Below are 144,179 nucleotides of genomic sequence, written 5' to 3' on the forward strand. Positions count from 1 at the left end.
CTCAAATTGTCAGACAACAAATGTGTTCCGTCAGATTATCCGATTGTGTCAATCAGACTAAAATCCAAAGAACAAACATGCTCAGAACCAATGCTAACCACCAGACATCATTAGCAGAAGTTGCCCAAAGGAGCTGAAAAACATAGTTCTGCCGTCTGTATGCAGAACAAGTTCACGACCAACACCCTTTGGACAAAAATCTACGGATTTGTCCGATGGAAGTCTGATCGTGTGTATGAGGCTTTATAGATAACTACAATCTCTGTGCAATAATAATTAAATTGGCAACTCACTAAAGCCTCATACACACGATTGGACTTCCATCGGACAAATCCATGGATTTTTGTCCAAAGGGCGTTGGCCGTGAACTTGTTCTGCATACAGACAGCAGAACTTTTTCAGCCAGCATTCATGAAACCACGTGTTTGTTCTGCTCTTTAGCACCACCCTTTGGGCAACTTCTTCTAATCTTATGGTTAGCATTGGTTCTGAGCATGCGTGCCTGTACATTTGTACATTGGATTTTAGTCGGACTGACTTGTGTATACATGATTGAATAATCCGACGGAACATATTTGGTGTCGGACAATTTGAGAGCATGACCATACAACATTTGTTTTCGGAAATTCCGACAACAATTGTCCGATGGAGCATACAGATGGTCGGATTATCCGACAAAACACGTCCATCGGATAATTGTTGTTGGAATATCCGATCGTGTGTAAGGGCCTTTAGGGTGGCTGTACACGAACCCATAAAACCAAGCACCACATTTAGCCTGTGCACACGTAAGCTGAAGATCATTTCTGGCCTTCAGAAGTTCAGAAACTATTGTTATCAAACAAAAAGTTTACCAACATGTTCATTGATAGCCAAACATTCTCTTATCATTGGAGAAAATGAAATATGCCTTTACCATGGCTGTAAGAGTCAAACACATCAGAGGCACAGAGCATGGACAGGTTCTTTTCTGGCCAGGTACTCTTCAGAAAGACGGAGTGAGTTAATGGAGTTGGGAACAGTGAAATGTTTCTCGTGTCTTCATTCATGACTTTAGTTACCACAAGCTGATTTTCTTGTTGTGAACTTACTGACCATGTTTACTGCCCACCCAATGTCCGTTAGAATTGTTAGTGATTTTATTTCCTTGTGTCCTTAGCTGGTTGAAATAATAGTAAAAAAGCTTTTATTTTGAATCTTTTTGGATCTATAATGCCTTTGATTGCATGATAGTACCATATAACCCTTACATCAACCAAATAAGAAGCACACTATAAGCTGCTTAAGAATACAAATTATTTAATATTCAGCTTTATTCCTGTGACATTTGTGTTAATCATTTCTGTATAATATATCTACCTGCGTTTTGTTAAAGGAAACCCAGCTTATCCTCCAGCTCAGTGTCCACCCCCACCATGCGTACCTCCACCATGCCCACCAGGTTACCCACAAGGCTATTTTGGTCCACCCCATGGACATCATGGACATCCTGGCCACCATGGCCCCCACATTCATCTTGGACACCTCGGTCACCACGGGCACCATGGACACCATGGGCATCACGGACACCATGGGCATCATGGACACCATGGACATCACCCTTGCTAAGCTAAAAAGGTGAGTTCACAAAAATAAACATATTGTAAAATATAATATAGTTGAATGGTTAAACTTTTTGAAAAAATAAATAAAAAATAGAACATTGTAAGTAGACAAAGTCAAGTACAAAAATAGAACTGTCAGCATAGGTGTACAGACAGTGACAATCCTAACATAGAGAAAGAATGAAGAGGTCCAAACATGGACCCATAAAAAGTCCATAGGCAGGTATGAGAAACAACATCAATGTGAGTATCCGTGAAGAGTCCCATATAGTAGAACATATGCAGCTATATTTCTAGAAAATGCTTGACCAAAAAATGGGCCTTATTTCAAGACAACATTGTGAGCCCAACAGAAGGGTCAAGCAGGACTCCACCTACCCAACACTTCTGTTACTTTTAATTAGGGTTGTCCCGATACTACTTTTTTGAGACCAAGTACCGATACTTTTTTTCAAGTACTCGCCGATACCGATTTTTTTTTTTATGTCTTGTGACAGTGGCAGTTTTTTTTTTTTTTCAATTTTTTTTTTTACATTTTTTTTTACAGTGATTTTTTTTTTTTAAGGGGGAGGGGGGGTGTATTGTCAGTGTGTTTTTTTTTATTTACATTTTTAGTATTTAAAAAAACGAAAAAATTATTTATTGCAATTTTTTTTCTTTTTTTAATCAGCCCTGTTAGGGGTCTTTGGTGAGATATCCGGGGTCTTAACAGATCACTGACTGTTCATTCGGAAAAGGTAGGAGCCGGGTTTAGCGGCTCCTACCTCCGCTCTCCATCCTGACAAATTGAGGGGGGAGAGCAGCACGGAGGGGGGAGAGCAGCACGGATGGGGGGAAGACAGCACGGATGGGGGGAAGACAGCACGGATGGGGGGGAAGACAGCACAGAGGGGGGAAGAAAGCATGGAGGGGGGAAGACAGCTAGGAGGGGGGAAGACAGCACGGAGCACGGAGGGGGGAAGACAGCATGGAGGGGGCCAGACAGCACGGAGCACCTGGGGGGAAGACAGCACGGAGGGTGGAAGACAGCACAGAGCAAGGAGGGGGGGGAGACAGCACGGAGCATGGAGGGGGGAAGACAGCACGGCGCAAGGAGGGGGGGGGAGACAGCACGGAGCATGGAGGGGGAAGACAGCACGGAGCATGGAGGGGGAAGACAGCACGGAGCATGGAGGGGGGAAGACAGCACGGAGCATGGAGGGGGGAGGACAGCACGGAGCATGGTGGGGGGAAGACAGCACGGAGGGGGACAGCATGGAGGGGGACAGTCAGTGGTAATCGGTGTGGCTTTGGGGGGAGTTACAAGCTACAATCACCAATGTATAACTTTAACCAAAACAGCTAAAAAGGGGGCAGATCAGTGCTTGCAACTCCCCTGCCGCACTGATCACCCTGACTGCCCAGGTATCGGGTGAAGCATCGGAGCATTTCCCGAGTACAAGTACTCGGGGAAATGCTCGGTATCGGTACAGATACCGATACTAGTATCGGTATCGGGACATCCCTACTTTTAATCTATACAACAGTGTCAATATCCAGATAATCATTAACGACTATCGTTTGGAATGAAATTTAATGTTACATTTTAATGTTGTTTGTGATAACATACCGGTACATAAATCTTTATTATTCTAATTGCAGCACTGCCATGGAGATAAATGGGATAACGAATATTGTTGAAATGTCATGAATGGACTCCCTCTGTAGCTTAGAAGATTTTTATTGTTTTGGAGCTCTTTGTTCATCTACTTAAACATGTATACTAAACATAAATTCATATTTTATTATGAATAAATGAATATGAAGCTACATATTAATAAAAAATTATTTGAAAAACTCATGTGTGCCACTTTAAATATACAAAGTATAATCATGTATACATCATACTTTCCTCTCGGGGATCTGTGAGAACCGAGCCATCTCCGGTGTTCGGTGGCTCGGTTCTCAGTGCATAAAAACTGAAGTAAAATTTTGTCCGATGAACGATCTGCTGATTTTCTGATCTTTAGTATGCTGCTTTTGACAGCTGATTACAAATTTTTGTCAGACAAAAGCTGGATGTGCAGGCTCCAAAATTTTTATCTGATGTGACCTCAGCGTACGATTTTTCTTTTCATCAGTACGGTTTTCTGCCAAAAAGAAATCTGAAGAGCAAGACTACGCATGCTCAGAAATGAAAGAATACATACAAAACATTTCAACACATTACATCAGGGGTCATCAACCTCCGGGCCACGGACCAGTACCGGTCCGTGGCCTGTTGTCGAGTGGGCCGCCATCGGAGCAGGAGGTGAGCCCTGTCACGGACCGCAGTATAGTTAGCAGCCTGTAGGTATTCTGCCATTTCTCCCGAGCGGCCGACAATGTCAGCCTATTAGCAAGGCAGGGGGCGGGACAGCTACAGATCGTGACAGAGAGCAAGAGCTGCCAAACTTATATTAACAAGCGGGCGATTGCCCACTTGTTATTATGAAGAGTCTCTCTCTCTCTGTCACGATCTGCAGCTGTCCCGCCCCCTGACTTGCTTATAGGCTGACATTGTCGGCCGCTCGGGAGAAACGGCAGAATACATACAGGCTGCTAACTATACTGCAGTCCGTGACAGGGCTCACCTCTTGCTGAAGCATGGGGAAATATACATAGGCTGCAGGGAAGGCAGCGATTAAAATTGGCACTATGCAGGGAGTACTGTGATTGGAGGGGGGGGTGCATAACTGCAGGGAGGACTGTGATTGGAGGGGGAAAGGGGGTGCATGACTACAGGGAGGACTATGATTGGGCAGGGGGGTGCATTAATGCAGGGCGGACTGTGATGGGGGTCATAACCGCAGGGAGGACTGTGATGGGGGGCCATGACTGAAGGGAGGACTGTGATGGGGGGCCATGACTGCAAAAGGGCACTGTGATATAAAGGGGAGCGTAATCCTTACAGTGCAGGCCCCTTTATATTACAGTTCTCCTTTACAGTGCAGGGTGGGTTGTAATACTCCGCAAACCACCCGCCTTCCTTATATGACATCTGTGTACAAGGCTTTAGGCAGAGTTATAACCCCTGACAGATTTTTTTTCTCCATCTGTGTCCCATTGTGGAGATTTCCCTTCACTTCCTATACCATAGCCAAACATAAAGTGAGAGGAAATCCCTACCAATTAAGGGAATTCCTTGGGAACCCCCAGGTCACCATGACTAGTGTCTCCATTGGAAGGTTTTCCCACTATTACTTTTCTGGGTACAACCCAAAATTTGTGATTTTCTTTTAATTTTACTTTCAATGATAAAAGGAAACAGGACAACTAGAGAGAGTGAATCTCCTTAATAGGGACACAGACAGCAATACAAACTGACAGGTGTTCTAATCCCTCTCCACTCCATCCAAATCTAGAAAAAAATTGGCCTTTAGTTATATTTTAGTTGTTCGACTTTTGTATAAAACAGATTTTAGCTGCAAGTAAGTTCACTGTCCGGGTAACAGGACAGGTGTGAAACATTATGAAACATTTAATAGAAGAACACTGAGTGGGTGTATAGGCAGTTGTCACACTTAGTGTTTATTTCTGGAGGATGTTTCCAGACATTTGCAACTTCCTTCTATTCAAGTTTCTATGTCCCTTCCGAAACATAACTCTTCACTTCTTGTGACTTAGTTATCCGAATGCATGGAGTGATGTCATTCTTGGTCACAAGTATAATAATGTTATGTATAGGCGTGCTCACAGGGTGTGCCAAATGTGCCCAGGCACACCCTAATTACTCCTTGCAGTGCAGATTCCCCCTGCTGCTGTTGTCCCCTCCTACGGCATGGCTGGCTTCCCTCCTCTCCCATTGGCTACTGCAGTGGGCACACATAGATGATATCTCAGGATGAGTGGGGGAAGGGGCAATGTCATTCACCAGCCCCTTCCCTTTCTGAATGAACACAGTGAGAGATTCTACCGTGTTATTGAGCTTTCAGGTACATACCCTAATGCAACAGGCTGCGTACACCTAATCACCTATGACAGTGATGGCGAACGCGTGGCACGCGTGCCGCTCCCGGCACGGCAAGCTGTTTCGGTGGGCACGCCACACGCCATGAAAAATTAAAAAGCGAGCACTAAAATCCGTTCGTCCCCACCGCAAACTACAACTCCCACAGTTCTCTAGGGCTATTGATGACGTGCCCGAGTGGAAGTGACAAAGAAGAAGCTCCCGGGGGTGACGTCGGGGCGTGCGTGCGCATGCTGATCCAATCAAAGAAGCTGTCTCATCCACACCGCATTCAACATTAAACAAATCAGCGGTGACGTGACTGGGAGCACACGTTGGAATCAGAGGAGCCTTTCGGCGGGAATGAGCTGCTGGAGCAAGGTCAGACACTGGGAGACAGGTGTTAATGTGGAGTGTACAGTACAGTTATCTTGTTAGACCTAAGCCTGCCCCACTCTCGGATATCAGGTGCTAGCTCTGCAAACAATCAATTGTGAAAAAAGAACAGCCTCATTAGTGTCATTGGGAAACATTGTGCCTCATCATTGGTGTTATTCAGCCTCATTATTGGTGTCATTGGGAAACATTGTGTGTCATCATTGGTGTCATTGTGCCTCCATATTGGTTTCATTAGGAAACATTGTGCCCCACCATTGTTGTCATCATTGGTGTCATTGTGCCTCATTATTGGTGTCCTTAGGGAACATTGTGCCTCATTATTGGTATCATTGGAAAACATTGTGCCTCATTATTGGTGTCATTGCATGTTTCAGGTAGGTGAGTGCAATGGTCAGGTAGGTGAATGCAATGGTCAGGTAGGTGAATGCAATGGTCAGGTAGGTGAATGCAATGGTCAGGTAGGTGAATGCAATGGTCAGGTAGGTGAGTGTAATGGTCAGGTAGGTGAGTGTAATGGTCAGTGTATGTTGCACAATGCATTCCTGATCCCTACAGTCTGAGCGAATCTGGCAGAATCGTACATTTCTAGTCCCTTAGGGCTCATTTAGAGAGGGATGATCAGTCCCATCCGCTGTACAGAGCTGCTGGTAGGTTTAATTCTGTGTTGGTACTTTGCAAGAAATAAATTGCTCTTGTGTCGCGGTTTGGGCACTCGGGCTCAAAAAGGTTCGCCATCACTGACCTATGATGTTATGTGACATCATTTTTAAAGTATATATATATATATATATATATATATATATATATATATATATATACTGTACATATGGGAATTTCCACAAATACAGAGGTTCCTCCCTTGTCCATCTCTATTTATTTTGATGTGCAAAGGATTCCTGCACTAAAACTGCATTGTCAAGGTTCCATTTGTTGGTATCACATCTACTGTAGAACTTGCTTATGATATTCTATGTTATACAGTAAGACCTTGGTTTGAGAGTAACTTGGTTTACAAGAGTTTTGCAAGAACAGCAACATTTTTGACTTGATATACAGGCGATGTCTTGATATAAGAGTAATGTCATGTCGTAACTGAGTATAACAGAGAAGAGAGGCACCTCTAAGTGTAGCAATATGGTTACATTTAATGAAGGTACAACATTTAGCAACATATTGCTACACTTAGAGGCGCCTCTCTTCTTTTTATACTACAGAGTAGTATAGCTGGATTTTGCTTTTAATTCCCTTGTAGAGGCGTCCATTTGTGGATGGACATTTTATGGTTACACAACCTGTCACATTACTATAAACTTTTTATAGGGACTAGAAACTGAAGGACCTATGAATAAATGGCTGTGGAACAAATCATTTGAGTTTCCATTAGAGGAGATGAATGGAGGACACAGCTCGCCACCGGCACCCGCTGCCCCACCGATATAGGGTAACTGCCGGGCAGACGGCGAGCGGACGGGGGGTCACAGTGTTAATTTGATGGGCATGGTGCCTGCGTTTAAAGGGCATAGTGGCTGCCATTGATGGGCACAGTGGCGGCATTTGATGGCACGACGGTTGCATTTGATAGGCACAGTGGCTGCAATTGATGGGCACAGAGGCGGCATTTGATGGGAACAGTGGCAGCATTTGATGGGGCACAGTGGCAGTATTTGATGGGCACAGTGGCAGCATATGATGGGCACAGTGGCAGCATTTGATGGCACAGTGGAAGCATTTGATGGTCACAGTGGCAGCATTAGATGGGCACAATGGCTGCAATTGATGGGCACAGTGGTGACATTTGATGGCACAATGGCTGCATTTGATGGGCACAGTGGCTACAATTGATGGGCACAGTGGCTGCAATTGATGGGCACAGTAGCTGCAATTAATGGGCACAGTGGCTGCAATTGATGGGCTCAGTGGCTGCAATTGATAGGCTCAGTGGCTGCAATTGCTGGGCACAGTAAGGCTGCAATTTATGGTTTTAATTCAGAATTGTTTTAGTCCATTTGGGGCCCCCCAAAAATTTGGAGCACCAGCTGCCACTGTACACTGTGTGTGTGTGTGTATATATATATATATATATATATATATATATATATATATATATATATGTGTGTGTGTGTTTTTATATATATATATATATATATATATATATATATATATATATATATATATATATATATATATATATATACAGAATGTTAAATTTTTTTTGGTGGCGATCAAATATTTTTAATGAGGGACAAGTGAGGGACAAGTGTGCTCCAATTCAGGGACAGTCCCTCGAAATCAGCGACAGTTTGGAGCTGTGGCTACAGAAGTCAGTGAGGACTTATTATAAGGTATTTTTGCTGCATATTAGAAATATGTAAATACTTAAAAGAGAAGTATAGCATTTTTTTTTTATTTAATCACACTTATCCAGGTGGATGCAGCATCTGTTCGATGTTGCATCTGTCCCCCGCCGACTCTAATGCCTAGTACACACGTTTTTTCTGTCGGATAATAATCCAATGGTTTTCCTGACAGAATTTCTCTCAGCCTGCCTTGCATACACCTGCTCAGACAAAAGTCTGCCCATCCAAAGTGCGGTGCCGTACAACCCGTACGATGGCACTATAAAGAGGAAGTCCCATTCCAACGGTGCCACCCTTTGGGCTGCTTTTGCTGATCCTCGTGTTAGTAAAAGTTTGGTGAGAGATGATTCGTGCTTTTCAGTCTTCATGCCTTTCAGTCCGTTACAGCATGATGAATGTGTTATCTCCATTACGAACGCTAGTTTTACCAGAACGAGCACTCCCGTCTCATACCGTTTTTTTTGCCAGTCGGAAAACTATGTCCTGTTAGAAAAACTGCAATTGAGCATACACACGGCCGGGATTCCCGATGAAAAGCTCTCATAGCAGTTTTCCAGTCGGAAAAAATGGTCGTGTGTATGGGGCATAAGACTGAGAACCGAGCGGTTAAACACCTCCGATCAGTCGGTTGTCAGAGCTCCCTGAGCAGAGATAACTGTCTCCCCCCCCCCATCCCTCTGTGCTCAATGGAGTCCTGGGCTGTGGAGGGGGCTGGAGCGGCCAGCTCAGGCTCTCAGCGGCTCACTGGACTGGCTCTGTGATGTCAGCAGACAGCGTACTTCAGCCTGCTGTCTGCTGAAGATAGGTCACAGTAGTGCAGATCCATAGGAGAAGTACAGCCAAACAAGCTTTGGCTGTACTTCTTCTTTAAAGGTTCAACTTTTAAGGCAGAATTTCCCTTTTCATAATAAATAGAAACCTTTTCTAATCTCCTTTCAGCCCAGGTTGAAACCAGCGGCCGTGGCTGCACCCTAGGCGGCTGCCTAGTTTGCCTAGCGGTAGCGCCGGCCCTGGTCTAATGTGACAAGCTAGAGCTGTACTCAAGTATTGATCTCTGTTGGATGAAGTTGAAGTGAGCCCCAAAAGTGCTTGGGAGAAAGATTATGGCACGATGTGAGAATTTTGAGGTGTACAGTCTTCCTTGAAATCTTAGCCCATTATAGTGATGTGCCAATAGAATTTCTAATGTGGAGCAGCACACCTTCACATTGCCAAAAAGTGTCAGAGCTTTACTTATCAGAGGGCAAGTTGTCAATTTGGCTTAGAAAACATATCTCTTTACTTAAGGTGTGTTTCTTACAAGAAGCGGAGATCCAGTAATCTATTACTGAATCAATTACTGAATTCATTTTCTGAGTTCTTCCAAACCCTGTTTTTTTAAATTTTTATTATTAATATTATTATGTATTTCATTTAAAATCATTGACAATAGACTGATCTTAGGCTGTCTATATCAACTAGTCAAATCTGAGCATATTTGACTGCTTTAGCAAGTCTTACATTTTTCTTCCTTTGATAAATACCTGATAGTTTGTATTGCATCTAGAAGCCAATAAGCTTCCACCTTTTGATCTAAAGAAGCTAATTGGTTGTTAGTGACATGGTTGCTAATTTGACCTCTAATCATAAGGTTGAATAGGTGCAGTGGAAAGTTTTTGCCTTGATAATTTCCTGGTGTAAACAGCATGAGTCATAACCTCACCCTTCAAGAGACAGCAAATACACATTAGAAGCAAACATTGTAAAATGTTCATAACTGAAAAAAAAAACTGTTAAAAGACTAAAGTCACATAAAGGTACAGTACTGTAAAACAATAAAGGCAAAAAAAAAAAAAAAAAAGGAAAATCTGACTTATACTTGCCCTATTATATGTGAATCAGTGTGTTCCCAGCTGGTTTACATTCACTGCTTTACTCAGGCAATGTCTTGAAGAGATACTGTCACCTTACCTATGCAGGGCAAGGATGACAGCACGTCTCTGCAAAAGACCAACAAGATAGAATAATTGTTCAGGAGTCTTTGAAGACCCTACTGTTCAGTACTTTTGGGGCCCAAACCCAGAATTGGAGTGCTCAGAACCTGGGTGTAGGCAACTACACAGTGTCCCAAGCAAACATTACTGTTCCTCTTTAATGGGGTACAGTAGGGTTTGCCAGTGGCCTCTCACCAACTCCTGGGGTGACAAATGCTCTCCTTCAGCTCTCTAGTGGTGGTTCAGTGAAGTCAGTGGTAGTGGCATTCTCCAAAACGATCAGGCGGCAGCACCAGTCAGAAACAGTGACATTCTCAAGTACCAGAAGATGGCTACTACTCTATCATGCAGTTGCAGATGTTTCCGGCAATGTCCTCCCCATATCTGCCTGGAACCCAGGAACAGACCTCCCTTTTCCTCTCCACAGAGCCCTAGTTATGCTGGGATACGTTGTTCCATTGCCAATCTGATACACAGGCGACTGCACTTCTAAGTGCACTTTCAGTGCAATTTCAAGTGTACTTTGCACTTGTAGGGCCAGATTCACGTACTTGCGCTGCGGCGTAACGTATGTTATTTACGTTACACCTCCGCAAGTTTTAAGCATAAGTGCTTGATTCACAAAGCACTTGCCTGTAAACTTGCGGCGGCGTAACGTAAATCCGTCCAGCGCAAGCCCGCCTAATTCAAATGGGGCGTGTACCATTTAAATTAGGCGCGTTCCCGCGCCGAACGTTCTGCGCATGCTTCGTTACGAAATTTCCCGCCGTGCTTTGTGCGAAATTACCGCGCCCCGACGTGTTTTTTGAACGGCGACGTGCGTTACATCCTTTCGTATTCCCGGACATCTTACGCAAAAAAAAAAATTAAATTCAACGCGGGAACGACGGCCATACTTTAACATGGGCTGTCTAATATTACACCACCTAAATAGCAAGTGCAACTTTACGTCGGGAAAAACCGACTAGCGACGACGTAAGAGAATGCGACGAACGCGCGTACCTTCGTGGATCGCCGTAAACAGCTAATTTGCATACCCGACGCGGAAAACTACGCAAACTCCACCCAGCGGTCGCCGAAGTATTGCATCCTAAGATCCGAAGGCGTACGAAGCCGTACGCCTGTCGGATCTTAGCCAAATGCCGTCGTATCTTTGTTTGTGAATTACAAATAAAGATACGACGCGGCAAATTTGAAAGTACGCCGGAGTATCAGCAGATACTCCGGCGTACTTTTTCTGTGAATCTGGCCCGTAGTTTGCACTTGTAGTGCAAAGTGGATTTGCCTTTCGTAAATAACCCCTGTGATACATTTGCCTATATGTCTCAGTTTACTGCTCCCTGCTAGCCAGGTTATTGATGTGCTAATGTCCCCTCACTATTTCTAAAGGTTAATTGATCTATTGTGTTGTGTGAAGGAGAGCTGGGTTTAAGTGGCTTGGGTTAATTATTCTAATTGCTTCATTGTGGTAATTATCTCTCTATATGCGGGGTCGAGCGGTCTGGTTGATGTATTCAGTACAGCTAGTGCTCAGCGTCATTGATGTCATTGTCTAAAGAAAATGTGTTTCAGCATCAGCCCCGTCGTGTCTACCTATAATCTGTATGGAAGCCCCAGTGTGAGGGGGGCGGAGATTTGTCATTGTAACAGTTTTGGAAATGACATATAAGCTGTGTGTGTTATAACATTAAAGTCTGTGTTGTTCAAGCAGTAAGCTGGTCTCATGTGTGGCTTTCTGGGCGATTCCAGGGATATCCCTCCTCGTGGAATATTGGGGTGATTTTCGTTATGGGAAGAAGGGAACGTTGACGGGGATATCATACCGATACCGTCACAATTGGTTGGTAGCAGTGGGATTTTTCCCTTCTATTCCCCTTCACACCCGGATTCCAAGCAGACACTGGAAGAACTACTGGAAGTTAGTGGAAGGATTGCTAGCAACAAAACCAAGCGGGTCATCATAGCAGAATCAATGGAGCTAGACCAGGAGGACGGGATTGCAGCAACGCCAGCAGTACAAGAGATGGAGACACCAGTGATTCAGGAGGAGGAATCGCCAGCCAACAAGCTAATGAGAGAGAAGCTAGCGTGGTTCGGCCCGAACCCAACGCCAGATGTGGTACTGAAAGTGATGGACATGTTAGTAAACGCAGAGCTACAGTTAAAACTGGCAGCAGTCCAACAAGCAGCCGCACCTTCTACGAACAGTGAGTACAGCACAGCAGACGCAAGGAAGATTCCGTTTAGCGCTTTTAAAGCTTTTGATGAAAAGGACTGTGAGATTGATAACTTCCTGGCGGATTTTGAGCGACAATGTAACCTGCACCGAATAGCTAGAGGAGACTGGGTTGCAATATTGTCAGGCAAACTGTCAGGCAAAGCTTCTGATGCTTTCCGGACCGTGCCAGATCAGGATATTCATAGCTACGCCCGGGTTAAAGAAGTGCTCCTGGCTCGTTATGCAGTAACCCCAGAGTCCCACCGACAGAAGTTCAGGGACTCACGCAAAACCACGAAAGACTCTTATGCGGAATGGGCATGCCAATTGTCCCGGTCGGCCTCTAACTGGGCTAACAGCAGCCAGGCCACCACCGCAGAGGACATTTTGCAACTAATGCTCCTGGAGCAATTTTACAATCACATCCAGACGGACGTCAAGGATTGGGTGAGAGATCGCAGGCCCATGACTCTACCAGAGGCCGCGAAGTTGGCGGATGAATATGCAGATACTCGCAAGACGAACCAGGTCACACCACAGGAACAACCTCCACCACAAACGGTGCCCTCACACCCACCAACCGCTAGATACCAACCTCCTAACAGACCGGTGACATCTAGCCCTCGCTATCATCACCAGGAGGGCAACGAACAACGCTGCTTCCGGTGCAAACAGCTGGGTCACTTCAAGCAGAATTGCCCCATTAATGACAACACCAGGTCAAATTGGTCTCAACCTGGGTACCGCCCACCAGCAGCAGCCCATTGTGTAGACTCGGCTTGGGATCCAAAGGAGCTGGGTCAGGAAGAACCATTGGGCACCCCTTACGAAGCCCTCATGGTACAATCTGTTATTACGGACAACAGGGAACACCATTGTCAGCTGGTCATGGGCGACAGCCCTGAGCCGGAGGGGCCCTGGAGGGAGCTGGGCAGAAAGAGGCACCGCCGGCCACCCTTCAAGAAGAAGAGGTCCTGGAAGCCGTATAATAAGCTGACCTGGGAGGAGAAGAAGCGACTGGAGGAGAGGGAGTCGCAGCGGGCGTCCCAGCTGCGTGCCGAGATGTTCGCCAAGGGCCCACCGGTGGCCCCTTACACCACCACCCAGTTCCTGATGATGAACGACCACGTGGAGAGCCTGCAGGACATGAGCAAGCAGGATCTGATCCGTGAGTACATAGAGCTGGAGGAGTGCATAAGCCGCATGGAGGAGGAGAACAACCACCTGAGGTCACAGCAGCATGAACTGGAGATGGAGCTGGAGAAGCTCCAAGAGGAGAACCGGCGGCTGCGGAGGGAGCAGGGGGTGGCTGACCTTATGGGGCTCTGATTCCCCTCCCCCCCCCCCCCCGGACTCTGAGCACCAGTGCTACAGCATTTCAACAAATATAACTTTTTCTTTTTATGAATCTCCTGGGATTGTCACTTCAGAGCCATAACCTGCCCCCTCCCATAGCGGGACACCTAGACGGCGGCGCACAGACCCATTCGCTGTCTTCACACTGACTTCTGGTGACTTTGCAGATCGCACAAAGACTTGGGGACTGACCGGCGTGTGATCTGACGACCCGGTGACATACCTGAGTCTGAAGCAGTTGCCAAGGGAGGTCAGTCATGCCAAACGGAGTTAACCTCTGACTAATAGCTCTGAACCCGTCAACCCTACTGGACCAGGGAAGGTCCAACCGGGTTTGCCGGAGCAGGGAGCAAAAGGGGGGCCATTGTGATACATTTGCCTATATGTCTCAGTTTACTGCTCCCTGCTAGCCAGGTTATTGATGTGCTAATGTCCCCTCACTATTTCTAAAGGTTAATTGATCTATTGTGTTGTGTGAAGGAGAGCTGGGTTTAAGTGGCTTGGGTTAATTATTCTAATTGCTTCATTGTGGTAATTATCTCTCTATATGCGGGGTCGAGCGGTCTGGTTGATGTATTCAGTACAGCTAGTGCTCAGCGTCATTGATGTCATTGTCTAAAGAAAATGTGTTTCAGCATCGGCCCCGTCGTGTCTACCTATAATCTGTATGGAAGCCCCAGTGTGAGGGGGGCGGAGATTTGTCATTGTAACAGTTTTGGAAATGACATATAAGCTGTGTGTGTTATAACATTAAAGTCTGTGTTGTTCAAGCAGTAAGCTGGTCTCATGTGTGGCTTTCTGGGCGATTCCAGGGATATCCCTCCTCGTGGAATATTGGGGTGATTTTCGTTATGGGAAGAAGGGAACGTTGACGGGGATATCATACCGATACCGTCACAACCCCCATTGCATTTTTTTTTCAAAATTGTCGCTCTTCTTTTATTTATAGCGCAAAAAAAATAATATGCAGAGGTGGATTTGCCTTTCGTAAATAACTCCTATATCTTTTTGTTATAATAAATGTCCCAATATTTAAAAAAATAATATATATTTTTTTCCTCAGTTTAGGCCAATATGTATTCTTCTACATATTTTTGGTAAATAAAATCGCACAAAGCATATATTGATTGGTTTGCGCAAAAGTTTTAAAGCTACAAAATAGGAGAAAGATTTATGACATTTTTATTATTATTATTTTTTTACTAGTAATGGCGGCGATCAGTGATTTTGATCAAGGGAAGGTCTGGACAGCCGCACTCCAATAAAAACACCTTTATTGTGCAAAATAACAAAAGTACAAACCACAGCAGGGTACAGGATAAAAAGCTGACGCGTTTCACACTCTCAATAGTGCTTAGTCATAAGCTATGCTTAGCCTGCACCTGCTGCTTCCACCTTGAGGAGAGTGCCATTTCCACATCCACCTGGAGAGAGTTGATCCCTTCCGATCAGTGATTTTTATTGGGACTGCGATATTGCGGCGGACAAATTGGACCATTGTCATTTATACAGCGATTACTGTATAAATGACACTTGTAGGGAAGGGGTTAACACTAGGGGTAATCAAGGGATTAACTGTGTTCCCTATTGTGTGTTCTAATTGTAGTGGGGATAGGACTGATTAGGGGAAGTATGAGCATACGATCAGTCTCCTCGCCCCTGGGAGAAATGGGATTTGTGTGTTTACACACACACACATCCCCGTTCTCGCTCTGTAACAAGCAATCGCGGTTGCCCGGTGGTTATCGCAACCGCTGGGCGCTCGCATCGGCTCCGGGGAACACGCTTCGGGCACGACGTACAGCTACGACGGCTCGCGCAGGGAAGCCAGCCTGCTGCAGTGTAACTGCGGCGGCTGGTCCAGAAGCAGTTAACCACTTGAGACCGGGAGAACGTCCTGGGACGTCCTCGGCTTTGTGCGGTGATATCTGAATGATGCCTGCAGCTGCAGGCATCATTCAGATATTGCCGTCTTCAGCCGGCGATTCTGTGCACCAGAAGAATGATCAAAGCGGTGGCTCCGCCGCTCGATCGTTCTTCTAGGCAGCGGGAGGGGAGAGCGAATCGGCCGGCGCTCATTGGTGAACCATAGAGATGACTGGTGACCAGACGGTCACAGTCATCTCTATGACCGTCGGAGGACCGGGCGCGACGTTATGACGTCACGCCCGGTACCCGAAAGTAAACAAAGCCGCTATCGCGGCTGTCGGCATGTAATCGGTGATTTTTTTTTCCACCGATTTCATGCTTGTAAGCCTGTAGGAGAGATGTGGGGTCTTATTGACTCCACATCTCTCCATAAAGATGACCTGTCACAGTGATTCTTATTACAAGGGATGTTTACATTCCTTGTAATAGGAATAAAAGTGATAAAAAAAAAAAATGTAAAAAAAAGTGTAAAAAAAAAAAAAATTAAGTAAACAAAAAAAAATAATAATAAAAAAAAAAATGTAAAACTCCCCTGTCCTGGTCGCTCGCGTGCAGAAGCGAACACGCATGCAAGTCCCGCCCACATATGTAAACACTGTTCAAATCCCACATGTGAGGTATCATCGCGTGCGTTAGAGCGTGTGCAACAATTCTAGCACTAGACCTCCTCTGTAACTCAAAAATAGTAACCTGTAAAAAAATTAAAGCGTCGCCTATGGAGATTTTTAAGTACCGAAGTTTGGCGCCATTCCATGAGTGTGTGCAATTTTAAAGCGTGACATGTTAGGTATCTATTTACTCGGCGTAACATAATCTTTCAAATTATATAAAAAAATTGGGCTAACTTTACTGGTTTGTTATTTTTTAACTCATGAAACTGTTTTTTTCCCTTAAAAAAGGCGTTTGAAAAATTATAGCGCAAATACCGTGCGAGAAAAAAAGTTGCAATGACTGCCATTTTATTCCCTAGGGTGTCTGCTAAAAAAAATATATATAATGTTTGGGGGTTCTGATTAATTTTCTAGCAAAAAAATTGTGATTTTGACATAAAGGAGAGAAGTGCCAAAATAGGCCTGGTAACGAAGTGGTTTGGAGGAGATGTGCTTTTGTGCTTTACCAAGACAAGCTTTAAGTAATGCATTATATTAATGTGTATTCGTGATTTTGACGTGTTCTGTAAATGAATGTGAATTTTTACTTCAATTCATTATTTCTCTTTCAGCTACGGTTGATAGACCTGTAAACAATATACCAATGTCTTGGTGACATCTAGTGGTAAAATAGTAAACTGTTAATGAACATTAGAATCTAACTCAGACAATTCTATTTTTCTTCAGGTCTGTATAGTGTGGGATTTACATTGCTTTCAGGTATTTATTTCTGCACTCGGTTTTCCTTTATTTCTTGTTCCTGTGACACCAGTACAAAAACGGTGTTGTGGTGATGCTCAGCCACTGGGACAGTAAGGACAGCAATAAAATCATTATCAGAAACTCTAAGCTCTCACCTGTATGTCTGTTGGACAAAGATTCTATTGTTTCTTGTGGTGACAAAAAGTTCTGCACTATAGCACAGTTTTTTTTTATGACAGCCCATACATAGTAAATAAGATATGATGTACATAAATATAAAATTTAACTACAGTGTTCCTACATAAAACTCTTCTGGAATATACAGCCTTTGTGTTGGAGACAGCTATAACAAATCAATATATAATGTTAAAGGCATGCACACACTGGTTGAATAATTATATTGTAGTTTTACACATGCAAGTCTGTTTTGAATGATTATATGATTGTGTAAACAGATGCAAATACATATCAGATCAAAATTGGATACCCTAGTGAACTGCTGATATGACTTGCTGCAAGTTTAATTTGCACATTGTCAGATTAGTAAAGTCAGTTTTGCAACTTTTCATTTGTGAAAATTAGATTGTACTAGGATATTATGCAAAGAAATCAAAAGATAATGTTGATTTCCATGCCATACTCTCCAGTGAGTACATATTATCAGGGCCGTCTTAATAGCATCATGGGCCCCTGGGCAAAGTAATGCTCTGGGGCCCCTACAATGGAGCTTCCCCTTTTGAGTGAAGCTCCGCATTAAAGTGGTTGTAAACCCTTACAGACCACTTTATTTGCATACTCTACGCCAAACTCAACGGAAGCGCCACCTAGCGGCCAGCGTAAATATGCACCCTAAGATACGACGGCTTAGGAGACTTACGCCACTTGTATCTTAGCCTAATTTAAGCGTATCTGGTTTCCAGAATACGCTTACATTTACGACGGCGTAGATTCAGAGTTACAACGGCGTATCTACTGATACGCCGGCGTAACTGTATCTGAATCTAGCCCATAGTGTTTTGCTTTTAGGCCAAAAAGTTCAAATTTGGTCTCATCTGACCAGAACACCTTCTTCCAACTTTGCTGTGCCCTCCACATGGCTTATCGCAAACGGGATGTCTTAGAATCCATGTGCGTGACGCAGCAAACATGTGGAAGAAGGTGCTATGGTCAGATGAGATCAAAATTTTACTTTTAGACCCTAAAAGCAAAACGCTACGTGAGGTGAAAAACGAACAGTGCACTTCACCCTGAACACACCATCCTGGTTAGGGTAGCTGGTCAGAGTTGATGGGAGGATGTATGGAGCCAAATACAGGGCAATCTTAGAAGAAAACCTGTCAGGCCCCATACACACGTCCGAGAAACTCGACGGGCAAAACACATCGTTTTGCTCGTCGAGTTCCTTGTGAAGCCGCTTTGTTTCCCCATTGACTAACGAGGAAATAGAGAACATGTTCTCTATTTGGCTCGACGAGTTCCTCGTCGGTTTCCTCTGCCAAAAGTGTACACACGACCGGGTTTCTCGGCAGAATACGGCTCTGATCGAGTTTCTGGCTGAATTCTGCCGAGAAACTCGGTCGTGTGTACGGGGCCTAAATTGCTGTTCACAGATGCTCTCCATACAATCTGACAGAGCTTGAGCTATTTTGCAGAGGAAAGATCAAAAATGTCACTCTCTAGAGATGCAAAGCTGGTAGAGACATACCCAAAAAGACTTGCAGCTGTAATTGCAGCGAAAGGTGGTTCTACAAAGTATTGACTCAGGGGGGCTGAATACAAATGCTCGCCACACTTTTTCCATATTTATTTGTAAGTGATTTTGAAAATCATTCATAATTTTTATTCCACTTCACAATTATGTGACGCTTTGTGTTGGTCTATCACATAAAATCCCAATAAAAAACATTTACATTTTTGGTTGTAACATGACAAAATTTTTACTAATTAGGTTATATCTGAAGGCAATTGGTTTAACTAGTATTGACTTAAGGGGGCTGAATACAAATGCACACCGCAGTTTTCAGATATTTATTTGTAAAAAAATGTGAAAAACATTTATCATTTTCATCCCACTTCACAATAATGGGCCACTGTGTTGGTCTGTCACATAAAATCCCAATAAAATACATTACAATACATACGGTTTTGATTGTAATATGAATAATTTTAAGGGGTATGAATACTTTTTTCCAGGCACTGTATAAAAAACACACATACGGGGGGCGTGATCTAGACATGGCCGAGTGAAGAAGCTTGTCCTCTGAGCTCCCGGCCCCAGACCCCTATTTCTGGCAGAAAAACGACCTAAAACAGGCATGAACTCGACCAAAAAGTACAAGACAAGAGCAGCTACCAGAGGGACACCCGTTTTCCAGGGGAACTCACCTGGATCGATAGCCGCTGCTCCACGAGGCCCTCCACGTGGCACACCGCGAGGGACACAGCACTCAGGCATCGAATCCCCGGCGCATCATTCCTCGGCTCTCCCTGAGCGTCCCACACCATTGACACCAGAAGAGATGTCTCTCCAGCTGCCGCGGGACGATGACCCTCCAGAACGGGACATTAAGGAGCTTCTGCAGGCCCTCCCCACGCGCTCAGACATCGCGGCTCTCCCTACCTGGACGGACATTGAGTCACTCATTCTCCGGCTGGAGGAGACTCACAGAAGGGATATCCAGGAGGTACGGGGAGAGATTGCATCCATAGCAGAGCGGGTGACGACGGGTGAAGTATCGGTGGCATCGCTGGAGGGCCGAGTGCAGGCCCTGGAGCAATCCCGCGACCAACACCGGGAAACGGCAGTGGCGCTCCAGCTCCACCTGGAGGACATTGAGGACCGGAGCCGCCGCAACAACCTGCGGCTCCGGGGTATACCAGAGGATGTTGGCGTGGAGGATCTGGGAGGAGTGGTGGAGGACATCTTCCGAACAGTCCTGGAGGAGCCGAAGGCGGTTGTCTTGCTAGACAGAGCGCACAGAGCCCTGGGCCCCAGATCTGACGACCCGACCAGGCCGCGGGACGTAGTGTGCCGGCTTCACCGGTACACGCAGAAGGAGAACATCCTGCGCCGCGCCTGGGATCGGGGCGCGGTGGAAGTGGAGGGAGCCAAAGTTAAAATCCTCCCGGACCTGTCCAGAGCGACGTTGAGGCGCAGGGCCTTCCTGCGCCCCCTCCTGGACCTGGCCCGCCAAAAGGACTTCACATACCGCTGGGGATATCCCTTTGCGGTGACATTCCGCAAGGAGACGAGAGCCTTCACCCTGCTGACCCCCGCAGACCTGCCAGCGCTGTACCGTTTTCTGGAGACGAACCCAATTCCACTCCCCGATTGGCTGCAGTTGCTTCCGAGGATGACGGGCAGATCGGGAGTTTCCAACTTCCGCGGACCGATGGGACCCCGCCAGCGGAGAGGCGGACGACGGCAGAGAGCGGCCTCTGGGGACGTGCGTGAGTAGGCCCTGGGCCACATATCCACCCACCCAAGCACCCTACCCCCGTCCCCCACCGCCCTGACCACTTAAACCGCCCGCGGATCTCTACCCTACCACATGCACCCTTGTCATGGCTGACCGACCGCTGCTCTCCCCTTCATCCCCACCCGCCCCTCCCAGCTGCGGAGTAGGAGCCATGGGAGACAGACCCACGGAACATGGAGGACACTCGACACAAGGTACGCTCCGAGAAGGGGCTTTGCTCTCTGTTTGCTGGTCCGCCCTGAGACCTGCGGGAGCCAGCTCAGACGATTACCCAGTCCATGTACTGCACACCCCAACCAACTGGCTTCCGCACCACCTCCCTTCCCTTTTACCCTCAGCGGGACAACTTCTCTACACCTGACACTGCATGGGAACAGAGCACCCCCCCCTTAGGTTGCTTCTTAGTCCGTGACTGAGAGACTCTGATCCAACAGCCCTGGGGACTCTGGAGACTGTGAACTGAAGCCCCTTGCCCTTCATTCCTGTGTTAGGATTGTTGTCGGGAGGGTCAAGGGACCCGGACCTCCGGGGAGAGGGGAGTCGTGTTTTGGAGCGGGCCGGAGCCTGGCCCCCGCTGCGGGTGGAGGGAATCTCCCGTAGACGGCCATGCCCGGTGGGTGGAGGGGAGGTGATCCCATTAACTAGGGGCCAGGGTGCATTGATACAGCGGAGATCCTTCTGGACTGTGACCATGATGGTGGGGAAGGTGGCCGTTTAGGGGTAGCCTGTCCCACCACCTGGAGTAGTTGTAGCTCCGGTGGAGGGGTTTGCATTGTTTGCACATTTTGTTGTTGCTCTTGTTATTTTATTTTATTTCATGTTACTTTTCCTTATACTTCAATTAATACTTTGTCTGTTTTCGTATCTGGTGAATGTACTTAACAGAATGACATGTCATGTTGATCTTGAAACTGTTATGCCTTTGTAAGACTGACTATTGTTTCTGCTGGGGGTGGGGCAAAGGGGCGGGGAGCTCGTTTGTTGGCTCTGTCTACCCACCACCCCCACTTAGGACTGCGCTCGGTACCCAGGTATACCCTGGAGAGCGTTCTAGCCGGATAGGCTTTCTTAGTGACCCTTATAGCTGCCCACTCTAGGGACAGCTCTCTAGTTTCCTACCTAAACCTCAGGTGAGTCCTTCCGGACCCCACCTACTGCTTATACCTGTTTCCCTCCTTCTTCTCCCACCACACCTTTCCTTCTTGATCTTCACTCTTCACCCCCCCCCCCCCCCCACCCACAGACATGGACACACTGCATGTGGTATCCTTGAATGCCAAGGGCCTAAACATACCGGAAAAACGCAGAATGCTCCTCCATGACATGCGCCGCATGAAGGCGGACATAGTCCTACTGCAAGAGACCCACTTTAGAGATGGTTCCCTACCGGTACTTAAAAAACGGTTTTACCCCCATGTTTACCACTCGGCGTATGCGGAGGCTAAGTCTAGGGGCGTGTCGATACTCGTATCCGCAAGGGTGCCCTGGACGTGCAGAGACACCAAAACAGACTCACAGGGAAGTTTTTTGTTCTTGAAGGGTGAGATCGGAGAGACACGGGTGACCTTAGCGAACCTCTACGCTCCGAATGACCATCAAGACGCTTTTGTGAAACGTCACATAGAACGTCTTACAAAATATAGGGAGGGACAGCTGATCGTTGGAGGCGACCTTAATGTCCCATTGACGCCAACGGAGGACACATCTTCCGGTGTCTCCTCCACGTCACGGGAGACACGTAGACGCATTTGCACGGCCTTACACTCTGCCCAATTGGTCGATGCCTGTTACACCCGGGGGAAAGAGATTACACGTTCCACTCCCGTCCGCATCAGACATACTCCCGCCTTGATTACTTCCTGATCCCACACGAACACCTACATGCGGTAAGAGAATCTACCATTGGGTCAATAACATGGTCGGACCATGCCCCGATCACCCTCAGGTATGCCATCACTGATATCCACAAGACACAAAAGCCCCCATGGAGACTGAACGAAGGACTTCTTAACGACACTGAAGTTTTAACGGAGGTAGTTAGAGAGATCGGACATTATTTTGAGACCAACAATACACCAGACAGCGACGGAGGGGTAGTTTGGGAGGCACACAAGGCGGAAATAGAGGGGTTCTCATAAAGCATGGCGCCCGCCTAAAGCGCCAACGGACGGCCCAGTTGAACCAACTGCTGCTTAAGTTACAAAACCTGGAAACAAGCCACAAATTGACACCTACCAGACAACTGGGAGTTGAATTGGACTCGGTACGGACGCAGATTACTGACTTGCTGACCTTTAAGGCCAAAGCGGCGCTGCAAATTTGTAAAAAAACTGTTTACGAATCGGGAGATAAATGTGGCAGACTTCTGGCCCAAACATTGCGGACACAGAGGCAGGCAGCATATATCCCATTTATTACACCCGCCACTGGCCAGAAGGCCTCCCTACCCCAGCAGATCACGGAAGAGTTTAGAAAGTACTACAACTCCTTGTATAATCTGGCCACGATGCCGCTCACATCAGAAGCGATGAAGACATACATTGCAGATTCCCACATGCCCTCTCTGGCGGCCGACGCCAGAGAACTGTTAGAAGACCCCATTACACTACCGGAGCTACAGCTGGCACTTAAAACCACCAAATCGGGCAAGGCCCCAGGCCCAGATGGCCTCACCACCCCATATTACAAAACACTCCTCCCACACCTAGGGCCGCACATGGTAAAGTTGTTTAATGATCTCGCCACGGGGAAAATGCTACACAGATCCACACTACAAGCACAGATCTCTGTGATCCCTAAAGAGGGCAAGGACCCGGCACAGTGCGGTAGTTACCGCCCAATCTCCCTTCTAAATACAGACCTCAAGCTCCTCACTAAGATTATTGCCACTAGACTACAACAGCACTTACCACACCTGATACACCTGGACCAAGTGGGCTTTGTCCCGGGCAGGGAGGCTAGGGACAATACTATTAAAGTCCTAAACCTCATACACCTAGCAAACACCAACAAACTACCGTGTATTTTCCTGGGGACTGACGTCAAAAAGGCGTTTGATAGAGTGAGATGGGAATTTATGTTTGCCACCCTGAACCATGTGGGGCTGGGGACTAAGATGGTAAATTGGATAACGGCAGCGTATTCGGAGCCGACGGCCAGGGTTAGGGCGAACGGTGTCCTCTCGGACGCCTTTCAGATAACCAACGGTACAAGGCAGGGCTGCCCACTCTCGCCCCTCCTGTTCGCGCTGTCCCTGGAGCCATTCCTTTGCCATGTTAGATTACATCCGGACATATCGGGCATTAAGGTCGGCGGGAGACAATACAAAATCTCAGCCTATGCGGATGACCTGATGTTCTCGCTAGCGAACCCAGCGGTTTCCCTCCCTGCCTTAATGCGGGAATTTGAATTATACGGCCAGGTGTCAAACTTGAAAATTAATTTTAACAAATCAGAGGCGATGGGCATAGGGATTACCCAACCTTTACTTGGAAATCTGCGAGCTCGCTTTCGTCTGAAATGGTCAGACTCATCCCTGAAATACCTGGGCACACACATCCCTGCGAACATCACGGGCCTCTTTAAGCTTAACTTCCCGCCTCTCCTTAGAACGGTCCAGGGGCTGCTGGAGCAGTGGAGCAGCGGACTCCACTCCTGGTTTGGACGCTGTAGCATCCTCAAAATGTCGATTCTGCCCAAGTTCCTCTACCTCCTACAGGCTCTCCCGATTCAAATACCAGCAAGCTATTTTAAGCAAATACAAGCCGCCTTCATTAAATTTCTGTGGGCAGGGAAAAGACCTCGAATACGCAAACAGATACTGACGATGCCAAAACAAAATGGGGCACTAGCTATGCCCGAAATCCGAACCTACTACCACGCAGTACATCTGACCAGACTACTAGATTGGTGCCGACATAGGGAAACCAAGCTGTGGTCACAGCTAGAACAGGCACAAAGTGTGGTCCCGCTTCAGAGGGCCCCATGGTGCCTGTCGGCACTGCCATCCGCCCTCACGAGACACCCACTAATAGGCAGCACAATTAAAACGTGTGCACGCCTACTGACACTCCCCTCGCTCTCGTCCCAGGATTCAGCGTTGAGGCCCATATTGGGTGACCCTCGATTTGCGCCGGGCATGGGGGATAAACCCTTCCAGACTCTAAGGGAAGCGGGCATGTATCAAGCATCCCACTTCAGCACACAGGGACGGTGGAGGACGGTGGCGAAGCTCTCGGATCTGGGAGGAAGGTACCGCCTGGACTTTTTGAGAGCGCTGCAGCTCCATCATTTCCTTGCCGGCCTGCCCCCTCCCGCTGACACGAATCAGCTCCCTACGGAGTTTGAGGAGCTTTGTTCAGGGACGGGAGCGCTTTCACATACGCTCTCCCTGACCTATGGGATACTCATCATGCCACCAGAGAACTACCAACCTCCATGCTTCCTTAAATGGGAACAGGAACTAGGCTGCCACTTTACCACTGCCCAGAAACAGAACATATTAAGATTCACACATAAATCCTCCCTATGCACCAGGGCCCAGGAATTGAACTACAAGCTTCTTACACGCTGGTACAAGACACCGGCCTGGCTTCATAAGTTTTTCCCTACAACACCAGATACATGCTGGCGATGCCAGGAAGAGAGTGGCACTCTCCTACATATCTTTTGGTCCTGCCCCAGGCTCCAGGGCTTCTGGGGCGAGGTCCGAAGAATAACCCAACAATTCTCGGACCGTGAGGTTCCGAGAGATCCAGCCTACTTCCTTTTACACGCTAACAACTCACCTGCACGAGTGTACAAAAACTCAGTCATACGTCACCTGCTGGATGCAGCAAAATCCTGCATCCCTATTCTGTGGAAATCTCCTCACCTGCCGACTGTAGCCATGTGGCTGCAGAGGGTGGACGAAATAGGTAGATTGGAAGACCTGATCTTGACCAACCAAAATAGGCAAGAAAGGTATACTAATACAGGTACTTGGCAACATTGGAACTTCTGGAAATACTCCAATGAAGGACAGCTTCTGAGGGGAGTGAACCCGACGCCTTGAGCGCCGGAAGAGTTTTGCTCCCGAGGCAAATTGACTGGAGGGGCCAATATCGGAGCCTGGTAGGCTCCGTGCGGTTCCTACATGAGGCAACCCATATGCAAGGAGTGGCGAACGTGCCAGGTAAAGATGGGAAGGTGCTCATGTCTGTGGGCCCTGCCAACACCCCCCCCCCCTCTACCCCCCGACGCTCTTCCCTACCCTCCTCTCTCTTTTCTCTCTCTTTCCTCCTCTCCCTATTTTCTCTAGCCTAGATTCTCTTAAAAAAAAAAAAACCCACGGGGACTGGTCTGGGCGGCCCGCGATACCACAGATGGTACTGTCCATCCACACAGGGTGTCCATGTTGAGGGACACCTGTGTTAAACCCAGTGGGGGATACCCCCCGATGTGAAGCCCTCATCAGGGAAAGCGTGGTCGGTCGACCTTGGTGGAGTACCCTTTAAAGGGATGACGAAACGCTGTGGATTTCGAGACGCACATGTTATATCTCTGTCTGTTAATGTTCCCTTGCAATATGATTGTTATGGTTTATCGGACTGTTCCGATCTGATGATGTTGTTGCTGCGGCCCGTGCGTGGGCCAGTTTCCCTGACATAAATAAAAAAAAAAAAAAACACACATACACTAGTATATCACTACAGTGCCATCTATAGTTTGGAGTGCATAGTACATGCTGTTGCACATCCAACAGTCAAGTCACAGGCTGTCTGGGCTCAGAGGAAAAGGGTTGAGTGATGCTGGACATCAGTCTGGGGGACTTTTTTCATGGAAAAGCAGAGCAAAAGAGACCATTGGAATAAAAATGAAAATTGTAACAAAAGCTTTTTTTAATTTTATCTTTTTATGAACTGTTTACTGTATCTTTTTTTATTTTTGGCTGTAGTTCTGCTTTAAATGAACACACATTTGAACACACAGTGAAGTGAACAGCCTCAGATGATACACAGAAATGAACCAAATCTCCCTACATAGGTTTTACATTTATATCTGCTGTGTTCATATTTATATACTGTTTAGAAAGTTGAGATTGTGTAAGGAGATTTTCTCTTTCTGGTTAACAAAGAGTGTGATGTCTGGGCATACATCCAAGATAGCTTATATTGCTGATTGGAGAAAAGGCACACTACCCCTCTCATCATAGGTCGAGACTCTCAGAGGTGTTTTGTAATAGGACCTGCTCTCTGCTAATTTATTTTAGCAACCTCCCCAGACAGAAGGTTCACGCTGCTTTTATCTAAAAAGTCAGAGAATTTGTCAGGAGTTATCAGGCTGATAACAGAGGAACAGTTCAGGAGAAAGCTACAGGGCTTAGCTCTTTAAAGAGAGATAACAAAACACTGCAGATATATGTGCCCAGCTCAAATTTCATGAATCGGGTTTACATCCACTTTAACCACTTGCTGACCGGGTCATAGCCAAATGACAGCTACAGCACGGTCGGCTAGTTCTGGGAGGGTGTACTATGATGTTCTCCCGAACTTTCACTTCACACGCCCCCTGGGACTTTCACCCGGAAATGTCCGTGATCACAGATCAGGGTATAGGGCCAATGACAGTGGCCCTTTACCTTGTGATCGCTTCGTCCAATGACTGAGCGATCACATGTCAACAAACCGGTGCATGTCCGGTACAGCTCTCTCCTCTCCTCACACTGATAGGTACAGCGTGTGAGGAGAAGAGGGAGCCAGTGCAGCCGCACGAGTAGGCTGGATCACAGAGGCCCTGCATGATGTGTGCAGAGGCCCTGTGTGTGGCCAGGCTGTAAACAAATCTCACACATGTGGTATTGCCATACTGGGGGGGGGTTTCTTTGGTTCCCTCCTGGAGAACTGATGGCATTGTTTGGGTCCTGGGTGGATGATGGTAACTCCAGTTGTGGTAAACTTAGGAGGAATGGTAAACTGTTGCCCTTTGAGACCTTGAAAGCCCGACATGGAGGTTATCAAATTAATTTCTGGAGGTACTGACAATTACACCACTTTTTGAAAGTACATGGCAGTTCTATAAGAGATATTACTTCTTTTACTTTTTGAAGGCCTTTTTATAGCTGATGAGCCTATACCGCATATGTTAACTGATCTTTGCCAACTACTGGGGTCTGCCGCCTCTGCTGCCAAGCCCACATATTTTCAGGCTTGGGAAAAGGACCTTGGGTATGAGCTTATTGCTGCTCAGCTGACCCACCTGTACCAGCTAACACACTCAAGCTCCATTGACTCCAAAATGCAGGAGACAAATGATAAAATCCTGTCATGCTGGTGCTGGGTGCCCACTGACTTGGCACGGATTTACCCTTCTACCTCTGAGCTTTGTTGGTGAGGCTGCGGAGGCTGTGGTACACTTTTGCATTTATTGTGCGACTTCCCTGTGATAGTACCCTTTTGAAAGTACATTAGAGCTCAGATTAAAGAAATTCTGGGCCTTGAAATCCCCTTCTCCCCGATTCATTTTCTCCTGCATATTTCTCCCATGCCAATTAGTCTGTATAAAAAGGAGCATGTTGCCCCACTTGTTGAACGCAGCCAAGCAGTTGCTCCTAATCTATTGGAAGTGAGCACAAATTCCTGGTAGGGAGGAATGGGTACATAAGGTAAATGAGATCAGGGAGGCTGAGGATTGGATTGTGACTTGTACAGGTACCTGGGAATCGTTCTGCCAGCACTTGGTCATTAAGGTTGGACCACATTCGTGATTCAGACCACGTATCCTCCCGTTTAGACTTGGCACTGCTGGAACTAGCAAAACCATCTCTTAGACAGCTTATTCAACCCTAGCTGTAGTAGGACTAGATTTACTTTCAGTAAAGGCTGTGATATTGATTATCTACTCCCCTTGCTACAAAGGACATCTTTTATACTGGTGACGGACTTGGCATGGACGGTGACAGCTTTCGTGAGAATTCAGGTGTGATAATGATTCTTTCTTTTCTCCCCCTTCTTGCTAATCCTTTTCTCTCTTTGAATTTTTTTTATTATTTTGAAAGTTGGTTTATAGGTTTTCTTGTGTATGTATTAACCCAACAAGAGATACCAATGTCCTGCCACTATAGGGGAACCCATATGCCTTTTATATGGTATGGTTTTTCTTCCCCTTGGTGTTCCAAGAGTGCTTGGATATGGTACCTACCTGGGTGTTGTGTTGGAGGAGGCCAGCTGGAGACGACTGTTGCCCCCCTCCACTGATGTATGGCCCAAGGGAAACCATCTTGAAGTCAAGCTAGACCTTTTGCTGACCTGGGCTAGTCTTGGACTGGTGAAGGGTTTCGTTGCTGAGAAGTTTATACATACCAGTCGGTGATAACATAGCAGTAGTCACCCCGAGTCTTTAAAGGGGTGAACACCCGAGCTATATATGATGTATAACTGATACATTTTCTGTATTCCCTTTGTGTTATGTCTCTTTTTGCTAAGTATATAAAATGTGCATGTCAACTACATGCTGATATATTAGCTATTCAGAAAATGTTTGTTATGACATGTGTTTCTGCTCTAAATAAAATTATATATATAAAAAAAGAGCTAGCTGAAGACTTAAAACCCTTGAGTTTCCTCTTCAAATGACTACAGTGTACCCCCCCCCTCCCCCTCACAAGAAGCAAGGACATTTTCAGGTCCATTCAGTAACCAAGGACTCTATTTGTTAGAGCATAGGGATAAGAACTGTATAGTGTCTGCTAGTGTGACTTTAGAGTTTGCACAATTCTGGGGCTGTAATGTCAGGGAATTAAAGGGAGAGGCTTGACGGAAGCCTGGTCACTCCTCTACCCCTTTCTTTGCCTGTAGCTATAGACTTCATTCAGGGCTAAACCTTTTGGTTTGCCACCAGTTTATTAACTGTGCCTTACCTATTGTATGATGCAAACTCTTGTTGCTGAATACATTGCCATTAATCTTCCAGTAAACAAATCTAACTAGTTTACATTACATGTGTGTGTGTGTGTGTCTTTGAATGTTTTTGCTTATAGCAGAAATGTCGGAACCCAGATTGTTAGGGGTATTGGAGGACTTGCAGGGTCAAGGCAACCGGTGGGGTAGAGAATCTTTGAGCAGCCCTCCCGCTGCACATTTGTCATCTATGACAGACACAGCTATGACCTAAGTTAAAAGTTTAAAATAATATGTTTATATAAGGAACGGGGTCACATACACAGCAATCATGTGAAGAATGCTCAAAATATTCTGTGACCTTTATCCACGCATTGTTCATGTACAGTTTTGTAGAGCGTTTCTGTGTTTGTCTGTACACTATATAGATGACAGTGATGATTTCCACTGAGTTAGGGAGTGTCTAGGAGTGCACTGTTGCCAAAACAGCTACAGTTCAATAGGTTCAAATAGGTTTTTCTAAGCTGTATTATTTCACTTATCTCCACCTTGGGATCACTTGTAGATCTGACTTCCAGCTAAAAGGTCAGCTGATTTTATTCTGTATTGATAACTGACTCCTGGACCTGCTGGAGGTATGTATAGAACATTGCAATTTTTATAGGTTAATTTTATCAGTCTATCTAATTTATCCATCTATCTGTTCATATCATATGTGGTTATTATATATCCAGGATACTGTTGCCTTATCAGTTAATGCAAAATCTCCATTAATAGCTGTAAAATATTGTAATTATGACTTCTGGTCAAAAGAACTCTAATTTAACCCACATCATATCTTTGAGATATTAAATCCTAAATATTATAAACAGTTAACAATACATAGTAATATATACAAGGGCATATTATAACTAAGGGCTCATGCACACAGCCGCAAGGGTACACACACAAGGACACATGCCCAAATGCCGTCTACGTTCGTGCAATATGTCCATGCTAATGCTTTACACAAGGACCGGCACATACCCACATACAGCTGCATCTTGTAATTGCTGTCTATGAGCAGCAGTGGGTCCTGGGGATGTTTTTACGGAGGTTCAAGATGCTCATATACGCTGTATGGTCTCCTTGAAGCAGTGTGCATGAACCCTAAAAGAATGCATAAAATATAATAAAAATATTTATTTGTAGGAAGTAAATTATTAGAGGTCCACTTTATTTAGACTTATATGAAATACTTGAATTGTTAAGTAGTTCTAACAATTCTAACTGCAACCTTGTCTGGACAACTTGATCTGTTTAATTAAGTTGAAAAATAACAGAATTACTGGCTTGATCGTCAAGTGAAAATAAAGGAAAAAAGCCTTAAAAAATGTAATGAATGCAGTCACCACATCTAAAAACTGGTAAACTGAAATATATAAAATTTATGTTTTTGACTCATAAAATATCAGGTGTGCTATGATTGCTATGACCTAGTATTTGTGAAAGATAACCTGTGCTCAACGTTCCAGAAGCATACTTTCACATCCAGGATACCTGATAAGCCATTGCTCACGTTACTGCTCCATGATAACTGCTCTTAGTTAAATATAAAAACTACCGGTAATACCCAGTAATCCATTTTTTATTTGTATTGAAGCATAATGTATATCTGCTATGTGCTGTGCAAATATATATATATTACAACATATATATTCATTTAATTCAGTGTATAGTATTACATCCTTTTACTTTACATTTTGCAACTTTAAATCTCGAAATCCAGTTTATATATAGTTAAGAAAACAGGCCAATACTTAATAAAATTATTGTTTTTTTAATGTTTTCTTAATATAGTAACTGATGGTTTATGATTCAAAAGCATGAATTTGGGCTGTCTCTGTGGCAGGTCACATGACCTCAGCCAAAGGAACAGGAATAATTCTGTATAATCCATTTTAAAATGGAGAACATATTTAAATAAAGCAGGGGTTCTCCCTAAAAAAAATATTTTTTCTAGCATGCCATTCAGCATACTAGCGCGAGCTACAGTATGCCTTTATATATTTTTTTTGGCGCCGTACTCACAGTTTAATCGCGTAGTAAAGTTTCAGACTCCCCGCGGGGAATGGGCGTTCCTATGCAGAGGGAACGTGATTGACGGCCGGCTATGGTGCGTCACGCTTCACGAAAATAGCCGAAATAGGAGTTTGCTCTTCACGGCGCCTGCGTAGTCAGCTCTGATGTCTGTGGGCAGGCGCCGTATAGCGCCGTGAAGAGCCGAGACCTACTCCGGCTCTTTTCGGGAAGCGTGACGCGCCATAGTCGGCCGTCAATCACCTTCTCTCTGCATTCGAACACCCATTCCCTGCGGGGAGTCTGAAACTTTACTACGCGATTAAACAGTGAGTACGGCGCCAAAAAAATATATAAAGGCATACTGTAGCTCGCGCTAGTATGCTGAATGGCATGCTAGAAACTTGTTTTTTAGGGTGAAACACCGCTTTAAGTTTGAAACAAAAGCTTTTGTCACTAATCTACTATAACATTTTAGTTGTCTGTGTGTATAGGGTTGTGTATATGGGATGTTGTATGATTTTTTTTACCCCTTTTTTTGGTTAAACTTTTGTCAACCTGACTAACTATATAGTCTAGTCATGCTCAGAATTAATTTTATCTAAAGTAGAATTTTAGGCTAAAGCTATCTAGTCATACAAATGCTCCCTCCCCCTCCTAACAACTTTACTAACTAACCTGTGTAAGAAAGATGTATATACTTGCCTATCTTCAGCCCACTCTGGTCCAGTCACATGATCCGGCTCCCCTGTGTCAGCCAGCGGTGGCTGCAAGGAAGAGGAGGGAGCTCCAACAACGCATGGGCCATAGGAGCCTATGGGTGACATCACCTCTCTCCTCTCCCATGCAGCTGCCGCCGGCTGACACAAGATCACATGACCAGACCAGAGAGGGCTGAAAATAGAAAAGTATATACATCTTTCTTACACAGGTTAGTCAGCATAGGTAGTCGGAGGAGGAGGAGCATTATTAATAGATGATAGCTTTAGCTTTGAATTCTACTTTAATAATTATATAAAGCTTTAGTTGGAGTTTAGTTTTTTCAGCACGGTTATATTTAACACTGGGGATAATGTCTAAGTCACAGTTTTGTTTCAACACCGGGGATTCTACCTCCAATAGTGAGTCCTTCTCCTTGTTCTTTCACTCTCTACCTCCTTTGGTCTATTGGCCAATTCGATTGTAAGAAAATTCCTCTGCAGCACCCTGTGCCTGCCTTTATGCATCCCCAACTCCATGCAGCCCCCCCCATGAATCCTCACTCTGCTCCTGACAGTCTCCATGGGTCCCGCACTTCCTCTGGCCACTTGCTTGAAGGAGGAGAAGCTGTAGGAGGCTGAGACCATGGAGGCTGGTTGGAATGCTTCCATACACAGATCTTACCCCTTTACCTGATCACACTAATGTTAATAGAGAGAATGACAAACTTCCTAAAGGCTTCTGTTGTCAGGGCTAAGAAAGCAGGTTGAGGAAATGGCTGCGGTAGTAGCTTTTAGGCAGTATGTCCTCTATTCTATCAGCATCTTCGGCAATGTTAGAAGGAAGAGGGTCTGTGTGAAGTCGGAGCCCTCCTATCAGCACCCATCTCTGTAGCTGCTGTTTAGTTTACTCTACCCCCCCCTACACTGTCACCCAATCCCTCTCCCTACAATGTCAGCTAGCACCCACTATCACCCAGCTTCCCTCCTACAATGTCAGCCAGCCCTCCAGTGGTGACCCACTGGAGGGCTGGCCTTTGTCAGCCTTTATCGCCCACTAGTGGTGACCCAATATAATCCAACCCTCATTCCTGCAATGTCAACCAGCCTTCCACACTATTGCACTGCCCATCACCTAGTCCCTGAGTTTTTGCCAATGCATCTGCACAACCACACCCTCAAAATCTCGTCCTAGTGCCTGCACCCCTCCACTCCCACAAACATATCTACAGGCTGCCCCCCTTATCTGCCCACTACACCACCAACCCCACCACCACCCCGCTCACAACACCATCTGATTCACCCCACCCCTCCATTCTCAACAACACATACACTTACATGCCACCCATTTTACGCCCATGTCTGCGCCTCCCTGCTCTCACCAGTATGCATTATCCCCTTGACAGCTGTACCCATACAGCATTTTCACTGCCCTCACTCTAGAATTACACTGAGGCCTTTACCCCTTCTCTCACCAATACTTTCTCACACTATCACTTCATGCCCCTCGCTACTTTCAACCTTTGCCTGTTGGAAGAAGTACACCCTTCTTAACACCCAATGCCCTTGCATGTAGCTAAACCTATCCACCCCCACCCTCCCCAGATGATCCCCCCTTTCCCAATTGCCTGCAACCCTACTACTCATGCTCAAACCGCCCTCACCTAATTCATTCTATAATGGACACACTTTTACTTGCTAGTATCTACATAACATACAAAGACTCTTTATCCACTTGGATTTGTATATATTTTCTCTCTTATTAATGATAAAGGTAAAAAAATAAAAAATGAATAAACTTTGTCATATAAATTTAAATGATTGCATGTTATATTATACATTCTCCTTTTAGCCAACAGTTGGAGCTTTATTCAACATTTCACGTTTTCCAGTTTCCCTTTTTACAACACGACCTGTTGCATACACACCATCAGTTAAAAAACCGATCGTGTCAGAACGCGGTGACGTAAAACACAGCGACGTGCTGAAAAAAACGAAGTTCAATGCTTCCAAGCATGCGTTGACTTGATTCTGAGCATGTGCGGGTTTTTAACCGATGCTTTTGCATACTAACGATCGTTTACCAATCCATAGGTTTAATTTTAAAGCAAGTTCTCATTTTTTTAACCTAAGGTTAAACAACCTATGGGGCCTACACACGATCGGTTTGGACTGATGAAAACGGTCCTTCAGACCGCTGTCCTCTGGTTAACCTATCGTGTGTACGAGGCCTAAAGGTAGGCAGTTTTCTGCTGCTCTTTCTCTTAAATAACCTACAGTAGTACCCTGGGTGGGTTGGTGGTCAATCTGTGTTTCTTTACTAGTGTAGAGCAACTTAGGTCACCAACCTGGCTGTGCTGTTCACAAATTAGCATAGGAATGATAGTCATATCATTATTTTCATTTATATATCTGCTTTCAATATTTTTGGCACACAACTCTTTCTTATACTAATCTGAGTCCCACTGTGCCAATATCTCACAGTTGAGTTGTTTCTCTTCATTACGCCAAGGACATTATTTGAGTTAATTTTTCTTTTTTTTTATAATTTTAAATGTGTTGTTCACAAGACTGACTAGATCACACGAATGGCTGTACACAATTAAAAATATCTTATTAGGTAAAAAAATATGTACTGTACCTAAAATGTGTATTTAGCTGTTGTCCTGTACTTCCAGCTTTAAAACAGTATCAGCAATTTAGTTATAAAAAAATATTACTTGAACTACCCAAATGTAACAATGAAAACATTTGAGCAACTTTCAGCTGAAAAATAATAGTCTTTAGAGCTATCTTTTTGTAAATGTAAATATAATAATATATCTATACATTTTTTTTTTACTTGACAAATGTATGTTTTTGAATTATGTTCATAGCTGATTATTTTTTTATTTCTTTTCAGACACATTGAAATGGGAAATACAAACCGAGGTTAATTTTTTTTATTATTATTATTTTACCTCTTATTACACCATCTTTCTTTCAGTCTTGGACTCTGCATCACCAACTTTATCGCTTAGCCCTGGTTCACACTAGTGCAGCTTTGAAATTGCGCTACTTCAGCACGATTTCAGAGCCGCACATCAGTGCGATTTGCACTGTCGATTTCATTACTGCTTGCAATTTCATTTAACAGAAGTCTATTCTAGTCGCAATGAAATTGGTAAAAAGTAGCGCAGGAACCTTTTTTATAATCGCGTGAAATTGCGGTGATATGAACTGTTCCATTGCCGGTGATGGGGTGTGACTTGTAATGCGATTTGGAACTGTAAAAATCGCACCGGTTTGAACGGGGAAGGGGGGGGGTTAATATTGTAATCTACCACAAACTAGATCAGTGGGGAGATGACCAGAGGAAACAGATTGGGACTTGTAACATTTGATCCCCTAAATTACCATTTCGGCACCTTTTGGTGCCACTTGGCCAGTCTGTCTCCATCAGGAGACTCACTGCCACTAACAGTGTACTTTAGCTATAAACACAGCTGTCTGATTTATTTTTTTCTTATATTGAACCAATTACTAACCCAATCATTAAAGTGTTACTAAACCCAGGACCCTGCATTCACTATATCTGGTCTCCCACGGTACACAGAACATGGAAATGCAATTATTTTAGCAAATATAACCTGCTAAATACCTTTTCTCATCAGCAGTATATAGCAGTCTTGTGACTTCTATCAGTGTCTGGTTAAAGCTTGTGGGAGGAGACTTACAGCAAAACTGAATCATTCTATTGTTTTCAGCCAAGGAAGCTGCCATCTTAATAGGTGTTTTCGGTTGGGAAAATGTCTCCTCTTTTCCTTTTCTGACAGGAAAATGACTGGTTTTAAAGACTCAAGGATTTTTACCTTTATGCATTCTATGCATGAAGGTAAAAAAAACTTCTGTGAGCCCCCTAATACTCACTTGAGCTCCTTCTCGATCCACTGATGCATGAGTGAGTGAGTGAATAACTTGTATAGTCCTACAAATGCAAACTGAATCGCCTCAAGGCGCTTTGCATCCAGTGATGTCCTAATCCTTCAAAAGAGGTGGGTCCTAAGTTTTTTTCTGAAGGCCCGATAGTTTTCTTCCATGCGGATGTCCGTGGGTAGAGCGTTCCTTAGACGTTATTCTTGGACTGCATGAGAGCTGAGCTTCTGTCTGGTCTCTCATTCCTCATTGGCTGATGCTACTGTCAATCACAGTCAGTGAGCAAATAAGGAGAGAGTGGGGGGTGAGGCTGAGCCACGGCTCTGTGTGTCTTATGGGTGCATAGAGCAGTACTTGCTGTTGGGGGTACATGTCTTAAGAGGAGCCAGGAGCACTGACAGGAGACCTGCAAAGAGGAAAGTTAGGGCTGCTTTGTGCAAAACCCCTACACAGAGCAGGTAACATATAGTATAACAAGCTTAAAAAGGATAACATGCTTGTTTTTTAAATGAACCTTCAATGTCACTTTTGGATAAATGTCCCCGATGGGGTCATAGGCAGCAATAAAACATGAAAGAGGTTCTTACTCTTCCTCACACTAAAGTGTTTGGCTTTAAGTTTAGAAGAAAATTACTGCCCTTACCTGGTCCCATGTGATGCCATATGCTTAAAGGGGTTGCAAAGGAATTTTTTCCCCCCCTAAATAGCTTCCTGTCTTTATTTCTTCTGAGAAATGCTCACTTCCTGTTCTTCTGTCTGTAACTCCACACCGTAATGCGAGGCTTTCTCCCTGGTGTGGAGAAAGCCTCTTGAGGGGGGAGGGGGCGAGCAGGCAAGTCAGGACACTCTCTACTTTGCAGATAGAGAAAGGAGCTGTGTGTTAGTGGGTGTCCTGACACTCCTGTTCGCCCCCTCCCCCCTCAAGAGGCTTTCTCCACACCAGGGAGAAAGCCTCACATTACGGTGTGTAGTTACAGATCGAAGAACAGGAAGTGAGCATTTCTCAGAAGAAATAAGGACATTTAAAAGCAAAATAGAAGGATGAGGTAAGTGAAGAAGGACTGCACTACGGTAAAGGAAGCAATTTAGGGAAAAAAAATTCCTTTACAACCCCTAACTTGCATTACCATAGCTATGGCCCTGGTTGCTGGTAGCATAGTGAGTCTTTACTCACACCACACAAAAATGAAGCCCAAAAGTTAGCCTACTGATCTGTTCATATATGCATTATTCTGACTTATTTGTCTGAGATTACAATTAACTACAAATAGTAATGTTTTATTCAGGACCCCATCACCCTCACGACCACCACCACCACCCTCCCCATCATCATCACCCCCATCTTCATGTAGGCCATCCTCCACACCATCAGATGGGTCCACATATACACGCTGGACATCATGTGCACCATGGACCACAAGGCCATCATGGAATTCATGGGCATCACGGGCATCATGGGCACCATGGACATCATGGAAAACACTAACTGTAGAATGGTGAGACAGTAGTTATTCTGCTAAAAAAGTAACTTTGTGTAAGCAGGTAAATAGCTATAATTCATATATGTCTACTGTTTTACATGCCAAAGGATTTGTAATTCTGGCAAGATAATCTTGTGATTTACAGAGCTGTTGCATGTTACACAGCCAAATAGATTATACTTAATTCCTCTTTAATCAATTCATCTTCCTGGTTCCCTGGCCTCCTATAGTTACATAGTAGGTGAGGTTGAAAAAAGACACAAGTCTGTCAAGTTCAATCTATGTGTGTGATTATATGTCAGTATTACCTTGTATATCCCTGTATGTTGTGGCCGTTCAGGTGCTTATCTAATAGTTGAAACCATCGATGCCCCTAGCTGAGACCACCGCCTGTGGAAGGGAAATCCACATCCTAGCTGCTCTCACAGTAAAGAATCCTCTACGTAGTTTAAGATTAAACCTCATTTCTTCTCATTTTAATGAGTGGCCACGTGTCTTGTTAAACTCCCTTCCACGAAAAAGTTTTATCCCTATTGTGGGGTCGCCAGTATAGTATTTGCTAATTTAAATCATATCCCCTCTCAAGCGTCTCTTCCCCAGAGAGAATAAGTTGTGATCGCAACCTTTCCTCATAATATCCTCCAGACCCTTTATTAGCTTTGCTGCCCTTCTTTGTACTTTCTCCATTTACAGTACATCATTCCTGAGGACTGGTGCCCAGAACTGGACAGCATACTCCAGGTGCAGCCGGACCAGAGTCTTGTAGAGCAGAAGAATTATCATTTTATCTCTGGAGTTAATCCCCTTTTTAATGCATGCCAATATACTGTTTGCTTTGTTAGTAGCAGCTTGAAATTGCATGCTATTGCTGAGCCTATCATCTACTAGGACCCCTAGGTCCTTTTCCATCCTAGATTTCACCAGAGGTTCCCCCCCCCCCCCCCCAGTGTATAGATTGCATTCATATTTTTGCCAACCAAATGCATTATTTTCCTACATTGAACCTCATTTGCCATGTAGTTGCCCACCCCATTAATTTGTTCAGATCTTTTTGCAAGGTTTCCACATCCTGCAGAGAAATGATTGCCCTGCTTAGCTTAGTATCGTCCGCAAATACAGAGATTGCACTGTTCACCCCATCCTCCAGGTCGTTTATGAACAAATTAAATAGGATTGGTCCCAGCACAGAACCCTGGGGGACCCCACTACCGACCCCTGACCATTCCGAGTACTGCCCATTTATCACCACCCTCTGAACTCGCCCTTGTAGCCAGTTTTCAATCCATGTACTCACCATGTACTCACCCTATGGTCCATGGCAACGGACCTTATTTTGTACAGTAAACGTTTATGGGGAACTGTGTCAAATTCTTTTGCAAAATCCAGATACACCACGTCTAGGGGCTTTCCTTTATCTAGATGGCAACTCACCTCCTCATAAAAGGTTAATAGATTGGTTTGACAAGAATAATTCTTCATGAAGCCATGCTGATTACTGCTAATACTGCTCTCATTACTAAAATCTTGTATATAGTCCCTTATCATCCCCTTCAAGAGCTTACATACTATTGATGTTAGGCTAACTGGTCTGTAATTCCGGGATGTATTTTGGTCCCTTTTTAAATATTGGTGCTACATTGGCTTTTCTCCAATCAGCTGATACTATTCCAGCCAGTATACTTTCAGTAAAAATTAGGAACAATGGTCTGGCAATTACTGGACTGAGTGCCCTAAGTACCCTTGGGTGAAAGCCATCTGGTCCCGGTGGGTTATTTATGTTAAGTTTCCCAAGTCTAATTTTAATTATGTCCTCTGTTAACCATGGAGGTGCTTTCTGTGATGTGTCATGAGGATAGACACTGCCAGGGGCGGACTGACCATTGAGTCACTCGGGCACTGCCCGAGGGCCCCATGCCACTAGCGGGCCCCATCAGGGTTGCCAGGCTCAGTAAAACCAGGGACAGTATGTAAAAATCTGTGTTTTTTTTAGATCTGTCCCTGATATGTCCGAAACCGACATGCTTTTGATGTGAAAATCCCGATATTTTAGCTGCCCCGCCTCTGCACTTCCTCCTGACGTGGTGGCCATCTGTAAGCCCAAGGGCCCCATAATCTTCTATTGCCCGGGGGCCCCATGAGTTGTCAGTCCGCCCCTGGACACTGCAGTTTTGGTTACTGAAGCCCCCCGATTCCCTTGTGAAGACTGAGGAGAAGAATAAATTAAATACCTTTGCCATCTCCCCATCCTTTGTAACCAGATGTCCTTCCTCATTCTTTTTGGGACCAATATGGTCTGTCCTACCTCTTTTACTATTTATATACTTAAAGAATTTCTTGGGATTTTTTTTTGCTCTCCTCTGCTACAGTATGTGTCTTTCGTGTTCTATCTTAGCCACCCTAATTGCACCCTTACATTTCTTGTTGCATTCTTTATAAAGTCTGAATGCTGATGATGATCCCTCAACCTTGTATTTTTTGAAGGCCTTCTGCTTTTATATGTATATGTTGACATTGGAGTTAAGCCATCCAGGACTTTTGCTCGCTCTTTTAAATTTATTACCCAATGGGATGCATTGGCTAATGCCCTTTAATATGCTCTAAAAGCAAACCCATCTCTCCTCTGTGTTCTTTGTTTCTTAAGATTTTATCACAATTTATGCCTTCTAGAAACGTTTGTAGTTTAGGGAAGCTGGCTCCTGTTGTTCTACCACCTCCAATCTGATCAGCGGACAATAAGTACATTTCTTCAGTCCAGTGAGCAGGAAGCTGAGACAGGATGCAGTTAATCCTGAAAGTAGCAGAGTGATCAGCAGAAGTGTGTGTGTATCACAAGAAATTTATGTTTGCTATATCACATCCTTTCTCAAATTGGCTTCTAAAACTGGCTACAAACTATACAACTTTTATACAATTTTCTTGTACAACTATCCTTTAGATTTACCAAAACCATATACCGTATTTATCGGCGTATACCGCGCACCTTTTTCCCCCGAAAATAGGGGGGAAATCCCGGGTGCGCGCTATACGCCGATAGCATACCTCGGAGGAGAAGGAGGGGGACGAGCGCCCGCGGGAAATCACCAAACTGTCATCTCTTCTCGGCTCTCGCGTCTCACACGCACAGTCCCGCCTCCGCCACCAGCATTGGACCAGTGTTCTGTCTGTCACTGAAGATGGTCCAATGCCGATGGCGGAGGCGGGACTGTGCGTGTGTGACGTAGAGCCGAGTGGAGATGACGGCTCTGTGATTTCCCGCGGTGATTTCCGGCGGGCGCTCGTCCTCCTCCTTCGCCTCCGAGGTACTGTATGCTGCATAGTTTTAAATAGCATAGATTTAAATAGGAGGGAGACCGCACACGCACAGGTGCACTGAAGCATTGAGCTAGCAGAGTGGATTTAAGTAACAGCCTGATGCACAAATTCAGTCAGACCCAGCTGGAAGTGGTGAACTGTGGGAGACATCTCACTTGGTGTTAGTGGTTTTTGCCTCTTTCATTTTCATTTTGTAAGTGTGGTTTTAACATTTAATAAAGGGATTATTCCTTTTTATAAGGAGAGCACTATCTTTTGTTCTTTGTATCCTTTTATATGGCTGGATATATCATTTTGGAACTGACCAGTTGAGAGGCAAGAGCCTGTAATCTGCTTTGTAGCTGATCCCAAAAGGTTCACAAAAAATTAGTTTTTCCTGAAAATTCCCTCTTAAAATTGGGGTGCGCGTTATACGCCGGTGCGCGTTATACGCGAATAAATAAGGTAATATGAGGTCAAACCTAAACACTTTCAAATTGCATTCCATCAAGCAGGTCCTTTCACTACAACGTTGAAAGTAAATCTAAAGGAAATTAAATAACAAAAATTGTATACTGTGTATCCAGCTTAAATTTGATAGTTTGCTGTTGTTATCGCTGACTGAGCACTTTCGTTGTTATAAGAAAACGAGAATCCTCTACATTCTTTTAGCATGAGAGAATTGAGAGTATTCATATTTTTTTCAGCAAAAATATAACTATTGTTGCCTGGAATAATTGTTATTTGATTTCCAGCTCTATTGTGTACATAGATGGTGTACAGAATACTTACAGTTTTCTATATTACAGGGAGTACACATGTGTATTGTTTAAACAAACATAGTTTTACACAGACTGAAAATTATTATTATAATAATTATTAATTACATAATTGCCTGTGTAGCAATTACATATTGTTAACCTTTAAAATAAAGTGGTGTTCTGCTCTGGAAAATTGTCAAATTGTCAATATATAGTGACTCGAATTTCAGACATGAAACAATGCCTGTAGTATAGGCACGAGCCATTAAATAGACACAAAACACCTTTTAGATTACCATACCTTTTTATCTACCAACCATAAGAAATTTGTTTATTCACAAATTGATATTTATGGTTTTGGAAATCATTCCTTTCCACATACCGGTAGTGACTGGTAGTAGATAATGTCTAAACAGCCCAAATCTGCCACTGTGATGACTACTGTATTTATCTGCCTATAGCGCGCACTGGCGTATAGCGCGCACCCCTAATGTAGAAGGGGAATTCCTGGGAAAAAAAATGAATTACTTACAGTTTTGGTGTCTTGCCCGGCGTCCATCGGCGGCCTTGTCCGGTCCGGCGTCCATCTGCGGCCCTGGTGGTGTCCTTCCCGCTTCTCCCTCGCTGTTTCTGAGTCGATCCCCGCGCTGTGTTTGAACGTCGCCACCGACATATACCGAGCGCAGTACACTCGGGCACGCTGGGCCACACTCGGCTCCTCTCGCATAAAGGCTAGGAGGCGGCACAGGGCGTGACCGCGAGTGGAGCCCAGCCTGGCCGAATGTACCCGAGTGTACTGCGCTCAGTATGTCGGCGGCAAGGTTCAAACACAGTGCGGGAAGCGGGTATCGGCGTATATCACGCACCCACGATTTTCCCCTTATTTTAAGGGGAAAAAAGTGCGCGGTATACGCCGATAAATACGGTACTTGCATTGGGTCCTTTAGGCCTGGTTCACACATGTGCATTGTTTAGTGCGTTTTCAGTTTTGCAGAAACACACTACAGTCCATATAACATGGTTTCCTATGCATTTAGTTCACATCTATGCATTTTATGGAAAGGGACATTTTTTTTTCTGGTTTTTGGTTCCATCGACTTCAATGGATCAAAAATGTGTATTGAAAAATGCAAAATGCACCTGGAAAATGCAAACTGCAACCTGCATAGGTGTGAATCAGGCCTCACCGTGATAATGTGCGTGTCACGCTCTGTTTGTCTTTGTACCCACATAACCAGGATGGTACTGGACTGGAATTACAAGCATGTGCAAACACCAGAATATAATGATGTGGTCTCTGTTAAGCAAAACATTAGTCCTCCCACACTCCTCCTCAGCAACAATAAACCACTACAATACACTTAGAAAACAGGTTTGTTCTGTTTCGACATCATAGTCTTAGTACTTCTACAGTCAAACTTAAAGCAGAACTTAAAGCATACATTTTTTCTTAAGTCTGCTGTGCAAAAAGTTTACTCACGTCAGGTGTACGCTACTTTTAGGATCCCCACCCTTCCTTTAATATTTACAGATTTATTTATGCTGCAGATTTCACTATACTTCTGATGCTGTGACTATGAGAGCCATAGGAGGAGATTTGCTTAAAAAGATGCATACAGAATCTGGTGCAACTGTGCATAGTAACCAATCAGCTTCTGACTTCAGCCTGTTCAATTAAAGGGCTCTTTCACACGTCCGCTCAGTTTTTTAGAACATTTTTTTTTTCATCAGTTGATCCGTTTTTTCATCCGTTTTTCGTCCGTTTTCCGTCCGTTTACATCCGTTTCCGATCCGTTTTTCGTCCGTTAACGTCCGTTTTTCCATCCGTTTTTTCATCCGTTTTTTTTTATTATTTTTTTTTTTCAGGCTTTTTACATATTTTGATGAAAAACGGATGTTAGCGGATCGGATGGTAAACGGATCGTCCGCTAACGTCCGTTTTTCCATCCGTTTTTTCATCCGTTTTTTTTTATTATTTTTTTTTTTCAGGCTTTTTACATATTTTGATGAAAAACGGATGTTAGCGGATCGGATGGTAAACGGATCGTCCGCTAACGTCCGTTTTTCGTCCGTTCCGTTTTTTTGACGGAAGAAAAATAGGGTTTTCTTCCGTTCAAAAAAACGGAGCTTAACGGAGACAGATGTTAACGGACGTTAGCGGATGCTCATCCGCTAACGGACGCTAACCCATAGGAAAGCATTGCAGTCCGTTAACGGACGTCCAAAAAACGGACGAACGGAACGGATGTGTGAAAGAGCCCTAAGAGTTGACATTACAACCTAGAAGCTGATTGGTTACTATGCACAGATGCACCAGATTGTGAGTGCACCTGTTTTAGTAAATCTCCTCCATGCTGTCATTTATCTGCTACAAGTTGTTTTTTGAATGGATACAGGTAGAGGATAAAAGACAGCAAGAATTCTGTGTAGTGAACCTATAGCTCTCATAGTTTCATCAGAAGAAGAATAGTGGGGGAGCTGCGGTGGCTCGACGCGATTGGCACTGCGCTGACAAGCCATTCACCTCTGCAGCTAGAGGTTCGGATCCCGTGCTCAGCTACATGTGAATTGAGTTTGGTGGTCTCAGCCCGGCTCCCGGTGGGTGTGCTATGCGAGGTAAGCTTGCGTGTAAGTGTGGTGGTTTTTGTGGGAGGGGGGTGGACATACTGCCCACCCCCCTCCCACAAAAACCACCACACTTACACGCATTCGAAATTGGGTTAACATGCACGCACTTTGACCACGCGGTCTCTAAAAAGAGAGGCGAAGGACTAACGGGGCTGGTTGAGCGGGCTAGATCCTCTCACTCCCTTATAGGGAGTCCCTCTGTCCCGTTGGGCTTCAAAGCGGAGCAGGTAGGACGGGCTGTGTGGGAGGACCCCCTCACACACCCACCATTGCCTTCCGGGGCATGGAGAAAGGTGGCAGATTGCCTCTGGGGGAGGCCTGCCTACTCCCAACTCCTGCAGTCCGGCTCCTCTCTCGAGTACACGCAAAAAATACACTTTAAAAAAAAAATAAATGATATTAAAAAAAAAAAAAGAAGAAGAAGAATAGTGAAACCTAAGCTATCTGTCAAGATTTCAATTGTAGGGTAGCAAAACGAATGAAAGAAAGGGCAGCAATCTTAAAAGCAGACAAAAAGGGGAGAACTGCCGCTCCAGGTGAGTGTACTAAGCAATCAGTGTCCTCTCAGAACCAGATGGGTGCCGGCAATGCACGAAGCAAAAACTTTGAAAAGAAGATATGGACAGCCACACACCAAAAAACCTTAAAAAGGTAGCCTTTTAATGGTAAAGGAAAGAAGGCACTACAAAAAACAGCAAGCAGTGGGGTATATAGCTGACGCGTTTCGCACTGGAGTTCAGTGCTTAGTCATAATCTTAAAAGCAGCATACACCAAATGAGTAAACTTGGAGTTCTGCTTTAAAATAACTGTAATACCGCGTACACACGATCGAACATTCCCACAACAAAACGGTGGATTTTTTTCCGACGGAATGTTGGTTCAAACTTGTGTTGCATACACACGGTCACACAAATGTTGTCGGAAATTCCGAACGTCAAGAACGCGTTGACGTACAACACTTAGACGAGCCAAGAAAAATGAAGTTTAATGATTCCGAGCATGCGTAGGATTTTTATGCGTCTGATTTGGCTACAGACGATCGGAATTTCCAACAAGAACTTTTGTTGTCAAGAAAATTGAGAACCGTCTCTCAAACATTTGTTGTCGGAAATTCCAACAGCAAATGTCTGATAGAGCCTACTACACGGTCGGAATATCCAACCAAAACTCACATTGAACATTTGTTGTCGGAAATTACCGACCGTGTATACGCAGCATAAGGGTCATAAGGTTAAAAACTATTATTTTACAATGCCTCTGATACTCAACTTATACTCTTCATACTATTTGTTAATGTAAAAAAAAAATCTTTAAACATCATATTTGAAAACAAATAAATATATAAATATATATATATAATTTAAAAAAAAATGTCATGCTGGAATATTTGTTCTGACAATATTACAATATTGTAGGTTATATATAGGTTAATTATATTAAAGGAGTTCTCTGACCTAAAACTTTTAACCCCCGCTGTGCCCGGGCTGTAAAAATATACAAAATAAACTGTCACTTACCTGCCTACGATCCCCCGTTGTTCCGCTATCGCCGTCCCGTTCTCCGGTCCCGGGCCCCTTCCGCTTCCTGTGTGTCGGTGACTCATAGTGCGCTCAGCCTATCAGCGGCCGCAGCAATGTCCCGTTGCGGCCGCTGATAGGCTGAGCGCACTATGAGTCACCGACACACAGGAAGCGGAAGAGACCGGGACCGGAGAACGGGACGGCGATATCGGAACAACGGGGGATCGTAGGCAGGTAAGTGACAGTTTATTTTGTATATTTTTACAGCCCGGGCACAGCGGGGGTTAAAAGTTTTAGGTCAGAGAACTCCTTTAAAGAGTGTTTTCAGTCAACGTTCTGTTTAGAAGCCTAATTGTTATCTTGTGACAATGGGGTTGATTTACTAAACCTGGAGAAATCAAAATCTGGTGCAGCTCTGCATGATGGCCAATCATCTTCTAACTTCAGTTGTGTTCAATTAAAGCGGGATTCCAATATGAAAATGATTGGGATAGTGGCGCTGCAAATTGGGTCACCCTTGGATGTTCACTAATCCTGTATGTGCACAGGTGTTGGGTAATCTGTTAGCAGGAAAAAATCCAATTCAGTGGATTTTCCTGTAGGAGACACAGTCCGTCAGATACCCTGTTTAATGGTGCCAATGATGTAGCTGGCTCAGAGAGGGTTAATGTGGGAGTGTCCTTACAGGATCTGATAGTCTGTTGCCTGTAGCTATAAAGTGTCAGGTGAAGACCTGATTGATAAGTGTTGCCAGTAAATGCAATGTGTCTCTGATTACTCAAAAAACAAAATGTAAAGGAGCGGATGGTTAGGTGATCATCAGCCGGTGTGAAACAATGATATCTGTAGGCAATATAAATGCAATGTGTTTCTGGTTCCTCAAAAAACTAATGCAAACGAACAGATGATTAGGTGATCATCAACCGGTGTAAAACAGTGATATCTATAGGCAGTGGATATCTCAAGTGATAGCAAGAGTGCTTTAGACAAAAATTAAAAAATAGCATTAATTAGTAGCCCCTGTGTAGTGTCAGGGTGTCTATGGGGCACTGTGACAACCTGATTAATGCGTAAAAAGATGTGAAGTTGTGGTTTAAGTGTCTGGTAATATTATAAATAGAAAGCAACTAAAAAAAGAAAGATGTTGATAAATACTTCTATGGCAGTGACAATGTGTGGTGAATGGTAACAATAGTGCAACAATGTTGCAATGTGTTTGGGGTTAATAGGAACCCTCCCAAATCATCACAGTGAAAATAGTAGATGTTTAAAAATAACTACAATGAAGATCAAACTAATAAAAAAGTTCATATATCCACACGCCTTTGAGAACGTCACATGACGAAACGCGTCAGGTGACCTATACAGACGCTCATACGCTTGTTCACACGCTACCAGCCAGCACACCATCTGTCTTAGCTGAGCACTGCGCTAATACACACGGACGCCAAGGGAGGATTTCATATTGGCTATCCGAGCAGTGCAGCAACAACTAGCAGCAACAGACAGTGGGCTAGTGCAGCTTGGTGCTTTTTTCTTTTTATTGGTTTGTTTTTAATTTTGCACTGGTTTTAAATATATTGAATATTGGAAATCCCTCTGAGGAACCAGAAACACATTGCATTTATATTGCCTACAGATATCATTGTTTCACACCGGCTGATGATCACCTAACCATCCGCTCCTTTACATTTTGTTTTTTGAGTAATCAGAGACACATTGCATTTACTGGCAACACTTATCAATCAGGTCTTCACCTGACACTTTATAGCTACAGGCAACAGACTATCAGATCCTGTAAGGACACTCCCACATTAACCCTCTCTGAGCCAGCTACATCATTGGCACCATTAAACAGGGTATCTGACGGACTGTGTCTCCTACAGGAAAATCCACTGAATTGGATTTTTTCCTGCTAACAGATTACCCAACACCTGTGCACATACAGGATTAGTGAACATCCAAGGGTGACCCAATTTGCAGCGCCACTATCCCAATCATTTTCATATTGCAATTGACCTCAGTACTGAGGTTCCCTAGGGAGGCAGCAGCATCAATTTACATCCTAAGCGCGGATTCCTCTTTTTCTTTAAAGCGGGATTCCACCCGCAATTTTTTTTTTTTTAAAGTCAGCAGCTAATAACAGTGTAGCTGCTGACTTTTATAGGTAGATTCAGGTAGGGGCGCGCAAATCTAAGGCGGCGTAGCCTAGCGTGTTTACACTACGCCGCCTTAAGTTAGAGAGGCAAGTACTGTATTCTCAAAGTACTTGCCTCCTTACTTAGGGCGGCGTAGCGTAAATGCGGCGGGCGTAAGGGCGCCTAATTCAAATGTGTTGGAGGGGGGGCGTGTTTGATGGTAATGAGGCTTGACCTCACGGTTTGTACGTTTTTTTCTTAACTGCGCATGCGCCGGGCGCCTACATTCCCCAGTGTGCATTGTGGCTACGTACGCCGCACGGGCCTATTGATTTCGACGTGGACGTAAACGAGGTAAATCCCGATTCGCGGACGACTTACACAAACAACGTAAAAAATTCGAATCTCGCGGCGGGAACGGCGGCCATACTTTAACATTGTTATTCCACCTAATAGGTGGAATAACTTTAGGCCTGCTAATGCCTTACGGAAATGGCGTAAATCGACTGCGGCGGCCGGGCGTACGTTCGTGAATCGGCGTATCCCCTCATTTACATATTCTACGCCGACCGCAATGGAAGCGCCACCTAGCGGCCATCCAAAATATTGCAATCTTAGATATGTTTAAGCGTATCTCTGTTTGAGCATACGCTTAAACATAGGTCGGTGTAGATTCTGAGTTAGGTCGGCTTATCTACTGATAAGCCGGCCTAACTCTACCTGAATCTACCTATTAGTAAGGACACTTACCTGTCCTAGTCGTCCGCGATGTTGGTCCCCCGACGGCGATCGCTCGGTCCTGGCACCTATATCCTTAATAAGGGAAACAGGTAGTGAAGCCTTACGGCTTCACTGTCCGTTTCCTACTGCGCATGCGCGACTCGCACAGTACTTTGTGAATGGGAGGCTGCCTCCTGGGATACACACAGTTCCCAGAAGGCAGCGCGGCTCATTCATCAGAAGACACGGCGACGTAGGACGAGCCAGAAGATCCACCGTGGTGGAAGAAGAGGTAGAAGAGCTACTTCCGCATAGCAACCGCCCTTTTAGGTGAGTATACATTTTTTTTTTCTTTTTTTTTAAGAGTTTTATTAGGGATAAAAAAAAAACGGGTGGAACTCCACTTTAAGCTTTGATGAAATAAAAACTGGAAGCTGGTTGGTTTCTATGCAGAGCTGCAGCAGATTTTGCACTCTCCAGTTTTAGTAAATAAACCCAATCACCTAGTTAAAAAAAACAGCTTTTGACAATGTTTTCACATTTTTTTTGCCATATTTGACTAGGGTGAAATTTAATACAAATGATGATTTGTACTATAAAACCACAGCTTTGCTCAACTATGCTCCCTAGTTGAAATTTTGACAGGATGTATACCATATATGAGCTCAAGGCAAAGGCAAACTTTCATGATGCAAACTACTTGACTAGCAGAAGGAGAAGCCTGAGATCGGGAACCTACTGTTCTCACATCCTGGGCTGCATGACAGTTTATGAGATAAATAAGCTGATACTATTTAGCTTCATTACTGGTCACATAACTAGCCCTAAGATGAGAGAACAGCAGCTTCCATGTAATGTTTCTTGCTTGATATTTTGTGATATGACACACATGCCCAGTAATTGTAGAAACCAATGCAAATAAAACAAGTACTCAGGGCTTTTTTCAGGGGGAACTTGGAGGAACTCAGTTCCACCACCTCTGGCTCAGACCCTTTGGTGCCTGCTCACCACAATCACTTGTAAACACAGAAGTCTGGTTTCTGTGTTTACAAGTGACAGCTCTGCACTCTGTGTGTAACCCCCCTGAACTCTGTACTCTGTATGTAATGCAATCGTGGTATTTAATGCCCCTTTAAGACCCTTCTACTGTTTGTGAAATCTGAACGGGTCATGGTTGAGTTCCTGCACCTATTTTCTGAGAAAAAATGTACTTATTTGTAGCATTTCCATTGGCCTGTGAAATTCAACAGTTTTCTTTTAAATGTTGACAATGAAGCTCATTAGTTTTGTTCTGAGATCACTAACTAATATATTCTTTTTGTAGATGTGGAGTGAAAACCCAGGGAAAGGCACAGCACCACAATGGCAATCTACTATGACCATTATCTGATCTGAATCAACAAAAATATAAAAATCTTATATAACTCTTCTTATATTTGATTATGTAACTTTCAATAAGATAAATACCTTAGCAAACAGTAATCTCCATAAATGACTCAATGTGCAAATAAAATGTTTTAACATGTCTTAAGATATTATGCCAAATTGATTCTTGATAGACTTTACTGTGTTTAAATTATGTGTAAATACAAAGAGACCTTCATGCTATGTACTTTGCCATGGTATTGATTTCATATGTTGTTTAGAAGAGTACGCCACACAACTATACAATTGGTCAACTGCATGACAATGACTGAAGGAGAATATGTCTCCCGAACTCTACATGTTATGTTTCTAAAAGGTGATTGGCCTGACACAGGCTTACAATGAAAAAACTATTAGGATCAGATAATATTTAACAATATGTAAATATAACAATTTAATTGAATAAAAAAGGAGTAAAAATTGTAGCTACTAGCGATCAGTCTGTTCCTCCAGGCAGTCCCATGCCCCCACAGTTAGAACACACATGAGGAAACACATTTAACCCCTTGATCGCCCCCTAGTGTTAACCCCTTCCTTGCCAGTGACATTCATACAGTAAACTACTTTTAGCTCTGATCGCTCTATAAATGCCAATGGTCCTAAAAAAGTGTCAAAAGTGTCTGATCTGTCCACTGCAAAGTCGCATTCCCACTAAAACTCGTAGATCACCGCCATTATTGGTAAAAAAATAAAAAATATTATAATATAAATGCCATAAATCTATCCCCTACCTATCTTGTAGATGCTATAACTTTTGTGCAAACCAATCAATATACCCTTTTTGTGATTTTTTTTTAACAAAAATATGTAAAAGTATATATATCTTCCTAAACTGATGAAGAAATTTTTTTGGAGGGATATTTATTATAGCAAAAAAATACAGTTTTTCTTTTTTACAAACTTGTCGCTCATTTGTTTGTTTATAGCGCAAAAAAAAAGTAAAAAACACAGGTGATCAAATACCACTAAAATAAAGCTCTATTTGTGGGTAAAAAAGAATGTCAATTTTGTTTGGGTACAGCGTTGCACGACCGGGCAATTGTCAGTTAAAGCGACGCAGTGCCGTACCACAAAAAATGGTCTGGTTATTAAGGGGGCAAATCCTTCCGGTCCTTAAGTGATTAACATTAACATTGAATGTGGCTAACTACTATTGGCTATACCATGATCTAAACCTTTACAGACATAGTGATGCAGTGGCTGCAATATTTTGTTCAGGCTACGTGCATTTTCTGTAAGTACAGAAAACACCTGTTACAGCTGGCGGGGGAAAGCTGCAGCATCACACTGATGCTGCAGCATGAAAGCGATCTGAGGAAGGAGGCCACACCTTCCGAAACATGTTATCCTGTGTCTGTGGAGCCAGCCCATCCAGCGGTCTTCTCATTCACTCTGAAGCACGAATATGTCCCTCGCTAAGGCTCTCTATTGGAGGAACTGTTTGACACTGTTTATTCACCTTCACTTGTGAGTGTATTGATTTTATTCTTTTATATCCAATAAAATACGTTATCGCACCATGAGCCTGTGCACTCGTATTCCCTTTTGTTTTCACAGCTATCAATTTCCCATTGATCACTGAGCTGCAAGGAGTATGGTGCTGGCCAGATTGTTTCAATATTAGGCATTCTCATTAAGGGATTCCTTGGTCAGTGTGTTATCACGTTGGATTGGACATTTCTAGCGCAAAGACTATTTTTGTTGTATTTTTAGCATGAACGTTGAGTATGTATGTTTACTTTTTTATCTACCCCAAACTTCTTCTTGAATTTTTAATTGCAGTCTTTGGCCCTGCGGGGAAGATTCACCCTCTATTGATCCTGGTGACTATGGTTTCCGGGACATAAAGTTGCGACACCAGTTGTGTGACAACTCTCTAAGATGGGAATTTCAGTAAACTCTAGAGAGAAATCTCCATAGCAGGATGAAAAAATATGTTTTTTAAACCTTCCCTACTCTAACTCTAACAAAAAAAAAAAAAGTTTTGGGATGACATACACTTGAGGAACAGGACCACCCCCTGCCACCTCCAACACTCAACTGGTAAGAACACATGTCATAGAGGTGGACCAATAGTAAGGCACAAGAGGGATAATGTGATGTGTCTGAGCTGTGGACTGGCAATTTCTTGTCATTTTAATCTTTTTTTTTAATATATTGTTTTTCATTCTGCAGTCCAAACATAATCTCATAACACTATGCTCATTCTGTTGTTCATACTGGCCTATTGGACAAGGTCCATCCACACCTTTTATAAAACCTTGGCTATTACACTATTTGGATTGTGGGTACAAGTAAATAGAAAAGCTACTAAAAGTGATTGTAAAGTCAGAAGTTTTTTTTTTTATCTTAATGCATTCTTTGCATTAAGATAAAAATCCTTCTTTGTGCAGCAGCCCCCCTAATACTTACCTGAGCCCCATCTCTGTCCAGCGATATGCAGAAGTGTCTTGGCCATCCGTCTCTCTCCCTCCTGCATTGGCTGAGACACAGCAGGGGCGACCTTGGCTCTCGCTGTTGTCAAAGTCAGTTAGCCAACCAGGAGAGAGAGGGGGCAGGGCCCTGTGTCTAAATGGACACAGGGAACTGTGACTCGACTCGGGTGCCCCCATAGCAAGCTGCTTGCTGTGGGGGCACTCAACAGGAGGGAGGGGCCAGGAGCACAGAAGAGGGACCCGAGAAGAGGAGGATCCGGGCTGCTCTGTACACATCCAGTACACAGGGCTGGTAAGTATAACAAGTTTGTTATTTTTATAGAAAAAAATATGAGACTTCACAATCACTTTACAAGTACAGGTGAATTTTTCAACTGAAATAGAACATACTGGTTATAAAATTTTCAGAGAACAGACTAGCCACCTTTTTTTTGCATTTCATCAAACTCTGCAGGCAGTTAAAGACAAAGTGAATTTTTATTATTTTCTATAGAAAGCATGCTTTTATTGGAGGTAAAGGAAAAAAGAAAAAAGACACAGTATGACAGGAGAACATTTTATTGTCAATACAGTTCCAGTAAAAAAATTGAATAGTTCATGAATTCCTGGGTTTCTGCATCATGTGACAACAAACTGTTGTGTGGGCCTAATCTTCTCTTGCCAGTGTACAAAAATACCCTCTTGTGTACCCCCCTTCCCACCCCTGCCACAGGTTTAAATTCAGGTCACCATGTCATGTGACCTGCAGTTAGCACCACATGTGTGAGACAAGCAATAGTGACACTGACATGTCAGAATGTGACACTATGAGCTGCATTGATGTTCAGTAACTAATCCAAGTCACACATAAAAAAAAAAAAAGTACAATATTAACAAAACAAATTCCAATTTTAGAAACACAAGATACACTCATTACCTATAGGTAAGTGCAGATCTGAATGTGCTTCCTGACTTACATGTTATGTTTCTTTGTGTTTCGAAAGTTGTTTGCCAAATTATAACATTTCAAAAAAAGACAGTTGTCTTAGAAGTATTTGTCCAAATTTACAAGTATCTGCATGTCTGTCTCTAATTTGGGATTCATTTAAAAACATGGCACAAAAAGCAAAGGCGTGCAATTGCAGATAACAACCAACTGAACGTGTATTCACCACAGTGAAGTATACCTCCCAATATGTTCACATGCAGAATTGTGACTGTTAAGCTCTCTTGATGATCTGCTCATACTCCCTACAATATATCAACCCCCCCAACAATCCAATCAAACTGCACCCCTTCCCCATGCCCCTCTCCTACACGCTACCAATAGAACAACCATCCATGAAATTCTTTGAGGTATACTAAACTGCTAAAATCAGTAGGTACAATATTACTATAAGTAATGTCAAATCTTCTTATCATTTGAACCATGTTTTTAAATAGGCCTCTAGATTGATAATGATTTTTCTAATTTTTCTGATTTATTACACCATTAGAAAATGCTCTCTTAATTACATTATACGACTTGCGGTCAATCCAAGGAGTAACACAGTAATTAAAGCGGAGGTTCACCCTAAAAAACATCTATGTACCATCCCATCCAGCATACTTGCGTCAGCTACAGTATGCTTTTTTTTGTTGCGCTGTATTTACCGTTTAATCGTTCAGTTTCCTTTCAGACTCCCGCAGGGAATAGGCGTTCCTATGAAGAGGGGAACATGATTGACGTCCGGCTATGGCGCGTCACTCGTTCCGAAAATAGGCGGACTAGGTCTCGGCTCTTCACGGCGCTATACGGCGCCTGCGCACGGACTAGGAGCTGACTGCGCAGGCGCCGTATACAGCTGAGTCCTATTTCAGCTATTTTCGGAACGCGTGACGTGCCTTAGCCGGACGTCAATCATGTTCCCCTCTTCATAGGAACGCCTATTTCCCGTGGGAGTCTGAAAAGAAACTGAACGATTAAATGGTAAAAACAGCGCAAAAAAAAAAAAAAAGCATACTGTAGCTGACGCAAGTATGCTGGATGGGATGGTATATAATTCTTTTAGGGTGAACCTCCGCTTTAAACAGATTTATTTAAACATCTTCCAGCAAGACCACATTTTGCACATTACCCAATGCTCTGCACATAAATCTCCCACTTCTTTCTAAACTGCAGTAACCTAAGTGGAATCCTATGTATGATGTTCAGCTCAAACATTTAAAAGGATTCAACCTAGATCAATTAAGAAAAATTTAAATAATTGTAGAGCATTTAGTAATAGGAATACCCTATGTGTTTTCTCAATTAGCACACCCAACGCACAAATCTGTCCAAGAAGGCATTTTCAGTCAGCCTGGCATATTCCTTCTCTTTAAAGATGGCTGCACTCTCACCTAAACTAAGCTGCTTTAGAACCGGTATGTCAAGGTCTGTTCCCACAGAGACCAGAGTAGAGACCACATTGTTCTTCTTCATTGCTGTGACAGCTTCTTTCAGGTCTTCATCAGCAGTAACACCATCAGTGATCAAGACAAAAGAGGTCTCTGCAAACCGTCGTGCTCCTCTGGTTTTATCTTGAAGGATGTTGTTGATGGCATAAATTATGGCATCTCCAATGTTTGAGGATGAGTCAAAGTAGGTGAGACGTGAAAGACCTTGGGAAATCTCAGTAAGGTTGTAGGTAAGAGAGAATGCCACAGCCTGCTCTTTTTTTCCACCATACTGAACAAGGGCCACACGGGCATTAGCTGTGTCATCGTCCTTCTTTGACAGTGACAGCTGTCTTGAGACCTCCTCCACAAAGGATGCTGCTTGTTTGAAGTTTTGTGCTCCAATCCTCTCAGAGCTATCCAGAAGGAAGACGAGATCCACTGGGCGCTGTGTGCACTGAGCAACGGCAAGCTCTGTGAAAGAAAGGTGTATATATACTATGTATACAGGTCATATACACACTATATATACTACATAGCTCTACATCCTAAGGTATCTGCAGATAATTATTTAAAACATTTTTTTCTTCCTTCTCTCATCTCTCTGGATCTTGTTTATAATCAGAAGGATGACAAAGAGATAATTGACCTTTATATAGTAACATAAATATGTCATTACTTGTAGTGAAACATGGATGATGCGTAAAGCGTTTGTTACCCCAACACTTCATATTCCTGATATGTGAATGATGTACCATGTACTTGTATGAAAAAGTATCATGTTCTCTTTGTATTGCTTCCTTTGTGTGAAATCCCTGGTGTTCCTGCCAGTCCCCTTGCTTTCCTTAAACCACTTGCCGACTGCCTAACATAGATATACGTCGGCAGAATGGCACGGGCAGGCAAAACAACGTAAAGTCGCGTTGCTTTGAATCTGTCGCCTAGCGATTGTGTGTGCCCGCCACGAGCTCCGTGACTGTGCCCGCGAGATCCACGGACTTGATGTCCGCCGGTGTCACGTGATCATGTCAAGGAGCAGAAGAGCGGGGGGATGCCATTGTAAACAAGGCATCTTCCTGTTCTGCCTCGTGACAGGACACTAATCATCTGCTCCCTGTCATCGGAAGCAGTGATTAGTGTCGTGTCACAGGTAGCCCAGCCCCCACACAGTTAGAATCACTTTCTAGGACACACCTAACCCCTTCATCGCCCCCTAATGGTTAACCCCTTCCCTGCCAGTGTCATTTACACAGTAATCAGTGGATTTTTATAGCACTGGTCGCTGTATAAATGACAATGGTCGCAAAATAGCGTAAAAATTCATTAAAAAATGTCATAAAACCATCCCCTTTTTTGTAGATGCTATAACTTTTGCGTAAACCAATCAATATACGCTTATTGCAACTTTTTTACCAAAAATATGTAGAAGACTACATATCGGCCTAAAGTGAGGAAAAAGTTATTTTTTTTAATATGTTTATGGGGATATTTATTATAGCAAAAAATATTGTTTTTTTTTCAAAATTGGCGCAATTTTTTTGTTTATAGTGAAAAAAATAAAAACCGCAGAGGTGATCAAATACCACCAAAAGAAAACTCTATTTGTGGGAAAAAAAGGACGTCAATTTTGTTTGGGAGCCATGTCGCATGACCGCGCAATTGTCAGTTAAAACGACCCAGTGCCCGTTTGCAAAAAGTGGCCCGGTCATTTGGCAGCCAAATTCTCCAGGGCTGAAGTGGTTAAAATAATGACCAAACATTAAGCAGAAGAGCACCCCATGGTCAGTTTTCGAGCTATGTTGGGAACTCAGTGTACTCTCCTCCATTGATCAGACTTGTGCTGCACAGCCATTCGCTGGGAAGCTCAGTGTACTGCTGCTTCTCTTCCTCCTAGCTCTTATGCAGCTGAGAACAGAGGGAATGTGATCACTTATAAAAAAGGGAAAAAAGGTATGTATAATGTTTTTTTTTTAATATATATATATATATATATATATATATATATATATATATATATATATATATATATATATATATATATATATGTATAAAAAAATATCAGAAGGTATCCAAAGGATAAAAACTGATCCTAGCGCTCTATGGACGTGGTGGAATATGTGTAATAATCAATAGTTTTGCAGACAAGCAGCTGTTATAATAGGGTAAGAAATGAAAAGCAATGTGTCTCTGAATAGAAGCACTAACAGCGCTAAGGTGACTAATTAAACCTGTAATTAACCTTCTGCTAAATTAGTCTCACTGAGTGAGGATGAATGCAATGTGTATGACCACAAAATGAAATAGGTTTAAAATATAAAATCATGTGAACCAAAAGGAATAAAAATGCATAAAGTCCATTCACAGAAAAAACTGTATAAAGTCTCTTAAACCGATGTATTTCATAAAATCCTTAAAACTTCCAATTGTAAAATAATCTTCATACCGGGTCTCCCTTAGGAGTTCTACTCACCAGATGCCTATGGTGTGTTCAGCATTAAGAACTCCTTGCTCATACTGGGATTCCTTTCAATGGATTGCCTTAAAAGTCTCCTCAATCTTCCAAAAATATCTCCTTCCTCCTGTTGTCACCGTATCTCAGTAGGTTTGGTATAGGTCATAAATGAGGGAGTGTTTCATGTAAGGCAAGTGAAAAGACATATAGTGTAATACTGTTTTTTATTGAGAACCATGCCCCATAAAAATATATATATGCTTACAAATGTTGAAGATAAAATACAGCACATCAAACGTAGTGAACTGCAGCTCTCGTCCGCTCTAGGTGCACAGTCAGCTCAGCTCCAGCTGACAGGCTCCCAGTTCAGTGTGAACGCTGTGTGTAGTGGAAGAAGCACGTCATGTAGCCACGCCCTGACGCGTTTCGTGATTGGCTCTCGTCTTCAGAGAGCCAATCACGAGAGCCAATCACGAAACGCGTCAGGGCGTGGCTACACGACGTGCTTCTTCCACTACACACAGCGTTCACACTGAACTGGGAGCCTGTCAGCTGGAGCTGAGCTGACTGTGCACCTAGAGCGGACGAGAGCTGCAGTTCACTACGTTTGATGTGCTGTATTTTATCTTCAACATTTGTAAGCATATATATATTTTTATGGGGCATGGTTCTCAATAAAAAACAGTATTACACTATATGTCTTTTCACTTGCCTTACATGAAACACTCCCTCATTTATGACCTATACCAAACCTACTGAGATACGGTGACAACAGGAGGAAGGAGATATTTTTGGAAGATTGAGGAGACTTTTAAGGCAATCCATTGAAAGGAATCCCAGTATGAGCAAGGAGTTCTTAATGCTGAACACACCATAGGCATCTGGTGAGTAGAACTCCTAAGGGAGACCCGGTATGAAGATTATTTTACAATTGGAAGTTTCAAGGATTTTATGAAATACATCGGTTTAAGAGACTTTATACAGTTTTTTCTGTGAATGGACTTTATGCATTTTTATTCCTTTTGGTTCACATGATTTTATATTTTAAACCTATTTCATTTTGTGGTCAAACACATTGCATTCATCCTCACTCAGTGAGACTAATTTAGCAGAAGGTTAATTACAGGTTTAATTAGTCACCTTAGCGCTGTTAGTGCTTCTATTCAGAGACACATTGCTTTTCATATATATATATATATATATATATATATATATATATATATATATATATATATATATATATATATATATACTGTATATATATATACAAAAATGTTTTGCCTTTCTATTTTAAACAGGATGGGTTGTTTTATAAGGTGATGTGATCATTTACAATCACTTTAATGTATGCTAACAGTTTTTCTACCGTTTTAAGGCATTTTTAACTTGTGGTCAAGTTCGCATATTGATGTTATTATATACAGATCAATGATCATTATGCAAAATGTATATTTACCTTTGATCATAAACAACATTTAGAACAGAGGAGAGACGAAACGATGGTATCCACCCACACATATGCTCATCTAAACTTGGACTAAAATTATCTACGTTAAAGTAGCATCTCCTTCAACACTTTAACAAGTTCAGGATTACCCTGCCACATTCAAAGCAACAGAAATAGCACCGTTTTACATACTTCCAATATAAAGGAAAGCCATTGTAAGTATGTCCATGCATATATATATATATATATATATATATATATATATATATATATATATATATATAAATACTCATGTACACAATGCAGTATACAGTAGATCACAATGCATTGGTAAATAAGCTACATGGCATGAATACTGAAATAGGTTCCCCAATCAAAACTATTATTTAGGTATGGTATAAGGACAAGGAAAGTGATAAATAGTTGTCTCCTAAAGGGAGCCAATGTTTAGTAAATGTTGTTAATTATATTCAGCCTTATGCACACAACTGTTATTCATGTCATGGAAAAAAATGATGTTTTTCTCAACTTGATTCCTCTCAAGCCTGCCTTGCATACACACGTTTGTGAAAAAAAATGCTCGAGCAAAGCGTGGTGACGTGCAACACGTACGACAAGACGTATGACGGCACTATAAAGGGGAAGTTCCATTCGAATGGCACCACCCTTTGGGCTGCTTTTGCTGATTTCGTGTTACCGTGTGTTAGTAAAACTTTGGTGAGAGACGATTCACGCTTTTCAGTCTTCGTGCTTTTCAGTCTGTTACAGTGTGACGAATGTGCTATCTCCATTACAAACGCTAGTTTTACCAGAACGAGCGCTCCCATCTCATAACTTGCTTCTGAGCATGCACTTTTTTCCCCCACCTCGTTAAAGCGTACACACGACCGTTTTTCACGACGTGAAAAACGACAAGAAAAAATAGAGCAGGTATTAAATTTTTATCGGGCATTTTTCTCATCGAGAAAAATGCTCTGGAGGATACACAACCGTTTTTCACGACCAATCGTGTGTACATGGCATTAGATTCCTAACACATTGGTCTTCCATGATTGGTCATTAGGTAGCAAGATTCTTCCAAAGATGTATTTACCATAAGAGGAGAGGACAGTGTATAGTTAGGCCCCGTACACACGACCAGTTTCCTCGGCAGAATTCAGCTTCCGACCGAGTTTCTGGCTGAATTATGCCGAGAAACCCGGCCGTGTGTACAATTTCGCCGAGGAAGCCGACGAGGAGCTCGACGAGGAAATAGAGAACATGTTCTCTATTTCCTCGTTGTTCTATGGGAGCTCTCGGCCCGCCGAGCTCCTCGGCGGCTTCAGGGCTGAACTGGCCGAGGAACTCGATGTGTTTGGCACGTCGAGTTCCTCGGCCGTGTGTACGGGGCCTCAGAGGAGGGCACACCAAACCTCAAAATGCACAAATGATGTTTTTTTTTTTTTACATTTTGTTTTAGTCTGTTCATGTTTGGACATTTGTGGTTAAATTAAGCAAAACTATATTTTAAGGGATGGACAATGCAAGGGATGCATTGTATTAAAATGACTGCATGACATGAAGATATGTGTGCACGACAAGGCATTACTATTTAGGGGTACATCATGACTTCTGGGGAAAGAAGCCAATTTTTCTGCACATTGTACATAATAAATAACTATTTTAACTGTTGAACCTATTCAGATGAATAAGCAAAAGCTGTTAAGGAAGGTTGGATAAAGAGAATCAGATAGCGGTATACACGAATTAGAGGATTAAGATGTCAACAGGGGACTTGCAAAAGGAATCAAATTATTCCAGCAGAACTACTTGCTACTGTTATTAATATGTATTAATAACAAGAAAACATTTCAAGAAATTTCAGAAAGGGGACTTGACTGAAACAAATTGTTAAATAGTTTTCAAAATATGCAAACAAATATATAATCTTTATATTTTATACATATACAAAACATTTACAAGACAAACTCTTCAATATAGATTTATTGATAATGCGCCCCTCCAGAATCCTGTCTGAGGACCAACTATATATCTCTACTCATAGTATAAAGCTATGCCTGACTATGCTTCACAACTTGAAAATACAAACCCGAATGCATACACCTGTTAAACCTGTAACAGGGATCTACCACCTTAATTCTAACTGGGGATGACCATTCTGATTTAACAGAGTCCAATTAGAGCTTCTGAGTCTCCTACAATGTCTGTGTGAACCATTTTAAAAGTGTCAATAAACAGCCCGGTCCACTTCTGCCTCTCATCTCCATTGGAAAACTTGGCTTTCTCAGCCGTATAAACCATCATAGCAATGAGCTGGGATTGCGTTGGGGGCTCGGAACTCGCCTTCTGGGACTCAAGGAATTCAGCAACCTGAGGGATGGTTTTGGGAAAGGCGATCTCCACACCCTCTTCATTAAGGTCGTAATTAACGATAGTTGTTGGGTTATGTCCCTTCCCACCTGCAAGTGAGTGTCAGAAGGACAGGGTCAGGGCTCCCTTTCCTCTGATACAATTGTTATTAGACCAATAGCATTTAGAGATCCTTTTTGCCTTTTAACTTTATAATGTCCTCAGTGTTTTAGCTCTCTAATTCCGCAAAGATGTCACTGCCTCTTTTTTTACTCCACCAAACCAGATCACACAGGGGGTCAGAAACAGGGGCAAGATAGACAGATCATGCAGTGAAATTGCAGCAACAGAAGCGGTGTAAAAAAAAAAAAGAAAGTACAGTAGAAAGATATAATGATCTTCAAAAAGATATAGTTATGCATCCTCACATTATTATTTTGATCACAATTATTTGTAATTGTTTAATTATTTAAGGTAAAGTATAAATTCTCAGGCACTTTTAGGGCCATGTCACGCTAGCTGTCCTGTTGCTAGAAGTATTCAACTGTTCCTACATGTCACTGCCTCCCTAAACAATTTGCTGCAGTATCTAATTCTTCAGCATGCAAATACTTTATGTACAGGTGACTATTCTTTCTTCCTTTGTAACAATTATATCATTGACAAGTTGATGCCAGTGATAGTATAGTTAGAGGTCTTTAATGTGACACGGGCCTTCCAATTAAGGGGGGGATTAACATGGACATTTTTTGACTTGTTTGTTGATTTCACTTTCTTACATTTTTCATTTTAACATCTTGGGAAAGAAAGCTCAGATGCCCATTAAAACAGCATTTCTAGTTGAACTCAAAGGAAACAGATCAACACTCGCAAGCAATATATAGGGGGTCTGTTTATAAAAGCTTTCACTAGAGATTTACACAACTTTCACTTAGGTTTCACACATTGATTTCAATATAACATTTATGAATAGATTCTTGATTGTTATGATCTTTGCTAGCTGGTTCACCAGTTTAATTCTAGGATTAAGACTAATGCCCCGTAGACACGATCGGAATTTCCGATGGAAAAAGTCAGACTGTCTCTTTCTCAATCGGAAATTCCGACCGTGTGCATGCCACAATCGGATTATTTCCATCGTAAATTCTGATGAATTCCATCAGAGTTTAGATAGAGAACATGTTCTCTTTTACTCCGATGAAATTCTGTCAAAATTCCAATGTGATTTTGGTCAGACAAAGGTCCGACCATGTGTACGGGGCTTTACTGTATACATGGGCTGACTGGTGGGGAACGAGTGAGATAATTACCACAAATGCATTTCCCATCAAAATAAATGAGAATGTATAATCATGGTGGTTATGGTGAGAAGGGCCTAAATCAATCAAAAGCCCTCCAACTTGTCATTGTGAAGCACAGTAAAGCCTTCTTAGAACAGAAGGTAATTGCATGTCTCAGGCCTCGTACACACGACCGAGTTTCTTGGCAAAAACCAGCAAGAAACTTGCTGGGAGATATTTTTTTGCCGAGGAAACCGGTCGTGTGTACACTTTTCGACAAGGAAACTGTTGAGGATCTCGTCGAGCCAAAAAGAGAGCATGTCTTCTTTTTCCTCTACGGGAATGGAGAAAATTGGCTTGTCGAGTTCCTCGACAGCCTAACAAGGAACTCAACGAGGAAAACGATTTGTTTCGCCCGTCGAGTTCCTTGGTCGTGTGTACGAGGCTTCATTCATCACATATGCCAAATATAATGGGGATTATTGTTCATTTCAGGACAGTGGGTGGCTATGAAAATAATTCCTTGGTGAGGAACTTTTTGGCTGAAGCCAGGTAGGCAGCATTTAAAAACTTCCTCACCAGTCTGTAACAAATGTTCCTTGTATGACTGCACTTGAATAAATAAAGCTGACAGAGAAGCAACTCTCCATAAAGAATCATCTTTTGTTTATTGTAACATAGCAATGCACCAACACACCACCTGGTGCTAAACAAACCTCACATGTTTCACTCTGTTTACAGGGTATAGAGACATAATAGTTAACTGATTCCTTTTAAAAATGATTAAAAATAGATAAAAATCAATCATATAATGTACCTACAGTTTAGTTTCGTTTTTGCCTGTTGCTTCCTGTCTCTCTGATGTACAGAGCCAGAGAGCCAATAGAGGGCAGTGACTGTTTGTTAAACGAAACTGGATTGGTGCTGAGGTGTTTTAGACACACAGTAATCACAACTCCTTGATTAGTGACCACAGAGAGAAATCTCCCAGTACTGTGGTTATCAGGAAACAGACAACCAGGATATGTCCAGAACAGAGAGGAATTACAGCAAACTCAAAGCAAAAACGAACAATGAGGACATGAAACCAGGACTGCAGTAAGGTAAAGGAAGCTATTTAGCTAAAAAAAAATTCCTTTAGTGACCCTTTAAAGGAGATTAGTCATGGCTCTATGACTAAGCTTCCTTAAGGAGTAAAAAAATTACGTTTGTTTAGCATCAGGTGGTATGTTGGTGCATCGCTATGTTACAGTATACCAAAGATGATTCTTTAAGGAGCATAGTTCCCCTTCTCCTTCTTTTGGGGACTTTCAAACTACAGGCACCTTAGGAGTTTGCTAATTTCGGATTTTGGTTTGGAGATTACAGAATGGAAGATCTCAACCCTCATGCAGGAACATGGATGACTGCTAGGCAGTGGGGGTTGTATTTTTCCACGGATTTTCTTTAAAGAGAAGTATAGCTTAAAAAGATAAACATTTACACTCACCTAGGTGGATGCAGCATCAGTTCAATGCTGCATCTGTCTCCTGCCGCTTCTAAGACGGAAGCTCCGTTCACATATGCTGTGGCCACGGCTCACAGCATGGGGTCCGGTGCATCCCTGTTCACCGATTCAGGTGCGAATCAGGTCCAAATTTTTGCCTGAATTCGCACCTGAATCGGAACCAAAGACGCACAGAACTCTTTTTTAAGTGGGGACCACGGCTGTACTGGAGCTATGTGAACCAGCTTCATTGAGAGCCGGTCAAACTCTCCTGTCATGCGAATTGGATGCGGTGAACCCTGCATCCAATTTGCATATGTGTGAACCCAGCCCGAGAACTGATGGATCAAAGACCACTGATCGCTCAGTTCTCAGTCTTCACTGAGCAGAGAGCCGGTCACTGTCAGTCACTGGCTGTCTGCTCTGTCCCTCCAGTGCTCACTAGAGTGTCAGGCTGTGCTGGGGGTGGGGGCAGCTGGCTTAGGCTCACCGAGAGGCTGAGCCAGCTGCCAATGAAGGCATCTGGGTAGATCCTGACTGTAAAATTGGGATCTTTCCCAAGCGTGGACTGGCTCAGTGATGTCACCTGAAAATGTAATCCCCAGCAGAAGTCTAGGCAGAATAGCTTTGGCTATACTTCTCGATTTAAATAACTATGCTAACAAAAAACAGCAGCAATTTAAAAAAAATGTGTTCAATTTAAAATTTTAGGCCTATTCACATTTGGTGACTACAGTGTTTTTTGTTGTGCATTTTTTTGCCACTTTTTGGAGAATTGGGCTGCTCTCTGCTTTAAAAATGTGCCAAAGCAGATCCTGTACCTTTTTTCTGACCTGAATATGGCACATTGATATGATATACACAACAAATAAAGTGAAAATAGCGAATAAAGTGCTACAGTGCATGTGACACAATCCAATATTATTATTCAAATAAATCAAAACTGCATATTAAATCATAAAGTCCATTTAAACATGATCCAAGTCTTGCAATAATGTTCCAAACGTGTTCACGTGACAACACACTTGTGCTCCCCCTGATGTGAATTTGCTCACTTCAGGGCGTGGGACCTGCCAATTAAATTTGGTCTATACACGAAAACGAACCACCTCTGGGTTCTGTGAAGATAGAACTATGGCATCCTGAGCTGTCCAGTAGTGTTGTCTCTTTTGTCTCTTCCCCCTGAGGAAGACACATCACATCCCTGTGTCAACACGCGTTGGGGAGGGGACAGAACAGTGTAGGAGGCAACAGCTGGGGGAATATACACCCTCAGCGTTTTTCTGCTTGTATTTGAGTAGTGCACTGAAGCACCTATACCATGTGAGTACCCCGGTAAGGGGCTGTGGTTTAATAAAATGCTTTTATAAAATGGTATCACACTATCCAGACTTTATCTTTTATATGTGTTTGGAGACAACGCTACTGGACAGCTCACAGAACCCAGAGGTAGTTCCTTTTCGTGTATAGACCAAACTTAATTGTGAGGTCACAAGTCTTGAGGTGAGCACATTCACACGGGGGGGGGGGGGGGCACAAGTGTGTTGTTACATGAACATGTTTGTAACACCATTGCAAGACTTGGATAGTGTTTAAATGGACTTTGTGATTTAATTTGCAGTTTTGATTTATTTGAATAATAATATTGGATTGTGTCAAATGTACTAAAGCACTTTATTCACTTTATTTGTTGTGTATATAATATCAATTTATCAACACAATTTTAATTAATAATATTGGTATAGCGCTGCTTTTATATATATTTTATTTTCACAGCACGAACCTATAGGACGTGATCAATGCCAGCAGCTGAACATTTAGTATTTAAATGTTCGCAAGATCTTTAGTTTACAAAAAATAACCATATTATTTAGGGATGTTTACTATTAAAAAAATCTACAAAAGCTTTACAAATAGGCCCCCTCTGTATCACCTGTAAGTCTGTGGAGACAATCCAGAAGCATGCATGGTTATGGGGGCATTGAGAACATGTGGCATTACCTTGAAATATCTGTCTTTTTCCAGATGGTGATACTTGCACAAGTTCACACACTATTTATTGCATTAGAATAAGGGATCGATATGTATTACCTTTAAGTTATAATTACCTGATTGACATGGCAGGTCTGGACACACAATCTGAGGGTCTGCAAAGATTAGAAGATTTAGACATTTAGAACATTTTAGCATTTGAGAACATTAAAGCGGATGTAAACCCAAACAGGTTTTTTTTTTTGCTGTCACAATGTAGAGTATAAGATTTCCTATCATTTGTGCCCAGTCTTGCCACACAGAGTTAATGCAGCTCTGAGCAATCCTCTTTTATTGTTCAGTGAAATAAAACAGACTTCCAGATAAAAAGCTGTCTAATTAAAAAGTCCTTACCGCCCCCTTGCTTCGAGTGACAGGTTATTTACATATCTCTCCTGGATGTTGTCATAATATGAGGTGATCCACAGTTCATAGACAAGTGACCAGGATGTGTTATGTGGGAGGAGGGGTGGATTTCTCTCTTTCTCTCTCTCCCCACATAACACATCCTGGTCACTTGTCTATGAACTGTGGATCACCTCATATTATGATAACATCCAGGAGAGATATGTAAATAACCTGTGACTCGAAGCAAGGGGGCGGTAAGGACTTTTTAATTAGACACCTTTTTATCTGGAAGTCTGTTTTATTTCACTGAACAATAAAAGAGGATTGCTCAGAGCTGGATTAACTCTGTGTGGCAAGACTGGGCACAGATGATAGGAAATCGTATACTCTACATTGTGACATCAAAAAAAAAAAAAAAACATCCACTTTAAAGCAAATACAATCTAATGGTAACACCTCTATAAAAAATTCTAATAATAAACCACATCGTAATGTGGCCTTTCAATTACCTATATAACTATGCATGTAAAGAGGTGCTGGTCTGTGGAACAGTTTTACTTAAAGCGGGAGTTCATCCATTTATAAAAAAAAAAATTTTCTCCCCTTAGCTTCCTGCTCGTTCGGTCTAGGGGAATCGGCTATTTGTATTAAAATATGAGCAGTACTTACCCGTTTTCGAGCTGCATCTTCTTCCGTCGCTTCCGGGTATGGGTCTTCGGGAGCGGGAGCGTTCCTTCTTGATTGACAGCCTTCCAAGAGGCTTCCGACGGTTGCATCCATCGCGTCACTCGTAGCCGAAAGAAGCCGAACGTCGGTGCGGCTCTATACTGCGCCTGCGCACCGACGTTCGGCTTCTTTCGGAAAATCGTGACGCGATGGATGCGACCGTCGGAAGCCTCTCGGAAGACTGTCAATCAAGAAGGAACGCCCATTCCCGCAGCCCATACCCGGAAGCGACGGAGAGGATGCATCTCGTAAACGGGTAAGTACTGCACATATTTTAAAATAAATAGCCGATTCCCCTAGTAAAAACGAGCAGGAATCTAAGGGGGAAAAGTGCCCTCTAAGGGTGAACCCCCGCTTTAAATAGGAAATAACCAAAGTTTCATTACTGTGCTCTTTTAGTCTATTATGGTTTGTTTATTCAGCCTATTTACCCTGTAAATCCATGTAAAGATTGCTCTTAGAAACTGTGAAATGCTATGGGCCAGATTCTCGTAGATTGGAGTAAAACTGTGCAGGCGTAACGTATCTCGTTTACGCTACGCGGCCGCAAGTTTTACGGGCAAGTGCTTGATTCACAAAGCACTTGCCTGTAAAGTTGCGGCGGCGTAGCGTAAATCCTCTGGCGCAAGCCCGCCTAATTCAAATGATCCAGGTAGGGGGCGTGGATCATTTAAATTAGGCGCGTTCCCGCGCCGATCGCACTGCGCATGCGCCGTCCCTAAAATTTCCCGACGTGCATAGCGCTAAATGACGTCGCAAGGACGTCATTGGTTTCAACGTTAATGTAAATGGCGTCCAGCGCCATTCACGGACGACTTACGCAAACGACGTACATTTTTAAATTTCGACGTGGGAAGGACGGCCATACTTAACATTGGTTGCCCCTCATATAGCAGGGGCAACTTTACGCGTCGCAAATGCTACGGAAACGTCGTAAATTCACTGCGTCGACCCCGCGTACGTTCGGGAATCTCGCGTAAACAGCTAATTTGCATAGACGACGGGGAAAACGACGTCGGCGACACCTAGCGTCAGGAAAAAAAATTGCATCTAATATCTGACAGGGTAAGAGCCTTACGCCTGTCAGATCTAATGGATATCTATGCGTAACTGATTCTAAGAATCAGTCGCATAGATACGCCGGGTCAGATTAGGACTTACGACGGCGCAAATGGCGTTGTGCCATTGTAAGCCTTTTGAGAATCTGGCCCTATATACTTACTATATGAGCTATTGTTTGTAGGGGTATGCCATATATGCATATTTTATATTTGATGAAGGCTTCTTAGCCGAAACAAGTCCGCATATAGCCTGTACCCATGTAACCAATAAAGGACTTTTATTCAAGAGCATCCAAGTCGCCAGCCCTTTTTGATTCACATAAATGCATATTTTATTTACCTGGGCACAGTTGCTTCTCCATGGTGTCTATGAACTCATCAGCAACCAGTTCAGAGAAAAGTTTCATCTTCTGAATTTGCTGTGGCTTGTCGCAGGTGATGGATGTCAGGGTCTCCAAATCATCTTCTTTGTGGAACATGTCACCAATGCCAATAGCATTGACTGTGACATCCACATCACACAGTGACTTCAGGCCATCATCAGGGTCTCTTGGGTCATGACGACCATCAGTGATCACTACTGCAATAACGTTGGCTTTGTTACGTCTTGTTTCTTTGATTAGTGTATTATAAGCAAACTGCAGAGCAGACGGGGTCCATGTTCCTCCAGCAATCCATTCCAGACGCCTCACTGCCTCCTTAAAGCTGGACAGAGAGTCAATGCTGGGATCATTCATTTGAATAGCCTCAAATGTACCCTCATGACTGTACTGGACAACGCCAACTCGAGCACCTGTAGAGTGATATCCAACTATATTAGCAAATAAGCTCTTATTATTATACCAAAACCAGACACAATTCATTTGAACACATAAAACAAAAATATAACAGGTTCTTTTATTGGCAGAATGAGTTCTGTTTTATAAAATTGACTCTTAAAGGATAAGTTCACCTTGCAGTGATTTTTACCTTAGCTGTTTCGGGACTTGCATACATGCCATTTGTATTGCTTTTCTTCCTCGTTCAAAGGCAAATGCAAGCGCAACTTGAAGCAGTTCAGAAGCAATTTAACGCATATCAAATGCAAGCCAGTTATGTCGATGTACACAAGGGGCCAGATTCTCGTAGACTGGCGTATCTTTGCGGCGGCGTAACGTATCTGATTTACGTTACGCCGCCGCAACTTACACGGGCAAGTGCTGTATTCTCAAAGCACTTGCTCCGTAAGTTGTGGTGGCGTATCGTAAATCGGCTGGCGTAAGCCCGCCTAATTCAAATGTGGAAGGGGGGGCGTGTTTTATGTTAGACTACTGTGAGCCGTCGTGATTGACGTTTTTCACGAACGGCGCATGCGCCGTCCGTGGAAATCTCCCAGTGTGCATTGCTCCTAATACGCCGCAAAGACGTATTGGTTTTGACGTGGACGTAAATTACGTCCAGCCCCATTCACGGACGAGTTACGCAAACAACGTAACTTTTTCAAATTTCGACGCGGGAACAACGGCCATACTTAACATTGGCTGTGCCTCATATAGCAGGGGCAACTATACGCCGGGAAAAGCCTAACGTAAACGTCGTAACTTTACTGCGTCGGCCGCACGTACATTCGGGAATTCGCGTTTCTAGCTAATTTCCATACTCGATGCGGAATTCGACGGAAGCGACACCTAGCGGTCAAAAAAAAAATGCAGTTCAGCTCCGACGGCGTAAGAGACTTACGCCTGTCGAATCTAATGGATATCTATGCGTAACTGATTCTAAGAATCAGTCACATAGATACGACGGCTCAACTCAGAGATACGACAGCGTATCTGGAGAAACGCCGTCGTATCTCGGTTGAGAATCTGGGCCAAGCTCTTTATCTTGGGGGTGTACCCAATAATGTAAAGCTCTATACCACAAGTAAATAATAAAGTATGAACTCTCATAACAAAAAAAAAGGATGCTTGCCTTCAAAGCCCATGATCCCACACATTTTATTCTGCATCAGGGGTTCTAACAGCTCCACTTAACCGCTTAAGGACCGCCTCCTGTATATTTACGTCGGCAGAGTGGCACGGACAGACATAAGGATGTATATATACGTCCCCGTTAAGATGCCGCCATGTGGTCGCACTTGCTACCCTGCCGCTTTCTCCGTGAGCCCGACGGTGGGTCCGGCGGACTCGATCGCCGCGGGGACTCCCGCGATCGTCTCACGGAGAGATGTGTGAACAAGCATCTCCCCGCTCTGCCTAGTGACAATGACACTGATCTCCGCTAGATCAGTGTCATGTGACACACAGCCCACCCCCCCTACAGTAAGAAGCACTCCCTAGGAAACACTTAATCCCTACAGCGCCACCTACTGGTTAACCTCTTCACTGCCAGTGTCATTTTCACAGTAATCAGTGCATTTTTATAGCAATGATCACTGTTAAAATGACAATGGTCCCAAAAAATTGTCAAAAGTGTCTGATGTGTCCGCCATAATGTCGCAGTCACGATAAAAATTGCCGCCATTACTAGTAAAAAAAAATATTAATAAAAATGCCATAAAACTACCCCCTATTTTGTAGATGCTATAACTTTTGCGAAACCCAATCAATAAACGCTTATTGTGATTTTTTTTACCAAAAATATGTCGAAGAATACGTATCGGCCTAAACTGAGGGAAACAAAATGTTTTATATATTTTTCGGAGGTTTTTTTTTTTTTCAAAATTGTCGCTCTATTTTTGTTTATAGCGCAAAAAATAAAAACCGCAGATGTGATCAAATACCACCAAAAGAAAGCTTTATTTGTGGGAAAAAAAGGACGTCAATTTTGTTTGGGAGCCACGTCGCACGACCGCGCAATTGTCAGTTAAAGCGACGCAGTGCCGAATTGGCAACAAAATGGTCCGGGGCTGAAGTGGTTAATCTACACTGCACAGGCTTTATTCAGCAGCTGATTCCAACGAGAAGTAAGACCAACCTTGGTTCTTGGATCCTGACTTGCTAAAATGTAAACATGATTCTCTTTTAAACACCTACGGTAATAATCTTAGACTGCAGTGTTCTAAAATACTGTACCTATGTCCGAGTTTGGATCTTTGGCGAAGGATCCTAGTCTGCTTACAACATTAATGACAAAGTTCTTCTCCAGAGTAAAGTTGGTGTAGCCAATACTTTCAGAGCTGTCAATAATGAAGACAAGGTCCAGAGCACCACAGCGCTTTTCACAGTCTAAAAAAGGAACAGGGACAGTACAGTTCACATAATGCTAGAAAACATTCTTATATTTAAAGTGCAGCAATACTCTTTCAGTCAACATCAACTAGTTTAATCCTTATGCTGCTAGCCTTAGTAAATATACTCTATGGGCCAAATCCTCAAAAATCCTGCCTAACTTATCTTTTCCCATTTAAGTTACACTGACTTAAAATTTCTACCTAAGTGCCCGATCCACAAAGCACTTACCTAGAAATTTCAGGCCGTGTAACTTAAATGTCTCCGGCGCAAGGCGGTCCTCTTCTGCAGGGGGCGATGACAATTTAAACGAGGCGCGCTCCCGCGCCGGCCGTACTGCGCATGTTTGTGACGTCATTTTCCCGACGGGCAGCGCGCGAAATTACGTTACGTCGGGCTTTGTGGATTGCGACGGGACAATAAAGTTGCGTCGGGTAAAAAAAAAGTTACGCGCCGGGAAAAAAAATTAAAAATTTTAAAAAAATCGCGGCGATCGAAAAAAAGGTCTGTTTTTACAAGGTGTTACTAGTTTACACTTTGTAAAAGCAGAACTAATTTTACGTATGCAAACGTAAACTTACGCAGAAAACACAAAGCTGAAAAGCTTTGTGGATCTCCGTAAGTCCTCATTTGCATACGCAAAGCGGCATTTCGACACAAAATGCCCCCAGCGGCGGATGCGGTACTGCATCCTAAGATCCGACAGTGTAAGTCTCTGACAGATGTCGGATCTTCTGCCTATCTTTGGAAAACTGCTCAGTTCCAAAGATAGGCACAGGGATACGCAGGCTGAACAGCAGTTCCGCCTGCGTATCCCTTTTGAGGATTTGGCCCTATATAATATATATACTTGTTTTAAACTTTTTTTTTAAAACATTTTTTGAGTTGCTTCCTGGTTTCTGGACTAGGCCAAAATGCTGCCATACACCCCATGAGTCTTCTTGGGCATTTTCTTTTCTTTCATCTAGAGGAGAGGTTTTCTCATCTAAGCACATTCTTCTGCATGCATGCTTAATGAGGTTTGTAAGTCATTAGTTGAAATTGTTGGCATCCCTCTCTGTTTAAGGCAGATATAAAGCACGGTGTATCAATTTTTTTAAAGACTATTAGCCAGATTCATAGAGAGTTACGCCGGCGTATCAGTAGATACGCCGTCGTAACTCTGAATCTACGCCGGCGTTAATTTAAGCGTATTCTGGAAACCAGATACGCTTAAATTAGGCTAAGATACGAGCGGCGTAAGTCTCCTACGCTGTCGTATCTTAAAGTGTAATGTTTAGGCTGGCCGCTAGGTGGCACTTCCGTTGAGTTCGGCGTAGAATATGTAAATGACTAGATACGCCGATTCACGAACGTACGTGCGCCCGTCGCAGTAAAGATACGCCGTTTCTGTAAGAGATACGCCGCTTAAAGATAAAGCTGCCCCCTAGGAGGCGTAGCCAATGTTAAGTATGGCCATCGTTCGCGCGTCGAAATTTGAAAATTTTACGCCGTTTGCGTAAGTCGTCCGTGAATGGGGCTGGACGTAATTTACGTTTACGTCGAAACCAATACGTCCTTGCGGCGTACTTTGGAGCAATGCACACTGGTATATGTACACGGACGACGCATGCGCCGTTCGTAAAAAACGTCAATCACGTCGGGTCACGAGTAATTAATATAAAACACGCCCCCATCCTCATTTATATTAGGCGCGCTTACGCCGGCCCCATTTACGCTACGCCGCCGTAAGTTAGGAGGCAAGTGCTTTGTGAATACAGTACTTGCCTCTCTGACTTAAGGCGGCCTGGCATAAATACGATACGCTGCGCCGCCTTAAAAATACGCGCCCCTACCTGAATCCGGCTATATATTCCTAAATACCTTTTTCCACAGCTCCACTGTGCAGTCACGTGATCCCCCTCCACTCCCCTTCCCCAATCTAAGCGGAAAAGTGGGAGGGGCTGAAATTCCCCTCTGACAGCCAGTCAGCAGAGAGAGAGACCACGTCACCGCACAGCGGAGCTGTTCAAGAAGGTATTTAGGAAAATAATAAAAAAAAAGTTGACACACAGTGCTTTATATCTGCCTAAAATAGAGGGGATGCCAGCGATTTTAATACATTACTAATACATTACAGGAATATTCAATAGCCCATATACAGTCAATAGTAACCAATGGTGGGTGTCAGCCCCAATTTGTGTACAACATGGTCCACAAAGTAAAGGGGAAATGCTAAACGACATTGACGCGTTTCAACCAGTGTGGGAAAATGGAGGCATGTAAACTGATCACAGTATCATAGATCAGCAGCCATGATTATCATGGTAAGCACACACAGGGAGACACAGGGACAGGCAGGATTAACCAGATATTTTGCATCATACAATGGGACAAATTACAGGGCACAAGCACTGTGCTATAGATCATGTTTTAAAGAAACAGGAGCATTTTTTTCTCTTTAGGATTACAACCACTTTAAGCTAAGGACAGAAACATTCCAGGAAGTAAATGCTACATGAATCATCTGCCCTTACTCAAGATGGCCATGGCTAGAAATGCTAGGGTGTGTTTTTCAAAGTGTTTTTTTTTTTAACAAAATAAAGCATGGAGACATAGATGGATGGGTGAGTTTGCTTTGAATATAAAAAACGAATGAGAGTATTTTCAGATTGTGTTGCTCAGATACAATTAAGTTCCACTTTAAACACATCCGGAAAAATGTAATATTTTTTTGCTTCGTATATAGTGGGGAAGATTTCGAAATCCTGGCAGGTTTTTATTGTTGTGTTTTCCTTTGGTCAGGAGATGTATTTTTATTCCTGTAATTATTTTGGGAAGTGAGAGGAAATCTCCTAAAAGTGAAGGGAAATTCTACCTTCCTCTGCAACAATTCTTTTTTTTCAGATCCTCAGAGAGTTAATTTCCATGAGATGCCATGTTGAACTTCCACTGACCAGTATGATAGAGTGAGAGCGATAACACCAAATTTAACACACCTGCTCCCCATTCACACCTGAGACCTTGTAACACTAGGGAATCGCATGACACCGAAAGAAAAAATGGCTAATTGGGCCCAATTTGGACATTTTCACTTAGGGGTGTACTCGCTTTTGTTGCCAGCGGTTTAGACATTAATAGCTGTGTGTTGAGGGGACAGCAAATTTACACTGTTATACAAGCTGTACACTCACTACTTTACATTGTAGCAAAGTGTAATTTCTTCAGTGTTGTCACATGAAAAAGATATAATAAAATCGTTACAAAAATATGAACAGTGTACTCACTTTTGTGTGATACTGTAAATGGACTGCCTGTCTGATCCGCCAGACAGATGGAGAACGGATCCCGATCCGTCTGTTTTTAGCTAGGATTGGATATCGGCAGGTGTCCGTTGACACCCGCCGATCCAAAGAGGAGGCTGGTGGGTTTGATCGGGTCTGCCTAAAAAAAGTGACAGTTGGACCTATCGTCCGCTAGTGTGAAAGAGCCCTAAGGGTGAATCTCCTCAGTGTGGACAAAAGCAACAAAATAAATGAGGCAAGGGTCCTATCTCTAACCCACTATAATCAAAACAAAAAAAAGTTTGAGGAAGGCCAAGTGGTAAGGCGTTGGTCTCGTAAAAAAAAAGTTTGAGTGCTGCTTCAAATTTACTAAGAAAAGGTTTTTAAATGGCTAAATTAGGGCTTAATTTTAAATGTACTTAAAGTGGAGTTCCACCCATAAATATAACATTACATCAGTAGTTTTAAAAAAAATTCATTAGTCCTTTACGAAAAATGTTTTTTTTTTAGATGCCTTCAAAGTGTTGTTGCTAGGCAGAATAGTTAATCTTCCCACTTCCTGCACCTAGGCGCTTAATGCTTCCTAACCTACACCGCACAGACTCCTGGGAATGTAGTGGGTGTAACTTTCCAGGAGTCTGTGCACTCTCCAGTCTCAAAGAATCATGTGACTTGGACAGCACAGATGCTGAAACCTGATCTGACACTGCTTGTGCAGCACTGAGCACGTGCGAGATCTGAAAGGCTGAAATCCAGGAAGTCATACAGTCTGTCTTCATGATGCCCACACTTAAGATGGCCCCAGTCAATTTCTATTTTATAAAGTGTCTAAATGCTGTAACAACTAGGGTTGTCCAGATACCGATACCAGTATCGGTATCGGGACCGATACCGAGTATTTGCGCTAGTACTCGTACTCGCGCAAATACTCCCGATACCAAAATAGAATACTTTTTTTTTATTTATTTTTTGTGACATCGAACACAAATTGGATGGCACCATTGGATGGCACTGATAGGTGGCACTGGCATTGATTGAATGGCACTCATAAATTGATGGCACTGATAGGTGGCACTGGTATTGATTGGGTGGCACTGATGAGATGCACTAATAAGCTGCCTCCCTGCACTGATGCACTAATGGGCACTGATAGGTGGCACTGGCTAGCTGCACTTTTGGGCACTGGCACCGATGAGCTGCACTGACAGTGATCACTCCTTCAATGATATGTAGTTTTCCAGTACCGTATGCTAAAAAACAGCCCCACACCATGATGTACCAGTTCTTCATAATTCTAAAGAAAATATCTTTGGTCTGTATTGTGGTTTGAAAACGGTCACATGACATTAAAAAAAAGTATCGGTATTCGGTATCGGCGACTACTTGAAAAAAAGTATCGGTACTTGTACTCGGTCCTAAAAAAGTGGTATCGGGACAACCCTAGTAACAACCTAACAAAACGGACCTTAGTTTACAGACTTTACTAGAATACATTAAGCTTGTGTATTACAGGGGTATTTATACATAAAAAGTGAAATTGTGGCCGGAACTCCGCTTTTATTTTAAGATTTGTACTGTATATGGATCGAATCTGGTGTGTAAAAAAAATTCCCATTCTTGTCTTCGATAATAATCTTTTAGGCCCCATTCGCACATTTGCATTACAGCAATGCACGTTACTGAAATGCATCTGTTCTATAGTTTATTTTTTAGTAGTGAACATAACAAAAATATATACAAAATTCTATACATTCTTGTATAAACAAGCTAATTAAAAGTTAATGATAAATTAATAACTATACTCTACTGAGCATCCAATTAAAGTAGTCCCGTTTAGGAGTGTTTGTAATAAATAATCACACTGAAAAAAAAAAAAACACTAACCACAGCATCCACATGTCTCTCGTACGTATGTCATGACATCACATTCCTGTGCAATAATAGAAACAAATCATCTTGTAGCATCCAGTTAATACAGCTGTTAAGCATTGTTTAAAGTGATATCATTTTGGACTGTAAGTAATACAGGGTAATTACGCTGTACAAAGTTTGTTGTAATGACATGGCACATGATCTATCAATAAATAAGCATTTGCTTCCAATTACATCATTTTATTATGACATCATACACTACTTACAGTCAAGGCAGGGTCACCAGGAGGTCCAATGTCACCCTAAATATTGAAAACATAAGAAGTTACAATCTGCCGTCAATTGTATATAATATTAGCTATTAAATATACCTGGATTGTACACTACAGAACTACCATTAGATACATTTTAGCCTTTGTACAATTTTTGCAAACCTGAGGTGGGGGTAGGGATTGTGGCCCTGGTGCCTGTGAATCTCTAAGGTGCCTATAAAGTTCAAGCTAATGATACGCCTAACAATCTGCTTTACATCTACTGTATGTGGAACATGGTTCTGCCTGGCTAGATAATAATGGAATATATTGTTTAGGTAGGGCCTAAAATGATATCAGAGATTGTACAGACATTGCACATTCAAAGGTACTGTATATGGTCATCTTTAGGGATGTTTTTTATGCGCCCAGTGGGACCCATTGCACTTGTTGAGAGATCTCACTGACCCCATCAATCTCTCACCATTAGGTTAAACAGATAAAAATAAAATACATTCCTCCAGGCAGAGGCAGATGCCAACACCGAAGTCTAAGCATCTTGATGTAACTGGGCAAGCATCTAAGCAACTGAGCAAGTGACTTCTCTAGGACACGGAAAAGAAAGTCAGGTATCATGGGTGCACCAAGCACTATGACTGAAGAGCAGCTGTTTGTATGCAGCCACCAGGCAGGTTGTCTGCTAGTATATCAGTAAGTGAGCCTTAAGCCTTGTACACACAGTGAGAAGATCGGTTAAATGAGCATCCGTTTTTTTTTTGCATGCTAGTCTCATATCGAAAATTAAGAGGTTACTCAACTTGCGAAATTTCCCCTATGGCAGAACACAACTTCGGAAGTGATGTAAAGTGTTGTATTGTATTGTAATGTGTTCTTTTGTTTCTGAGCATGTGTGGTCTTGCTCTTCTGATTTTTTTCTGATGAATACTGTACTGATTAAACGAAAATCATACAATCTGGTATCGTATGAGAAAAAGTTTTGTGTTTGTCCGTACGGATAATTTTGGATGAACTGCAGTTATCAGCTCTCGAAAGCTGTGTACTAACGGTTAGACCAGTGATGGCGAACCTTGGCACTACAGATGTTTTGGAACTACATTTCCCATGATGCTCAACTACACTTCAGAGTGCATGAGCATCATGGGAAAATTAGTTCCAATACATCTGGGGTGCCAAGGTTCGCCATCACTGGATTAGACAATTGTATGGTCGCTTCGAAAGCTGAGACATCAATTTTCAAACAAAGCCTAGAAAGGCTTCCTGCCCTGGAATTTATGATGCCTTTTCTTCGATGATCCAAAAGCCCATATGATTTTACATTTGAGCTAATAGAGTTGAAAACATGTAGGAGAATGCAAATATGTACCTCGCCTCCAGATTCCCCAGATGGTCCCCGGGGGCCAGGCTCTCCTGTGGAACCTTTGTCGCCCTAGAAAAAAGAGACAGCGCAATGTATGTTACTGTACTTCGTAGATCATTGTTTGATCATAACCAGATAACATGAAGTCACTGAAAACACATGTATAAAAGAAGCACTTAATTCAGTGAAAGCAAACTACCTTACTGGATACAACAATGATGGTGTCTTCTTTTTAGGTTGGCTACTTACAAATTCCCCCTTCACTCCTTTGGGTCCAGAGGCTCCTTTTTGTCCAAAGTCGCCACGTCCTCCCTGTGAAAACATTAAATGAAGATTTTATTGATGAAAGGCAATATCATAAAATAAGCATTATACAATTAGTCCACATTAGTAAGCACATAATATTATTTCACTGAAAATTAAATGCAACAATATCATACTAACTGTATATCTGTGATGCAAAAAACAGTGCGGACACAGAAACCAATGTAATTAATCCTTTCATTGGTGTTGAACTGTCAAAATGGTGAATTATAATTGCTAATTGGCTGCTCTAGATTTCTGTTGTTTGCACACTGTTTGACATAAATAAATAATCATTAAAAAAATTATTCTGCGTGGCAACAAGCCATAGCAGATAAGGCAAACTGGCCCCAGCTCATTGGTAAATATTAACCCTACTGCTAAATTCAAGCTGATAATATGCAGAACCTGCCTGATATATGAATGAATGACTTGTATATCGCTACACATGCGAACTGAATCGCCTCTAGGCGCTTTTTCCAGCCAGTGTCTGCTTGGCTGGTGCGGTCATTTTACCCCGTAGGATCTCGACACGCTTGGGACACACAGTCATACACACAGATATACATATATATACTGGGCCAATTTGGACCAGATCCAATTTACCTACCAGCAGGTCTTTTATATATAGAGTTCTTTTAGGAAAATGCTCTGACTGAGTAACTCTAGAAAGTCCAGTAAGAACACAAATTCACTCCCTCAATCCACATTTACTAAATTGTCCTGTTAAGTAATCATGTATACCAGTAATTATATGTCATATGCCGAATAAATAGAGGTTTTTGTAGTTTAGAAAACAAAAGAGGAAAGCATGTCTAGTGTAAAACACATAAAATATTATAATTTCTCACCAGAGGTCCTGGTGGTCCTTTGTCTCCTTTATCACCCTAGATTAAAATAAGAAAAAAAAATCATCTACTGTTTCCAATTTTATATAAGAATAAATAAAAAGGACTAAAGATCTTTGGTAACAGTGTGATCATAAAACAATCTATACACTACACAGTGGCAGACATGAACTACAAAAGACCTTGTGCAGAATACCCACCATTCGGTGGCCATCATATCTGGAACATGTACACAACCGCCTGTCAGGATTCCAACATTTCTACAACTGTCCATACTTTTTTCACTCTATACATCCTAAGGGGTAAACTCCTCATAAGAATGGAGTCTTGATTTATACTAGTGTATGGCACACCAGTGGGGAATTCCCAATTCACAACATGGCTGTGACAGATTGACCTTAAATTTTAAGCCATATCACTGTTGTTAACTGCATATATATTACAGAAGAATGCCTAGGTAGTTATCTCTCACTTTATGGTGAATTCTCCATGAGACTACACGACAGACTTTATAGGGATAAAGTTGACTTGGTTGAAAAGATAGAAGGAAATATCTCCACCAAAACCCTAGCTAGTAATTGATGGGCGCTGAATTCTACTTTGCTATACCTAAAACAAAAAAAACAAAAAAATAGTTTGGACTTGGTTTTTATCAACACTTACTTCTCCATATCAAATGTGTATGTATGCTCTTTGCCTTCCAGCTTCAGCCATATCATGTCATGTGTCAGAAAACATGCTTATGTGTCAGAAAAACACATAGGAACCCTACATGGTGCCCGGCTTCAAAGTATATACTGTATCATTCTAGGCGAAGGGGCCAGCCCTAACCCTCCTTCACTGTTCTTATGGGCCCTTTCATTTTTTGTAGTACCGACATCATATCCCAGACTCCACAGACAAAAGAGTTGATTTACTAAAGGCAAAAAAGCTGTTCACTTTGCAAGGCAAGATGCACTTTGCAGGGGAATGTTGTTTATTTTTCTTGCATATGATTGCATATTTGTTGCAAATTGAAACTTTACCACATTCACTAAATTCTAGGGTAAGCTCCTTTGCAAAGGGCAACTTCCCTTGCAAAGTGAACTGCCTATTTGCTTTAAGTAAATCAGCCCCAATATGCCCATACTTAAATGTACATACTTAGAGAGAGCATGTGCATGTGATAGGCAGAAGTCAAAGAAGGCATCTGTTAACTGCAAAGCATGCTATAGGTCTTGTAGTAAAATGATGAATGGCACCTATCAAAGTTCATGCTAGCGATATGTCTCACCAGCACACCTCCATATTTGAAGAATTATGTTGTCATTCAATCCTTCTTAGAACCGCCAAATTACAATCAACATTCCAGGTTTAAACACACTTTTATTTTTTTATGGCTAAGACACCTTTTTACCATAAAAAGTTACCCTGTGCTGTCCTGAAATTTTAGTGTAAGGATTCTGTAGATGATTGAAAATAAAATAATTAGTTTACTTATTAAGATGTCCTGGTGAATGCTCTTCCAAGCATTCAGATATCCATGGCACCACTAGAGAACAACAGGCTGCTGGTGGGAACTGGCAACCAGGACAACAGATGGCAGTCTGAAAATGTTTGTACATGCTCATGGTAGCCTATAAAAATGTTAGTTATGTAGTCTGGTCTAAAAATTGCAGGAATAGAATAAAGCGTAATTAATGTTAATGAACATATAATTTCCAAATATCTCTTACCTGACAGCAAAATCTAATAGTAACTCTGCACAGTTTCTAATAGACATGTGCACACTGAAATATTTTGTTTCGGAATGTAGTTTTTATTTATTTTGTTTCATTAAAAATTGCATTAGTCCGAAAATCCAAATTAATTAAGGTGGAATCTGTCATTGAAGGCTTATGGTGTCTGTCGAATGTTCTAAGAAGATTTGACGGAGCAGCTAAACTGTACGACGCTGCAATTGTACATTTCCGGTCGAATGTTCCGCCTACAAGCTATAGAAGAATTCTAATGTTGTATGACTCTAGTAATAATATTTATAAATTATTATTTCTAGTCAACCAACATTCAAATTCTTCTATAGCCTATGGGCCGAGCATTTGACCAGAAATGTACGATTGCGGTGTCGTACAGTTTAACTGCTCCGTCGAATCTTCTTAGAGCTTTCGACAGACACCATAAGCCTTCGATGAAAGATTCAAAGTTTTTATGTTTTTCGCTGCTTCATGAAATCTTCGTCGTTCATGTCGAATGGTCTACCCCAACACTGTCCAAGGAAAGAAGATATAAAGTGACCCCAGATGGTGTACCATATACCTTCTTTCCTTGGGACCTTGGCCCCTCTCTTTTGTCAGTGTGTTTTCAGGAATGTTTTTTTATGTGAGTGTAATATATATATATTTATATATATAAAAAAACATGCAGTTTTGGTGCTCCTACTTACTGGAGGTCCCCGTGGTCCTGGGTAGCTGATACCAGGTCTTCCTCTGTCTCCCTAAAAAAAAAATGCAATTGCATTAACAGACTGCATAGAAATGGCATCATAAAATAGTTATCTTGCTGCCTTTGGGGGGAACAGAATGACATTTTCTTCACTGTTAGAGCAAACCAGAGCACACCTTTTAGGGTTTTTATGTTTTCCTCTACATCTTGAGGACACTGTGTGTACTTTTCATTTGTTTGGGATTAGGAATTCTACGGATACAAAGTCTTTTTTTTTTTTTTTTTTTTTTGTGGTTGAACTCAATAGATTGGTGTCTTTAACATTGTCTTTAGCCATTTGGCCAATGACAGACTGCCAGTAATAATAGGTGTAGCTATAATAGGTGAGTAGGCGTTATATTTAAATTTAATGTTATCTGAGCTGTAGTTACCTCAGAATGATTATGTGTCAGTTCAGCTGCGCTGTGCATTTTTTCCACATTTTGGGTCAAGGTTGGAAATACAGCATGCTGGATGTATTGAGTGGGACAACCCAGTAGGAGTTTTCCTGTCGCTGGGCATTCTGGGAGAGGGTACTTAAGGTACAGACACTGTTTATTGGGAGACTCTGACCTGATGCCCCTCCTGGCCTAAGGTGTGTCGTGGCAGTTCTTCTGTCTCGAGACCTGCTGGCCCGAGGCTTTGTTACTGAAAGTAGGCCCAGGAGTCCTGGGGCCTACTGATACAGAGGTGGTCCTGTGCTGTCTCGCCTGCGGGGAGAAGCCGATCAATTGGAGGAACCAGGGGAGGACTTTTCCCAGAGAGGACTGAGCACAAAGGATGGTATCTCAGGAAGAGCCTGGAAACTCAATTGGAGGACACCGCTTCACAGTATCGCCGGATGGCTGAAAGAAACAGATACTTTGTAGCTATTGTTTGAATTTTGGGATTATTCGGTTGAACAGTTCTCTGGCAGAGGATTATACAACAACTTTACTTTATTCATCAAGTCTGTGGCAGAGACGTTGACCGAGTGACGCACCAGCTGCTAGGTCAGTGAGAGAGGCCTATCCGGTGGTTGCTAGTTCCAGTGTGGAGACTGTTTGTCCTCAGGATTCAAGAGAGTACCCGTGATACGCAAAGCAAGGTATCTGAATCTCCCCTAACCCTCCATCCCTCTTCTTGAAGTTGATAATAAACATATTGGAAAAAAGAGAACAGCGGGGTAGGGGCAGACTCAAAAACTAACCAGCAGCTTCTACGGGGGTAGTGCTACATAGGTAAACAGTGAGAAAAGATAGTCAAAATTCCTAGGAGTTAAAGAGGGATGGAAACCACATAAAAGGCCTATAAATACGGGCCCAGATTCAGGTAGATTCACGCAATATTTGCGTGGGCAAAGGGCAACGAGTTTTGCTCTGCGCCCACGCAAATATTTTGAAATGCCCGCGATTCACGGAGCAGTAGCTCCGTAAATTGCGCGGGCGATATGCAAAATAGCCGGGCGTAAGGCTGCCTAATGTAAATGATCCCGCCGGGGGCGGGAATCATTTAAATTAGGCGCGCTCCCGCGCCGAGCTAACAGCGCATGCTCCGTCGGGAAACTTTCCCGACGTGCATTGCGGCAAATGACGTCGCAAGGACGTCATTTGCTTCTAAGTGAACGTGAATGGCGTCCAGCGCCATTCACGATTCACTTACGTAAACGACGTGAAATTTAAATTTCACGAGCGGGAAGCGCAGCTATACTTTAGCATTGGTTGCCCCTGCTATAGCAGGAGCAACCTTGCGCTAAAGTCGCCGTACGGAAACTCCGTACCTTGCGTGCGCAGGGCCCGCGCAACTTTTGTGAATCGGTGGTAGTATGCAATTTGCATACTATACGCCGATCACAATGGCCGCGCCCCCTAGCGGCCAACGCAAGAATGAATCCTGAGATATGAAGGCATAAGGAGGCTTATGTCTGTCATATCCTAGGCTGCAGTCGGTGTAACGAGGTTCCTGAATCAGGAGCACTCGTTACACCGGAGCAAGTAAGCACTTGCGCCGCGCAACCTATGGTTGCACGGGCGCAAGTGCTTCTTGAATCTGGGCCAAAGTGTTTATTATATATGCATGTCTACCTTAGGTCCTGATGCTCCCGGGTTTCCTCTTTCTCCCATGTCTCCTGGGTCTCCACGTGAACCCTGCATAAGAAACATTATTGTTAAACTACAGGGGAACAAAACATATTAGATCTAAAGTGTTAAGAAAACCAGGATTGGGTAGAAACCAGTGTCTGCAGAAGCAGATATAGCTCAGGAATATGCAAACAATTCATTAGTTAAAACAATGTGAGTATTAGAATATTTAAACATGACTATGGAAGAGATCAAAAACTCAACGATGAGTAGCTTTATTCAGAACAATTTCGAAATCAGCAGAACTGGCAGATTTTTTTTTTATACATGACTGCTAATTTGTCTATTCTTCATAGATACATAAAAGCAGGACTAATTAAATAACATGATTCTTCACAGATAAGACAGATCTATAAGCAAATATTCTGTCAAATTTCATATTAGACAGCAACAGATTTGATTCAAACCACCACTAGGAATGATGTATTAAATCGGTAGTATTCAGATAAAGTAATAAATAGAAGCACCATCATGCAGCGAATAGCTGCATACAATACTCTCAAATAGATACCTTGCTAAAGAGACTATTTATAAAAAAAATACTTTACCCTTTCTTAGTACCTTATGTGGATTACTATTTACACATGATTGCTGTACCACAATGAAACAGAGTGCATAATTGCACTAAGTGTATGCTACCCCAACATTTCATGTTACTGATATATGTCTGTTGCACTATGTATTTGTGTTAAAAAGTATCCTGTTCTCATTGTATTTCTTCCTTTGTGCAAAATACCTGGTGTTCCTGCCCTTCCCCCTGCTTTCCTATTTCAAAATGACCATGCTAGTCATAGATGCACATCCTTCCCAGCATGGTCAGTTAGATAGCTGAGAGCACAGCCTGCCTGTTCTCCAAAGGTAAAGACTTGCTCTTTCTCTGCCTGTTTACACACTCCTCCATGCAATATCCACCCCACCTCTCCAAGCCTCTTTTGGAGCAGAACAGAAGTCATGTGATCACTTATAAACAATAATAAAAAATAAAACAAATATATATATATATATATATATATATATATATATATATATAAACTATACACACAAATGTTTTGCCTTTCATTTCTATGTTAAAGTGAATGGATTGTTTTACAAAGTAAGGGCTCATATATACATTAAACAAGGACAGGGTATAACATAACAAGCATACTTACATTTTTGCCAGGCACTCCAACTGTTCCCTGCCCTCCCCTTGGTCCCGGAGCTCCACGATCACCCTTTAAGGAGAGAATTGGATTAGTATACAGTTTAATCACCACAGCCTCCAGTACAAGCATAGCTGTGGATTTTATACACACCATTAATATACTTCCATTTATTACTCCTAGGCTAAACTTGGAGGCATTTGTGAATGTATTCATTCACTATTAGGATCCAATCACAGCACAGGAAACACGTCTATTCACAGTGCAATTCAACACACACATTCTGAATAAGCTGTAGATGCACTTTAATGCGCACGCTCTATTTGTGCAGTGCCTTTGCATTTGGGTGATGCCCTGTAGGGCACTGTTTATGTGCGCTGGGATGCTATTAAGAATGCATGGCAACACACTCCAACACATATATATGTGTCCTGCCAGTCACCGTTCTCTGCCTTGCCCCTGCAGCGCTCACTGGAGAGCTGGACTGTTGAGGGGATGAGAGCGGCTGGCTCAGGCTCTCAGCTGCCAATCAGATATCTGGGTAGATCAACATTATTGCTGGGATTCTTCCACAGCCTGGAGCGGCTCTGTGTTGTCAGTGGACAGCAGACTTTAGCTTGCTGTGGGCTGATGCTGGGCCACAGAAGTTCAAAGGCAAGTTCTCTTCAATGACCTAGAAGAGAAGTATAACCAGAAAAGCTTTGGCCATACTTCTCCTTTAAGAAGGCTAATATTACAAGGATACAGGTAAGACTTATATAATATTATAGATGATTTCACAGCGGTCAAGCCAACAGATTTATTATGGAGAAAGTTACTTAGCTAGGTGTCAGAATTTAGTATCTACCTTTGCTCCTTTTAGGCCAGCTTCTCCACCAAGTCCTCGTGGACCCTCTGAACCAGGATCTCCCTGAAACCAAAATACATTATGACATCACATCCACCATGGTCATTTTAATAATTTATTGCTGCAACACATTTTAATGTAACTATTTTATTCACCTTCTCTCCTTTGGGTCCATCAGTACCTGCACCTCCCTTGGTACCAGGATCTCCTCTGCGACCCTAGATAAAGATATGAAATGAATAAAAGCCTAATGCAGCAAAAGATCTTGGCTAGGGAACCACAATATACTGCAAGTGTGTAAGTGAACCACATAGACAACAACATAGTACAAACAGTGGGCAGTGAACAATAAGCAGCAATAATTGAGAAAATAATGTCTCACTGGCTCTCCTTTTGGTCCTGATGTTCCAGGTCCTCCTTTATTTCCTTTTATACCTGTTCCTCCAGGAGCCCCAGAATTTCCACCGAGACCCTGAAAGATATAAAGAGACTTGTGTTAGAGCAGTAAATGCTTTATGTTTTTGAAGACCATACAACACTGCAATAATACAAAAACTACAGTTTCGTTCCTAAAATATAATTTCTATGGTGCCTCCATGCCTCTTACTGGATATGGCAACATGACTCCTCCCCCCTTAGGATAATTGGGGCTTATTACCTTATTTATTAAATGCATTCTGACGTCTAAGCTAGAATGACGTTGGGCTCCCTTCTGGGATATCTACGTAACAAATCCCAGGTGGCAGCTTCGCTAATGGGTACATGCCAAATGTTCAAAGACGGTGCAGAGGGACAGAATCAGTGTATTGGTGGACTGAAGTTCCTCTTCAAAGCCTCAGGCCTCGTACACACGACCGAGTTTCTCGGCAAAAAACAACAAGAAACTTGCTGGGATTTTTTTTTTGCCGAGGAAACCGGTCGTGTGTACATTTTTCGACGAGGAAACTGTCGAGGAGCCAAAAAGAGAGCATGTCTTCTTTTTCCTCGACGGGAATGGAGAAACTTGCCTTGTCGAGTTCCTCGACAGCCTAACAAGGAACTCGACGAGGAAAACGATGTGTTTCGCCCGTCGAGTTCCTTGGTCGTGTGTACGAGGCTTCAGAATGTCAAAAATAAGTATTGGGAAATTCTGAACATGGCTTAAGTAAGGCCACAGACCTGTGGGTTATGGTCTCAGCTCTTCCAACCTTGTAGAGAGGTAATGAACAACAATGTGTGTGGACATTGAATGGTATAGTTTGTTAACCACTTTAACTCCAGAAGATTTTACCCCCTTCATGACCAGGTCATCTTTTGCTATTCGGCACTGCACTACTTTTACCGGCGATTACGCGGTCATGCAACATTGTACCCAAGCAAAATGTTTATAATTATTTTCACACAAATAGAACGTTCTTTTGGTGGCATTTGATCGCCACTGGGTTTTTTATTTTTTGTGATACAAACCAAATAAGACTGAATTGTTTTTTTTTTAAATACAAATATATATATTTTTTTGCACTAAAACATATCCAATCAAAACATTTAAAAACATCGAATTTCTTCATAAACTTTGGGCAAAATGTATTCTGCTACATGTTCTTGATATAAAAAAAAAGAAATTCTAACAAGTGTTGATTGGTTTGCATGAAAGTTATAGCGCCTACAAACTATGGGATATATATTAGAATTTTTTCATACCTCTAATATTGGGGATCAATGATTTAAAATTCGATAGTTCTGCGGGAAATCTGACACTAACTAACGCTGGGGGGAACTGACATCACCAGGGACAATAATACAGTGATAATACTACACATTGCCACTGTACTTAACTAATAGGGCACCCTAAACCTGGAATTAGGCAGCGATGTACAGGCACGTCGCTTTGCTTACAGCCCCCACTCATCCGCAGTACATTGCAGGTGGGCAGTCACTGAGTGGTTATGTTGAACTCGTAGTAGAGACTCTGGGATACTCTGTGTTTTCTTGCTCCAAGTGAGCTTGTTATAGTTACGGTAAATAGAGGAAATTAACACAGTCTTAGAGGGTTACAAAAGTGGCTTTGGCTGGTATTAATGAGGAATATGTCATATGATAATAAGCTTATTTGCATAAATGATCAAAATGGTATAAATATATCCTTAAATGTGAACAATTTAACACTTTCCTTTATGCTGTTAAAGTGCCATGTACAGCATACTGTATATGTTTAATAAACTGAAGCTGAAAAGGATAGGACACTAGCAAAAAATAGGTTAGTCTTAAGCCTCGTACACACGACCGAGTTTCTGGGCAAAAACCAGCAAGAAACTTGCTGGAAGATATTTTTTTGCCGAGGAAAACGGTCGTGTGTACATTTTCGTCGAGGAAACTTTTAGAGAAACTCGACGAGCCAAAAAGAGAGCAAGTTCTCTATTTCCTCAACGGGAATGGAGAAACTTGCCTTGTCGAGTTCCTCGACAGCCTGAGAAGGAACTCGACGAGGAAAACAATGTGTTTCGCCCGTCAAGTTCCTCGGTCGTGTGTACGAATCTTCAGGGTACATTCACACTGAAGCGCTGGGTGTGTCAGCGCTAAAATGGCCCTATTTTTACCGGCCCTTTACCGTCGTTTTTGCCGTTATTTTCGGCTGCTAGCGTCGCGGTTTTAACCCCTGCTAGCCTTGAAAAAGGGTTAAACCCGCCCGCAAAAACGCTGCTTTGCGGGTGGTTTGGAGGCGCTGCCCCATTGATTTCAATGGGCAGGGGCACTGTAGAAGCAGTATATTCACTGCTCCTACAGCGCCTCAAAGATGCGGCTGGCAGGACTTTTTTTTACCGTCCTGCCAGCGCAACGCTCCAGTTTGAAAGCCCTCAGGCTTTCACACTGGATATAAAGGAGCGGCTCTTTCAGGGCGTTTTGCAGGTGCTATTTTTAGCGCAATAGCGCCTGCAAAGCGCCTCAGTGTGAAAGCAGCCTTAATCACACTAGCGAAAAATTTGACATCCTGATAATCGAAGGCTGTTATCCTGGACTGGCCTACAGATTTAAGTTTGCCACTGACCAATCCCCCTGAAGGTGTCCTTATAATCCAAAAGTTAAAGACTTCATGTGTCCCTCAATCAGTGAGAAAAAAATAGACCTTATTTATGCATTTTTAAAAGAAGAGAATGTTGAAGTATAAATATGAAAAAATGAATCTAGCTACATAATATGTTTGGAATATAATATTGTAAATGAGAGAATATGTAAATTATGGAAAATATACGAATGACAGTTCAGACCAATATGTAGTGCAAAATATCTAAAAGTACCAGGGAGTAAAATCATAAGAATTAATAAAAGTGGCAATAAAATTAGCTTATGTGATGCTCAAACTGCAATAGCCAAGCTACCTATAACATAATATGAAACTAAAGTCAAAATCTATACTCAAATATAGAAAAAAGTAAATAATCTGATGGTGATGGAAGGGGTTTCTATGATAAGCATATTTCAAAAGTTCCATTGAGAAAGTTCAGGTAGTAAGTGACACAGAAAGTGTAAAATGTTTCAATGTTAGGTTACCTTATCTCCTTTCTCTCCGAATGGCCCTGGCGGTCCGTTACGTCCAGACCTTCCAGCATCACCCTGGAAAAAGAAACCCTCAAATATTAACAATCTAAAAAGAGGTCCATTAAGTAGTCAAGCATGTGGTTATAACAATAAGCTAAGACATGATAAAGAGACTTCCACATTACATTGTGTATGTGTAGACACTAACAAACTAAGTAGAGTTCCCCAACACTTCTATACTTTTTTATTTTATTTTGTAATCAAATGCAGAAATTACGAAAAAGTAATGTACAGTAAGTTGACTGTATCCTATATGCATGATTGGCAGAATTATTACGTGATTCAAGTTGCTACGTTTAATTTGTCACAGATCTTTGGGCTCCCTCTAGTGGGGATTTTTTGAGTAGCACCCCTATATTTAGGAAACAATGTGCCATTGAGACTTAAGGGTTATTTACAAAAACATAAGAAAAGAAGTACAAAATCAGCAGTTGCTGCTTATTGTAGCCAAACTAATTTAATCTCTGGAAACATGAAACAAAGAATCAGGTTGGTTACCATGGGTGTTTTCTCACTTTTTCACATTTTTTTCTCTTATTTTTTAAACAATTATAAAGTGCCATCTCAACACAAAATAACTTTCAACATTTTTACCTATCCATTGTAGATCACCAAAAACTTCTCAGTAGACATGATACAGTATATGTGAGTATATGCAAGGTATAGACTAGTGATATGGCTACTCTGGAAGATGCCAGGGAGCTAAAAAACATAAATGTATTTATGGGCTGGTATGAGTACCTGTCATCTGTCCAGCCTTAGTGGGCAAGTTTTAAACAAAAGGTGTACTGAGGAATTACAGAGGCTGGCCTTGCCAAATCCTCTTTCTGGTTGCCTTGCTGATCTAGTGGCTTCCATGCTTTTCTTTGTTGGATTCCCAGCCTTGGGATTAGCGCACCAATGAGAAATTAGATTTTTATTATGGCAGGTTTTATTTTGTTGTCCAAATAAAACTCTTACTGTAGCCTTATCGTAATCAAAGTATAACTAAATGCAAGGCTTTTTTTTTTTTAGTTTTGGATAAAGTGGAGAGGGTGTAGAACATCTGTCAGTTTTTATTGCTGTCTGTGTTCCCCTTAGGGAGATAAACTCTCTCTGTTTGTCCTGTTTGTATCACTGAACGTATAAGAATAGAGGACAATGCTTCCAATGGGACCATTAGTTCTGGTGACCCTGGTGACCATCAGTGATCTTCTCACTTTGGAGGAATTTCTTCTCACTTTCTGTTTTGGTAATGGGACAGGAAGTGAAGAAAAATCTCCCCAATGGGACAAGGATTGACAAAAAAAAGACTGACAGGGGTTATCCTTCTGTTAGCTCAGACAAGCTGTGTAAAATCTGTACTTTTAATGGATGTAAACTGCAAATAATTAGGGAGATCCAATGTAGAAGGATTTGTTTAATCTCTGTGTATTACCTGAGGCTGGTCACTTCATTCAACATATGTAATGGGTTACAACCACTTTAATTCTTGATTTACAACCGATCACTAAAACAGCGTGGGTCCATGAGTATAAGTGTAGCGCCCCCTTACTTTCAGTATGGGCACTACGCTAAAGTTAGTGGGGAATGGGAGAGTTATCTTGCTCCCATTCACTATTTGTTTAAATTTTGGGACTTCTGTCATTCCAGAAATGTCCACTGGGTCAGTCTGTGGTCCAGGGATGCAATGTCATCCCTGGCCAGCAGTTGGCGCCAGAGGGGTTCTGGCAGAGTAAGTTTCTCCAGCAGCCAATCAGAGGAGCTTTTCCCTCGCGGGGCATGCTGGAGAGGAGTATATCTGTGACAGGTGTCATGTGTTCTAAAATCTTCGCGGGGTCCCCGTTCCAGGTGTGGCATCCACCTTCAGGGTGCGCACATCCATGGACCCCGCCGGCGTGGCCCACCTGGCCATAATTGCAGACTACTCGGGACCTCATCCGGAGGTACAAGGAGACCCCAGTGACTGGCTGGGTTCCCGGTTCTATTGAAAGGATCCCAGGCTGGGTGCCGTTCGATTGGGGAGTCAGTTTGAGGAGGACCCGGAGGCAGGTCGTCCAACAGAGCCTGAACAAACCAATTGGGGATCCGGTGACCAGAGTACTGACAGGTATGTTTGCTGTCATCTGGTGACCGATGCAGAAATCTACTGGGAGGATTCGCTCCATCTATCTATCTAGCTCAGTTGTTGTAATTGGCCTGTGGCACATGCCCGAGCCGGGTCTGTGAGAGAGGCCCGTTCCTCCCAGAAATCCTAAGTGACATCTCGGCTGCCAGGCCTGTAAAAATAGGGTCTGTCCGGGGGCACTTTACCCACTCAGTTAGAGTGGCGACGAGTTACAAACTGGTACTACGCAGAGCAGTACTGACTGCTCTATTTAATATCCAGGCCTGATACTGCAAGGTTCTTCCTCTCTATCTATTCATCAACTTTGCCCTTCCCAATTGATGTTGATGTTGGCCGTGTTGGCCTGGAAAATAAAGCATTGGAAAAAACCTTTATTCACTGTCTGGACCTTCGCTCACTGTTTGTCTCTACAATTGCACCCCTAGACAACGCTAGGGTAACTTAATAGGCCGTTTCCAAATCAACCAGCGGTTCCTTCGGGGGTAGCGCTACATAAGAGTTTATAAAAATCGAATGAAAATGATCATTGGGAATATTTGCTGTATATCTTGCAAAGGCAAGATCTTGTTAGGTGAATAAACAGATGTAAGCCATCTTGAATGTAAATAAAGCCTTCTGTGATGTCTTATCTCCTATGGCTGAAAACATAAAGAAACCACACACCTTTGGTCCAGCGTCTCCATCATCTCCTCTGTCTCCAGCATCTCCTGCATAGCCATGAGGGCCCTGAAGAATAAATAATATACATATGTAAAATTTCAAAGTACAGAATATGTTTAAAAATGTCTATAGTATTAGTGGTTTCTATAAACACAGGAGCACATATAAACTCCCAAAGTCACCCAATAACATAACCTAATCAAGCAAAGCACAGTTTTCCTGCTCTGCCCTGACTCTCCAACCAAGTCCAATGTAAGCTGACAATGATCTTTTGTCAGATCCAAGTGTAACTTTATTTCAGAAGGGCAACAGGTACACAACCAGCAGCTTGGTTATGTACCTGGTACCATTCAGAAATCAATCTATGCTTGGATTATTTGTCAATTGTCGAAATATTTACCTGTACTAGCAATGCACAACTCATTTATTCTGTACATAGCAGATACCCCTTTAAAAAAATTGGCATGGCTATGGCTAAGCAGTTATCCTAATTTGCCTTGCTTATTTTAACTCCAATGAAGTTATCTTGTTATAACGTACCAAGTCTGTCCCCGGTTTTGTCCCCGGATTGGATTTGAACAGGGGTTGGGGCAATTTCAATGACAGTCAGTGCAGAATAAAAAAAAAAATCTGAATTACACCCCCCCCCCCGCTCCTCTGCTCCTTCTAGCTTAGGGGGGTGTATTTTTTCCATTATTTGTGCCCCTTTCTGATGATCATGTGCTGGTCAGAGCGGCGAGACTCTTTTTTCAGTTTCGGGTGCATGCCCATTCAGCTCCACTCCCATGTTCTTCTGCCTTGGCTCAAGTCCCAGCCACAGCCACCTGCCTGCTTATCTCCTTGCCTTCCCTGGCGGAGTGATCTTCCTCTGCTCCCCACCCAGTAGCAGCCAGGGCCCAGAGAGTAAGACTTGATAGGCTGTGAGGCGTGTGGCAGCGGTGACGGGCAGAGAGTTGCTGATTTCCACCATTACTAGTAAAAAAATAAATATGTCCCTGGATTGCATTTACAAAATCTGGTCACCTTACTGTATATGGATATGAGAGGTCAAGGTACGTACTATGCATGGCTGCCTGTTAGGGAAGTTCACTTAGCTTAGCTTATTAATACTCAAATTGTAAATCTATCAGATGAAATGGTCATTGCTTCTTTCTTTAGAACAAAGCAGTACATGATGACTTTCAGAGGTAGGTTCCTGTTAACGTTGTCAGGGCTGTATTCAGACATTATGCTAATCTAGGCTCCTGCGGTCAATGTTTTTTTTTTTCTAACAGATTCCTCATGCTTTTCTTTTTGCACTAGTTAATACAAAAATACAACTGTTAAAGGGGTTGTAAAGGTAAATGTTTTTTCAACTAAATGCATTCTATACATTAAGGTGAAAAAACATCCGAGTATTAGCGCCCCCCCCCAGCCCCCCCGATTACTTACCTGACCCCTCGAAAGTCCGGCGCCGTGAAAGAGCAGACTTCTCACCCGTCTTCCCGGCTCATTAATTGGTTGATTGAACGCAGCGCAGCCATTGGCGTGCCGGGGCCGAGTGATACAGTGAGCGGCTATGGCCACCGGTTGTATCACTGGAGCGCGCCCACAAGCACTCAACATCATGCAAGCTCGCTTGCATTAAGGTGTTGAGTAGTTGCGGGGGGGAGCCGAGACAACCGCCGAAGGACCCCATAAAACCAGGTTCGGGGCCACTCTGTGCAAAACGAGCTGCACAGTGGAGGTAAGTATAACATGTTTGTTATTTAAAAAAATATATATATATTTCTTTAGTGATCCTTTAAGTCAGTACACTATTTGAATTGAAAGTTCTATACCTTATGGTATATATGACCCTGAAAGCTTACCTTATCTCCAGGATCACCCTTACAGCCAGGAGAACCAATTCGACCCGTTTTACCCTAAAAAAAATATTAAAATTGGCCGTCAGTGACATTGATTTATTATTATCTGTTAAAATGTAAACAATTTTATCCTTTATTTAACACACACTGAAAAGCTGTGTAATAAAATTGCATTTCAAACAGTAAAAACACACGGTTATTTATTATCTTCATATTCGTTTTAGCTTGTACATTGTTGTTCGGGCTAAATGATGCCCGATTTTATACAGTATCTGTCTACAAAATTTGACAATTATCTTCTTCTTTTTATGTTAATTCTAATACATTTGTATATTTACTATATACAGTCTTATTACAGTGAAGATAGAGATTTGCACCTACCTTCTGTCCATCTGTACCATTTCTTCCAGCCACCCCACCTGATCCCTGTGTCATAAGGAAAAAAAAGTTAATAAAGCACAAACTTCAACCTCTGAACCCTTTAATTACACCCATCCACCAAACTACTTACCTTTCTTCCATCTGCTCCAAAATCTCCCTGTGAAACACAAGGCAAAGACAGTTACAGGTGACCAACCACACTTACCATATCAACCATGACTGATGAAGGAATTATTTTTTTACCTTTTCACCTTTCAACCCTGAAACACCCTAAAAGAGAAGGAAATGTGGTTATATAATATCACTTATAATGAGAACAGTACATTGGTGATAAATGTAGTTCTTTTGAACTTCAAACCTTGGGCCCAGGATATCCAATTGGTCCTTCAATTCCAGGGTCTCCCTAAAAGAGAAGAGATCAAGACATGAGCACAGTCAACTATTAGGTCAGGTAGATTACCTGCTTTCTAGTACATACATTTCTTACTGACCTGCCGTCCTTTTGGTCCAAAGCCTCCAGGTTCACCAGCATTTCCTTTGGCACCCTAAAAAATATAAGAGAAAAGACCAGGTATGGAAGTAAGCAGAGGTATTCAGAAATGTGATCAAAGCATGCTTTAATGCTTCACGTTCTTCTGCAGATGTCTCTGTAAGGTATATACTCAAAGAAAAAAAAAAAAACCTTTCTACGAGTTTGATATAAGTCCAGTCTTGAAAATCTTTACTGACCTATTATATTAATTTGTACAGGTGGGTGAACAATTTGAGCCAAACAAAAGTTCGGACTAAACATCGCCTGTTTGGTGAACACCGGTATTTGCGGGGGGCGCTCGATGGGATGTTCGCTGCCGAGCGCCCCACAATGCCAATCATGGCATAGTGAATAGCAGTGAATCACTGTGTCTTTAACAATGGATGAGCCATCAGCGGTCAACTGAATAAAAAAAAAAAACATTGCCAGCAATAGAAAAAATTTAATAAAAAAATGGCTGGACTGCATGCTTAGATAAGGGTCTAGTATGGATTTTGAGGGGAAACCCACACAGTTTTTATATTTTTTTGGGCGTGGGGTTCCCCATAAAATCCATAGCAGACTCAAAGGGCCTGGTATGGATTGGGGGGGGGGCCCCACACTGTTTTTGTTTCGCATTTTTGTATTGCCAGAAATGGTATTGCATTGTCGGCAATTTAATTTATACATAGTACAGATGCGCCACTTTACAGGCAGACTAAGGGGACCCCATGGCACTATTTTCTAACAAATTTATCATTTTTATTGTTTTACTTTAACCACTTAAGCCCCGGATCATATTGCTGGTCAAAGACCAGGCCACTTTTGCGATTCGGCACTGTGTCGCTTTAACTGACAATTGCGTGGTCGTGCGATGTGGCTCCCAAACAAAATTGGCGTCTTTTTTTTCCCACAAATAGAGCTTTCTTTTTGGTGGTATTTAATCACCTCTAAGGTTTTTAGTTTTTGCGCTATAAACAAAAATAGAGCAGCGCTATAAACAAAAATAGAGTAATACACCTGAAGTTATTTTTTTTAAACTTGAAGGAGATCTAAAACCTGACATTTTTGGGCATGTAACACAAATAGTTTGCACTGCAAACTTTGCAGATAACTAAAGAAAAGAGAATCAGTTGTATAGGGGTAAATGTTTATAGGTTACCTTTTGTCCTCTCTGTCCATCTACACCAGGGGGACCTGGAATCTCCAAGCAGTTCAGTTTATAGCACTGAAAGAAACAAAAGAGTAGCATGTATGAACAGGTATACAATATCAGCAACAACACGGCTAAATGTACACATACACCTGTAAGATCTAGATTTCATCTAAGATGCAAATACATATTTAGTGTATGTAATGACATGAAGTTTGCCTCCAATTGCTCCATTCACAGAGAATAATAGGTGTTCAGCTGCAATTTTCTGTCTATACACAATTAGACACTCTTAATTAAGACTGAATCACCGATATCATGCTGAAGTTTATAATTTTACAAAGGTGAACAGGTGTATGATATTCTTCATTACATATTAGGAAATTAGCACACTATTCTAGAGGTAAGTAGTGGTCACCCTAAACCCCTTTCTGATGAGCATGCCCTTTGGGCAATATATCCACAAAAATTTCAGTTGAGAGGAAGATTTTAAAAGAGAGGCAAAATAACATAGATGGATAGATGAAAAATATTGTGATACAAGGATGGCGTATTATGAAGAAGCTAAATACTACAAAATCTGGCCAAAGATGGATCAAAACTTAAGCCTCGTACACACGTCCGAGGAACTCGACGAGGGGAAACACATCGTATTGCTCTTCGAGTTCCTTGTGAAGCCGCCGAGAATCTCGGCGAGTCAAATTTTCCCATTCCCGTTGAGGAAAAAGAAAACATGCTTTCTTTTTGGCTCGACGAGATCCTCGACGGTTTCCTCGTCGAAAAGTGTACACACGACCGGTTTCCTCGGCAAAAAAAACAAAACAGCAAGCTTCTTGTTGGTTTTTGCTGAGAAACTCGGTCGTGTGTACGAGGCCTTAGCCAGTTCAACAGGGACTGGCCCAATTATGTGTGTCTTTTGGTCTGTTTCAGGTCCGAATTCAGCCCAAAATTCGGGCTGAAATTGGACCTGAAATGGTGAATGGAGACGCACCAGACTCCTGCTTTGAGCCGCTGCAATAAGGGTGCTTTAGATTTCAGTGTCTTTCTATGATGAAGTGGCAGTCCTAAATCTTCTGTCTGTTGGAAACAGGAGGATCTGATGTTTAATAATGAAGAGTTTAGATTCTAGTTTGCCCCATGTTTTCCAGGGTTCTCTGCAGTTTATGACCTATAGAGTCCCAATACTAGACTTTTGCAGCAACGTGCGACCCTATAGTAGTAGTGGTTCTCAACTCCTGTCCTCAGGACTAAGGATGAGCTCCGACATGTTCGTACAGTCCACGTGCAGAACCCCCCAGGAAGTCTGCATGGCGCTGCACTAACCACAGGCAGGGAGACATTTCCCGATCTCTGCAGCCGAGCGTCGGGACAACTTGTTAATTGATTAAATCTACTAACCACTAATTTATATATTTTATACGGTTTGGGATCAGTTTAAAGCGGAGCTCCACCCTAGTTTCGACATTAGCCTAATCATACTGCAGACTGTAAATAATGTTAAAACCGATGTTTTTAATTTTTATAAATGTACAGTACCTTTTATTTCATGGCGTTTCCTGTCTGCACAACTGCGGGTATTCTTCGGGTATTGCATCACTTCCCGTACCACGCAGTATGCTCTGGGAGCCTTTCTCATAGCTCCGAGTATTCATTTACATGTAGCTGTAGCTGACGCCGCTGCTCCCCGTTACAAGCGCGCATGCGCGGGATCAAGCGGTGGATGCTGGGAAATCAGCATCACATCAGCATCACCGCAACATGGAAGTGCCTGCTTGTGGGCTTCTAATGCCCACAGTTAAAATGGGAACGGCGCAACAAGAGGAATATAAATGAACATTGCACACAGAATGGCACAGCAGAGGACGTGGGACACCAAACTAGTGAGTTTATTTATTGAATGCCATTAACCAATACACTACCCCCAACAAAAAAAAAAGTTTAGGCATGGGAGATCCGCTTTAAGACTGACAATATAGAGTACACTGATGATATGCACACTTTATGTATTGTATTTGTAGGCTGGCATGTTGAAGGGGTATTCATTCTTGTGCTCACGCTCTTCTCCCCATCAAGTATAGTAAACAATGAGGTGTGTGACATCCAGCAATTTTTTTGGACCAGTACGAGTTGGCATACAAAAGTGGAGTTGTACCATCCATGGATTGGAAGGCTGGACGTGTGAATCACAGCATGAATGGGATGGGGAGATGGGGTACAACAAAGGTGTATTGAGCACAATGCCAGAGATTATACACAGGCCATACCCCCCCTCTAAGGAAGGCCCTATTTGGAAAGAAATGCATCAGTAACTATGTGGCTTGGTGCATCCGTGCCAGGCATGATAGCTCTAGCAATATGTCTACTGGGACCAGACATATGCATGAGTGTTGTGGTACTCGGCCTATGGGCTTTATGGTCAAATTACCTAGTTTATAATCCTCTCCCTAAAATTTTTGCCAAATGTGGTGTGTTGGTTAAACAAAAGCTCCTTGATGAAAAGATGAGAAGTACCAGGTAGCACTAGACTCTACCATGAGTATGCGGGTTAGCACTCAATGCAGTGGATGATCCAAAGATTTAGTATAACAAAACTCTCAGACTCTGGCCAGTTATATACTATCAAACCTGCATACATCCAATTTTGAGAAACTGCTCTGAAGATACAGTGCATGAGTACAATATAAATGTCCACTTGAGATATCCAGGAAAATAGCTCCTGTCCTTTGAGTGGTTTATATAAGTGCCCTTATACCAGCACATAATCTGTAGGCAACATCAGCCTTATGCACAATCTTGACATTTACGGTGTACAGTTTGGGTAATCACACCGATCACCACATTACCATTAAGAGGGAGACATTACTCATACTGAATGAACAGTTGCATGTCTCTCTACTAGAAGGAGGACCAGGGCAAGGGGTGGTTTATTGCAGGGATGTGGGCGCCCTGACCTTAACCCTAAAGGAAGGAGGGGCACAGTTTGGCATCTTTTCCCTTGGCGCTGGATGACCTTGTCCCGGCACTGACTAGGAGAATGAAACATCTGATCACTTGTATGTGATGATTATCTGACTATGATTTTATAACAAGTTTGGATTTCTTAGTACACAATAGCGTACCCAGTTGCTGCAGGGCTCACTGTTAGAAGGGTTGCATTGCGTACCACATTGGAATATACACAAATAATAAAGATCACGTGATCTTTATTGCAAGCAAAAAAATTGTGATTCTCTTTTTGGCCAGAATCGTGCAGCTCTATTACATTCTGTACAGCAGCTATTAAAACTAACAAGATTGGAGCTATATAAGCATACCTACAGAGAATGTTTTAAATCAGTGGTCTCCAAACTATGACCCAGGGGCCAGATACGGCCCTTTGCTTGCCTATATCTGGCCCTTGGGGCAATGTTCCTCTCAATGATACGAGACACCATTCCTCCCACTGACACCATTGATGGGGAATTTCTTCCTATTAATACCAATAATGAAGCTTTCCTACTGACTCCAATGATGGGGTACTTTTCCTCCCACTGACACAAATGATAGGGCACCATTTTCCTCACTGACAACAATGATGGGGTGCTATTCTTCCCACTGACACAAACGATGGGATACTATTCCTTCCATTGACACTAACATCTGGCCCACCTAAAGTCTGAAGGACAGAAGATTTGCCCTTTGTTTAAAATCTTTGGTGGCCCCCGGTTTTAAATATTTTTGGTTCAGCGTGTCATTTTGTTATATACTTTGATACAAAGAAAAAACAATATAATCAAATGTTATAATAAAGAATTGCGATTTGGATGTGATTAGTGGAAGAAGTGTAGTTGACCCAGATAGAGATATCTCCAGACTTTTGTTGGTGGTTTATACTATTTATAGTAAGAGTTTCCTCCATTTTGGTCAGATAGTTATATGTACTAAAAAATGTTTTGTAGTTTACTATATATTTGTTTATATCTATATCTACACATATCTGTGTGTATCATCTTACCTACAAAAATTACTAGTCAACTTATGTTTACATACCTCTCCATAAGCTTCGTGTTTCTGCAGAAAGATACAAAGATGCAGTTAGATTTCCAATGAATTCACAAAAATCATAATGTACTTAGAATAATAATCTAGTAGTCGAAGGGCAAAGTCTATGATCAGTAAACATTAAAACAATGGACCCATTCACACTTGTCTGCTCTGATACTTTGCATTTTGAATGAGCTGCCAATGCACTAGAGCAGACATGGTCATGCATTCCCATGCATTCTGATGTGAAGCAACGCAGATGTGTTGGGTTGGCATTCAAAATAAATGGTTCTGCATAATACACAGTGGCATACCTATGGAGACAGCCGCTGACCACAAATGCTGGAGTGGAGTTATTTTTACACCCTGCCACTGACCAGCATTGCTAGGGGAGTAATGTTTCTACCAATGACCACCAATGAAAGGGGAGATTATTACGGCCACTTACATCAATGCAGGGGGTTATTATTGTTGCCAAAGGCACCTATGTTGGAGAGTATTTTACTGCCACACTAAAAGCCATAAATCATGAAACGACACCCACACACCCAGATGTTCAGCAGGCAGCCATTATACACACCCCATTTTTCTTCTTGCTACCTTTGAGGCATCCCTCCTAACTATTTTCAGATGTAGGAAACATGCAGGAGGTGATGTATGTGAGCTCTTGCACATTGGGTGGGTTGACAATATAAGTTCAGTATAATTGCAGCCCTAAATACAGCTGCTGCTATCTGCCCTCCACCAGCTAATTCTATCCCACCACCCGACCCCCCCAACCATGGCCTCTTTGTTTTGTTGATGATGAATTGCCCTGGGTACTTATCATATGCATATTTTTAACCCCTTTATGACAGCTATTCAAATAAATGTGGCCTTAAAGCCAGGCTGCCACGTACACGCTGTCTTGTTCTGGGGTGTGCTTTATCTGAAGGTATTCATGATCAGCTGCTAGGATGGGCTCCAGATGAAGTCAGCACTGTGCAGCCAATCACAGAAACGCTCAATCAGGCGGCCCTTTTACCAACCCAAGTGCTACCGTGACATTTAAAACATTGGCTCTTGCCAATGTTAATGTTGGCTATACTTAAATATATTGTAGTGCAGCTAGTGCAAGTATCTGAATTTGACATTATATCATCCTCTTGTAATTCCCTCTACAGCAGTGAGAAAGCTAGGGGTAAGCTGCATGTAAATGAGCCGACAAGGGACATGTTGACAGGAGGGAAGAGCTTAGTGATCAGAGATATAACTTCATTAGTCAGGTGCTGCTCCTTCACTGTCCAATCAATGGGCTGGTGTAGGGAAGATGACACCTTTGTAACCAAAGAAAATTGTGCCATCCTCCTGGCTGTGCTGTGTTATAGTGCTGTGTAAAATTTTAGGACTGGATGGGCAGAAAAATCGAAATCGAAATAGTTTTGTGGGTACACAGCCCCCATGCACAGTATGTCATCTGTGTATTAAGATCTTTGCCTGGAGTTAAAGAGAATTTCCACCTCCCCCTGTAAAACAAAAAATAGAAGTCAGCAGCTACTGTAGCTGCTGACTTTTACTATAAGGGAACTTACCTGCCCAGGCATCCATCAGTGTCCTTACCAGGGATGGACTGGCCATCTGGACTACAGGGAGTTTCCCGGTGGGCCGATGGCTCAGTGGGCCAGCTTCAGTGACAGCGGACCGCCGCCCCCTCCGCTCCTCTGTCTCCCCTTTCCCACAGCGCTCACCTCCTCTCCCTCTCCGCAGCGTTCGCCTCCTCTCCCTCCCCGCAGCGTTCGCCTCCTCTCCCTCCCCGCAGCGTTCGCCTCCTCTCCCTCCCCGCAGCGTTCGCCTCCTCTTCCTCCCCGCAGCGTTCGCCTCCTCTCCCTCCCCGCAGCGTTCGCCTCCTCTCCCTCCCTGCAGCGTTCGCCTCCTCTCCCTGTCCGGCCACCCACATTGGAGAAACCTGTCAGTGGGCCGGTCTGGATGAAGTCCAGGGCCAAATTTTTGTCCCAGTCCAGCCCTGGTCCTTACCTACACCACCACCTTGGCTAAGGGAAGCCAGCAGTGAAATTGTGTGGCTTCATAACCGGTTTCCTACTGCACATGAGCAAATTGCGATGTTCTCTGTGAATAGGCTGGTTGCGGGGGAGAGGAGTACCAGGTACCCGCTGCCCCACAAAAGGTACCAAATTTGGGGTGGGAGGGGAGGAGGCAGACAAGCAGAGCTTCCCCTTTTGGGTGAAGCTAATGCTTTAAGCTTTTACCAAAAATAAGTGCTAACCATGTGATTCATTTGTTTCACAGTGTTTTTTAGACTGACACTCTGTGAAGTTTAGGTAAGCTACTTTCCAATGTGTGTTTCAAGGCACCGAACTTACCATAACTTGAATGATTTTGTCAATGGTTTTCTGATCGATCTCAGTTTGGTCATTGGGATTGGTCACTGTATATGCGTTCCTGAACAGCTCATAGGGTTGGCTTGCAATCTCCCTGAGACCAGACTCATACACATCACGACTTGCAGCTACAGAGAACAGCTTGATGCCTTTAGACTGGGCTGCTTCCACCTGTGCCTTCACTCCTCCGCATGGATTTCCAGTCACATGACCATCTGTGATCACTACTGCAAAATTGACCACATCCTGACCTTGGGTAGCCTGAGCCCTTATTGCAGCATCAATTAGTGCTGTCATATTAGAAATGGCGCAGTCAGTGAAGGTGCCCCGTCCAATATACTGGATTCCACGCAGTCGTGAAATATATTCATTCTTGTCGGCAGTAAGTTGGCTGTAGATTTGGACCTCATCTGAATAATGCAGACCACCATACACCCAGTTCAGAAGGATCTGGTCCTGGTAGGCAGCATTCTCCAGCTTTGCCAAGAAGGCTGGAATGAAACGCTTCATATGATCCAGCAAGCTCTGAATTGGAGCGGTCTGTAGAATTATACTTTCGGATGTATCAATGATGAAGAACACATTGACTGGACATTTGGTTTTATCTGTAAGAAAGTATCAAAGAATATGTTAGTGCTGAGTGAGCTTGTGCCTGGCAATGTTCTCACAACAAACTGCTGAGGTCATATGGGTGTTTATTTATTTCATTGGTCAGAATTGTAATTTCTTCTGACCGTTGATATAAATAAATGCTGAAGTGCTAAACACACATAGCGCTTAGGCACGTTTAGCCACGTTTGGCGTTTTTATGCCCAAGAGCTCCTCTTCTCAATATGATTCTTCTGTGTTCAGGAGAAGGAGCTTTGACTGCCTCTAATTTCTGCTGCTCATAAACTCCTCTAAAAGCCTATGTGTGCATAGGGGTTGATTTACTAAACCTGGAGAGTGCAAAATCTGGTTCAGCTGTACATGGAAATCAATCCGCTTTACCGCCGACGCCCCCCAACCCCCCAGTGTGAAAGGGCTCTTAGTAAATCACCCCCATAGGCTTTTATTGAGGTGCGTTTAGCGGCTTAGGCAAAAATGTGCCAACAGCCCCCAAAACTTTAGGCCTAAGGGTCCCACTCTGCACCATGATGGCAGGGGACATACTTTACTACTCAGGATGTGGCTGCTTTATAAAGAAAGTCAACTATAAGACTTTCACAAAAAAATGTTTTTATGTACTTGGGATGGATTTAGCTGATTTACAGGTTCATTGGGGCTAAAATTAATCACAACAAAACTGGGCAGAGACACTCAACAAACTGGAAATGTTGAGTGTCTCTGCCCAGTTTTGTTTGTTTCTGTCCTTTTGTCACATTTTTCTCTCTATTGATGAAGATGATTTGCTACTAATCTACGCAGCCTCGTCAACTTGAAGTATTGTCAGAAACATACCCCATCACCATTCAATCATTATGCAATAGATCCAGGTTAGGGATGAGCTTCGAGTTCGAGTAGAACTCATGTTCGACTCGAACATTGCCTGTTCGCCTGTTCAACGAACAATTAGGGGTGTTCGCGGCAAATTCGAAAAGCCGTGGAACACCCTGTTAAAGTCTATGGGAGAAATCTAAAGTGTTAATTTTAAAGGCTAATATGCAATTTATTGTCCTAAAAAGTGTTTGGGGACCTGGGTCCTGAAAGACAGGGCTTTCCCAGTGACGTACGAGGGTGCGTCAGAGGGGGCAGGGTCACGTGACAGGTGGCCGGCGCTTCCCCTATATAAGTAGTGTCACAGCTCCAGCGCGTCATTCCGCTGGGCTGCGTCCAGCGGAGAGTGGAGCTCCCCTGCTGCGCTCTGGACGGATGGATCTTCTGCATCGCTGGACCGGACCGCTGATAATCCGTCGCTGGAGATATCATCCATCGCTGGATAGGGGACAGTGGATTCACATCGCTGGATTATTTTTTTTTTATTATTAATAAAGGATTTTTTTCTACGGTGTCTGTGTTTTTTTTTAACTATTTACACTTCCTTCGTGAAATGGTAGAGGTACAGTGTACCCCATTACCAAATCACATAGGGGGGGGCCAGGATCTGGGGGTCCCCTTTGTTAAAGGGGTCTTCCAGATTCTGATAAGCCCCCCGCCCACAGACCCCCACAACCACCGGGCAAGGGTTGTGGGAATGAGGTCCTTGTCCCCATCAACATGGGGACTTCCTCCCCATGTTGAGGGCATGTGGCCTGGTGCGGTTCAGGAGAGGGGGGGGGGCCGCACTCTGTCCCCCCCTCTTTTCTGCGGCCGGCCAGGTTAACGTGCTCGGATAAGGGTCTGGTGTGGATTTTTAGGGGGACTCCATGCCATTTTTTTTTTAATTTGGGGTGGAGTTCGCCTTAAAATCCACACCAGACCTGAAGGGCCTGGTATGGATATTTGCGGGGAACCCTATGTCATTTATTTTTTTTACGGCGGGGTTCCCCTTAATGTCCATTCCAGACCTGAAGGGCCTGGTAATTTAATTTGGGGGACCCCCACACATTTTTTTTTTCTTTATGAATGAATCATCTCTGTAATTGAAAGAGCTGACAATTCATTAGAGCCGCAAAGCCGGTTTTAAATGGCTTTTTTTCTTTCAGAAATAACACTTTGTGCAGGGACAGTTCTATGTACGGGAAACATGCGCTTTTTCACATGCTGACTTTACACCCCCCCTAGGTACGAAATTTAAAGTAATATTACACTTTTATTGTTTCACTTTTAGCATTATTAAATTCACTCCTCCTGAAAAAACGGCCGTTTAAAAAAAAAAATATTGCATTGATACATGTTTCCTGGGACAGGACCCAGGTCCCCAAACACTTTTTAGGACAATAACTTGCATATTAGCCTTTAAAATTAACACTTTAGATTTCAAATGTTCGAGTCCCATAGACTTTAATGGGGTTCTAATGTTCACTCGAACATTTGGTGTGTTCACAAGTTCTGATGCGAACCGAACAGGGGGTGTTCGGCTCATCCTTAATCCAGGTAGATGTTGATTGTCCAAGAACATAATGAGAGGTGTAAAGCTTTGGTAAACCACCCTTTCTAATAACATTAACCAATTATCATGGTGTCACTAAACTGTAGGTCACCCGTCAGTCAGAAACAGTAAAAAGCGCAGGCAGAGGTTCCAGGCAAGTAGGGAAAGAGGAGGGACACAACGTCTTTCCTGGAAGCCTCCCTTCTTGGATAAAGATCAACCAGGTCGCATCCCACCCCTCAAGACAAACGTTGTGGGTGCGACCAAGACTTACTACTTTATTCTTCGTTGCAACATTTTCTAGGTGTACTTCAACTGAGTAGTTGTGCTTTGTTGAACGTTAAAGCCAAAGCTCGTTTAGCTGTACCTCTCCTGTGGATCAGTACAGGAGTGTAGTTCGTTCCGCACTTCTGTGACCCATGTTCAGCAAACAGCAGCCTGAAGCCCACTGTTGGCTGACGTCATAGAGCCGGTCCAGGCTGGAAAAAGATTGCTACTATATGGTTAGAATCCATCCAGATGCCTGGACCAGCACTTGGCTCTGCCAGTCCTCAATGAAATGTAAAAGAACTGGGAACCAAAATATAGAGTACCAAAGTACTGCTGAAAACTCATCCACTCACTGTCCAAGGGACATGGGACTGCGCGGCAGGTGAATCAGTGGGTCTAGTGAGAGACCGGGAGCTCAGTGTATTGAAGAACTACAAGGAGTGGTTGTAGTGAAAGTGAAGGAACTGTTAAGCCTTGTGTTTGGAACTGTTCAAGACTGTTGCCATAGGAGACAGCATTCCTACACATGTAGATGTGGCCTCTTGCTGGATGCCTTTTTGTGCATGGCTGTCCTCCTATTGAAGTCTCGGAGTCTGCCAATTAATCTTACAACTACCTAATGGTGTCCTGGCCCTAACCCTCTCTCCCCCCAAAAAAAGAGTTAAAAGAAATAAACTTTCTTTTGCATCCAAGAAGTGTCTGGCACCCAATAACTTTAACAACTATACACCCACCATGCCTTAACACCCACCACATACAGGAGGATGTCAGCTATCCCTGGCCCTGGACGTTCTCATTAGATCAAAGGAGGCCTGGGACCTTGCTACAATACACAGCATGGTTTGTGTCATATTTAAGTATCCAGGGTATCCAGAGGGTGGATATGTTGGCTCCCCTTAGTCATACATCCTTTGATTGAAATATCGAAAGAGCTGGGTCTAAAAAATTGCCGGCCAAAACAGCAGTTTGTTTGTGTGTTCGATAAACCAGTGGTCATCAACCCTGTCCTCACTCATGACCCACTAACAGGCCATATTTTATATATTACCTTGGGGAGATGCAGACTAGAATACTACAATCACTGATATCACATGTGATGTGTCTCAGTTATCTTGCCAACCTGAGCTGTTTTTCCGACGGAATTCGGCTCAAGCTGTCTTGCATAGACACGGCCACACCAAATTCCGACTGTCAAAGAACGCGGTGATGTACAACACTACGACGAGCCTAGAAAAATGAAGTTCAACCAGTGGCGGTTCGTCCATAGAGGGCGCTGGAGCGCCGCCCCCTCTGGCTCTCACCGCCACTGAGTGAAATAACATAGATTCATGCATTGCACGAATCTATGTTATTTTCGCCGCTGCCGCTGTTATTCAGATGGTCGGCGCTCAATGTCCGGCCATCTGAATAACGCCAGCTGGTTGGCTGTAGGGAAATGTCTATCAAAGCCAACGGCTCTGATAGGCTTTCCCAATACAGCCATCTGGTCCTGGAAGCTTATTCACGGAGCGCACAGACTGTACGCCCCTTGAATAAGATGACAGGCGTCTCAGCCAATCACGTTGGCCGGTTCTGGCTACCTGTAACCTGATTGGCTGAGACGCCTGTCAGTCATCGAGGGCGGGAGAAGACATCGTGGGACGTGGATGCCAGACTCCAGTAAAGGTAAGTGCCGGGCGGGCGGGAGAACGCAATTTACAGGGCACAGTGGGGACAATTGGCACAGCGGCGACCATTAAAGGGCACAGTGGCTGCGTTTAATGGCATGGCACAGTGGTGACAATTGATGGCACAGTGGCTGCGTTTAATGGCATGGCACAGTGGTGACAATGGATGGCACAGTGGTGACAATGGATGGCACAGGGGCTGCGTTTAATGGCATGGCACAGTGGTGACAATGTATGGCACAGTGGCTGCGTTTAATGGCATGGCACAGTGGTGACAATGGATGGCACAGTGACTGCGTTTAATGGCGTGGCACAGTGGTGACAATGTATGGCACAGTGGCTGCGTTTAATGGCATGGCACAGTGGTGACAATGTATGGCACAGTGGCTGCGTTTAATGGCATGGCATAGTGGTGACAATGGATGGCACAGTGACTGCGTTTAATGGCATGGCACAGTGGTGACAATGGATGGCACAGTGACTGCGTTTAATGGCATGGCACAGTGGTGCGAATTGATGGCACAGTGGTGCGAATTGATGGCACAGTGACTGCATTTGATGGCATGGCACAGTGACTGCGTTTAATGGCATGGCACAGTGGTGCGAATTGATGGCACAGTGGTGCGAATTGATGGCACAGTGACTGCATTTGATGGCATGGCACAGTGACTGCGTTTAATGGCATGGCACAGTGGTGCGAATTGATGGCACAGTGACTGCGTTTAATGGCATGGCACAGTGGTGCGAATTGATGGCACAGTGGTGCGAATTGATGGTACAGTGACTGCATTTGATGGCATGGCACAGTGACTGCGTTTAATAGCATGGCACAGTGGTGCGAATTGATGGCACAGTGACTGCGTTTAATGGCATGGCACAGTGGTGCGAATTGATGGCACAGTGGCTGCATTTGATGGCATGTAACAGTGGCTGCGTTTGGGCACAGTGAGACTGCAATTTTTTTTTTTCCTTTGCGCCCCCCCAAAAATTTTGAGCACCAGCCGCCACTGAGTTCAACGCTTCCGAGCATGCGTCAAATTGTTTCCGAGCCTGCGTGTTTTTTTCTTCGGCGGAATTCCATACAGACGAATGGAATTTCCGATAGAATTTTTTTCCGTCAGAAAAACAGAGAACATGTTCTCTTTCTAAGTCCGTCAGAATTTCCGAGGGGAAAAAGTCTGATGGGGCATACACACGTTCGGAATATCCGATGAAAAAATTCCGTCTGACTTTTTCCATCGGAAATTGCGACCGTGTGTACGCGGCATTAGTGGTCCCTGAGGACAGGATTGATGACCACTGCGATAAGCAACCTAACCTTCTTCATCTGCTTTAATATTAGATGTCTAATGTTCTCAAGCCTGTGGTTTATTACCATCCACAGAAACGTTATATCATTAATAAGTTTGCATTTTCACAGATCTTCTGTATTGTGAGAAAAAGATCAAGTTACCTGCACATGATTTTTGATCACCGTTCTGTGCCCACAGAGAGCCAAATGTGGTGGCAAGCAGCAAACACAGCACATGGAGCTTGGCCATGACTGCTCTGTGGAGGTAAACAGAGGACAATACACCACAATGATACATAGAATTCTGATACTGATAACGTAATGACATATATCAGTCACATGCATGACAGCACCACAAACATTAACATTCAAATAGCATTCATTTACATAAGTTACATACCTCATAACTTTTTGAGATGGGAACGAGGGACATCTATTATCAAAAGTATGTAGGTATAGGACACACCCCCAGCCACACCCCCTTAAAGGAGAATTGTACCAAAATAATGATTGGTTAAACCCAAAAGTGCTTTTTCTATCACTACTATTCCTTTATATTGGCTTTTGGAATTAAAAAATGCAGCAATTTAGATATTGGATGAATTGTTTAGCGCTGGGAAACACTTTTTGATAGATAAAAAGTGCATTTTATATACATCTATATAGATCAGACCAAAATGAGGGACAAATGAGGAGGAATGAGGGACAGAGGGACATTGCTCCAAATCAGGGACAGTCCCTCGAAATCAGGGACAGTTGGGAGCTATACATAATGATGCCTGGTGGAAAAATAAACATATTCTATGTTAAAATCAAACATTTTATTTCTAGTTTTTTGACAGGTAATGAGTTAAAACCTCTGCCAGGTGTTTATAGCTACCTGTGTCCTCCCTGGGGAGATTCACTCCCTCCTTGTCCTGATGACCATTGTCACTGGGACAGAAAATTAGGAAATTTAACGTTTTCATTTTTCCAGGAACAGAAGGTGAGGGGAAATCTTATAACAGGGGACACTGTTTCTGGAAACAATTGTCTAACAAATATTATTGTTGACTAAATAGAGATTCCCTTACTTCCTGTTGTGTCTACAAAACAGGAAGTGAAGGGAACTCCCCCAACAGGGCACAGACAACAAATAAAACAAACACCTGTGGTGGAATGCAATAGTGGTATAGGGCCGTATTCAAGAAGCAATTGCGCCTGTGTAACCATAGTTACACAGGCGCAATTGCTTACTTGCCCCGGGGTAACGAATGCTCCTGATTCAGGAACCTCGTTACGCCGACTGCAGCCTAAGATATGCGCGGCATAAGGCTCTTATGCCCGCATATCTTAGGCTGCATTCTTGCGATGGCCGCTAGGTGGCGTTCCCGTTGTGCTCAGCGTATAGTATGCAAATTGCATACTAACGCCGATTCACAACGTTGTGCGAGCCCTGCGTACGCAGTTTACGTTGTTTCCGTATGGTGTCTTTCGCGTAAGGCTGCCCCTGCTATTAGCAGGGGCAGCCAATGTTACGTATACCCGTTGTTCCCGCGTCGCAAAATTTCTAATTTACGTAGTTTGCGTAAGTGATTCGTGAATGGCGCTGGACGCCATTCACGTTCACTTTGAAGCAAATGACGTCCTTGCGACGTCATTTGCCGCAATGCACGTCGGGAAAGTTTCCCGACGGAGCATGCGCTCTACGATCGGCGCGGGAATGCGCCTAATTTAAATGATTCCCGCCCCCTACGGGATCATTTAAATTGCGCACCCTTACGCCGGGCATTTTACCGGCGCACCCACGCAATTTACGGAGCTACTGCTCTGTGAATCAAGGGCAGCGCAGTAATTTTGCGGGGGCGCAGGGCAAAAACTTTGCCCTGCGCCTCCGTAAAAAATGCGCAATTGTACTTGAATCTAGCCCATAGTACATAGAAAAACTGAATTCAGAATTAACAGGAGGCCCGGCCTTAGCCAGTACAGGGCGTGGGTTGTGTTCTCATGAATAACAGAGATTGTTTTTTTATTTACTGATATTATATGGCAGGGATCCTCAAACTATGGCCCTCCAGCTGTTGTAGAACTACACATCCCATGAGGCATTGTAACACACTGACATTCACAGACATAACTAGGCATGATGGGAATTGTAGTTCCTGAACAACTGGAGGGCCGTATTTTGAAGACCCATGTTATATGGTGTATCTCATGTTCCATGGTTGGATGGAAACAGTGCCCTCACTGCCCACATTGGGTAATGAGATTCTCTTTTTTATTGTGCCATACTACATTGGTGGCATAAAAAAGAGAATATGATTGATTGTTATGAGCAGTAAAATAAAAGTAATTTTTTTTCAGAAATGATCATAAAAAGGCCCTCAGTGACCGTGTTCTGTGTATAATAAAAAGGAAAATAAGAATAATGACCATTTCATCAGGCATAAATAACGTACTTGATGTTGTGGCCCATAGTTTGGTAACTAAAATGTCCAATGCTATTATTTATTAAAACAAAACTTTTTAGAGGGACAAAGCTTGTCCCTTTGTGTTCAAAGCTGATTTATCTATCACAAAAATGTCATAGACTCAAAGTAAAAATGTTACAAACCAGGGCAATTCAAACTTAACATATGTTATCAAAAATCAAAAGCTAAGCACATCTGGAGATATAGGGTTTTATATATAGGTAACATTTTCTTTCACATTAAAGTGGTTGTAACTGTCCTCAGGTGATATTAAGAAATGAAACAAATCCTCCTACATAATTTGTCCCTGTTTATCTGCAGTCTTCTCTCCTCTACATTCATTCAAATTGCTTAATCTATAAAGTTTGTTTGATACTTCAGGAAAAAAGAGGGCGGAGTGCAGAAATGACATGCTTCAGATGAGCTCTGAGAGCTGATTGGAGGGAAGCGACACACCCACTTCACACAGCACACAGGAACAGAGCTGAGGCTGTCAGCTGGAGGTCACACCCCTATTACCGTATTTCTCTTAGTGTCAGGAATACTTGTCCAAAGTGATGCATGCTGATAGCAGAGGAATGAAGCAGCAGACAGAAATGACACTTACTGCTCTTAATTGAGACAAGTACACACTATAGAGCAGTGGTTCTCAACCCCTCTAGTGACGTGACCCCTTGATAAAATTTCCCAAGTTGTGGGGACCCCTAACAGTAGAATTTTCATAGCATGGGTTGTTAGCACCTAAGGCCAGACAAGTAATTTGCGCCCCTAGCCCACGGACATTTAGGGCTCCCTAAGTCCCTTACACTCGTACATTATTAAAACCACTTCTGGTACATTTTAGGAGTGCTGGCGGGGAGTTCTGATCAGCCAGCTTAGATGCTCTTGATCAAGATCATCTGCTGATCTGAGAACTGTAGTGGGGACTTTAAATGGCAACTCTAATCAAAGGTAGTGTTACTCACTGTGTCTCTAGATCTGTGGTGTCTCGCAGCAGTGACACCTATGCCGAAATCAGGAGACAGGGTCTATTCCAGCCCCTCCCACTTCACATTTCTCACCAGTCAGCTGACCTCTAGTCTATGCCCCACAGCCATGCTGTGAACTGAATGGGCGGGCAAGGGCTCCAGGAGCAGCCCAGCTGGGCGGCCACAGGCTCCAGGGACAGCCCTGCTGGATGGCTGCGAAAAGGCTGAGAGTGCTGCGGGCTTCAGGAACAGCCCAGGATTCGGTGACCCCTGGCAAATTGTCATTTTACCCCCGAGGGGGTCCCGACCCCTAGGTTGAGAACCACTGCTATAGAGGGATATGCTTTGTTCGTATTTCATGTCTGAGGTTTACAACCACTTTAAAGTCTTATGTAAATGTTGACTTTTTCTGCAAAGTCAAGTTTGCCCCTTCATCCTCTCAATTTCCACTGCTCTCTATTACTCAATGAGGCTGCCCATCACCCAGAACGACCAATAAGGAGACTTGGGAGGAGGAAGGGTATAGGACCAACTTTGACTTTTGATTGTAATCTCATCTTCCTAGATTTCTAGATCAATTGAATTTTTTTTACGTATGGATTTTAATCAAAGTAATAAAATGCTTAATTTTAGCCGTTTAACAAATGCTTTACTTGAGCATAGAGTAAGGCCCCCTACACAGGCCGGTTTGATCATTTTTTTCAGGTGGACCAAATCGGAAGCTCCATGTAAGTTTATGGGCAGACATTTATATCCAACTACCTCCGAGTCTGTCTAGGACTGGAAAAAAAAAGGAAAAAGGTCTGCCTTCTTTTTTGGTCTTACAGATCTAAATGTGATAGATTGGTGATAGTCTAACGTAAACGTCTAACGTATCCAGCTGCCCATAGATCTAACGCCAGGGAAGAATAAAAGTGAATGGGCACAAATGTCATAAAAGTAATACCTGTCCTGTTCTGCTCCAATTCAGCGAGATCTGTTTACAGATCCTTTGTATGGTGTTCCAGTGAAAGGGCCCCCGAGTGTTACTAGTCCCTCCCCCTTCTAATAAATGTAAATCAGAAAAGGGTTTCCCAAATCCAGGCATACATGACGTCATATTATCAGTGGCGATACCTTTCAAGATAATATAGGAAATCAATTTAAGTGCCCTTTTTAAAAGCTGAAAAAGTATAAAAATGCTCAAACAGACTGAAAATAATAATAATAATAATAATAATAATAATAATAATAATAATAAAGTATTACTGTATTAACATAAAACATCCCAAAGACAACACTGTACCTATAGGGTCATACCCCTGGAGAGGACACAATAGTAAATCTCACAGCAACTTTACCTTTTGACAACAGATAGATTTGTCTAAACAGATATTTACAAACAGTTATTAGCGCTATGTCAATGAAAAAATATATTCAAAAACATTTTCAAAAGTTGTTCCAATAAAAAAACAATAATCAAATTTATTATTATTTTATACCTATGCAAGCCGGCTATTTTGCCCATATTAGGCTTCACCAGGCTGCATGCTGTTGATCACAGAACTACAAGTGCCAGCAGTCCCTGTCCACATAGCAAGCGGCAGGGTATTTCACCTACATAGCTTGATTTTAGGCAGATACAAATTAAAAGCTTAAACAAATGATTTGTTCTGTGGGGTATACCATAATGGAGAAACAATACAACCACAGATTTTGCAAAGTAAAGTAACCAGAGTAATAAAAAAATAGCATACTAATATAATTATCACTGATGCTTTTTACAAGCTATGTACACCAAGCAAAGTAAAAAATATAATAAACTGAATAGCAGTGTGATTGTCACTCTCTGCTGATTTCCAGCACTGCCCTTTCATCTTTTTAGAAGTGAATAAAAAATGAAAATGTATAGGATGCATAGGCACTTACCTAACAGATAGTCAAGCAATCAGAGATATTTTATTTGCTCAGTTATTGGCCAGATCTGTGCATCCTCTGTGGGGAGAGAGAAGCTGCTTCCTAGGATGGGACCTGCTTCCACCGACAGAAACTTTTGCTCCCTACACCCAAACTCTGCTTTTTTTTCCCAACTTTGGCTCATCCCCTTCCAGGCATTGGATATTATAAGTGGGCTCTGTGACCACTGGGTGGTGCTGTGGATCCATTGTATGGAGGGCTGTAGGACAGACTCATTTTATGGGAAGGGGAAAGTCTCTGATCCTAAATATTTTCCTTTGCAGAATACTTTTTGATTATCAAAATCATTATTTAGTGGTATGATTCACTTATTTCCTGTGAGCTCGAATAGATACTAAGGGCTTAATGCTTTCCAGCTGCTGTAGGACTACAAATCACAGCCAGCAGACAATGACACTGTGCAGAGATTGTGGCATTTTCCTGGCTGTAGTATTTTTCTGGCTGTAGTACTCAAACTTGAGCGACTATAGACAAAAAAACGTTATGACCACGGGCAATTTTTTATTTTACTCTTTAATTTTTTTAATTTTTTTTTTTATACATTATAGCTGATACTACTTCAATTTATTCTGCACCTTAAAAATCCCAATCCTTCTCTCTATATTTAATTGAGTAACTATAGCTAATCCATAAACTTTCTATTGCTCAGATATCTGCAAGGGTGTGTCATGGACAAAGGTACAGAGGGCCAGATCCACATACATTTAGTTTAGCGCAGCGTATGTGAGATACGCTACGCCGCTGTAACTTACTTTTTAATTCTTTGAATCCTCAAAGAATTCGCGCCGTAAGCTACGGCGGCGTAGTGTATCTCTCGGCGCGTCATTCAAATCGGCGATTAGGGGGCGGGTTTCATTTAAATGAAGCGCGTCCCCGCGCCGAATGAACTGCACATGCTCCGTTTCGAAATTTCCCACCGTGCATTGCGCGAAATGACGTTGCAACGACGTCATTTTTTTTAACTTAGACGTGAATTACGTCCATCCCGATTCACGGACGACTTACGCAAAAAAAAATAAAAAAATTCAAAGTTCGACGCGGGAACGACGGCCATACTTAACATGGCAAGTCTAACTATACGCCGCAAAATACCAGCTTTAACTATACGCCGGAAAAAGACAACTAGAGACGATGTAAGAGAATGCGACGGCCGCGCGTACGTTCGTGGATCGTCGGAAAAAGCTAATTTGCATACCCAACGCGGAAAACGACGCAAACTCCACCCAGCGGACGCCAAAGTATTGCATCTACGATCCTAAGGCGTACGAAGCCGTACGCCTGTTGGATCAAACCCAGATGCCGTCGTATCTTGGTTTGAGGATTCAAACTAAAGATACGACGCGGGAAATTTGAAAGTACGTCGGCGTATCAGTAGATACGCCGGCATACTCTCAGTGTGGATCCGGGCCAGAGAGTTCAGAAAAGAGGAATGCCGGATGATAACTAAGGTATCGCTGTGCGTCACACATTCTTGGAAATCAACCATCACACTGGCAAATTATTATTATTATTATACAGGATTTATATAGCGCCAACAGTTTGCGCAGCGCTTTACAACATCAGGGAAGACAGTACAGTCACAATACAATTCAATACAGGAGGGATCAGAGGGCCCTGCTCGTTAGAGCTTACACAAGGATTCAAAATTCCCCAAACCAAGTTACAACCATAAAACAACACACAACCCAATATTCCACTGCTGCCACTAGATGCCTGGACTGGCTGATAACATGGGCGAGATCCTTATTTGGGGGAGGAGGAAAGAGAAGAAAGCTTTCTTTGTGCAGGTAGAATGGGGCAGTGAATGTTATCACAGGCTGCAGTACTGCCGGTCACCAGCGAAGGGCGACTCGACATCTAGCTGGCTTATAAGCTCTTCACTACTACCTCTACTGAGCTGTTCCCTAAACATAAATGCATGCTTATAATAAGAACATTTTATGGGCAGCACTTCAGACCTAGAGGAATGGGTGGACATTTTTTAAACACTAATATAACCATAGGCGTGTGCACAGGGTGTGCTGAGTGTGCCCAGGCACACCCTAATCACCCCATGCGCATTAGTGTTATTGCTCTGTGTAGCCGCAGAGGCATGGGAAAGATCTCCCTCTTACCAGCTCTGCCATAAGAGAGGTGTTTATGCTCTTCTCTTTCACTGTGCAGGCAGGGAGATCAATGTGCTGGGGGTCATATATATGTAGACACATACACATGCACGTGTGTTTGAGCTTAATGGTGCAGACCCTAATGCAATAGGCTGCGCACAACTTTGAATATAACATCAATCTGTGACCTCTACGAAGAAACCAATACAAAATCCTCTTTCATTGGTACCTTACACACCTCCATATAATAAACCCAGCGACCCCTTCCACTTTTTGGAGATGCAACATATCAATATGCAACCTATACAACGTGTACTGGGAATTCCCTTAGGTACAACCATTTTGGCAAATTACCCAAACACTCCAGACACACAATTTTATACAGACTGGATGACCAATCACAGCAGATCACATGACAGTTGTAAACAATGAATGGCTTCCTTTCACGCCATTCATTGCATACCATTGTGCTGCTAGCTGTGATTGGTCACTGTAATCACATGGTACAGACAGGGCCAATCACAACCCATATGTACCACGTAATTAGCTGTGACCAATCACAGCTAATCACAACAATAGACAGGGTCCACACACTTCAGTAAACATATTTGCTTATAGCAGTTAAAATCACTGCTATAAGCAAGTATAGCATGTAAAAAAAACTCCCCAGAGTGGTATAGTGTTACTACAGTAACACTGTATTGCTCTGATCACAGTATGTGAAAAAAACAAAAAAAAATGAAAACATATTTTTAAACTTTCTTTATTTTATTTTTTACATACTGTCCCCAGTTAGTGTCCCTGGTCACCGCCACACCAGGTAGATGATCATGCTGTACTGCACTGGTGACAGTATGTAAGAAAAGAAAAAAAAAGGGGGAAAAAAATATTTAATGTCAGATGACAGCTGGTCCGGATTTACTCCCTTTGCTGCCCCAAGGCCGGGTCCTTCAATGCCAAACCTGCCTGCGCAGTACAGGGGGGAACGGGGGTGGGGGTGGGGGGGGGTGGTGCTGCTGCCGAAAATAACATTGAGGAGTGGGGGGGGGGGGGACACTGCAGCTGAAATACTGAACTAATCACACGCGGCTGCCTGCACTGATTACAGTGAGCACAACTAAGTTTACCTAACACAGCAATTGCAGCCATGCTGATTACAGTGAGACAAAGCTAAATTTACCTAGCAACAAAAATACAGCTCCACTGAACACAGTGACATACCTCCCAACATTTTGAGATGGGAATGAGGGACACCTACTAGCAAATGTATGTAGGAATATGCCACGCCCTCTGCCACACACCCTTAAAGGAGAATTAACCAAAAAAGGTTAATTAAATCCACAGGGACATTTTTACCACTAATATTCCTTTATATTGGGTTTTAAAATGTACAAATGCGGCAATTAAGAAATTGGATGAATGGTTTAGTGCTGAGAAACACTTTTTGAAAGATAAAAAGTGCATTTTATATACAACTATATGGATCAGACCAAAATGAGGGACAAATGAGGAGGAATGAGGGACAGTGGGACATTGCTCCAAATCAAGGACAGTCCCTCGAAATCAGGGACAGTTGGGAGCTATGCAGTGAGCCAGCACTAAATCTTACTAATCCTAGCATCCATTTAGGAGGGTGCTACATTATACAATGTTTGTATTATTCTGTAAGGTATTTCAGTACTTCTTGAGCCAAAGCTTGTTTTTGTGCTTTTTACATTGTTCCTTTTTTAAAGCGGTAGTAAACCCGCCGAGGGAGATGTCATTTTTCCTCGGCGTGTCTTCCGGGTATCGCCGCTCCAGCGCTGTGATTGGCTGGAGCGGCAATGTCGTCACTCCCGCGCATGTGCGCTTGAGACTTCTTCCCGGCAAGGTCCGGTGGCTGGCGGGCCTTTAGCCGAGGATCTCCGCTGCGCATGCGCCGCTGCTGTCAGCGGCACATTGCGGGGGGGATATCTCCTAAACCTTACAGGTTTAGGAGATATTCTTTATACCTACAGGTAAGCCTTATTATAGGCTTACCTGTAGGTAAAAGTGGTAGTACAGAGTATACTACCACTTTAAGGGGGAAAGTATTATTGCAGACACACACGCAATTTATACACTTGAAAGCAATACCACCTTTTTTTTACACCATATTTTTCTTTAATTGCAGCCTTTGTATTTTACAGGGTAATATGCTACTTTTTCCTGCTATGGTTGTAGTTCTCTGGGGGCCAGTAGACCTCTTCTTGAACGTAGCGGGCACCTCCAGGATAAGGATGGATGCATATTCTTTACAAGCTTGAGAAGGATGTCCACATTCTTAAATCTTTTCCAGAAATGCTTTACTAGGTCTTGCGATATAGATTGTAGCTCGGAGCAGCTCAGCACCTGGGAATTAGGTTTAAGGCCTCGTACACACGATTGTTTTCCTCGACAGAATCCATCAAGAAACTTGGTGGCAGAGCTTTTTTGACAAGGAAAACGGTTGTGTGTATGCTTTTCATCGAGGAAACTGTCGAGGAACGTGACGAGGAAAAAAGAGAACAAGTTCTCTTTTTCCTCCTCGGGAGTCTCAATTTCCTCGTCATGTTTCTCGTCGGACTGGTTTTCGACGAGAAACACGTTCGTGTGTATGCTTAGAAACCCACCATGCTCAGAATAAAGTATGAGACGGGAGCGCACCTTTGGTAAAAGTAGCGCTTGTAATGGAGATAGCACATTTGTCACGCTGTAACAGACTGAAAAGTGCAAATCGTCTCTCACCAAACTTTTACTTAACACGCAGTAACATGAGATTAGCAAAAGCAGCCCCAAGGGTTGTGCCAGTGGAATCGAACTTCCCCTGCCGTCGTATGTGTTGTATGTCACCGCGTTTGAGAACAAGGAGATTTGGTCTTGACCGTGTGTACGCAAAGCAAGCTTGTCAAGATTCTCGACAAGCCTGACAAGGAACTCGTCGAGGAAAACGATGTGTCTTTTCCGACGAGTTCCTCAGTCGTGTGTATGAGGCCTAAGACACACATTCAATTTTCAGGTGGTCCAATTTACACTTTCCTCTTTCTAGACAAGTCTAATATTAGGGACCAATTTTTTTTATCCATAAATCCAATAGGACTTTCTCTGACTTGTCCACCGTATAAAATTGCCTCCCCTCCAAAGACTCTCCACTTTCTCTAGCATGTAATTACATCTTATGAGAGTGGAAGAGTAGAAGAAGGAGGGATACGTTCTGTATATCACGTTGGGTAATAATAACCATGCGTTTATGACCTTGATTAACTTTGAGGTCCACAAAAGGAGAGCATATAGACTGCACTGAATGGTTTGAGTGGTAACAAAGACTGAATATTTGAGAAAACATGGAAGATTATTCACAAGTTCAAGTTGAATGGGATGGACTTGTAACACATTTTGGACTTTGTACTTTAATGGGAGGTATTTTTCAGACATAGAATCAACAAGGTGTTGGAAACATTCCTCAGCGATTTTAAACATGATGGCATCACGCAGTTGCTGCAAATTTGTCGGCTGTACATCCATGATGCGAATCTCCCATTCCACCACATTCCAAAGGTGCTCCATTGGATTGAGATCTGGTGACTGTGGAGGCCATTGCAGTACAGTGACCTCATTGTCATGTTCAAGAATCCAGTTTGAGATGATTTGATCTTTGTGGCATTATCCTGCTGGAAGGAGCCATCAGAAGACGGGTACACTGTAGTCATAAAGGGATGGACATTGTCCGCAACAATACTTAGGTAGGCTGTGGCATTTAAACAATGCTCAGTTGGTACTAAGGGGCTCAAACTGTTAATTGTAGCCTCAGTTTCCTGTTCTTCGCTGACAGGAGTGGCACCTGGTGTGGGTTTCAGCTGCTGTAGCCCATCTCCTTCAATGTTCGATGTGTTGTGCGTTCAGAGATAGTATTCTGCATACCTTGGTTGTAAACCAGTCTGACCATTCTCCTCTGACCTCTCACAAAAGGCATTTTCATCCACACAACTGCAATTCACTGGATTATTTCTCTGTTTCAGACCATTATCTGTAAACCCTAGAGATGGCTGTATGTAAAAATTACAGTAGATCAGCAGTTTTTGAAATACTCAGACCAGCCCATCTGGCACCAACAACCGTGCATGATGCCACATTCAAAGTCACTAAAATTTCCTTTTCATCCCCATTCTGATGCTTGGTTTGAACTTCAGCAGGATGTCTTCACCATATCTAGATGCCTAAATGCATTGAGTTGCTGCCATGTGATTGGCTGATTAGCAATTTGTGTTACCAAGCAATTGAACGGGTGTACATAATAAAGTAACTGGTCAGTGTATATGACATCCTTGTCTAGGGAATTACTATCAAATGATGTACTGTTATCCTTCTTTATCCTTCCCATCCTTCCTTAGAAGCAAAGAAACCCCTTGCCTCTTTAATGTCTCAACCAGGATACAGTATCCAGAAAGTGCATCTTGTGAAAATGTAAATTACCGCTCCTCGGTTGGAATAAAGAAGAGTTAGTTTAGTTAAAGGGGTTGTAAAGGTATTTTTTTTTTCTTAAATCACTTCCTTTAGCTTAGTGCAGTCCTCCTTCACTTACCTCATCCTTCGATTTTGCTTTTAAATGTCCTTATTTCTTCTGAGAAATCCTCACTTCCTGTTATTCTGTCTGTAACTCCACACAGTAATGCAAAGCTTTCTCCCTGGTGTGGAGTGTCATGCTCACCCCCTCCCTTGGACTACAGGAGAGTCAGGATGCCCACTAACACACAGCTCCTTTCTCTATCTGTGTCCTGACTCTCCTGTAGTCAAAGGGAGGGGGCGAGCACGACACTCCACACCAGGGAGAAAGCCTTGCATTACTGTGTGGAGTTACAGACAGAAGAACATGAAGTGAGGATTTCTCAGAATTCAAATTGTGAAGAGGTGGGCGTGTTTTATGCAAATAAAACATGACCTCACGTAAATTACGTTTTTGACTAACGGCGCATGCGCCGTCCGTGAAAGTAACCCAGTGCGCATGCTCCAAATTAACCCGCAAAAATCCAATGCTTTCGACGCGAACGTAAATTACGCACATCCCCATTCACGGACGACTTACGCAAACGTAAAATTTTCAAAATTCGACGCGGGAATGACGTCCATACTTAACATAGGATACGCCTCATATAGCAGGGGTAATTATTATACGCAGGAAAAAGCCTAACGTAAACGACGTAAAAAAATGCGCCGGGCAAACGTATGTTTCTGAATCGGCGTATCTACCTAATTTGCATATTCAACGCGTAAATATACGGAAGCGCCACCTAGCGGCCAGCCTAAAATTGCAACTAAGATACGACGGCGTAAGAGACTTACGCCGGTCGGATCTTGGTCAAATCTATGCGTAACTGATTCTATGAATCAGGCGCATAGATACGACGCCGCACACTCAGAGATACGACGGTGTATCTAGAGATACGCCGTCGTATCTCCTACCTGAATCTACACCTATGTCTCTATACCCTGTAAACAGTAATTTCAACAAAACATTTTTTTCCTTTACAACTCCTTTAAAAGCAAAATTGAAGGATGAGGTAAGTGAAGGAGGACTGCACTAAGGTAAAGGAAGCTATTTAGGGAAAAAAAATTGTACCTTTACAACCCCTTTAAGATCGCAATCATGTTAACTGTAAAGTGTTTGTGCAAACATTGTCAGCTATAGAGCAGGTGGTAGTTGGAGGACCTCACTCAGGTAGCATGCATCAGGTGACTTGGGTTTCCGTGTAACTTACTGTAGGCCCCAAGTGTTTATATTGACTTTTGGGAGTTCTAACAACCTGGACCGCAAGTTAAAACACAGTCTTGTGTAGAAAGAGTGCGCCAGATGCTAGGGGGTTAATGGGTTGACTATGACCAGGAGGATGATGAGAGAGACTGTGGCCTCAGGCCTGCATCTGTGTACATAGTTGAAGAAGTAGGGATAAAGCTCTACTCATCCTTTTCAAACCCAGAAGTGCAATTCATTCTGCACGACTGTGACCCGTTTTAAGCTAGGCTAAAGTCTGCTGTTGGCTAATGTCACTCAGCCAGTCCAGGCTCTGGAGAGATCCCAACGTTAATGGGATCCACCCAGATGCCTGGACTGGCAGCTGCCTCAGCCTCAGTGAGAGCCTGATGCAAGTTGTTTCCCCCACTTTTCTTTGCACAGCACTCCAGTGAATTCTGGAGCGGCAGAGCAGAAAGTGACTGAAGACCAAGAACTGAGCAATTAGAGTTCTTTAATCACTCGGTTGCATCCAGCTAGGTGAGGATGATTATTTGTATTTTTTTTTTATATACCCTCACTTCTCTTTTAAAGCAGTAGTAAAGTTTCAAGAGCAGAATAAAATAAATGGTCCCCCTGCAGGTTTAAAGCGGGAGTTCCGCGGGAAAACGTTTTTTTTTTTTTAAAGACGTTTTTGTAACGCTGATGGTACAAAGAAAATTGTACTCACCAGTCTCATAATCGCAGCTGCTAGCAGGACGATTTCCCCCAAAAGTATATTTTATAAAAATCCATGATGGACATTGCCATCTTAACTGCGGGCACTCTGAAGCCCTCCTGTATAATCTTCCGGGATGTCCGTCACATGACCGGGTGCAGAGTCATGTGACGTTTGAAATCTCGAGAGATTTCTTCTCTGGCTGCTGAAAGGAATATTGTCTTGTCATCGCGAAGAGACACACGTGATTGTTCCCAGATGCATTGCGGTGAAAACGACACGCCCAGTCCCCCAATCCTAGAACCAGGAAGTGCCTGGTCGAGGAGGCTGAAATACGGTATGGTAATTTTTTGAATTTTTTTAAACAGCCAAATCGTTATGTACATCTGGGGCACTATTATTTAAGACAGAGTGACAAAATCGGGTGAACCTCCACTTTAAGTCATAATGTACTAGTATGCATCTCTTCCTTAGGAATAACATGCATTTAACGCTTAAAGCCGGGGGGGGGGGGGGGTTTCCTAATGCGGGAAAGGTGGATTGGTGCATTTTTCCATAGTTACATAGTAGGTAAGGTTGAATAAAGACAATAGTCCATCCAGCTTAACCTGAGTAGGTGTACGTGTGTCAGCCTTGTCTTTTATGTGGGCAATTTTCTTGGAGTTGGGCTTTATGGCATTTGAAGTACAATTTTTGCAATTGCTGTCCTCTAATAGTCTTTGGTGTGTGTTCCATCAACCTTTATAAAAGCTATATAGTTTTCTTACATGAGAACTTGGTTGCTGGCTCATAACCCACCTCTATACTTCTTCCCATAATAGCTAGTTATCATAAACAAGTGGTTGGTGCGGTTTTACCAAAGACCACCTACACTACACTTATTTTCCCGCTGAAATGTACATTACCAGCTCACTCACTTATGTTTGCTTGGGCACCCTACCAAATGTAAGACTTGTTACAATACAGCCTGAGCTTTGCTTTCCTATTTCAGAAGATGTACTGTATATAACTTCTACTCTGTTATGGACTGAACAATAATGTATAATGTAATTCTCTTCATTGAGAATTACTACTTGCCCATAGAAACAAGATTCTATGTTTTGTAAGCACACATGGGAAAAGCTGAATTCTATCTGGTTGCCATCATAAACCTTATGAACTAATATTACCTTTGCACTGGTTGCCATTATTCTGCCCAAACAAGCCAAAATGATTGGCGATCACTCCGTAAACAAGGTGGATCGCAGCTCTGTCAGTAGGGAAGGCATGGATCCTGTGTTCCTGCAAAGCTTCCCCCACTAAATGCACCTCTCACAGTAAACTAAAACACTGGTCAGGCACACAGTTAACCACTTGATCGCCCCTGAGCTTAACCCCTTCCCAGCCAGTGTCATTAGTACAGTGACAGTGCATATTTGTTAACACTGATCACTGGTCCCCAAAAAGTGTCAAAAGTGGCAGTTAGTGTGCGACTGTCCCCGACAGTATCACAGTCTCGCAATAAGAGCTGGTTCACACTGGGGCGACTCGTCAGGCGACTCAGCCGCCTGACAAGTCGCGTCCCATTCTATTCAATAGAACCGTTCTAAAAGGAGCGACGCAAGTCTCTCTGACTTAGAAAAAGGTTCTTGTACGACTTTGGGGGCGACTCGGGGCGACTTGCATTGACTTCTATACAGAAGTCATTTTGCAAGTCGCCTCTGAAGTCGTCTTCAGGATGCCTTGCCGAGTCTCCCCCGAAGACGTGCCGCCCCAGTGTGAACCGGCTCTAAGTTGTTGATCACCGCCATTACTAGTAAAAATAAAAAATAAAAATAAATAAATAAAAATGTCCCATAGGTTATAGACATTTTATAACTTTTGCGCAAACCAATCATTGTACACTTATTGGCATTTTTGTTTACCAAATCTAAGTAGCAGAATATATATTGGCCTAAATTGATGAAGAAATTCAATTTTTTTTTTTTTTTTTATTAAATATGTTTTATAGTAGAAGCTATGACTAAGCATCTATCCATGATGTGAAACATGTTAGCTTTTTTGTCCCCTATGTCCACTTTCTACCATTCTACCACTTTCTACCATTGCAGTGTTGCATGAATTTTTGGATGTTATACAGCTTTGGATTTTATCTTTTGTTTCAATAAATCGCCTATCAGAGTGCGGCAGTCCAGGAACATTTCTTTTTTACACAGAAAGTAAAAAATATTGTTGTTTTTTTTTTCAAAATTATCTGTCTTTTTAGTTTATAACGCAAAAAAAAAATAAAAAAATTGCAGAGGTGATCAAATACCGCCAAAGGAAAGCTCTATTTGTGGGAAAAAAGGCCATACATTTTATTGGGGTATAGCATTGCACAACCGTACAATTGTCAGTAACGTAACGCAGTGCTGTATCGCAAAAAATGGCCTGGTTATTAATTGAATGCACTATATCAATGCACTATAAAGGCATGAAATGGAGTGTTTGAATGAATTGGTTAAAAAAAAAAAAAAATTTGACTTTGGAGTCTTAGATAAATAAGTTCCACTATGTGTTATAGATTACATGCACAGTTGGGAACAGTGTGTATTTGGGCTTCTTGATAAATTGATGCAGTACAGAACTTAGTATTGTTTTTGGACACTTCTTGCATGTGGCTGTGAGTCAGTGATAATAATTACTTCTTTGCTTTATATTTTTCTCCGTGCTACTTTGCAGCCGTTAACATGACTAAGTTCCCTGTGTTTTTACCTGCATTAGGCTGCACTGCACAATTTTTTCCATACCACTATGGCAAGAGTTAAACCTTCAGCTTCTTGCTTTTTCCATCAAATTAAAACCACTTGGATAGGAAACATATGTTTTATTTTTCGGTCTCCAAGAGAAACTAAGGGGAAAAAAAATCTGACATTTGGTTTCCATTAGGAGATTCCAGATTGTAGAGCATATTATTACTCATAATATGCAGCCTGTCTGGGGACTCACCCTGGAGTGAGAAGTGAGTGGGTTTTTTCCTGAGACCCCTAAATTGTCAGACTGTTCCAAGAGGGGCACCCATACTTAAACTATGTAGAATTCTGAAGAAAATAAATACATTTGATTTCCAGTAAATATTCAATTAAGCATTTAAAAGTTTGGACCTCCTACAAAATCCTCCTTCTTTTCTTCAGTGGGAGTGCAGCCATTTGCCTTCACAATAGTCTTCAACATTGCTTTCCCACCAAAACGGAACTCTCTCATATATCATTTCTGCAGAAACTTGGTCCCAGCTTCAGAATCTGCACTAAAGTCTATTAACACTTTCAGAGTTAGAATAGTGTTGTTTTGTCGCTTTATCCCTGGCGTTAATCACCTTTTTGATGTATGCCAATATTCTGTTTGCTTATCATCTACCAGGACCTCGAGGTCCTTTTCCATCCTAGATTCCCCCAGAGGTTCACTCCCAAGTGAGTAGATTGCATTTATATTTTTGCCATTCAAATGCATTATTTTACATTTTTCTACGTTAAACCTCATTTGCCATGTAGTTACTAGGATTGCCACCTCATCCCTTTAAAACAGAACACATATGAATTACACAGGTTCTGTGGCTAATTAAGGTGGTAATTAGACTCATTTGGTGCCTTACCTGCATTAAATCAGCCACAGAACCTGTGTAATTCATATGTGTTCTGTTTTAAAGGGATGAGGTGGCAACCCTAGTAGTTACCCACACCATTAATTTGTTAATATTTTCTTGCAAGGTTTCCACATCCTGCAGAGAAGTTATTGCCCTGCTTAGCTTAGTGTTGTCAGCAAATACAGAGATTGAACTGTTTACGCCATCCTCCAGGTTGTTTATGAACAAATTAAACAGGATTGGCCTCAGCACAGAAACCTGGGGGACCCCACTTCCCACCCCTGACCATTCAGAGTATTCCCCATTTATTTATCACCACCATCTGAACCCGCCAGATTTCAATCCATGTACTCACCCTATGGTCCATGCCATCAGACCTTACTTTGTACAGTAAACGTTTTTATTTAAATGGTTTTATGATGTATGTGCATTACCTTTAAATAAACGGTTACCTTAAGGTGCTTTACACTATTGGAGGCTCTGTCTCTGCTTTTATCTTTACATGAGAATATTGATGTTACCATCTGGATGAAATCTGGGGGTCTATAGCGCTCTTCAAAATAACGTAAAAAGCTATCTTTGCCAGATACGAGAGTAAATGCCAACTACATCTGGTGAGCTTTATTCTTAAGGGAGTGGAATTGACTGAAATATCCCAAAATATCCCAAGCTTTGAACACCTCATGGAGCACTGTTCAATCCATCATCCAAAAATGGAAAGAGTATGGCACAACTGGAAACCTACCAAGACATGGCCATCCACCTAAACTGATAGGCCAGGCAAGGAGAGCATTAATCAGAGAAGCAGCCACAAGGCCCATGGCAACTCTGGAGGAGCTGCAGAGATCCACAGCTTAGGTGAGAGAATCTGTCCACAGGTTAGTCGATGCACTCTACAAATCTGGCCTTAATGGAAGAGTGGAAACAAGAAAGCCATTGTTGAAAGAAAGCCATAAGAAGTCCTGTTTTCAGTTTGCGAAAAGCCATGTGGAGGACACAGCAAACATGTGGAAGAAGGTGCTCTGGTCATATGAGACCAAAAATTAACTTTTTGGCCTAAAAGCAAAATGCTACTGTATGTGTGGTGGTAAACTAACACTGCACTTCACCCTGAACACACCTTCCACCCCATGAAACTGGGTGGTGGCAGCATCATGTTGTAGGGATGCTTTTCTTTAACAGGGACAAGGAAGCTGGTAAGAGTTGATGGGAATATCTACAGGGCAATTTTAGAAGGACACCTGTTAGCAGGGCCGGCCCTATGATGGGACCGGGTGGTACCATGGGTACCAGGCAGCACTTTTAGGGGGCAGCATATTTTTTGTGCTATAAATATATATATTTTTTAACTTGTTGCTATAATAAATATCCCCAAAATGTAGAAAAATAAACTATTTTGTTCAGTTTAGGCCAATATGTATTCTTCTACATATTTTTGGTACCAAAAAAAAACAAAAACACAATTAGCGTACATTGATTAGTTTGCGCAAAAGACATTGTGGCCACCGGCAATTCACAGGTCCCTTTATACTCCTGGATACATGTATAGAGCCATGGCAGGTCCTTTTATACGCCTATATGCATGTACAGAGCCATGACAGGCCCTCTTTATACATCTATAGAGCCATGACAGGCCCTCGTTATACTCCTTTATACATGTATAGAGCCATGACAGGTCCTCTTTATACTCCTATATACATTTATAGAGCCATGGCAGGTCCTCTTTATATTCCTTTACATGTAAAGTAGAAATAGGTGAACACAATTAGCTCATCAGCTTGTTTTTTCTCTTTCAGTGCTCAAACAACAGGCTATGAAAGAATATGTGACTAACGAATTAGAACTTCAGCAGACGTTTATTTCCTATACTCACCCATCAAAAAAGTGAATTTGGATTTCAAAGAAGAGTTTTGAACTGTTCACAGAGCGGGCACATACAGCTTTAACAGTAATGCCGAGTACACATGATCGGTTCGTCTGATGAAAACGGTCTGATGGACCGTTATCATCAGACAAATCGATCGCGTGTGGGCCCCATCGGTTTTTTATCCATCGGTGAGAAAACTAGGAACTTGTTTTAAAATGATCTGATGGTTAAAAAAACGATAGAAAAAAAAGATCGTCTGTGGTCACTTCCATCGGTTAAAAATCCATGCATGCTCAGAATCAAGTCGACGCATGCTCGGAAGCATTGAACTTCATTTTTCTCAGAACGTCGTGTTTTACGTCACCGCGTTCTGACACGATCGTTTTTTTAAATGATGATGTGTAGGCAAGACTGATGAAAGTCAGCTTCATCGGATATCTGATGAAAAAATCCATCAGACCGTTTTCATCGGATGAACCGATCGTGTGTACAGGGCATAAGATAAGACATATATTTGAGGCATCTAACTGAAAACATGAGATTCTATTTTTTTTCCCTGAAGCTCTTTATGAGTTGGTGACCCACATTTTTTATTTGTCTTTTGGTATGTTTCTGAGCTATTGAATGACCAAGAGATTATCCAATAGGCTGTCTAAGGAGAAGATTTACAAACCGATTTGCTAGAGCTAGTCATTTCTGTATTGTGGGTCTTGATAAGAGATTAGAAGTCGCCATCATTTTAGCTAAATTTATGTATGCGTAATGTGAAAAGTGATCATGACATTTTTGGAAATTACTTTGCTCAATCCAGCTGTTAAATGTTTGTTGCCAGTAAACTCCAATTCAGTTTTCTTAAGAAAAGTCATGACTGTTCTACTCTTGTAGGGTTGCTCAACATCATTGAGATGTGATCCAAATTGATCTGATTCAGGCTTCTGACAGTTTAAACATTGACGCTGATTTACTAAAGCAGTAGACCAGGGAATGGCAGATATGGCACATTCCCTGAAGGGGGCTCCATTCTGTGGGCCTTTCAAAAGTTTTCAGACTTACAAAGCCTGAAGAGACATAGGATAACAATGCTATGTCTTCTATTTTCCCTCTTGTAGTCTGCAGCACAACTCTCTGCGTTTTTAGGAGTTAAGGGTTTCCGAAGAAGGTGGTTTTTGGAACTTTCGGTGGAAGTAAAACCTCCACACCTGTGACCTCTTTGATAAATTGGTCAAGTGCCTCACTGAACAGACATCTTCCTTGAAAAGACATATGCGTGACACACATTTTGTAGGCAGCTTCAGCTGTCCAAGCTTTTAGCCATAAGATTCTGTGTACATGAGTGGCGATTAGAGCCCTTCTGGAAATTTGTTTTATGACAAGTTCTAGGGCATCTACACAGAAGAGTAGAGAAGAAGGCAATTGCTGTAATTGCTGTGTAACAACACGATCCTGAAATACAGGGTCATGTTGGATGTTCATAGTCCTAATCCATTTAGATGCAGGTTGACATGCTGAAACTGCAGCAAGAACTTGTCGGCAGGTGCAGTTTATCCCCCCTCTCTGACACTTAAGAAAGGCGCGTGCATGCTCCATAGGGACTCCTCTGAAGGAAACAGCCGACTTCCTCTCTGGCTTCTTTGGGGCTCACATAGCCTGGACTTGGGACAGCTCTGGACATTGGAATAATTACTATGAGATGCTGATCTCTTACAAGCACATCTGTACCTACTTACATGTAATAATTTGACTCTACTACATATTAAACATTGTACTCAGAGGTGCTTTTCTGTGTTTTTTTCTATGTTGATATCCTCCCCTCTATAGGTGGCGCTGTTGAGCTAGTCACTCTACAGAGGGAATGGAGGTTCAGAGGAGCTTTGTTCCTCTGAAGCTTCCGCAGGTGCTATTAGGGGAGCAGCTTTATGATTGGACACTGTCATACTTACTGGATTCAAGTGACCCCCTAAAGCGGAAGTAAACCCATCAATTTAACAGTTTCAAAAAACAGTTACATTTCCAGCATGTGACGGGAATCTAACTGTCACATTGGTTGTGCTCTCAACCAAACTGTGAAACCAATGGCTGGTGTCATAAATGATCACATGTGCAGCATCATGACAGTTGAAGATCAAACAGAGGCCAAGATGGCAGCTTCCTTGGCTGAAAATGATAAGATGGTTTACTTCCACTTCAACTTAATAAGTGGGTCCAATGCACTCACAATCCCCTACACGTTTATTGGGATTCAGCTCCTGGACACATACAAACATCAGCCCCTTTATTCAGGGCTTATGGACCCCCTACTGATTGTCCTCTCCAATGGAAGGTGGCAATCTGACATCATCATTGACCACCCCTGTCATCTTTTCTAAAACCTTTGAGGATCACATTCAGAATCTGGACTGGATGTTCACTTGCCTCTCGCAGTACGGGTTGGAATTGAAGCCTAGCAAGTGTCACATGATCCAGAAGAAAATTCAATACTTGGGATATATTGTTGAAGCGGGAAGGGTATCCCTTAACCCTGCTAAGATTAAAGCTGTTTATGATCTCAACGCCCAAGAACACTGAGGGAACTGCCTTCCTTTCTGGGACTGGTAGAGTACTACAGATGATTCATCCCTACATTCCCCACATTGCAGTGCATCCCACCCAGTTATTGGGTATCCACAACAAAAGGGGCGGCCTTCGCCTAACATTCAGCCCCAATGGCGTGAGCCACAGCAACAAGATTTGGACGCCCTAAAAAAGAGTCTGACTTCAGCCCCTCTCCTGGCCTACGCTGACTGTACCAAGGTCTTCTGGGTATACACAGATGGAAGCCAGCAAGGTTTGGGCACTAGATCAGAATGGATATGAACAAGTGATCTGATATGCAAGTCACAGTCTGTGAACCCTCTGAACAAATCCCCCATAACTACAACTCATTCAAACTGGAGCTTCTTGTTAAAGTATAGTCTTAAGTGCTGGGATTGTATTAAAGTACCACCCGGGTGCTGAGAACTATTGTACCTAAGTTACCTGTGGTGTCCAGACTTTGATGACATATTGTTTGGGGCTTGTAATCTCCTTGCTACTGTCTTCCTCATGTTATTTGTTACTTCCAAGTTACCAAATAATAATGGTGCCACTTTGGTCTCTGCATGCCTTTTTAAACCACCTTGGGTACCAATCTGTTGGCCCTACCCAAAAGCTGGTTGCAGGGCTGGGTCTGCAAGATTAAAGAGAGCTTCTAGGAGCATCACAAACAGTGAGATGTTTGTTTAGGAAAGGGTTAGCAGGATCAACTACAGGAATAGCCAACTTCTCTGTGGACTCTTTTTCTACTTGATAGAGTTCAGTACAGATTTAGAAGGAGTGAAAATTCTTTCAGGAGTGACCCAGATGTCATTGACTGAACATTCTATCAGTTCATGAACTGGGAATATTGGGTATATTATGCAGGGTTTTGTATGTCTTGTAGTACCCAATGGGGGCATACAGAGGTTTAACAGCTCTGGTGAACAGGAGTGAACCACAACTGCGGTTAGCAAGGATTTCAATGCACTTCTTTATGTGAGAATTCAGTATTGGACCCCAGGCGTCACTCGACGCAAACAGGAGTTTGGGGGTTCTCTACATCATCTCTCTCTCACATAAAGAAAGGAGTTGAGCTACTAAGGTTGGACGCATTACAACATGCGACCAGAGCTTAGCGTTTAAAATTATAGCATACACTTAAAGATTCCAATGCACTTCTATATGCAAGTGATTATCAGTATGGGACCCCAGGCGTCACTCCACGCAAACAGGAGTTTGGGGGTTCTCTACATCCTATCACTAAAACATAAAGAAATGCATTAGGCCACTAAGGGAGTTGGTATGAAATACCATCAACCCTTAGCATAGAAAAGTTAGAGCGAACATATTCAGCAAGTTAGGGCAAGGCCCATAAACAAGTACACTTATGTCAAGCACGTAGTAAATAGGAATTGTAAAGACAATTAATAGTTGCATAAGAGAGGCGAATATAGCTCAGGTAATTTTGAGAGTAGATGTCCCTTTAAGATGTTCCTCAGGAAACAGCCATAGACACAACAGTTAGTCCCGAGCAGTATGTTAATAGCTACAAGCCATGATAAATAATAGCAATTGTTTTAGGAGGAATATATGCAGCAGATCTTTCTATAGTACTGCAAGTGAAACAATTGCTACTTATCCATTTGCAGGGCTTCAATGTAGCAACAAGGAATTCCATAGTGTAGGGTGTCAGCAAGGAGGTTCTCTAAGGTTGGCCCCAGAAATGACAGTCTGTTGCAGTTAACGTAGCAGCATTAATGCAGGAGTTGCAGGCTGGTCAGAGTTGCAGCATGGGGAGCGATGGCACCATTGGTTGTAGCGTGTAGCAAACCGTTCTGTTTATAGGGTAGAGTCAGGTGCAGTGCATAAGCACTGATTCAAGAAAACCGCCGATTTGCGGCGCACTTTCGCGTTGCACAGTGGACGATGACGCCATCGCGCGGTTGCCGTATGCGTTCCAGTGTGGAACGCATTACGATGGCGCGAGGAGCGCCTGTTACACAAGGTGAGTGTTAGCACAATGTCAAGGCTTTTGCAAACACAGGCAATGAGTTTTTCATTGTTAGCAAGCATGTTTTGTGAAGCTCCCTATTCAGTATAGTGACAATCCAGGGAAGAAAAATCTTCTGCAGCTTCCTCAAATACTGCCTCATTGTCCTCTTTATTTTCTTCTGTGTCTGTGTCCTCTATGACTGAAAAATGAATTCATCAGCTTACTTTTTTATTTCAATGTCCAATCATCAGGCAATAAAAAGATATGTGACTAAGGAAGCAGAATTTTAGCAGTTGTTTATTTCCTATAGTAACCCATCAAAACGGTGACTATGGACTTGCATATTTTCAGAGAAGAGATTTGGACTTTGCGCAGAGCGGGCACATACAGCGCTAACAGTAAGATAAGACATATATTTGGGGCATCTAACTGAAAACATGAGATTGTGTTTTTTTACCTGGAGCTTTTCTTTATGAGTTGGTAACCCACATTTGTTGTCCATCTTTTTTTATGTTTTTGCGTTATTGAATGACTAATGCCTCGTACACACGGCTGGACTTTTGGTCAGACAGGCTTTTTTTCTCGGAAAGTCCGGCCGTGTGTAGCCTCCATCAGACTTTTTTTGTCAGAAGTCCGATTGGACCTTAGATAGAGAACCTGTTCCTCTATCTTTCCGTCGGACTTCCGACGGACTCACGGCGGACTTTTGCATGGTCAAAAGTCGGACCGTGTGTACAAGGCATCAGAGATTGTTCAAAAGGCTGTCTGCAGAAGAACTAATGAGCTATTGGAAACATGATTTTTCTGCAGTACAATCATTTCTAGACTATGGCCCGGATTCACAGACATCTTACGCCGACGTATCTGTTGATACGCTGCGTAAGTTCAAGGATGCGTCGTCGTATCTATGCGCTGTATTCAGGAACCAAGATACGCCTGAATTTTGCCAAGATACAACCGACGTAAGTCTCCTACGCCGTCGTATTTTGGGTGCATATTTACGCTGGCCGCTAGGGGCGCTTCCGTTGATTTACGCGTTGAATATGTAAATGAGCTAGATACGCCGATTCACGAACGTACTTGCGCCCGTCGCAGTAAGCTACGCCGTTTACATAAGGCGTATGTCCGGTGTAAGTTTACCCCTCATAAAGCAGGGGTAAGTCATGTTAAGGTATGGGCGCGGGAACAGCGTCGTATTTTACGTCGTTTACGTAAGTCGTACGTGAATGGGGCTGGGCGTAGGTTACGTTCACGTCACAGGCATTGAGCCGGCGTATGTTAGGGAGTATATGCGCCGTGATTCTGAGCATGCGCCCTTCGTTCGGCCATGCATTTACATGGCGTCACGGTTAATTTTAATACAACACGCCCACTGCCTTGCTACTTTGAATTAGGCAGGCTTACGCCGGCCATTTTACGTTACGCCGGCGCAAGAAAGGGAGCAAGTGCTTTGTGAATACAGTACGAGCCTCTCTAAGTTACGTTGGCGTAGCACATATCAGATGCGCTACGCTGCTCTAAAGATACGCCGATCTCTCTGAATCCGGGCCTTTGAGTTTTAATAATAGATTAGAAATTCTTGGCATAGTTGCATATGTGAAACGTTAGAATGAAATTCTTGGAAATAGCTTTGATCAATTCAGCTGTTAAATGTTTGTTGCCACCAAACGCCAATTCATTTTTCTTAAGAAAAGTCATTACTGTTTTACTCTTGTACAGTTGCTTAGAATTATTCCACTGAGTTTGAGATGGGATCCAAAATAATTTGATTCAGACTTTTGGCAGTTTAAACGTTGACCCTGATTTACTAAAGGAATAGAGTCAGTGGCATAGTCAGTGTATGGCAGGTATGGCACATTTCCTGGGCACACTTGAAGGGGGCGCCATTTTGTGGGTCCACAGAAGTTTGCAAACTCACAGAGCCTGCAGAGATATGGGATAACAATGCTGTGTCTTCTCTTCTCCCTCTTGCAGTCTGCAGTGCAGCTCTTTGTGTTTTGAGGAGCTAAGGGCTTCCGAAGAAGGGGGTTTTGGGAATTTTCAGTGTGAACGTAAAACCTTTCCACCTGTGACGTCTTAAATTAATTGGTCAAGTGCCTCACCAAACAGATGTCTTTCTTAAAAAGGCATACGTGTGACGCACCTTTTTCTGGCAGCTTCAGCTGTCCAAGCTTTGAGCTAATACATTCTGCGCACCTGAGTGGAGATTAGGGCCATTCTGGAAGTTTGTCTCATTACATGTTCTAGCGCAGTGATGGCGAACCTTGGCACCCCAGATGTTTTGGAACTACATTTCCCATGATGCTCAGCTACTCTGAAGAGTGCATGAGCATCATGGGAAATGTAGTTCCAAAACATCTGGGGTGCCAAGGTTCGCCATCACTGTTCTAGCGTATCTACACAGAAAATTAGAGCAGAATGCAATTGCTTTGTAACAGCACAATCCTGAAATACAGGGTCATGTTGGTTGTTCTTTGTCCTAGTCCAGCTAGCTGCAGTGTTATATACGCAAACTGCAGCAATAGCTGGTTGCAATGCTGGATCTTCAAGAATAAACAAAGCATTTAGAAGTGTCTCAAACTTTTTGTTTAATGAAAGTTCAGAACATGCTCCAACACCGGACACCAGTGTCCACCAGAGTCCACTTCTGCAAATCAGGCAACCAGGTCAGCACTGGAAACACACGGGCACACATTCCGCCATCTTGCTCCTCTACCTTGTGGTGTCTGCTAGCAGGGAACGATGGGTCTTCTCTAGGGTGTGGCACTGCCCCCTCGCTTCCAGACAAGCTGGCGTCTATGAAACTCATAGGAAGGCTCCTCCCCTAGCGTAACCCCTTGTTAGATGAACTGAAGTTTGCAGGCACATTAGCAGGACTTGTCTGGGCATGTCGCTCGGCACTGACTGTGCCCAAACAACTGAGAGCAGATGACTACTGACTTTTCTGTTGGTTTCCGGTAGCAACAATAAAGTTTGTAACCCATGCCTCACTGAAGGGAACACTTTTAGCAAAGTGTCGCCCGCAGGCACCCGCCGGCTGACCCTGATCACCAACAGTAGACATCTCCAGGCATACTTTCCTATTAAATGCAGGTCGTTTGAAGCAAAAGTTCAGGATGTCCAGCAATAGCAGAGTACTGGACATATTTGTAATCCATGGGTGCGATCAACTGCCGTGGTTGCCCCAGGTGACAGCACATAGTGGAAAGTTATTGAATTGCAGATTTAAAGCACAAGTGTCTGTCCCAGCCACGGTTGAGCAACTGCGTAAGCAGGGCAGCAATACCTTGGCAGGAATCTCCCGCTGGTTGCTATGGACAAGGGCACTTGATGCTGCAGTACTGAATTCAGAGCACATAAATCCTTCCCCTAAATTCTATTCCTCAATTGATGTAACAAAGTGCAGTTCCCTGTCTTGGTCAACTTCAGTTGCTAGGAGCAACGGCTGGCAGGTTACCCGTGAACAGACATCCCGGATCGAGCCCCCAAATGTAGAGTACCCTCGTAAGGGCTGTTGAGTGTTGTGGTCTGTCTGTTACCCTGTCCAGCCAGGCACACAATTTCAAGCATCCAGAGATATGAAACAGTCCTTGCACTTGTTTTTGTATTTTTATTAAGGGAAATTAACTTAGATAAGGAAATTATGAGACGCGCAGAAGATTGAAAGTCAATGTTGGGACCGAACTAAAGACACTCACGGTATATACAATCTCCTCTCTTCCTCCAGCACATCACTTGCTTGCATAGTATCTGTAATGAACTGGTGCGACCAGAACTGTGTGGACTGCAACAGAGTGAACCAAACACATGTAAAGTGAAAAGTAATATAATGTATTATAAGAAAACTAACCCCAGTGACACACAATAAATCAAAAACATATACAGGAGTGAGAGGCAATTGTAAACAAGCCAGGGTCATACATGGGAAATCAAGCAGATTGGGCCGGGAACAAGTCAGGACAGGGAGAAGGTAACAGGAGACAGGGGGGACAGGCGGAAGGGATCAGGCTGAAAGGCATGGGTCTCGGAAGGGATACAGGGTCACAGGATAACAGGATAAAGGGTCAGGATACAGGATCACAGGCTAGCGAACACAGGTCAGGGCTCAAGGAACAATATCAAGGCAAATGTGTGCAGCACCTGCCGGGCATATATACACCTCTTCCAATCAGTTTCAGGTGCTGCCTGATTGTAGGAGATGATTTCGGCTCCAGACTGCCGGGAGACACCTGCTGGTGGACACCAGTACTGCTGCCCATAGATCTGACAGTGCCACCAGCAGGAGAAACCTTTCCTGACAATATATCTCTTCAATACCTCCAGCACATCACTTGCTTGCACTTCCAAGGTCAGCTAGCACTGATTTGTAGGCCTGACAGTGGCCCAGCCAGGCCTAAAGCAGATGCCCTTTGCAGGCAGGGACTGTGGGCCCTTTTACTGTAGCAAAATCGTAGCTAGTCCCAATGCTAGATGTCCACGTGGCTACTGCTCCCAGCACCACCTCTTCAGGCACTGCCAGCCCTCCTGACTGCAGCTTCCCCCCTTCCGCTGCCCGTGCCACCACAATCCTGACTGACTCTGCACCCATCCCAGACTACTCATCCCAGTCCTCTCAGGTGTGCCTCCCCAGTTCCCCTGACTGTGTGTCACTCATAAGCTCTATTGGCTGCCTCTGTGGAACTCCTGGAGACTTGCCCAGTAGTGTTCTCCTGCTGTCCTCTCTTACTCCTCCTGTGCCTCCTGGTCAGGACACCTCCATGGGTTGTAAGAGGGTCCCGTCCGCACCCGAGCCCAGGCCCAAGGTCACCCCCCCCCCCAGACTGGGGAGCTCCCTCAAAGGCCCTGACAGCCTAACACTCCATCTCCATCTTCCACCCAATTACCAACTCCTTCCCAGCTGGGCTGACCTTGGGTATTTAAGGAGGCCTGCCCCCTGCCAATCCAAGTTGGGGATTGGTCAGGGCTCCTCAAAACACCCCAAGCAGCTCCACCTCCCCTCTCCTCCCTTTCCAGAATATTCTAGAAGGCTCTGAAAAGAAGTGGGAGGTCTGGGTAATGATGCCTGTGAGTCACCAGTTCTGCTCCGAGTCACTCCCAACCCAGATGATCAAAACACACCCAGGATTGCCTGCCAGCACAGCCTGGAAATGTATCCTAATCTCACAAAAGCCATTCACTCTAGCCATTCTACTTCTAGCACACTAGAGGGTGCTACAGGGGCATTCTAATACAGGCGGGATGTTACTGGCTAGACCATTAGGTGAAAACAGAGGGGAGAAAGGTCTTAAAAAACGAATGCAGCCACCACATCTAATGACTGTAAACTGCATTATATTACATTTTTTGTTTTGGGTTTAATACTGCTTTTATTTTCCTCCGCTGACCTGATTTTTTTTGAGCGCAGGTGCCACAACATTCTGCATGAGATTGTATAAATGTTTTATATGGCGACAAAAAGCCATAAACTGTTCTCATGGAAGAAATCCACCTGTGGAAGCAAATGGATTGCTGTGACATTTTTAAAATATGTTTACTCGGAATCATCAGGGAATATTTTTCTTCCCACCAGTATTTATCCTTGCACCCTGCATCCATATATCAATCTACCAACATCCACCATCCCTTTTTCACGAGCTTGACTTTTGTACTCTATTCTGTCTTTTATTATTTATTATGGTAAATCACAAGAGCTTTTCAAGGTAAATATTTACAGTGTGGGATTGAAACTGCATATAAACGACCACCAGTGTAGAGCTGACATACACTCCCAGAAAATGATACACACTGTGTTTTGCCATTTATATACATATGTATGAACTCTCCAGTGTGGTTATACAAATATATTTCTACTCACTGTGTACAAGGTAACTTCACCAGTCTGCGACAACAACGTAGACATTTGCTACAGTAAAGACAAAGGCCCAGATTCACAAAAGAGATACGACGGCGTATCTCAGATACTCCGTCGTATCTCTCAGAGTATCTATGCGACTGATTCATAGAATCAGTTACGCATAGATAGCCCTTAGATCCGACAGGTGTAATTGTTTTACACTGTCGGATCTTAGGATGCAATACCGCGGCCGCCGCTGGGGGGAGTTCGCGTCTTAAACCAGCGTCGGGTATGCAAATTAGGAGTTACGGCGATCCACGACGGTTTTTCGCGTTCGCTACATCGCTGCTAGTCTAGTTTCCCGTCGCAAAGTTAGTTGTCGTTTTGGGTGCCCTAACTTTACACAGCACACGTATGTGCTGTATAAAGTATGGCCGTCATTCCCGCGTCGAAATTAAATTTTTTTTCCTTCTTGCGTCAGGCCCCGTACACACGACCGAGGAACTCGACGTGCCAAACACATCGAGTTCCTCGTCGAGTTCAGTGTGGAAGCCGCCGAGGAACTCAGGGGGCCGACTTTTCCCATTGACTAACGAGAAAATAGAGAACATGTTCTCTTTTCGGCCCGACGAGTTCCTCGTTGGCTTCCTCTCTGAAAAGTGTACACACGACCGAGTTTCTCGCCAGAATCCAGCTCCGACCGAGTTTCTGGCTGAATTCTGCAGAGAAACTCGGTCGTGTGTATGGGGCCTCAGACGTCCGGGAATACGGTAGTACGCTACGCACGTTGCCGTTCGAAAAAATGATGTCACTTCACGCAAAGCACGGCGGGAAATTCAAAAGGGAGCATGCGCAGTAGGTCCGGCGCGGGAGCGCGCCTAATTTAAATGGCACACGCCCCTTTGAATTACGCGGGCTTACGCCGGAGGCCGCCGGCGTAGGTTTTCATTGCAAGTGCTTTGTGAATCAGGCACTTGCGATGAAAACGCGCGGCGGTGTAACGTATCTACGATACGTTACGCCGCCTCACTTCTACGTGAATCTGGCCCAGAGAACTTGTAGCAGCAGCAATTCTAAACTGATGGACAAAAATCATGGTTTCTGGATTACTGATTATTTTTTTTATCCACCATTAATATCTGTTATTATATGAGCACCTACTTGTAGGTCTTGTTAATGCTAGTCGAATTAGTATTGTAGAGTAGGGACACAGAAGTACCCAGCGTAGTTACCCAATTTGGCCACCAGGTGCCTTAGTTCGCCTTGGGAGCAGGCCTACAGGGATCCGTGTAGTGGGGCGGCTGAATAGTATCCTAAATAGCTTCTAGAAGCTCTCTGCATGGGGCATCTTGGGAAGTAGGGCTTTACCATTAAGAGACTGGCAGGAGATCACCTGTGGGTCAATATGAAAAGACCAAGCTATGGCAAGGATGCAGGCTGTGAGGCTCTATCACTTGGAGCTTTCCCTTAGACCCCTTTCACACTGGAGCGTTTTGCAGGCGCTATAGCGTTAAAAATAGCGCCTGCAATATGCCCTTAAAAATCTGTCCCCATTCACTCCGGTGCGCTACCCGCATCTTCGGAGCGGTGAAGGAGCGGACTGCATGCCCAGTCACCTTAATCCATTACTTTTTCCTTTATTTATCATTTGTTGTATCTCAGTGCTGCTAGCCTGCAGCAGCCTATTTGCATTCACTTCCTGTCTACGTGCATGCACTGCCGTAATGACTGCATGGCATTTCTCAGGCAAGGTTTCCTAATGTAACCTTGCCTGTGCAAAGTGTGTTGAAATGGCCATTTATAGTTACCATCGGATGCCTCTGATTCAGCATGACAACACTGGGGCACAATTGGGAAAAATGAAAATTGTCACCAACAACAGGAAAAGGGACTTTCATGGCAAGATCATTAGGTATAATTTTAATAAGAGCTGAAGTCTTTAAAGATATTGCAAATTATTTTTTAAATGATATTACCGCTGTGAAAGCGTTTATGAGTATTTACTTTTTGGCCTTATACTGTATATACTGTATTGCTTATATTTAAAGTGTGGGGACAAGAGTGATTCCATGTGTCTGCCAGTCATACACACATATGCTGTTATTATAGGACTGTTGGGTTGTGTCCTACTGTTCAGCAGCCCTCAAATGTCTATGGACATCTTTAAAAGCAATGTCAGTTGTGTTCCGTTAATTATGTATAATAAAAAAATGAGGTTTTTATGGTAGGTAATGCTGTGCCCTGTCTGCCTTAATAGATGTATGAAGCCATTGGTGATGCCAGTCTTTGTTATACTATTCTGCTGGGATGAGTCCACTTATAAATGATTTCCTCATGCATACCATGGGAGAAACAGTGTGCTGCTTAGTATTGGATGACTACTGAAGAGCTGCTGGGGTCAGGGTCAGTGCAATGCTTGCCATTGAAGGCAGTTTGAGATAAGCAATAATTACAGTAATAATAAAGCAGACCAAGATTTTTTTTTTTTTTAATGGTATTTCCTTGAATTAATCAAAACTTGGATGGGAGACCCATCTGGGAATAACAGGAGCAGTGCTACAGCCACTAATTTTCCCAGATGTTCTTCCATCCAAATACTTACTAGACCTAAAGCTCAACTACAACCAAAATTGGACCATTGTAACCATGCAAAAAAACATACCTGTACATCAACTCTAATAAGCAGTTCTTTATGGATGTCTTTTGGTTGCTCTTGTATTTGAAACATTAGAGCTCTGCTTGGTGTATTACATACAAAGTCATCACTGGTAATACTGTGAGGAATTCACAGACATTAAAGTGATTGTAAAGGTAAATTGAAATAAAACCTCCTCTTTTCGGGTCCCCCCTCCCCTTGATCCAGTGCCTCCATGGGAATCCGCTTCCCATAGGGGCAATCGTGCATGCTCGCACCCGAGCCCTGCTGCTGTGTCCATGTGTCCATTGGCGCAGACAGCAAGACTTGACCGTATCCCCCGCTCCCTCGTCACTGGCTTTGATTGACAGCACTGGGAACCAATGGATCCTGGTGCCCCAGCAAAGCTAGTGAGACCCAAAAGTGAGGGGAGAAAAGAGCTGCAGACATGCACGGTGCTGGATCATATGAGGGCTCAGGTAAGTAAAAGGCGGGGGAGGGGGGTGAGGGGGGGATGCTGACCCCTAAAAAATGTTTACCTTAATGCAAGGAACGCAATTTAAAAAACATACAATACTGGCGAAATAGGAAATGATCACCTACCTCGCTCCCGCAAATTGTAATTCAACGTTTTATTTACTGGTAGCTTAGATGAGCATTTAACCCTTGCAGTGCAACAAGTAGCCCTACTGCAAGGGTATTATTTTGTTTCCCTGGGGTTCAGGTTTAAGAAAAATATGTCTAAATTTCGTGCTGCAGAAATATGCTCTGCACTTTGTTGGCTTTGGAGCAGTGTTCATTTTAAAGTCAAATTTCGATTTAGTTTTAGTCATAGACTTTTAAGTTGCATTTTAATTTTAGTCAGTGGCGGCCCGTCCATTAGGGGCGCACGCACGCAGCCCCTCCCCATCCATGCGTCCAGCCCCCTGATCTACATGCAGGGCGTCAAACGCATGGATTCCAATGTTTTTTGGTCAATGGTTAGAGCCAGAGGCTCTAATAGGCTTCAAAAAGTGTGGGCTTGGGGTGCAGAGCTCTGTGCTCCGAGCCCATCCAGTTGTGTTACAAAAGCGAATGAATATTCGCTATTGTAACACTGATTCTCCTCCCGGTCAATCAGGAAGCCGGTCATGAGAACCGTCACTCGATTGCCCAAAAGGAGATCCAACTGGATTGCCCACCAGGAGGAGAAGGAAGGAGACACTGAGGAACCGAGACGAGCTCACAGCCTGGAGAGAAACCCTCGCCGCCCGCAGTGCTGCAAGCGAAATGGGGTAAGTGCGGGCCCCTGACTGACTGACCTGGGGTGCTGCCTGTGACCCCCGCCGCCCAGCTGGCTGACCGGGGGGTGGCTTCTGTGCCGTCTGTGACACCCAAGCAAGGGAAGGGGCGACAGCGGGTGGATTGTTTGCCACCCCCCAAAAAAAAACACTAGCCGCCACTGGTTTTAGTGATATTTTAGTCATCTGAATTTTTTTAGTTTTAGTCGTATTTTATTTGTCGATTTTAGTTGACTAAAAATCTCCAGGTCATAATAGTTGAGTAGAATCTCCAATACATTTTAGTTAAAGGGGTTGTAAAGGTAAATGTTTTTTCACCTTAATGCATCCCCCCCCCCGAACCCCTGTTTTACTTACCTCACCCCTCAAAAGTCCCGCGCTCGTCCCGTGATCCTCTTCGGTTCCCAGCCTGGCCGTTGATTGGCTAGGTTGGACGGATTCATAGCAGCGCAGCAATTGGCTGACGCTGCTGTCAATCACATCCGATGACGCACCGCCCTGGGGGGCGGGGCAAAGTGATGCAGTCGGCGGCTATGCCCGCCGCTGTATCACGGGAACGCGCCCGCAAAAGCTTTCCACCATGCAAGCTCGCTCGCATGAAGGTGGAAAGCTCTTGCGAGAAGGAGCCGAGACAGCCGCCGAGGGACCCCAGAAGACAGGGTTTGGGGACACTCTGTGCAAAATGAGCTGCACAGTGGAGGTATAACATGTTTGTTATTTTTCCAAAAAAAAATGTTTTACTTTAGTGTTTCTTTAACTAAAATCGAGTGGGTTTAATTAAATTGTAGTAAATTATTTATCCCCTTGGAGCCAGCGCCACCTGGCCCTTTAAAGGGCTTAGGATGCCGGGAGGCGGGATTTATGATCATGTGACTGCCTTGATTAGCTGTCACGGCGGTCACATGATCGGAAAGCTCCTGATCTCTAACAGCAATCGGGAGCTTTTTTGTTACCCGCCGGTAACTGTGTCGGGAGCACGAAGGGCACTCAGCACAGCTGTATTTGCACAAATGCATGCAAATATGCGGCCGTTCTGCGCCAAGGCCCAACCACCAAGAGGCCACATATTTGTGTGTGGCCAGCACGGAGAGGTTATACATTTGTCTAGAATTGCCAAACTCATATACTTCTGGAGTAAAAATCTAATAACATGTTATTATTGATGGTATTAAGAGGTAAAAATGTAAACTCTTTTGGCTGTAATGTCATTGCACATCTTACCTAAATATATTACCAACATTAAATAAGAAGGAAAAAAAAGAAAAGTATTTTTCTTTTAGCAGCTTAGTAGATGCCCCCTACTTATTCTTATGTGGTAGAGCAGCAGTGATGTCACTAGGGTTGGTGTCACCCAGTGCGGTAAAACAGGGTGTCACCCCCCTCTGTCTAGGCTGCCCAGCACCAAGCAGGCAGCGCACGGGCACAGGGCGCACCCCAAACCAGCCCCTGTAAATGATAGTATAGGGCAGTATAGTGGCAGGTTAGGGTAGTATAGAGTGGTATAGTGGCAGGTTGGTGTAGTGGGGTGGTATAGGACAGGTTAAGGTGGTATAGGGCATGTTGGGGTGATATAGGGTAGTTTTGGGTGGTATAGGGCAAGTTAGGGTTACATAGGGCAGGTTGGGGTGGTATAGGGCAAGTTAGGGTGGTACAGGGCAGGTTGGGGTGGTATAGTGCAAGTTAGGGTGGCATAGGGCAAGTTGGGATGGCATGGGAAAGTTTGGGGTGGTACAGGGCAAGTTAGGGTGGCATTGGGCAGGTTGGGGTGGTATA

At 43.2% G+C, this 144,179-nt stretch overlaps 1 protein-coding gene and 1 long non-coding RNA gene across 5 annotated transcripts; one reads left to right on the forward strand and one right to left on the reverse strand.

Moving 5' to 3' along the window:
* Positions 1-29,954: 29,954 nt before the first annotated feature.
* LOC120943931 lies at positions 29,955-50,329 on the forward strand. Its single transcript, XR_005750339.1, has 4 exons — positions 29,955-30,145; positions 35,169-35,197; positions 37,468-37,677; positions 50,046-50,329. It is a non-coding gene; the product is annotated as an uncharacterized LOC120943931 (long non-coding RNA).
* Positions 50,330-54,625: 4,296 nt separating this feature from the next.
* On the reverse strand, positions 54,626-114,197 carry COL6A2 (collagen type VI alpha 2 chain). Of its 4 annotated transcripts, none has more exons than XM_040357609.1 (28): positions 114,049-114,194; positions 108,885-108,979; positions 102,467-103,089; positions 100,113-100,133; positions 96,093-96,158; positions 94,911-94,964; positions 94,778-94,822; positions 94,663-94,689; positions 94,550-94,576; positions 94,420-94,464; positions 94,042-94,095; positions 92,195-92,257; positions 89,377-89,439; positions 86,231-86,320; positions 86,004-86,066; positions 85,849-85,911; positions 85,011-85,073; positions 83,803-83,865; positions 81,702-81,752; positions 79,283-79,318; positions 78,378-78,440; positions 78,135-78,197; positions 76,766-76,801; positions 76,512-76,557; positions 71,209-71,361; positions 68,496-68,948; positions 66,098-66,136; positions 54,626-55,449 (listed from the first exon to the last, which is right to left on the reverse strand). In XM_040357609.1, the coding sequence occupies exons 2-28, from the start codon at positions 108,970-108,972 to the stop codon at positions 54,851-54,853; spliced, it is 3,057 nt and encodes a 1,018-aa protein (XP_040213543.1). In that variant the 5' UTR covers positions 108,973-108,979; positions 114,049-114,194; the 3' UTR covers positions 54,626-54,850. The 4 variants fall into 4 exon arrangements, with proteins under 4 accessions (XP_040213543.1, XP_040213544.1, XP_040213545.1 ...); XM_040357610.1 differs by lacking the exon at positions 114,049-114,194 and adding an exon at positions 113,087-113,106; XM_040357611.1 differs by lacking the exon at positions 114,049-114,194 and adding an exon at positions 112,138-112,170.
* Positions 114,198-144,179: the final 29,982 nt, after the last annotated feature.

The sequence above is a fragment of the Rana temporaria genome, chromosome 6 (genome assembly GCF_905171775.1).
Source record: "Rana temporaria chromosome 6, aRanTem1.1, whole genome shotgun sequence".
NCBI classification, from domain to species: domain Eukaryota; kingdom Metazoa; phylum Chordata; class Amphibia; order Anura; family Ranidae; genus Rana; species Rana temporaria.

Excerpts from the sequence above, each read along its gene's own strand:
- COL6A2 (XM_040357609.1), bottom strand. The coding sequence starts at position 108,972 with ATGGCCAAGCTCCATGTGCTGTGTTTGCTGCTTGCCACCACATTTGGC. Across the intron at positions 94,690-94,777 it reads TTGGATATCCTGGGCCCAAG|GGTGTTTCAGGGTTGAAAGG; the intron begins GTTTGAAGTTCA and ends CTTCTCTTTTAG. Across the intron at positions 68,949-71,208 it reads AGATCCAAACTCGGACATAG|GTGCTCGAGTTGGCGTTGTC; the intron begins GTACAGTATTTT and ends ATCACTCTACAG.